The 143,118-nt window shown below is 54.2% G+C and overlaps 6 protein-coding genes across 9 annotated transcripts in view; 2 read left to right on the forward strand and 4 right to left on the reverse strand.

Moving 5' to 3' along the window:
• Positions 1–13,383: 13,383 nt before the first annotated feature.
• On the reverse strand, positions 13,384–45,180 carry LOC144949634 (cysteine-rich secretory protein LCCL domain-containing 1-like). 2 transcript variants are annotated; one of them, XM_078879613.1, is made up of 16 exons: positions 44,939–45,140; positions 43,216–43,301; positions 40,075–40,863; positions 36,749–36,867; positions 33,904–34,036; positions 31,641–31,756; positions 28,624–28,724; positions 27,562–27,765; positions 26,226–26,286; positions 26,036–26,102; positions 25,167–25,297; positions 24,521–24,564; positions 21,534–21,606; positions 20,800–20,875; positions 16,117–16,250; positions 13,384–14,687 (listed from the first exon to the last, which is right to left on the reverse strand). In XM_078879613.1, exons 3-16 carry the CDS (start codon positions 40,843–40,845, stop codon positions 14,636–14,638), a joined length of 2,082 nt encoding a protein of 693 aa, XP_078735739.1. In that variant the 5' UTR covers positions 40,846–40,863; positions 43,216–43,301; positions 44,939–45,140; the 3' UTR covers positions 13,384–14,635. The 2 variants fall into 2 exon arrangements, with proteins under 2 accessions (XP_078735739.1, XP_078735738.1); XM_078879612.1 differs by having other exon boundaries at positions 13,385–14,687; positions 43,216–43,323; positions 44,939–45,180.
• A 16,504-nt stretch (positions 45,181–61,684) lies between these two features.
• LOC144949635 (uncharacterized) lies at positions 61,685–83,151 on the reverse strand. Its single transcript, XM_078879614.1, is given in 17 exon segments — positions 61,685–63,395; positions 63,919–63,984; positions 65,850–65,994; positions 67,751–67,916; positions 68,604–68,883; positions 69,260–69,353; positions 69,527–69,630; positions 70,662–70,717; positions 71,861–71,970; positions 72,776–72,867; positions 73,335–74,880; positions 74,882–75,273; positions 76,200–76,304; positions 76,465–77,049; positions 78,138–78,189; positions 79,264–79,332; positions 83,039–83,151. Coding segments are annotated over 17 exon segments (4,068 nt in total). The 5' UTR covers positions 83,057–83,151; the 3' UTR covers positions 61,685–63,207.
• A 247-nt stretch (positions 83,152–83,398) lies between these two features.
• Positions 83,399–101,082, forward strand: LOC144949636 (uncharacterized). 2 transcript variants are annotated; one of them, XM_078879617.1, is made up of 5 exons: positions 83,399–83,846; positions 85,373–86,719; positions 86,756–86,964; positions 87,327–88,160; positions 89,272–101,082. In XM_078879617.1, the coding sequence occupies exons 2-5, from the start codon at positions 85,462–85,464 to the stop codon at positions 89,908–89,910; spliced, it is 2,940 nt and encodes a 979-aa protein (XP_078735743.1). In that variant the 5' UTR covers positions 83,399–83,846; positions 85,373–85,461; the 3' UTR covers positions 89,911–101,082. The 2 variants fall into 2 exon arrangements, with proteins under 2 accessions (XP_078735743.1, XP_078735741.1); XM_078879615.1 differs by having other exon boundaries at positions 85,373–86,964.
• A 1,519-nt stretch (positions 101,083–102,601) lies between these two features.
• On the reverse strand, positions 102,602–110,594 carry LOC144949487 (dual specificity tyrosine-phosphorylation-regulated kinase 4-like). Its single transcript, XM_078879408.1, has 5 exons — positions 110,485–110,594; positions 109,714–109,862; positions 108,661–108,797; positions 106,612–106,749; positions 102,602–104,434 (listed from the first exon to the last, which is right to left on the reverse strand). The coding sequence occupies exons 1-5, from the start codon at positions 110,585–110,587 to the stop codon at positions 104,131–104,133; spliced, it is 831 nt and encodes a 276-aa protein (XP_078735534.1). The 5' UTR covers positions 110,588–110,594; the 3' UTR covers positions 102,602–104,130.
• Positions 110,595–119,213: 8,619 nt separating this feature from the next.
• On the forward strand, positions 119,214–133,583 carry LOC144949637 (PRELI domain containing protein 3B-like). Of its 2 annotated transcripts, XM_078879619.1 has the most exons (7): positions 119,214–119,308; positions 123,372–123,540; positions 124,996–125,085; positions 127,196–127,266; positions 127,915–128,017; positions 128,166–128,258; positions 130,782–130,871. In XM_078879619.1, the coding sequence occupies exons 1-6, from the start codon at positions 119,277–119,279 to the stop codon at positions 128,217–128,219; spliced, it is 519 nt and encodes a 172-aa protein (XP_078735745.1). In that variant the 5' UTR covers positions 119,214–119,276; the 3' UTR covers positions 128,220–128,258; positions 130,782–130,871. The 2 variants fall into 2 exon arrangements, with proteins under 2 accessions (XP_078735745.1, XP_078735744.1); XM_078879618.1 differs by lacking the exon at positions 128,166–128,258 and having other exon boundaries at positions 119,215–119,308; positions 130,782–133,583.
• Positions 133,584–141,821: 8,238 nt separating this feature from the next.
• Positions 141,822–143,118, reverse strand: part of LOC144949638 (vesicle-associated membrane protein-associated protein B-like) — an 18,387-nt gene continuing 17,090 nt past the window's right edge. Inside the window, 1 exon segment of the mRNA XM_078879620.1 lies at positions 141,822–143,118. This exon segment is cut by the window's right edge and continues 1,069 nt beyond it. The gene's annotated coding sequence lies outside the window, so the exon portion shown is untranslated.

Raw genomic sequence — 143,118 nt, forward strand, 5'->3', positions numbered from 1 at the left:
TATAATATAATTTTATGTAGATATGCACATTTATTTAAACAAAAAATCTTCTGCAGTTTTTATTGAAAATGCAATATTTGATATCTCAAAAACCTGATGTGATAGACAAAAACTGATGACACATTTGGAATCAGCACCCCAAAATTACCTTACAACCTTTGGAATACCTTATGCCAGAAAAAGTGTGTTGACCAGTGTTATCGTTGCAAGGTGTTAGGTGTGCGATGTGCATATTGGGGTGGGGGGGGATTTGAGGTTGAACCCCCCCCCCGGATGAATGACGTTGCAGTGACGTGGCAGTGACGTTGCACGAGCGTGGATTACGTTGCAGTGACGATTTGGAATCAGCACCCCAAAATTACCTTACAACCGTTGGAATACCTTATACCAGAAAAAGTGTGTTGACCAGTGTAATCGACAGATACCACATTCATTTCAGCCCTCCCACGCCAAGCGGTCGCACAGTGGCCCTGGTGGTGATGATGATGATGGCGATGTGAAGGCACTAGAACACGTGGTTTTCCCCACCACGGGAAGGGAGTGAGGGGAGGTAGAGTCAAGGATGGTGCAATATGCGTGCAACAAAAAGCGAGGGACGCGAGGCTACAAACGCCGTGCAGAGTTGCGGGAAGGTTTTCGTTGTCATGCCCCTTTCAAAGAAGCCGTCGCGCTCACAGAACGCCAGAGACGCAGGTTCAGGATGAGCGGCGGGCGAACGGGAAGAGAGGCCGGGAAGCAGACGTCGCAACCGGGTACCCGATACCCTACCCGATACCCGGCTACCCGTACCCGCCCCGTTTGTGACCCTGGTGCGGCCGGGTACGGGTAGGCCGTGAGTCACTGGTGAGTCACCGTTTGTCACTCATTTCCCAACGTCTTGTCTCTTCTCACAATTCAAGTTCCTAGAATCAACCCACCCGCGCCTGCAACATGGCTTCATCCCAGAGGTCACAATCAGGTACCCGATACCCGTACCCTACCCGTACCCGGCCGGGTACGGGTACCCGTTTGCGACCCTGGTGCGGCCGGGTACGGGTAAGGAATCAAAACCCGTTTGCGACCTCTGCCGGAGGGCACTTGGGCTCAAGATGAGCAGCGGGGAGAGAGGAGGAGGAGGAAGAGAAATAGTGGCCTGGCCAAGATGTCGGGGATGATGAGATGATGATGATGGTGGTGGTGGTGTCTTTACGTGTGTTGAACTTCTTTCGCGCCGTACGTAGCCAGCCGCGCTAATCGGAGGTGCGGGGGAAGGGCAACAAACTGACACGCAGAAAAGCGGTGCTAAAGAAGTTCCATTTCAATCGGGATGATTGAAAAGTGGATAGCTCGAGTGGCTTCCGAATATCGGTAAGGAGGAGCGTTCCAGACGGCCGCAGGAGCGCATCTGAAAGCGCCGCGCTATGATGCGGCGACCGCCAAAATCCGCTGCTGAGAGGATGACGGGAGTTTGGGCGATGAAGCTTTAGGCTCCGTGACGAGATCAGCGACGTCCTCTCGTGCTTCTGTGTTTTGATTTAGTGCGCTGATCTTAAAGGTGCATTGAAAAATGTTGACACTCCGACTGATGCTCCTGCTGTTGTGGAGTGACTCATGCAGCCAGCTATGGCTGCAGAGTTTGGTAGTACGTGTTGTTTACGTCGTTTATTGTGAAAATTCGGTCACAGTTCCTATGACCACTGTTTCATTGCTTTTATGGCTTTATTTTGGTGATTTTTTAAAAGTTTTTCGGTTTGGCCATGTTTGTTTGTTGTAGTACAGAGTTAGACTGATTGCCTTAATCTAAGTTGTCTTGTGGTGGTTGTTGTTGTTGTTTGACTTGCATCCCACTGGGATTTTTGCACACAGTGTTGGTGTACGGTGCCTTTTCTGCAATATTTTGCTGTCTTTTCTTGGATTTTCTGTTTGCACATAGTCACTTTAAGATGTTTCCTTGTTCATGTTTTTTTTGTTTGTTGCGGTTGCACCCGATTCAAGAGCCGAATGGCTCACAGGGCTACACCTAATAAATTAAACTTGAAACTTAATGTGTGGCGAGCGCTTTGTGTGGCGTAATGAGTGCTGATGATGACGACGACGACGAGGCGAGGTGAGGGGAAGAGACGGGGACGAGACAAGGAGCGAGCAGGAGCGAGTCTGTTTTCAAAAGGGGCGGAGTCTGTTTTCAAAGGGGGCGGAGAGTGGAGCAAGGGAGGGAGGGGTTCAAAGTGGGCGTGGCGATGCACGCGCAAGTCACGTGGTTTACGGGAGGCCTGAGCTGATTTCGATGCAGGTGTCGAGCGGTGGTTCTTCACCTGGGGCGCACGCAGCCCCTGCGGGGTGCGAGATGTCACTTCTCGGGGGCTGCGAGACGTGGCCAGATTTTCGTTGGAAGGTAAATCGTGGAGAACACAAGTTCAGCACAGGCACGAATAAGTACAACGACTTTACTAATAGGGTTTTCCCCCCTTTTTTCTGGCAACAAAACTGACACCTTTAGCAAGGAATCATGTTTACATTAACCACAATACTTGCAGTCAAATGCAAACAAAAAACAATACTCTGATAATGTATGCATTGTCTTTGAAACTGATTGGTCCAAACCAAAGACAGCTTTCTTTAGAGCCTAGTCTCATATGGTGTTCGACCAGATGACGCCAAAAGGCGCACAGTTCAAAGACAACGCACTACCAGAGTAATGAGAGCTCGGGGTGACCAGCTACATCATGGGACCTCCTTTGCCAGTACCAAAATATACTAATAGGGTTTTTCCCCTGTTTTCTGCCAGAAAAAAGGGGAAAACCCCTATTAGTATATTTTGGTACTGGCAAAGGAGGTCCCATGATACAACGACTTTGTTTCATGAAACCCCCGATGTATTTAGTAACATAATAATTGTTTACGATTGTGAACCAAAGGGGTGCAAGTTGTAGCGGAGGTGAATATCCACTGATCCAGATTGATAAAACTACATTTATTTGGTAATAACGGTTTTTGGGTGAGATCGCGTTATTTATAAATGTGTCACAACCCTCCACCACCCGACACGGCCAATCAGCAAAAAAAGTGTCACGTTGACAATGAGAAAAATAGTTCACTACTTTAGCCCACCGGTTTGTGTTGAAGAGTGAATCCACAACATTTACAATTTTAAGAGTACGACGTTTCGCTGGTAATTACATCCAGCATCATCGGGCAATTCGTAGGCGGAAGCCTACGCGTTAAACTACATTTCTACGTACGGTGCGAAAGAAGTTCAGCATAGGTACACGGCCAGATTTTTTGTAAGAAGGTTGAAAATTCGAAAACACAAATTTGGCACGGGCACGCAAGTTACGACTTACGTTTGTTTCGTCAACCCCTCTATGCGTTTATTAACATTGTAGTTCTTTTTTTTATCATACGTGAGTTGACAAGGTTGCAGTAAAGTTGAAGAATCGCATGGTCGCGGACTGTCGAAAGATGCGTTGACGTTCGTGGACCTGTCTTGGCGCAGTTGCTGGTGAGATGAATTCACGGACCCGCTCGCTGGTGCGTGGCGGGGTGTCGTGAGAGGTGGCGGCCGCTTGGGGTGGGGGAGGCAATCGTCCAGCAGGGGATTGACCGTGGATGTTCGATAACAAATGATGATGATGATGAAACGCCGTTTTCTGAGCGCAGGTCCGAAGGCCCGAAACGCCAAATGGGGCCAGTGACAAACGGCACTGTTAACGTTGCAATAGATTCGTGAATTTGACACTTTTCTTGAATTGGAAAAAGGAAGATGGTGATGATTGGTGGAAGGGAATTCCAGAGTGGAGCAGTGAGAGGGAAGAAGCAGAGAGAGAAGTGAGGTGAGCGAGTGGGTGAGTGGACTGGTGAGTGAGTGGACTGGGTGACTGAGTGAGTGAGTGGACTGGTGAGTGAGTGGACTGGTGAGTGAGTGGACTGGGTGAGTGAGTGGGTGAGTGAGTGAGTGAGTGGGTGAGTGAGTGAGTGAGTGGACTGGTGAGTGAGTGGGTGAGTGAGTGGACTGGGTGAGTGAGTGGGTGAGTGAGTGAGTGAGTGGGTGAGTGAATGGACTGGGTGAGTGGGTGAGCGAGTGAGTGGGAAGAGTGAGTGGACTGGGTGAGTGAGTGGGTGAGTGGGTGAGTGAGTGGACTGGGTGAGTGAGTGGGTGAGTGAGTGGACTGGGTGAGTGGGTGAGTGAGTGAGTGGACTGGGTGAGTGAGTGGGTGAGTGAGTGGACTGGGTGAGTGAGTGGGTGAGTGAGTGGACTGGGTGAGTGAGTGGGTGAGTGGGTGAGTGAGTGAGTGAATGAGTGGGTGAGTGAGTGGACTGGGTGAGTGAGTGGGTGATTCGACTGGGTGAGTGAGTGGGTGAGTGAGTGGACTGGGTGAGTGAGTGGGTGAGTGAGTGGACTGGGTGAGTGAGTGGGTGAGTGAGTGGGTGAGTGAGTGAGTGAGTGGACTGGGTGAGTGAGTGGGTGAGTGAGTGGACTAAGTGACTGGCTGAGTGAGTGGACTGATGAGTTAGTGAGTGTGTTGCTCTGACATGCAGTGTAGCGGTTGGACGTTTGATGAATGAGATACACAGTCGGGGTCTGGCAGACCGATCTCTCGACAAGCGTTGTGGAATAAAACAGTGAGTTGAAGTTCACGGGAACAGCACCCGCGGTGGTAGCTATGGGCGAGTGATAAGGAGGCGAGATTCCCATGAGATTCCACACAGGTAACGTCTCGCACAGGTAACGTCTCGCACAGGTAACGTCTCGCACAGGTAACGTCTCGCACAGGTAACGTCTCGCACAGGTAACGTCTCGCACAGGTAACGTTTCGCACAGGTAACGTCTCGCACAGGTAACGTCTCGCACAGGTAACGTCTCGCACAGGTGACGTCTCGCACAGGTAACGTCTCGCACAGGTAACGTCTCACACAGGTGACGTCTCGCACAGGTAACGTCTCGCACAGGTAACGTCTCGCACAGGTGACGTCTCGCACAGGTAACGTCTCGCACAGGTAACGTCTCACACAGGTAACGTCTCACACAGGTAACGTCTCGCACAGGTAACGTCTCGCACAGGTAACGTCTCGCACAGGTAACGTCTCACACAGGTAACGTCTCGCACAGGTAACGTCTCACACAGGTAACGTCTCACACAGGTAACGTCTCGCACAGGTAACGTCTCGCACAGGTAACGTCTCGCACAGGTGACGTCTCGCACAGGTAACGTCTCGCACAGGTAACGTCTCGCACAGGTAACGTCTCGCACAGGTAACGTCTCACACAGGTAACGTCTCGCACAGGTGACGTCTCACACAGGTAACGTTTCGCACAGGTAACGTCTCGCACAGGTAACGTCTCGCACAGGTAACGTTTCGCACAGGTAACGTCTCACACAGGTAACGTCTCGCACAGGTAACGTCTCGCACAGGTAACGTCTCGCACAGGTAACGTCTCGCACAGGTAACGTCTCGCACAGGTAACGTCTCGCACAGGTAACGTCTCGCACAGGTAACGTCTCGCACACATGAGAGACTCGTACGGGTGAGAGTTCCACGCAAGGGAGAGCCCGTACAGGTGCGTGTCTTTTAGCTGCGAAGACTCCACACAGGTGAGCGTCATGCACGGCGAGTCGCACAGGTGACAAGTTCACGTAGGCGAGGCTCCAGACAGGTGAGCGTCTATACGGGTGATTGTCGACACAGGTGATTAACGCACAGATGAGCGCTTCACACAGGCGAGTCCACGCACACGCACAGCTTTGACACTTTCATCAAGACCGCGAGTAAAAATTTGCCGCAACAGGTGAGCAGAGTCCACGCACACGGGGTGAGATTGGCACACAGGTGAGAGTCCACGCACACAAGGTGAGAGATCGCACGCGCGGGTCTCCGTTCTCACCGCGCGCAGACACCGACGTCGCTGCCGCTGAGCGTTGCGCTCCTCCGTTCACCATGGCGCTCGGGTCGAGAAGACGCGGGGGGAGCGGGGAGGGGGGGGGGAGAGGGGAGGGGCTGTGTATGAATAGGGGGGAGGGGGCGTGGGGGATGCCCCCCCCTCCCCCTCCTCCCACTCGCCAGGTGAGGTCACCTGGTTTGGCAGTTGGGGCGCCGCTCGCTCGGTTGTGTTCAGACAAAAAAAAAAGAATGAACGCCAAAGGTAAAGCCACAGGAGCCCCAGGTAGCTCCTGCGGTGACTCGGGGGATGGAGCTCGAGGTGGGGCTCTGGAATCTCGCGAAGTGTTGGCGGTGCGCGTGAAAAACTTATTTTTTTTAAAAAATTCCAACGGCGTCGTTTGCATTCGAATCTGAAATATATCGCGAGCCGGTGGACAGAAAGCAAATGCAAGCGTCCACTCTCGTCTCGTCTGTGTGTGTGTGTCTGTGTGTGTGTCTGTGTGTGTATGTCTGTGTATGTCTTTGTGTGTGTCTGTGTTATGTGTCTGTGTGTGTGTGTGTTGTGTCTGTATGTGTGTTTGTGTGTGTGTATGTCTGCGTGTGTCTTTGTGTGTGTCTGTGTTATGTGTCTGTGTGTCTGTGTGTGTGTCTGTGTGTGTGTTTGTGTGTGTGTTTGTGTGTCGCCTTGCTAGGCACGCTGAGGAGAGGCTTGCGGAGCCTCAATGTGGTTTCAGAAAGGGCGGTCCTGCACGGATGCCATATTTTCTGTCCATCTGCTACAGCAGAGGTGTAGGGAATTCCAACAAGACCTACATCTCTGCTTTATTGACCTGGTCAAGGACTATGATACCATCAGTAGGCCTGGGCTCTGGGTTGTTCTTCGTGCTTTCGGAGTCCCTGACCCTCTGCTCACGATCATTAAGAACCTTCATGACGGTGAGCGGGCCCGGGTAAGACTAGGTGGCCGGGAGTCAGAGCCTTTCCCTGTACACCTTGGGGTGCGACAGGGATGTCCTCTGGCTCCCACATTATTTAACATCTATTTTGACCACGTAGTTCGTGAAGCCTTCAATAGCTGTACCGGGGGAATTTCCATTTGGTAGAGATATAATGGGAGGCTGATCGATGTCCGGGTGCGGTCAAGGGATGGCTCCCTATTGGTCAACCACGTTATGTATGCCGATGATTTGGTAATAGCTGCTCATTCAGAGGAGGAGTTGGAGACGCTGCTGCCGAGACTGGAGCGTGCCACTAAGAGGTGGGGCCTTACCATTAGCCCCACCAAAACTAATCACCTGCCTGGGTATTTTGTACCATCGAACACTCCACCCACACAACTCCCAATCGGTGATGGGGCAGTTGTGGAGAGAGTGGAGGGTTTCCCATACCTGGGCAGTGTGCATATGACCGGCTCCAGTTTAACAGCAGAGGTCTCACTCCGAATCAGTCGAGCGGCAATATCTTTTCATCGGTTGCGTAATGCTGTGTGGAAGCTACCTGGTCTGTCGCTCCGCACGAAGCTTCAGGTCTTCCTCCCTTCTATACGATCGCGGAACGTGGACCCCCCTAATGGAGCATCTTCGCCGGTTAGAAACATTTAGGCTGGCCTGCCTACGATCCATCCTGGGTTTAACCAGGCTTGATTGTGTGAGGAGCTCACAAATCCTTGAAAGATCTGGGCATAGTCCCATCGGTGAACTCCTCCGGCAGGCAAAGCTGCGTTGGCTGGGTCATGTAGCCCGCATGCCCAGCCACCGCATGCCTAAACAGCTTTTGTTCGGCCGGATCGAGGGGGCTAAACGGGCGCGGCACGGGCTAGAGAAGAGATGGAGTGATGTGGTACAGGAGGACGTGGAGCTGCGTGGACTTGCTGATGACAGGTACCAGCGGTGTCAAGATCGGCCTCTGTGGAGGAGGCTCGTGAAGGACGCTACTGGGCAGCTGGAGGCAGTCGCCCTCCAACAAACAACAACGGAGGGCGGAGGAGCGACGCTCACAACAACGAGCGATGCGCCGGGTGGCTAAAGCACAGCAAGTTGGCACAGTAGGGGGCACAGGTGGTGCATCAGCCAGTCATCTCGGTCATCTCAGTCAGTCGACCCGTGGCACCAGGGTCTGCCCCGTGACCTCCTGCCAGCGGGCGTTCGACACTTCACGTGGCCTCAAGGTGCACATGGCCTGGCACAAGCGTCGTGGTGACGTCACCGCCACTTAGTGGCGAATGGCGGTTGTTGTTGTTGTGTGTCAGGGAGCGCGCTGCGCTACGAACCCGGCGACCTGGGTTCTATTCCTGCTCAGTGACGATTTTAACCGGTCCCGGGCCTCCTCTAGGTCGACTCAGCCTCAAATGAGTACCTGGTGCGGTGTAAAAAAACATCGCCACTGGGGAGACAAAGGCGGCCGGGCGTGGTGGTGTTGGCCACCCACCCCCTCGTGTGCCGTGCCGGCCTTCATAGGTGCTCGCTAACAACACTTGCCCCAACAGTCTGTTACAGGCTACACGGGGGACCTTTGTGTGTGTGCCATTTGTGTTTTCGTGCCATTTATTGACTCTTTCATGCAGTTGTTAGTTTTGGAGGGTTTTTTCATTTGTTTGGTAGTTAATACAGTAGATACTGTAGTTGCTGTACAGTATATTCTGTAGTTGATGTACAGTATATGCTGTATTTGCTGTACAGTATATACTGTGGTTGCTATACAGTACGTAGTGTAGTTGCTGTACAGTATATACTGTAGTTGCTGTACAGTATATATGTAACCGAAAGAACCAAAGAATAAGTATATATGTGTATAGAATTTGGCTCTCATACAGTAGAGCACCTCTTAACGACCACCTCTGCTAACGACAAATCGCTTAACGACGGCCTCCATAGAGCCCAACGTGTAGAGTATAGTGTAGTGTATAGTGTAGTATATAGTGTATAGTGTAGTGTATAGTGTAGTATATAGTGTATAGTGTAGTGTATAGTGTAGTATATAGTGTAGTGTATAGTAGAGTAGTGTATAGTAGTGTAGTGTATAGTGTAGTGTATAGTAGTGTAGTGTATAGTGTATTATATAGTAGTGTCGTGTATAGTAGTGTAGTGTATAGTGGTGTAGTGTATAGTAGTGTATAGCAGTGTCGTGTATAGTAGTGTAGTGTATAGTAGTGTAGTGTATAGTAGTGTAGTGTATAGTAGTGTAGTGTATAGTAGTGTAGTGTATAGCAGTGTCGTGTATAGTAGTGTAGTATCGAGTAGTGTAGTATATAGTGTAGTGTATAGTAGTGTAGTGTATAGTGTAGTGTATAGTAGTGTAGTGTATAGTAGTGTATATTAGAGTAGTGTAGTGTAAAGTAGTGTATATTAGAGTAGTGTAGTGTAAAGTAGTGTAGTGTATAGTAGTGTAGTGTCGAGTAGTGTATAGTGTAGTGTATAGTAGTGTACAGTAGTGTAGTGTATAGTGTAGTGTGTAGTAGTGTAGTGTTTAGTAGTGTAGTCTATAGTGTAGTGTATAGCAGTGTAGTGTATAGTGTAGTGTATAGCAGTGTCCTGTATAGTAGTGTAGTGTAAAGTGTAGTGTTGTGCCTCCATAGAGCCCAATGTGTTCGCTTAGCGACCATTCTCATGTTAACAATGGGCTGTTGTAGGTACAGTAAATATTAATTAATGTATTGATTAACCATGTTTATTTTTTGGGGTATACGTTTGTAACGTTGTTAGTATCTTCAAGTATTACTATCCTATGTTAAATATTATAAAGTAAGTTTATTTTGGGTGAAAAAGGGGGGGGGGTGTACGCTTGTGATACTATCGGAACAAATTAACCCTTTAACGTGCATTTCCTCTCCTCGCTTAACGACCGATTCGCTTAACGACTAGTTGCGTGGAACCAATCGTCGTCGACAAGAGAGGGGGGGCAGGTCTTCGACTGTGTGTAATGAATGCAGAGCTTTGTTTGAATGAGATTCTTTTAAAATTCAATCGTTGTTGTTGTCGTCTGCATCCCTCTCCACTGATGTCGTTCGTCACGTCTCGCTCTCATCTTCTTCAGAAGTGACCTGCCTGTCCACGAAGTGGGCTTCATCGTCGTGCGGGAATTTCTAGAGTAGCCAAAATACTCGAAACGCGTGACCTTCATTCTAACTGTGGGGGGGTAACCCCAGAGGACCCGGAGAAAAATCCACGCATCAGGGTCGGGATCGGGATCGAACCCACAACCTCCTGTATACCAGGCGAGGTAGTTAACATCTCATAGCCACCGTGATGATGATGAGAGACACGCAAACTCCAAATATACAGCAGAAGGCGTCAGGGTAGGGATCGAACCCACAACCTCCTGTACACCAGGCGAGGTAGTTAACATCTCATAGCCACCGTGATGATGATGAGAGAGAGAGACACGCAGACTCCAAATATACAGCAGCAGACGTCAGGGTCGGGATCGAACCCACAACCTCCCGTATACCAGGCGAGGTAGTTAACATTTCATAGCTACCGTGGCAGGGGGAGGGGGTGGGGGGAAGGCCGATGGTGGGGGGGGGTCATCTGGGCACCACCTGGAGTCACGGAGGGGGGGGGGGGCAGGGCGAGCTGAATACATCCAGACCCAGATTCAATCCAGATCCCAGATTCAATCCAGATCCCAGATTCAATCCAGATCCCAGATTCAACCCAGATACCAGATTCAATCCAGATCCCAGATTCAATCCAGATCCCAGATTCAATCCAGATACCAGATTCAACCCAGATCCCAGATTCAATCCAGATCCCAGATTCAATCCAGATCCCAGATTCAATCCAGATCCCAGATTCAACCCAGATCCCAGATTCAATCCAGATCCCAGATTCAATCCAGATACCAGATTCAACCCAGATCCCAGATTCAATCCAGATCCCAGATTCAACCCAGATCCCAGATTCAATCCAGATCCCATATTCAATCCAGATACCAGATTCAACCCAGATACCAGATTCAACCCAGATCCCAGATTCAATCCAGATACCAGATTCAATCCAGATCCCAGATTCAATCAAGATCCCAGATTCAATCCAGATCCCAGATTCAATCCAGATCCCAGATTCAATCCAGATCCCAGATTCAATCCAGATCCCAGATTCAATTCAGGTCGGGACTCATGACTGTTTTTCTATTTGTCATGTTGGTGATCCAGGTCAGGCGAGCAAATGAGGCTCATCCTGGCCTCGAACACAGCAAATGCGAACACTTACAGCAGAACCCTGATTGAATACAGACCGAGCCCATGGAAATACGCGGAGGCACGAGACGTGGTCGAGAAGAAATCCGCGGAAGCGCCGACGCATTGGAGTGTGCGTGTTTAATTAAAGGCACGGCCTTGGCACGATCACACAGACACACACAAGCAGTTCAGCCCTACCCCACCCCCAATGCCCTCCCACACCGCGACTCCAACACCTAACCCCTACACCTAAACCCTACACTTAACCCCTATACCTAACCCCTACACTTAACCCCTACACCTAAAACCTACACTTAACCCCTATACCTAAACCCTACACCTAACCCCTACACTTAACCCCTACACCTAAACCCTACACTTAACCCCTACACCTAACCCCTATACCTAACTCCTACACCTAAACCCTACACCTAAACCCTACACTTAACCCCTACACCTAACCCCTACACTTAACCCCTACACCTAACCCCTACACTTAACCCCTACACCTAAACCCTACACTTAACCCCTACACCTAACCCCTATACCTAACTCCTACACCTAAACCCTACACCTAAACCCTACACTTAACACCTACACCTAACCCCTACACTTAACCCCTACACCTAACCCCTACACTTAACCCCTACACCTAACCCCTACACTTAACCCCTACACCTAACCCCTACACTTAACCCCTACACCTAACCCCTATACCTAACTCCTACACCTAAACCCTACACCTAAACCCTACACCTAAACCCTACACTTAACCCCTACACCTAACCCCTACACTTAACCCCTACACCTAACCCCTACACTTAACCCCTACACCTAACCCCTACACTTAACCCCTACACCTAAACCCTACACTTAACCCCTACACCTAACCCCTATACCTAACTCCTACACCTAAACCCTACACCTAAACCCTACACTTAACCCCTACACCTAACCCCTACACTTAACCCCTACACCTAACCCCTACACTTAACCCCTACACTTAACCCCTACACCTAACCCCTATACCTAACTCCTACACCTAAACCCTACACCTAAACCCTACACCTAAACCCTACACTTAACCCCTATACCTAAACCCTACCCGTAACCCTTACCCCTAAACCCTACACCTCACCCCTACAACTCACCCCTACACCTAAACCCTACACCTAAACCCTACACCTGACCATGAACCTTACCCTAACACTACCCCCTCTCTACCCACACCCATAAGCCTAACTTCAACCCTACTCATATTCTTACCCCTACACGAAACCCACCCCTACCCCAAGTCTCACCCCTACCCTGCACCTGCTCGCCTCACCCCTATCCCCTCACCCATAGCCTCACCTCTATCCCCTTACCCATAGCCTCACCACAACCCCCTCACCCATAGCCTCACCACAACCCCCTCACCCATAGCCTCACCCCTACCCCCTCACCCATAGCCTCACCACAACCCCCTCACCCATAGCCTCACCCCTACCCCCTCACCCATAGCCTCACCACAACCCCCTCACCCATAGCCTCACCCCTACCCCCTCACCCATAGCCTCACCACAACCCCCTCACCCATAGCCTCACCCCTACCCCCTCACCCATAGCCTCACCACAACCCCCTCACCCATAGCCTCACCCCTACCCCCTCACCCATAGCCTCACCACTACCCCCTCACCCATAGCCTCACCACTACCCCCTCACTCATAGCCTCACCCCTACCCCCTCACTCATAGCCTCACCCCTACCCCCTTACCCATAGCCTCACCACTACCCCCTTACCCATAGCCTCACCACTACCCCCTCACCCATAGCCTCACCCCTACCCTCTCACCCATAGCCTCACCACTACCCCCTTATCCATAGCCTCACCCCTACCCCCTCACCCATAGCCTCACCCTACCCCCTCACCCATAGCCTCACCACTATCCCCTCACCCATAGCCTCACCCCTACCCCCTCACCCATAGCCTCACCACTACCCCCTCACCCATAGCCTCACCCCTACCCCCTCACCCATAGCCTCACCACTATCCCCTCACCCATAGCCTCACCACTACCCCCTCACCCATAGCCTCACCCCTACCCCCTCACCCATAGCCTCACCCCTACCCCCTCACCCATAGCCTCACCCCTACCCCCTCACCCATAGCCTCACCCCTACCCCCTCACCCATAGCCTCACCCCTACCCCCTCACCCATAGCCTCACCCCTACCCCCTCACCCATAGCCTCACCACTACCCCCTCACCCATAGCCTCACCACTACCCCCTCACCCATAGCCTCACCCCTACCCCCTTACCCATAGCCTCACCTCTATCCACTTTACCCCGAGACTCACCTCAACCCCCAAATCTAGACCTTAACCCTCCCGCCCGCCCTCTGTGCCCTCGAAACCCTCACACGAGGTGCGTGTGCTGCGGTGTGAGTGCGGTGCGGTGAGTGCGGTGTCAGTGTGGTGTGAGTGTGGTGAGTGTGGTGTCAATGTGGTGAGTGTGGTGAGTGTAGTGTCAATGTGGTGAGTGTGGTGTCAATGTGGTGAGTGTGGTGAGTGTGGTGAGTGTAGTGTCAATGTGGTGAGTGTGGTGAGTGTGGTGTCAATGTGGTGAGTGTGGTGTGAGTGTGATGTCAATGTGGTGAGTGTGGTGAGTGTGGTGAGTGCGGTGTCAATGTGGTGAGTGTGGTGAGTGTGGTGTCAATGTGGTGAGTGTGGTGAGTGTGGTGTCAGTGTGGTGAGTGTGGTGTCAATGTGGTGAGTGTGGTGTGAGTGTGATGTCAATGTGGTGAGTGTGGTGAGTGTGGTGAGTGCGGTGTCAATGTGGTGAGTGTGGTGAGTGTGGTGTCAATGTGGCGAGTGTGGTGAGTGTGGTGTGAGTGTGGTGAGTGTGGTGTAAATGTGGTGAGTGTGGTGTGAGTGTGATGTCAATGTGGTGAGTGTGGTGAGTGTGGTGAGTGCGGTGTCAATGTGGTGAGTGTGGTGAGTGTGGTGTCAATGTGGTGAGTGTGGTGAGTGTGGTGTGAGTGTGGTGAGTGTGGTGTCAATGTGGTGAGTGTGGTGAGTGTGGTGAGTGTGGTGTCAATGTGGTGAGTGTGGTGTGAGTGTGATGTCAATGTGGTGAGTGTGGTGAGTGTGGTGTGGTGAGTGTGGTGTCAATGTGGTGAGTGTGGTGAGTGCGGTGTCAATGTGGTGAGTGTGGTGAGTGTGGTGAGTGTGGTGAGTGTGGTGAGTGCGGTGTCAATGTGGTGAGTGTGGTGAGTATGGTGAGTGTGGTGTCAATGTGGTGAGTGTGGTGTCAATGTGGTGAGTGTGGTGAGTGTGGTGAGTGTGGTGTCAATGTGGTGAGTGTGGTGAGTGTGGTTTCAATGCGGTGTCAATGTGGTGAGTGTGGTGTGGGAGTGTGGTGAGTGTGGTGTCAATGTGGTGAGTGTGGCGTCAGTGTGGTGTGAGTGTAGTGAGTGCGGTGTCAATGTGGTGAGTGTGGTGAGTGTGGTGAGTGTGGTGAGTGTGGTGTCGCGGACGCGTTATCCCCACGAGGCCGATCGCTGCTCGTTGCATTTCATCGTTGTACGTAGAGAGTCACAGGTCACGGGGTCACGGGGTCAGATGACGGCAAACACTCGGAACGCCTTCCCTCCCGGGGGGTTCTGCAAGCTGTGGAGAGAACGAACGGGTCAACCACAGTCAACCACACTCAACCACACTCAACCACGGTCAACCACGGTCAACCACGGTCAACCACACTCAACCACACTAAACCACGGTCAACCACGGTCAACCACACTCAACCACGGTCAACCACACACTCAACCACACTCAACCACGGTCAACCACGGTCAACCACGGTCAACCACAGTCAACCACACTCAACCACAGTCAACCACACACTCAACCAAACTCAACGACATCATCACAATCACGTGACATGGCCGAGCGGTAGTGCGTCGCCGCTTGTTGTTACACTCACACCGCACAGACCCTCCCCCCATCGCCTTAAATGTTGGGGTGAGCGCTGTTAGCGAGCACCTATTAAGGCCGACACGGCACACGAGGGGGCGGGTCGCCAGCACAACGCCCGGCCGCCTTTGTCTTCCCGCTTGCGATGTTTTACACACCGCACACCAGGTACTCATTTGAGGCCGAGTCGACCTCGGGGAGGCCCAGGACCAGTTCGGATAATCGTCGCCGGTGTTGGTGGCCGTGAGCGGGGAATCGAACTCGGGGCGCCGGGTTCGTGGCGCAGCGAAACCGTGAAGCCACCGCTCCCCTCGCATCAACGACAACAACTAAGTGGCGCTGACGTCACCACGGTGCCAGGCTAGGTGCACGTTGAGGCCACGTGAGGTGTCGAACGCCCGCTGGCAGGAGGCCACGGGACAGACCCAGCAGGTGCCATGGGTCGACTGACGGAGATGCACCACACACACGCACAGACACTCGCACGCGCGCACAGACACACACACGCACAGACACACGCAGACACACTCGCACGTACAGACACACGCACGTACAGACACGCACGCACAGACACACGCACGCACAGACACACGCACGCACGCACAGACACACGCAGACACACACACACGCACAGACACACGCACGTACAGACACGCACGCACAGACACACGCACACACGCGCGCACAGACACACACACGCACAGACACACACGCACGTACAGACACACGCACGCACGCACAGACACACGCAGACACACACGCACGTACAGACACGCACATACAGACACACACGCACGCACAGACACACGCACAGACACACGCACAGACACACACGCACACACGCAGAGACACACGCACATACACACACGCATGCAGAGCCACGCACATACACACACACACGCACAGACACGCACGCACAGACACGTATGCACAGACACACACACGCACAGACAGACACACATTCACAGACACACACACAGACACACACACAGACACACACACACGCACAGACACACACGCACACACACACGCACAGACACACACACGCACACACACACGCACAGACACACACACGCACACGCACAGACACACACACGCACAGACACACGCACGCAGGTGGCCGCACCTCTCGGAGAAGATGCCGTTCTGGAAGGAGGCGAGGTACTCGGACTTCTTGTCGACGGGCATCAGGTCCACGTAGCCGCCGCGCGCGTTCTGCACCACGCCGGCGTGCACCGCCACGCGGCACGCGCTCGACAGCTGCCCGGGGGGGATGCACGCCGACAACAATCGCCGGCTCACTCGCTTCGACATCGACGACGACGGCGGCAGTCGCCCGTTCGCCCACCAAAGCGGCGGCGGCGACGTCACGAGGGCGCTTGTGACGCAGGCCACGAGCACTTTTGGAGGCCACGCGAGAGCGTCGAAGGCTCCCCGGTAGGTCACTCCGCTCACTGCCGCCTCGCTCACGGACTCACTACCACACTCATCATCACGCTCACTACCATACTCATCGTCACACTCACTAGCATACTCATAAATCATGCTCACTAGCATACTCATCATCACACTCACTAGCATACTCATCATCACACTCACTAGCATACTCATCATCACACTACCATACTCATCGTCACACTCACTAGCATACTCACCAACACGCTGACTACCATACTCATCGTCACACTCACTAGCATACTCATCATCACACTCACTAGCATAATCATCATCACACTCACTAGCATACTCATCATCACACTCACTACCATACTCATCATCATGCTCACTAGCATACTCATCACACTCACCAGCATACTCATCATCACACTCACTAGCATACTCATCATCACACTCACTACCATACTCATCGTCACACTCACTAGCATACTCATCATCACACTCACTACCACACTCATCATCATGCTCACTAGCATACTCATCATCACACTCACTACCATACTCATCGTCACACTCACTACCACACTCATCATCACGCTCGCTAGCATACTCACCAACACGCTGACTACCATACTCATCGTCACACTCACTAGCATACTCATCATCACGCTCACTACCATACTCACCAACACGCTCACTACGATACTCATCGTCACACTCACTACCATACTCACCAACACGCTCACTACCATACTCATCATCACACTCACTACCATACTCATCATCACGCTCACTACCATACTCATCGTCACACTCACTACCATACTCACCAACACGCTCACTACCATACTCATCATCACACTCACTACCATACTCATCATCACGCTCACTACCATACTCATCATCACACTCACTACCATACTCATCATCACACTCACTACCATACTCATCATCACACTCACTAGCATACTCATCATCACGCTCACTACCATACTCATCATCACACTCACTACCATACTCATCATCACACTCACTAGCATACTCATCATCACGCTCACTACCATACTCATCATCACGCTCACTACCATACTCATCATCACACTCACTACCATACTCATCATCACACTCACTAGCATACTCATCATCACGCTCACTACCATACTCACCAGCACGCTCACTACCATACTCACCAACACGCTCACTACCATACTCATCATCACACTCACTAGCATACTCATCATCACACTCACTACCATACTCATCAACACACTCACTACCATACTCATCATCACACTCACTACCATACTCATCATCACACTCACTACCATACTCATCATCACGCTCACTACCATACTCATCATCACACTCACTACCATACTCATCATCACACTCACTACCATACTCATCATCACGCTCACTACCATACTCATCAACACACTCACTACCATACTCATCATCACACTCACTACCATACTCATCATCACACTCACTACCATACTCATCATCACACTCACTACCATACTCATCATCACACTCACTAGCATACTCATCATCACGCTCACTACCATACTCACCAGCACGCTCACTACCATACTCATCATCACACTCACTACCATACTCATCATCACACTCACTACCATACTCATCATCACACTCACTACCATACTCATCATCACACTCACTAGCATACTCATCGTCACACTCACTACCATACTCATCATCACACTCACTACCATACTCATCATCACACTCACTACCATACTCATCGTCACACTCACTACCATACTCATCGTCACACTCACTACCATACTCATCAACACACTCACTACCATACTCATCATCACACTCACTACCATACTCATCATCACACTCACTACCATACTCATCATCACGCTCACTACCATACTCACCAGCACGCTCACTACCATACTCACCAACACGCTCACTACCATACTCATCATCACACTCACTACCATACTCATCATCACACTCACTACCATACTCATCATCACACTCACTACCACACTCATCATCACACTCACTACCATACTCATCATCACACTCACTACCATACTCATCATCACACTCACTACCATACTCACCAGCACACTCACTACCATACTCATCATCACACTCACTACCACACTCATCATCACACTCACTACCATACTCATCATCACACTCACTACCACACTCATCATCACACTCACTACCATACTCATCATCACACTCACTACCATACTCATCATCACACTCACTACCATACTCATCATCACACTCACTACCATACTCATCATCACACTCACTACCATACTCATCATCACACTCACTACCACACTCATCATCACACTCACTACCATACTCATCATCACACTCACTACCATACTCATCATCACACTCACTACCATACTCACCAGCACGCTCACTACCATACTCATCAACACACTCACTACCATACTCATCATCACACTCACTACCATACTCATCATCACACTCACTACCATACTCATCATCACGCTCACTACCATACTCACCAGCACGCTCACTACCATACTCATCAACACACTCACTACCATACTCATCATCACACTCACTACCATACTCATCATCACACTCACTACCATACTCACCAACACACTCACTACCATACTCACCAACACGCTGACTACCATACTCATCATCACACTCACTACCATACTCATCATCACACTCACTACCATACTCACCAACACACTCACTACCATACTCATCGTCACACTCACTACCATACTCATCAACACACTCACTACCATACTCACCAACACGCTCACTACCATACTCATCATCACACTCACTACCATACTCATCATCACACTCACTACCATACTCACCAGCACACTCACTACCATACTCATCATCACACTCACTACCATACTCATCATCACACTCACTACCATACTCACCAGCACACTCACTACCATACTCATCATCACACTCACTACCATACTCACCAACACGCTGACTACCATACTCATCATCACACTCACTACCATACTCACCAGCACACTCACTACCATACTCATCATCACACTCACTACCATACTCATCATCACACTCACTACCATACTCATCATCACACTCACTACCATACTCATCATCACGCTCACTACCATACTCATCATCACACTCACTACCATACTCATCATCACACTCACTACCATACTCACCAGCACACTCACTACCATACTCATCATCACACTCACTACCATACTCACCAACACGCTCACTACCATACTCATCATCACACTCACTACCATACTCATCATCACACTCACTACCATACTCACCAGCACACTCACTACCATACTCATCATCACACTCACTACCATACTCATCATCACACTCACTACCATACTCATCATCACACTCACTACCATACTCATCATCACACTCACTACCATACTCATCATCACGCTCACTACCATACTCATCATCACACTCACTACCATACTCATCATCACACTCACTACCATACTCATCATCACACTCACTACCATACTCATCATCACACTCACTACCATACTCACCAACACGCTGACTACCATATGTGTAGTGTAGTAGAACGACACTACTCTACTGGCCCGATTGGGGGGCTATAGGCAGGTGTCACGGGGGTCGTGTCGGGCCGTGACACTCTGCGTGAACCCAACAGGACACGTGACCGGATAAAGGGGGGCCAGGGGTCCCAGGGGGGTCACGTGGTTGGAGGTTCGGGCCTTCCGGAAGGTTCGGGAAGGGGGGCGTGGCCTGGGGCAGAGCCGGCCACGCCGGAGTGGTTATCAGCGGTGTGTGGATGGAGAGCGGGGCCTGTTCTGCGTTGTTCTGCTGGGTCAACTCTGGGATGAAGCTCTCGGGTCTCCGCTAGTGGACCAGGCAGCGTGTTGGGCTGTCCTGGCCCAGTGATGTAGTATCCTCGTGTGTGAGTTAAGTTAGTGAAGGTGGCTATCACCTTAAGTCGTTGTGTGAAGCGTTCATTGTTGTGTTACCTAATAAATAGTGTTGCCTCCCAAGTTCCAGTGTGCGCTTGAATTTAACCCACTACAATACCAACACACTCACTATCGTACTCGCCAACACGCTCGCTATTACACTCACCGATTCAAATAAACGTCATTGGTGTTAGCAATCGAACTCGGGTTGCTGGGTTCTTAGCGCAGCACGCTAACCCCTAGGTCGACTCAGCCTCAAATGAGTACCTGGTGCGGTGTGTAGTAAACTAGACCACTGGGGAGACAAAGGCGGCCGGGCGTGGTGCTGGTGACCCACCCCCCCCATGTGGAGTGCCGGCCTTCATAGGTGCTACTCACTAACAGCACTTGCCCCAACAGCCTGGTGAGGCTATATGGGGGATCTTTGTCTTTGTGTCACTCACGTCAGAGTAGATCGTTGAGCCAATGACGCGCGCTTGATGAGGGTTGTGCTGCATGCAGTGAGCGGGGCAGTGAACCCTGGGGGGCGGGGGGTGGGGTGTGGGGGGGGGCAGACACAGGGGTGAGGTGGGGTGAGGTGGGGTGAGGTGAGGTGAGGTGGGGTGAGGGAGCAAGGACTCCATCATGCTCACTCCAAACCTCGCTACTCACCCCAAAACCCCGACGACTCCCAAATCCCCACCTGAACAACAATCACCTCAACCAAACTTACCTGGGCTCACACCCAGACCCAGTACTCACGCTCACCTGGACTCACACTCACCTCACCTGGACTCACACTCACCTGGACTCACCTCACACTCACCTCACACCTCACGCTCACCTGGACTCACACTCACCTGGACTCACTCACCTCACGCTCACCTGGACTTACACTCACCTGGACTCACCTCACACCTCACGCTCACCTGGACTCACACTCACCTCACACTCACCTGGACTCACACTCACCTGGACTCACCTCACACTCACCTCACACCTCACGCTCACCTGGACTCACACTCACCTGGACTCACTCACCTCACACTCACCTGGACTCACACTCACCTGGACTCACCTCACACTCACCTCACACCTCACGTTCACCTGGACTCACACTCACCTCACACTCACCTGGACTCACACTCACCTGGACTCACCTCACACTCACCTCACGCTCACCTGGACTCACGCTCACCTGGGGCAATGCGTCGCTGGTTTCCTGTACGGACACAGTTGGCCCACGGTGGTGACACAGTCCAGGGCCTTCACTGTGGGGGGGGGAGGGGGTGGCAGCGGGGGGGGGCAGCGGGGGGGGGGCACTCGTCTCCGTTAGGGGATGGAGGGGAGGGCGGGAGAGAGCGGCGGGCCCCCCGTTCTCACCGGCCGGTGAAGGTCGAGCGGTGAGGGTGAGCGGTGAGGGTGAGCGGTGAGGGTGAGGGGTGAGGGTGAGCGGTGAGGGCGAGCGGTGAGGGTGAGCGGTGAGGGTGAGCGGTGAGGGTGAGCGGTGAGGGTGAGCGGTGAGGGTGAGCGGTGAGGGTGAGGGGTGAGGGTGAGCGGTGAGGGTGAGCGGTGAGGGTGAGGGGTGAGGGTGAGCGGTGAGGGCGAGCGGTGAGGGTGAGCGGTGAGGGTGAGGGGTGAGGGTGAGCGGTGAGGGTGAGCGGTGAGGGTGAGCGGTGAGGGTGAGCGGTGAGGGTGAGCGGTGAGGGTGAGCGGTGAGGGTGAGGGGTGAGGGTGAGCGGTGAGGGTGAGCGGTGAGGGTGAGCGGTGAGGGTGAGGGGTGAGGGTGAGCGGTGAGGGTGAGCGGTGAGGGTGAGCGGTGAGGGTGAGCGGTGAGGGTGAGCGGTGAGGGTGAGGGGTGAGGGTGAGCGGTGAGGGTGAGCGGTGAGGGTGAGCGGTGAGGGTGAGTGGTGAGGGTGAGCGGGGCGAGATTAGCACGGGTGCTTTTGAGGGCGGCCGCCCGGATTTCCGGTAGGCTCATCAGTGGAAGAGCAAGCGGCTTGCCAAGCATCATCATCATCTTCATCATCCCTCCCTCCGCGGTAGCATCATCATCATCATCAGGCACGGGTGGTGGTGGATACAGTCGAAACTAAGCTGTTAAACTATTTATTTACTACATTTAGATTTAAAGCTTTCGTGACTGCAGGGATTCATATTCTTGGTTCTTTAGGTAAAGTCACGAGAAAATGTTCTTGCTGTGGATTTCACACCTGATGATGATTGCTTGTGTAGCAGTGGAAACGTCGTGAGAATTTTATTGTTTTATATTTTTATTATTTTATTATTTCCCTTCTACGTGACTTTACCGAAAGAACCAAGAATATTTATTTACTAGTTTAATTGCACGTCACATGACGGCCTAATAAATATTAAGTTGAATGAAAAAGACAAAAATCTAAAAATTGTATCGAATTTATTCAATCGAACATATCTCTATATATATCAAATTTGGTGTAAATTGATGATCATCTCCCAAAAGTTTTTCTTGACATGAATGTTGTTCTTACTGGATTCTGCATTAATGTGATTTATTTTACGATTTATAAACCAGAACGACAGGTCGTTGTTCACTAATTTTCGGCAAAACATTTTATCGCTTTTGCCGAAATGAATTGCACTCGGTTACAATAACTTACTGGATTCTGAATTTATGTGAACTTGAGAAAAGTTACTTTTTGTTATTGATCGGAAGGAATTTTCACTCTTAAGTGCGAGAAAAAGTCATGAAAGTGAAACTGAACTGAGTTCAAATTAAAAGCGGATTCCGCTTCTTCATTTCAATTTCTATTCGACGTCCAAAAAAATTGCTACAAATATTATCACGCACAAATTAACCGAATAGATTATATACTATTATTATTTTGTGAGGCCGCGCAAAACGAAAAGATAAAATAATAAAACGGGGGCGCACCTATCAAAAGCGGTGGTGTACATTTTTGAGGAATAAATGTATTATTTTTGTAATAACTAATAATTAATTAGTTAAAATTATCGTATGATAAACATTTCATGAAAAACTTTACATCTTTTTTCATGACAATCCACGTGGCCAGCCAGCGGCGTTACACACAGCATGCCGAGTGTCAGGCGTGACGCACCGATCACCAAATCTACGTGTAACACATTGTTCTGCGGAGGGAGCTGGTAGGAACGTTGAGTTGCTCGGTCAATGGCCAGGGTCAACGGCGGCGTGGTGTATTCCACAAATATGCCCGACTGTGAGGGTGGGCACAAGCCGGCGTGAGTAGGTTAAACGTTGAGTTTTTTAAGGGCACCACGGGGTGACCAGCCCCTCCCCACCCAGCCCCACCCCTCCCACCCCCCACCCAGCCCCTCCCCACCCTTCCCACCCAGCCCCTCCCCACCCTCCCCTCTCCACCCAGCCCCACCCCTCCCATTTTTGGATGCACGACAGACGGACAGACTAATCCCCTGTGGGCTGGTGTAACCAGGAGGTTCCTATCAGTATTATTTTAGCAGGTAAGGCCCACTGAGCTATATTGCCATTTTTCAGAAGCGACCTGGCCACAGATGATAACAGCCCAGCGAAGCGGCTCATCATCACGTGGACATGTACAGCAGCAGCCAAACACTCGAAACGCGTCATGTCAATTGTAAATGTGGAGGCAAAAAAACGAAGGACCCAGAGACAAATCCGCGCGACCACGGGGAGAGAGAGACACGCAAACTCCAAAAGTACAGCAGCAGGCGTCAGGGTCGGGATCGAACTCACGACCTCCCGCATAACAGGTGAGGTAGTTAACATCTCCTAGCCACCGTGATGATGATGAGAGAGAGAGACACGCAAACTCCAAATATACAGCAGCAGGCGTCAGGGTCGGGATCGAACCCACGACCTCCTGCATACCAGGCGAGGGAGTTAACATCTCCTAGCCACCGTGATGATGATGAGAGAGAGAGAGAGACACGCAAACTCCAAATATACAGCAGCAGGGGTCGGGATCGAATCCACGACCTCCTGTATACCAGGCGAGGTAGTTAACATCTCCTAGCCAACATGGTGCTCTGTCAGGAGTGGTCAGAGATGGTGAAGGTGGTGAGGCATGCTGAGGGTCAAGGGGTGGTGATGGGTGATGGGTGAGGGGTGGTGAACGTTTGAGGGGTGAGGGACAGCGGGTGGTGAGCGGTAGTGAGTGGTGGTGAGGAGCTGCGCTCACTCACCCGTCACGCGGAACACAGTGAAGGAGTTGGCGGGGCGGTATTTGCTGTGGAACAAACAGAGGCGCAAGTCACCCTCACCTCTACCACTCACCCCTGAGCCTCACCCCTGAGACTCACCCCTGAGACTCACTCCTGAGCCTCACCCCTGAGCCTCACCCCTGAGACTCACCCCTGAGACTCACTCCTGAGCCTCACCCCTGAGACTCACTCCTGAAGCTCACCCCTGAGCCTCACTCCTGCCACTCACTCCTGCCACTCACTCCTGAGCCTCACCCCTGCCACTCACCCCTGAGACTCACTCCTGAAGCTCACCCCTGAGCCTCACTCCTGCCACTCACTCCTGCCACTCACTCCTGCCACTCACTCCTGAGCCTCACCCCTGAGACTCACCCCTGAGATTCACCCCTGCCACTCACTCCTGCCACTCACTCCTGCCACTCACTAATGCCACTCACTCCTGCCACTCACTCCTGCCACTCACTAATGCCACTCACTCATACCACTCACTCATACCACTCACTCCTGCCACTCACGCCTGAGCCTCCTGCCACTCACGCCTGCGACGCACACCTAATACTCAACCCCGTGACTCACACTTGAGCCTCACTCCCGCCGCTCATTCCCGCAACCCAGTCGTGTGAGTCACCTGATGGAGGTGATCCCCTCGCGGGTCGACTTCACGAAGAACGGGATGCGTCCATTGCGCGTCACGTCCACCCAGCCGCCCTCGTTGTCCACAATCCCATAATGCATTGCGGCGCGGCATACGCTCGATTGCTGCGGGACCACGTGACCCAACACGCGACCGTCACGTCAGTCACGTCATCAGCATGGCACTGGTCACGAAAGTCATACGACCGCTACGCAGCATGCTGTGTTGTAGTGCACTGTACCACGTCATTGTACAATACATTGTATGATGTCGTTCTACCACATTGTAATGCACTGTACCATTTCGTTTTAAGGAGTGTGCATCGCACGGGATGGCATCTCGCGGAGCATCGGTCCACCGATAATATAATAACAACGTCATGGGACCTCCCTTGCCAGTATCAAAATATGAGAATATGTTTCACCCTTTCTGACAAAAAAACAGTTGTGTTAAGATGTTAAAACAACAAACTGAAACCTTTTGCAAGGAATCATGTCTGCATTAACCACATATACCTGTGGTGAACATACAAAAAATGCATGCTCTGGTAGTATACGATGCATTGTCTTTGAAACTGATTGGTCCACACCAGAGACAGCTTTCTTTAGAGCCTAGTCTCAAACGGTGTTAGACCAGAGGACACCAAAAGGCGACCAGCACAAAGACAATGCCACTATGTTATGGGGGCTCGTTCATAAGTGCAGATGTTCACAAGTCAGACGTTCGTATCTCAGGGACCACCTGGACATTGTACCACGTCCGTCGTACCACATTGTAACATATTGTACCACGTCATTGTACCACGTTGTACAATGCATTGTAGCGTGTGACACGTGACTTGCACGTGCCATTATGCCTCGTACCATGTCATAGTAAAGGGTGCCGATCACCTTGCCACTGCTGTAGAAACAGCCCGCAGGACACTCGTACCTGCACACAGGTGAGAGGGGGGGGGGGGGTCACGTGACACAGATGTGGGGGGGGGGGGGGGGTGACAAATGTGTGTGGGGTCACGTGACGCAGGCGAGTGGGGTGATGTGACAATGCGCTCACCTGTTGCACGGCGTGCCCTTACAGCGATCGCGTAGCTTGGTGTCGCACGTGACCTTCTGAGCTGCACGGCAAGAGGGCGACACAGGCTGATGGACATCAACATCACCACATCATCGCCACGCCATCAATACGTCCGCACCACCACCGTTCCGGCGACATCATCACCGCTACCGTCCTGTCATCGTCACCGCAACACCACCATGCCATCACCACCACCTTGGTATCATCGCCACAACATTACCACCACGACGCTATCATCAGCACCACCATCCCATCCCCACCACGACCCAACACATGGTCATGACTGCAGTTGCCCCACGGTTGTATGGTTGGTACGATGTGTGTGCGTTTGTGTGTGGGCAGTGGTCGTGTAGTGGTTAGCGCGCTGTGCTCGAACCCGGTGACCCGAGTTCGATTCGCGCTCACGGCCAACACCAGTGACGAATGTCTGAAAAGGTCACGAGCCTCCCTTACGTCAACTCAGCCTCAAATGAGTATATGAACCTTATGGCGGGACCCTCGGGGTCCCGAATAAATGGAAGTCAAAATCGTAATTAATTTATTTCTTTTTGGCGACTCCGTCCCACTGCGCACATAAACGCCGCGACCCGCCTGGCACGGATCATTCTGTTGTCGTGTCGTCCAAGCGCAGCGAGGACGAATGCGCAGAAGAAACAAAACTTTTTAACTTTGATTAGCGCATCGTGTAGAGCTCGTCGAGAGGAATTCGCCTTCAACAGACATAAAATTACGTCGCAATGCAGTTTATGCGAGAGCCGGGGGCTTATGGGACCCTGGGGTTCGGCCATAATGTTCATTATGGTGCGGTGTGTAAACATCACCACTAGGGAGACAAAGGCAGTTGGGCGTGGTGCTGGCCACCAATCCCCTCGTGCGCAGTGCCCGACCTTCACAGGTACTCGCTAACAGCACTTGCCCCAACAGTCCGTTGAGGCTACACGGGTATGGTGGGGGGGGGGGAGACATTTGTCTTTGTGTTCGGAAACGTCTGACCTGCCCCTACTGGAGACATCGCATATCTGCATTTCCCATAAATATGCTAAATTCCTCTTGATATGCAAATTATTTTGTCAAGGCGCTCTTCCCCCCTCCATCCCTGCTTAAATAGTCGCTCCAAGCCTGGGGTGTGTCATTCAGACTCTGTCTTCTCGACAGACCTGTTCTCCACCTGAGGACGGCTGCTTGCGTTGTGGCCGAAACCAAGAAGAAGCTTCACAGCTCTTCGGATTCCTCCAGCGTCAAATAAATATTCTGACGATGTGGGTGCGTGCGTGTGCGCGCGTGCCGCGGAGAGGCGAGGGAAGAGGGCGCCTACTCATTTCCTCTACGCTTATTACTTCGCGAATGTCAAATTCTCTCGCGTCCGGTGGGGCCACGGGGGGTGACGCGGTGGTCGTGGTGCGAGCGGGCCGGGTCGGCTCCACCTCGTTCGGGCCCTCCTCTTCCTCGGTCTCCTCGTCCACCTCCTCCACCTTGGTGCCCGTGTCGGGCCCGGGCAGAGGTCGCTCGCCGCTCCCTCCTGCAGAGAGAGGGGGAGGGGGACACTGGAGGACGACACTGAGGGCAGTCTCAGGGGCTATGGAGAGTGTCGGGCCTGGTGTTAGTGTGAGCGCTAGTGTTAGTGTTAGGCCTAGTGTTAGTGTCAGGGCTAGTGTTAGTGTGAGGGCTAGTGTTAGTGTCGGGCCTTGTGTTAGTGTGAGGCCTAGTGTTAGTGTGAGGCCTAGTGTTAGTGTGAAGCCTAGTGTTAGTGTCAGGCCTAGTGTTAGTGTGAGGCCTAGTGTTAGTGTGAGGCCTAGTGTTAGTGTGAGGCCTAGTGTTAGTGTCAGGCCTAGTGTTAGTGTGAGGCCTAGTGTTAGTGTGAGGCTTAGTGTTAGTGTCAGGGCTGGTGTTAGTGTGAGGCCTAGTGTTAGTGTCAGGCTTAGTGTTAGTGTCAGGGCTGGTGTTAGTGTGAGGCCTAGTGTTAGTGTCAGGCCTAGTGTTAGTGTGAGGCCTAGTGTTAGTGTCAGGCTTAGTGTTAGTGTCAGGGCTGGTGTTAGTGTGAGGCTTAGTGTTAGTGTCAGGCCTAGTGTTAGTGTGAGGCCTAGTGTTAGTGTGAGGCCTAGTGTTAGTGTGAGGCCTAGTGTTAGTGTGAGGCCTAGTGTTAGTGTGAGGCCTGGTGTTAGTGTCAGGCCCAGTATCAGGGCGATTGTTAGTGTGAGGCCTAGTGTTAGTGTGAGGCCTAGTGTTAGTGTCAGGGCTAGTGTTAGTGTCAGGGCTAGTGTTAGTGTCAGGGCCAGAGTTAGTGTCAGGCCTAGTGTTAGTGTGAGGCCCAGTATCAGGGCGATTGTTAGTGTCAGGCCCAGTGGTAGTGTCAGGGTTGGTGCTGCTACTGCCGCACCCCAGAAGCACATGTTGTCCCGGCAGCCCCCTCCGTAGCTGGGGGGGCACTCCGAGCACGGCCGCCCCACCTTGTAGGGGGCCGACCCCCACCAGTTGCCCCTGGAACACACAAAGAGTGGGGGTTGGAGGCGCCACAGTGGAGAGATGTTAACTACCTTGCCTGGTATACAGGAGGTCGTGGGTTCGATCCCGACCCTGACGCCTGCTGTATACTTGGAGTTTGTATGTCTCTCTCTCTCCCCGTGGACGCGTGGATTCTTTTTCCGGGTCTTCCAGTTATTCCTTCCACGTTAAGAAACATTCATTTACAGTATTTGGCTGCTACACATTTCCACACGATAAGCCAATAAATTGGGCTATCATTTGTGGCCAGGTCGCTTCTGAAAAAGAGCAATATAACTCAGTGGACCTTACTTGGTAAATAAGTAAAATAAGTTATAAATAAGTAAAATAAGTTATTGATAGGGCCGGATGGCTTAGAGATCAGGGATCATGTTGCTGAGATCCAGAGTTCCAATCCCTGACCAATCGGGGATCTCAATTGTAGTGAGTTGATGGTCTCAGCCTGATCACCCGTGACTTACACAGAGCCTTGCATAGAGACCCATCGACTCGCACAGCAAACCCACTGACTTACATAAAGACCCATCGACATCCGCTTACAATGGTGTCCAGGCTGAGACCATCAACTTACCGGCCTTGAGAACTCGGGTTTAACCACACGTGGCTGAACACGGCCACTGTGAACCCATACAAATGTCGTGGGTATTGTTCGCGTTACACGCGGTTACCACTACTCACCTGGTGTAGCGTCAGCCATTGGTCAACAGGGGGCAACGGCGAGTACGGCCTGTATCAAGTAACGCCGTGAGGCAAGGGAACCCAGAGGGCGGTTGGGAACCGGAGGTATACACCCCAGGCCCCCAGTGGGGGCTGGGGGATTACGCAATAGTCCAGGTCCCTCCAGAAGGTTCTAGAGAGTAGGCGTGGCCAGGGGCAGAGTGACACTGGGAGCTGTATATAAGGCGGACCCCTGAACGGGTTTGCCAATCGTCGTCAAGCTGAAGACCCGAAAAGCCAGCCTAGCAAAGGACCCTGGGAACATCCGGACCCGCCGTCCTTCTCAGGGCCGGGACTGAGAGGGCCAGTGGTCAGACCCTGGGAACCCCCAGGCCAGAGGTCCTTCTCAGGGCCGGGACTGAGTGGGCAAGTGGTCAGACCCTGGGAACCCCCGGACCAGATGTCCTTCTCAGGGCCGGGACTGAGTGGGCCAGTGGTCAGACCCTGGGAACCCCCGGACCAGACGTCCTTCTAAGGGCTGGAACTGAGAGGGCCAGTGGTCGGACCTTGGGAACCCCCGGACCAGACGTCCTTCTCAGGGCTGGAACTGAGAGGGCCAGTGGTCGGGACCTGAGGACCTTGGCTGGGTCAGGTCAGCTAGTCCTCTAGCCGGAGGGCTGATATATCGAGGAAGTGGTCCCAGTGAGTAGTACACGCTCGCCCGGAGGCTATACCTCCCCAGGGTATCGGGTGGAGGGGTCGATACCCCTTTGTGCTCGGGACCTCTTGTTATAGTTGTTACTGTTAAATAAACGTGTTGCCTCGAGAAGAAAACTCTGTCTCCATCATTACCACTGCACAAATATACAGCCACACTCGGAGCTTGAACCCAGGATCTCAGCAGTGCCGGCTCTTCCTTTTGTAAAGACAACCAACACACGTTCTTGCTTTACTAGGAGCCTTTGTTGCAGACACGAACACTATTCTTTAGGCCCGAACTTTGTCTTCTTTCTAACCGTCTCTTCCCCTTGTTCTATCCCCTTTTAAATTCCTCGAAGTCCCCTTTCTCCAAGGTTCGCTCACCCCCCCCCCCCCCCCCCCCCATTTCCCTCAGCCAATCCCCGTCCTCCTTCTCCAATGGTTGTCAACCGTCTTCCCCGTCAATGAACTCACAGGGCTTAAAACCCCAGGATATAATCGGTGCTGGCCAGTGCCGGATTATCCTAGTAGCAAAAGTAGCTACAAATGCTACAGACCCCGCGCTTTCAAGGGCCCCACGCTAAATGCTTTCAAGCTATCAATTCCGGTTCAGTGCTTCTGCACTTGCTCTATTACTATAGTACTATACCGCCTTCAACTTTTACGAACGACTGGGTGTTTAAGCTTATCGAATTGTTGTATTTTCCGGCTGTAGAGCAAATAAAAAAATCCAAATTACTATGCAAGTGTAATATAGTTGAGGACTCTTGGACGCCGGGGTTGGAGGCACACGTATTTATTCCGCGTCAGTTGGCACAATCACGGACATACAACACTGGAGGGGGTATCGGCCCCCTCACCCGGCTAGCTGGGGATATACTTGCTAGCTATGCCTAACCTACCTCCTAGTCCTCCACTAACGGGCTAGGGGAGGCTATCTGGCCCGACACTGGTAAGTCGGGCTTACGGTACCCGGAGTCCCAGACCAGCTCTGATAAGAGCACCGGCTCTGGCTCTCGGGACCACGCCGCTGGCTCGGTCCTGTTCGGCCCTGATAAGGGCAGCGATCCAGGGGAGTCCAGGGCTCTATCTGGACGATCTTCGGTCTTCACTGGTTTAGCTTTAACATTATCCCCTGAGCCCTCCGGCTCATCCCCTTTTATACCAAAACCCCCCGCTGAGGGGTGGGGCCCCGGGGGATCACAACTCCGGGTCAGCCCCCCAGCCTGCCCGGTGCGGACGTCGTTGAGAGCACCTCCCCGTGCACTCACGTAGCCACGCCCACTGTGTTTGTTTCCCGTGTGATCCCATGTATAACAGCTCCTCCGTAACACCCCTACACAAGTAAAAAATTTATGTTTCAATATGTACGTGTATTTTCTTTATTTAGGGCCCCTTTATAACATATGCTACAGGCCCCCACACTGGCTTAATCCGGCACTAGTGCTGGCTCGGTGTCTCCGACACGGCCATGGTGAACCTGCGGAGCGAGAGAGCGAGACACTGGGGGGCTCGAACCGGGACGCCTCCGCTCACTTGGGGGCGTAGTTGCAGACGAGGTAGACGGCACGGGCCCACACCTGACCCCACACGTTCATGTTGTAGCACAGGTTGATGGCGCAGCCGATCCGACTGGAGGTGGCCCACACGAGCTGTGGGGCAGGGGCAGGGATGAGGGGCAGGCATGAGAGCAAGGTCAGGGGCAGGCACGGAGGTGAGGCACGAGCAGAGTTAGAGGTTGAGTGGTGAGGGTTCGAGACAGGGACAGCGTTAAAGACAGGTGAGTGCACGAGGGGTGTGTCTCACCTGCGTGTAGTGAGTGTCACGTGGTGAGTGTCACGTGGTGAGTGCACGTGGTGAGTGTCACGTGGTGAGTGCACGTGGTGAGTGTCACGTGGTGTGTGCACGTGGTGAGTGTCACGTGGTGAGTGTCACGTGGTGAGTGTCACGTGGTGAGTGTCACGTGGTGAGTGCACGTGGTGAGTGTCACGTGGTGAGTGCACGTGGTGAGTGTCACGTGGTGTGTGCACATGGTGAGTGCACATGGTGAGTGTCACGTGGTGAGTGCACGTGATGTGTGTCTCAACTGCGTGTGGTGTGTGCACGTGGTGAGTGTCACGTGGTGAGTGTCACGTGGTCAGTGCACGTGGTGAGTGTCACGTGGTGAGTGTCACGTGGTGAGTGCACGTGGTGAGTGTCACGTGGTGTGTGCACGTGGTGAGTGCACGTGGTGAGTGTCACGTGGTGAGTGTCACGTGGTGAGTGTCACGTGGTGAGTGCACGTGGTGAGTATCACGTGGTGTGTGCACGTGGTGAGTGTCACGTGGTGAGTGCACGTGGTGAGTGTCACGTGGTGAGTGCACGTGGTGAGTGTCACGTGGTGAGTGCACGTGGTGAGTGTCACGTGGTGTGTGCACGTGGTGAGTGTCACGTGGTGAGTGCACGTGGTGAGTGTCACGTGGTGAGTGCACGTGGTGAGTGTCACGTGGTGAGTGCACGTGGTGAGTGTCACGTGGTGAGTGCACGTGGTGAGTGTCTCACCTGCGTGTAGTGAGTGTCACGTGGTGAGTGTCACGTGGTGAGTGGCTCACCTGCGTGTAGTGAGTGCACGTGGTGAGTGTCACGTGGTGAGTGTCACATGGTGAGTGCACGTGGTGAGTGTCACATGGTGTGTGCACGTGGTGAGTCTCACGTGGTGAGCGCACATGGTGAGCGCATGTGGTGAGTGTCTCACCTGCATGTAGTGAGTGTCACGTGGTGAGTGTCACGTGGTGTGTGCACGTGGTGAGTGTCACGTGGTGAGTGCACGTGGTGAGTGTCACGTGGTGTGTGCACGTGGTGAGTGTCACGTGGTGAGTGCACGTGGTGAGTGGCTCACCTGCATGTAGTGAGTGTCACGTGGTGAGTGTCACGTGGTGAGTGTACGTGGTGAGTGTCACGTGGTGTGTGCACGTGGTGAGTGTCACGTGGTGAGTGCACGTGGTGAGTGTCACGTGGTGTGTGCACGTGGTGAGTGTCACGTGGTGAGTGCACGTGGTGAGTGGCTCACCTGCATGTAGTGAGTGTCACGTGGTGAGTGTCACGTGGTGAGTGTACGTGGTGAGTGTCACGTGGTGTGTGCACGTGGTGAGTGTCACGTGGTGAGTGCACGTGGTGAGTGTCACGTGATGTGTGTCTCACCTGCGTGTAGTGAGTGCACGTGGTGAGTGCACGTGGTGAGTGTCACGTGGTGTGTGTCACGTGGTGAGTGCACATGGTGAGTGCACATGGTGAGTGTCACGTGATGAGTGCACGTGGTGAGTGTCACGTGGTGAGTGCACGTGATGTGTGTCTCACCTGCGTGTGGTGAGTGCACGTGGTGAGTGTCACGTGCTGAGTGCACGTGGTGAGTGTCACGTGGTGAGTGCACGTGATGTGTGTCTCACCTGCGTGTGGTGAGAGTCACGTGCTGAGTGCACGTGGTGAGTGTCACGTGCTGAGTGCACGTGATGTGTGTCTCACCTGCGTGTGGTGAGTGCACGTGGTGAGTGTCACGTGATGAGTGCACGTGGTGAGTGTCACGTGGTGAGTGCACGTGATGTGTGTCTCACCTGCGTGTGGTGAGTGCACGTGGTGAGAGTCACGTGCTGAGTGCACGTGGTGAGTGCACGTGGTGTGTGCACGTGGTGAGTGTCACGTGGTGAGTGCACGTGGTGAGTGTCACGTGGTGAGTGCACGTGGTGAGTGCACGTGGTGAGTGTCACGTGGTGTGTGCACGTGGTGAGTGTCACGTGGTGTGTGCACGTGGTGAGTGTCTCACCTGCGTGTAGTGGGTGCACACGGGCCCTGTGCAGCGGAAGGGGCACCAGGGATTGCACTCGTGCGGGTACGGGAAGCTGTAGTCCCGCACCTCGTCGTACCACGCCTGCACATGGAACGTGGGGGGGCGAAACCTATGGGGGGGCGAGGGGAAGAGGAGGGGTGTACGGGGGGGCAGGGGAGCACGGGGGGGGGGGGGGCAGGGTGGTTTAGCCTTGATAGGAGCCCCCTCCCACCCTTAAATTTGGCTCCAACCAGAGGTCACATTTATCGGTAAGATACCCCTCCATCACTTACCTGTCCCTCTGCATTAAGAAAACTATATAGAAAAAAATATGTTCTTTAGACCTCCCATCAGCCGCACCAGCTAAATGGAACCGGTGTTGGCCGCCGCTCCCCGAGGATCGATATCGGCAGCTGACAAAACAGGCAACGCGAGAGCGGTAGACGGGATGTCGTGTGTCTGACGTGTACGGGAACGTCTCCTCCGAGTCGCCAATCCGGACAGAGGGCAATGAAATGTCCCAGTCATGCCGGTAACTTGTTAGGAAGCCACCGGGGGGCTATGCACTTTTAAGCCATCTAGTTTGAAAATTTACTTCTTTAAAACTGCTTTTTGTCTTTAGTTTATTGTCTTCCCCCCCCCCGCCGCCCATCCCCACCGCACCTCCGATTCACCACGGTTGGCTACGTACGGTGCGAAAGAAGCTCAACGCAACGCCCAACCCTCAGGTGAAATCTCAGCCGCAATGTCCACGTGGCGCCACGAGGGAGCGGTAGAAATCGCTAACCGCGTGGGGGATGTACACACCTCAGTGCCCCCAACCCACTCACCTGCCCCAGTGCCCTCACCCCCCTCACCACCCCGCTCACCTGCCCCTGTACCCCCACCCCACTCACCACCCCCCTCACCTCAGTGCCCTCACCCCCCTCACCACCCCGCTCACCTGCCCCAGTGCCCTCACCCCCCTCACCACCCCCCTCACCTGCCCCTGTACCCTCACCCCACTCACCACCCCGCTCACCTGCCCCTGTACCCTCACCCCACTCACCACCCCACTCACCTGCCCCTGTACCCTCACCCCACTCACCACCCCCCTCACCTGCCCCTGTACCCTCACCCCACTCACCACCCCCCTCACCTGCCCCTGTACCCTCACCCCACTCACCACCCCACTCACCTGCCCCAGTGCCCTCACCCCACTCACCACCCCACTCACCTGCCCCTGTACCCTCCCCCCCCTTACCACCCCCCTCACCTGCCCCTGTACCCTCACCCCACTCACCACCCCACTCACCTGCCCCAGTGCCCTCACCCCCCTCACCACCCCACTCACCTGCCCCTGTACCCTCACCCCCCTCACCACCCCCCTCACCTGCCCCTGTACCCTCACCCCACTCACCACCCCGCTCACCTGCCCCTGTACCCTCACCCCACTCACCACCCCACTCACCTGCCCCAGTGCCCTCACCCCACTCACCACCCCACTCACCTGCCCCTGTACCCTCACCCCCCTCACCACCCCCCTCACCTGCCCCTGTACCCTCACCCCACTCACCACCCCACTCACCTGCCCCAGTGCCCTCACCCCCCTCACCACCCCCCTCACCTGCCCCTGTACCCTCACCCCACTCACCACCCCACTCACCTGCCCCAGTGCCCTCACCCCCCTCACCACCCCCCTCACCTGCCCCTGTACCCTCACCCCACTCACCACCCCCCTCACCTGCCCCTGTACCCTCACCCCCCTCACCACCCCCCTCACCTGCCCCTGTACCCTCACCCCCCTCACCACCCCACTCACCTGCCCCAGTGCCCTCACCCCCCTCACCACCCCCCTCACCTGCCCCTGTACCCTCACCCCACTCACCACCCCACTCACCTGCCCCAGTGCCCTCACCCCCCTCACCACCCCCCTCACCTGCCCCTGTACCCTCACCCCACTCACCACCCCACTCACCTGCCCCAGTGCCCTCACCCCACTCACCACCCCCCTCACCTGCCCCTGTACCCTCACCCCCCTCACCACCCCCCTCACCTGCCCCTGTACCCTCACCCCCCTCACCACCCCACTCACCTGCCCCAGTGCCCTCACCCCCCTCACCACCCCCCTCACCTGCCCCTGTACCCTCACCCCCCTCACCACCCCCCTCACCTGCCCCTGTACCCTCACCCCACTCACCACCCCGCTCACCTGCCCCTGTACCCTCACCCCACTCACCACCCCACTCACCTGCCCCTGTACCCTCACCCCCCTCACCACCCCCCTCACCTGCCCCTGTACCCTCACCCCACTCACCACCCCACTCACCTGCCCCAGTGCCCTCACCCCCCTCACCACCCCGCTCACCTGCCCCTGTACCCTCATCCCACTCACCACCCCACTCACCTGCCCCTGTACCCTCACCCCCCTCACCACCCCACTCACCTGCCCCAGTGCCCTCACCCCACTCACCACCCCGCTCACCTGCCCCTGTACCCTCACCCCCCTCACCACCCCCCTCACCTGCCCCTGTACCCCCACCCCCCTCACCACCCCGCTCACCTGCCCCTGTACCCTCACCCCCCTCACCACCCCACTCACCTGCCCCAGTGCCCTCACCCCCCTCACCACCCCCCTCACCTGCCCCTGTACCCTCACCCCACTCACCACCCCGCTCACCTGCCCCTGTACCCTCACCCCCCTCACCACCCCACTCACCTGCCCCTGTACCCTCACCCCCCTCACCTGCCCCTGTACCCTCACCCCCCTCACCACCCCACTCACCTGCCCCAGTGCCCTCACCCCCCTCACCACCCCGCTCACCTGCCCCAGTACCCCCACCCCCCTCACCACCCCGCTCACCTGCCCCAGTGCGCCCCCAGGTTCTGGCCGATGCGGCTGAGCTCCCCGGCGGGGCCGTGCTCCCACAGACACGTCTCGGCCCAGTGCTCGGCAGAGCGCTCCAGCTCCGAGTCCCACACCTACACCACACACACATCACACGTGCATCACACACACAGGCATCACATCACACACGCGTCACATCACACACACACGCGTCACATCACACACACACGTGCACCACACACACAGGCATCACACCACACACACACACACGCGTCACACGCATCACATCACACACACACATCACGTGGATCACACACACGTTACACGCATCACATCACACACACACGCGTCACATCACACACACACGCATCACATCACACACGCATCACATCACACACACAGGCATCACATCACACACACATCACACACACGCATCACATCACACACACACACGCATCACACACACGTCACACGCATCACACGCATCACATCACACACGCATCACACCACACACACATCACATCACACACGCATCACATCACACACACACGCATCACACCACACACGCGTCACATCACACACACACGCATCACATCACACACGCATCACATCACACACACATACGCATCACATCACACACACACACGCATCACATCACACACACACACGCATCACACACACGTCACACGCATCACACGCATCACATCACGCACGCATCACACCACACACACATCACATCACACACACGCGCATCACATCACACACGCATCACATCACACACACACGCATCACACGCATCGCACACACGCGCGCATCATAAACACATGCATCACATACGCACCACACACACGCCCCACACACACGCCCCACACACACGCCCCACACACACGCCCCACATACACACCACACACACCACATACATGCACCACATACACGCACCGCGCACACACCACACGCACCACGTCACGGGACAGACCCAGGTACCACAGGTCGACTGAGATGACTGGCCAATGCACCACCTGTGCTCCTTCCTGTGCCAAATTGCTGCGTTTTAGCCACCCGGCGCTCCGCTCGTTGTTGTGAGCGTTGCTCCTCCGCCCTCCGTTGTTGTTGGAGGGCGACTGCCTCCAACTGCCCAGCAGCGTCATTCACGAGCCTCCTCCACAGAGGCCGATCTTGACACCGCTAGTACCAGTCATTGGCAAGTCCACTCAGCTCCACGTCCTCCTGTACCCACATCACTCCATCTCTTATCTAGCCTGTTGAGCCCCCTCTATCCGGCCGAACAAAAGCTGTTTAGGCATGCGGTGGCTGGGCATGCGGGCTCCATGACCCAGCCAACGCAGCCTTGCATGCCGGAGGAGTTCACCGATGGGACTTTGTCCAGATCTTTCAAGGCTCTGTGAGCTCCACACACAATCCAGGCTGATTATACCCAGGAAAGATGTTACTTTAGAATGTACAACTCCTCCTCCCCCACCACCCCCAATAGCAAATATAAAGATGCCCCGTATAGCCTTAACAGAATGTTGGGGCAAGTGCTATTAGCGAGCACCTATGAAGGCCGACACGGCACACGAGGGGTTGGGTGGCCAACACCACGCCCGGCCGCCTTTATCTCCCTAGTATCGATGTTTCACCGCACCAGGTACTCATTTGAGGCTGAGTCGCCCTAGGGGAGGCCCAAGACCGTTTCAGATAATCGTCACCGGTGTTGGCCGTGAGCGGGAATCCAACCCGGGTCGCCGGGTCCGTAGCGCAGCGCGCTAACCGCTACACCACCGCTCCCCACTACGCACACCTCTACTCCACACACACCCATCAAGGAGGCCGTTGTAGGAGGGGAAAGGGGGGTGGGTCAATCAATGAAGGTCAGGTCAAGGTCAAACCTCCACCCCCCCCCCCCCCCCTCATTCTATTTTATTTGACCAGGCGATATCATCTCAAACGACAGCTCAACGAAGTGGCTCATTTATCATCGCGTGGAAATGTGTAGCATATTCTTAGGTTTTTTCGGTAAAGTCACGTAGGTAAAAAAATCTAGCTGTGACGGTTCCACCTGATGACGAAACGTCGTGATTTTTTTTTAATCCTATTATTACTTTTATTAATTTTAATTTTTTTACCTACGTGACTTTACCGAAAAAACCTAAGATTATTAATCCTTGCAGTCACGAAAGCTTCAAATCTAGAAATATATAGCAGCCAAATACAGTAACTCTAAACGCCTGTGGTGTCGATTCTAAAGGCGGAGGGGGGGCGAGAAATCGGAGGACCCGTTGAAAAATCCAGCGACCACGGTGAGAGAGAGAAACACCACAAACTCCAAATATACAGCAGCAGGCGTCAGGGTCTGGATCGAACCCACGACCTCCTGCACACCAGGCGAGGTAGTTAACATCTCACCACGGAGAGAGAGAGAGACACGCAAACTCCAAGTATACAGCAGGCGTCAGGGTCTGGATCGAACCCACGACCTCCTGCACACCAGGCGAGGTAGTTAACATCTCCTAGCCACCGCGATGATGATGAGATAGAGAGACACGCAAACTCCAAATACACAGCAGCAGGCGTCAGGGTCGGGATCAAACCCACGACCTCCTGTATACCAGGCGAGGCAGTTAACATCTCCTAGCCACCGTGATGATGAGAGAGAGAGAGACACGCAAACTCCAAATATACAGCAGCAGGCGTCAGGGTCGGGATCGAACCCACGACCTCCTGTATACCAGGCGAGGTAGTTAACATCTCCTAGCCACCGTGGTGATGATGAGAGAGAGAGACACGCAGACTCCAAATATACAGCAGCAGGCGTCAGGGTCGGGATCGAACCCACGACCTCCTGTATACCAGGCGAGGTAGTTAACATCTCCTAGCCACCGTGATGATGATGAGAGAGAGAGAGACACGCAAACTCCAAATATACAGCAGCAGGCGTCAGGGTCGGGATCGAACCCACGACCTCCTGTATACCAGGCGAGGTAGTTAACATCTCCTAGCCACCGCGATGATGATGAGAGATAGAGACACGCAAACTCCAAATCTACAGCAGGTGTCAGGGTCGGGATCGAACCCACGACCTCCTGTAGACCAGGCGAGGTAGTTAACATCTTACCACAATGAGAGAGAAACACCGCAAACTCCAAATATACAGCAGCAGTTGTCAGGGTCGGGATCGAACCCACGACCTCCTGTAGACCAGGCGAGGTAGTTAACATCTTACCACAATGAGAGAGAAACACCGCAAACTCCAAATATACAGCAGCAGGCGTCAGGGTCGGGATCGAACCCACGACCTCTTGTATACCAGGCGAGGCAGTTAACATTTGCTGGCCACTCACCAGGTACTCCATGTTCGAGGCCGATGGGGACACCTGGCCCCGGAGTTTGTTGTGGAGGTCCAGGATGACGGCCTTGTCGCTTTCTGAGATGGCTCTGCGCAGCCTCCTCGTGCTGCTGCCGCTGTAGTTGCCACTGTTGTAGTTGTTGTTGTAGTTGCCACTATTGTAGTTGTTGCTGTTGTAGTTGTTGCTGCTGTAGTTGCTGCTGCTGGAGTTGTTTCCGCTGTTGTTGCTGTTGCGCTTGCTGCTGCTGTAGTTGTTGCTGCTGCTGTAGTTGTTGCTGCTGTTGTTGCTGTTGCTGCTGCTGTTGCTGTAGTTGTTGTTGCTGCTGTAGTTGTTGCTGCTGTAGTTGTTGCTGCTGTTGTTGCTGTTGCTGCTGCTGTAATTGCTGCTACTGTAGTTGTTGCTGCTGTTGTTGTTGTTGCTGCTGCTGTAGTTGCTGCTGTTGTTGTTGTTGCTGCTGCTGTTGTTGTTACTGCTGCTGTAGTTGTTGTTGCTGCTGTTGTTGTTGTTGCTGCTGCTGTTGTTGTTGTTGCTGCTGCTACTGCTCCCCTGAGCATCCGCGCCGTGTCGGGTCATCAAGGTCTCCCACTCGGGCGAGATGGAAGCCAAGGAGGAGGAGGACAATGAGGAGGATGAGGAGGATGAGGAGGAGGCGGCGAGGGTGATGAGGGCAGCTAGGGGCAGCCAGGCCATGGTGGGGCTCACGGCGCTCGGAGCGACCCGAGGACTCAAGGAAGTCAGCGGAGACGGGTTCACGATGGAGGCCATGCGGACTGCCAGTGGTGCCTGCGCGCGTGTGTGTTGGGGGGGGTAAGATGAAGAGGAGAGGTAAGACGAGGGTGAGAAAGTAATCATTCATGATGAGTGCTGGGTGTTTTTTTTTTCCTCCATAGAGCACCCTCTATGCGGGGACTGGGAGCGGCGCACCACGTGACCGGCGTCTCATCTCGAACATTCCACATTCCGAGGGGCACCCCCAGTGGCAGCTAAACCTTCAAGCACATCGCGCTTGGGTCAGGGAGTGGGGGTAGGGGGGTTTTAGCAACGCTGGATGCAACCATTCATCCCACCCCTCCCGCCCACCTTTCCCCCCACCACTCATCCGCCTCCCTCCACCCCTCCATCCTCTCCTTTACTCTGGCGATTCTAAACTAAACAACTTTTATTTTATTTGTACCAGGTAGGGGCCCCACTGAGCTATGTAGCTCTTTTTCAGAAGCGACCTGGCGATCACAAATGGATGGCTAAACGAAGTGGGCTCATCATCATCATCGCGTGGAAAACTTCTAGCTGCCAAATACTCTCGAAACGCGTGACGTTGATTCTAAATGTAGAGAGGGAGGGGGGGGAAACGGAGAACAGGGAAAAAAGTCCACGCGACCACGGTGAGAGAGAAAGACACACAAACTCCAAACATACAACAGGGGTCTGGATCGAACCCACGGCCACCTGTACACCAGGCGAGGTAGTTCACATCTCACCACGGAGAGAGAGAGACACACAAACTCCAAATATACAACAGGGTCGGCATGGAACCCACGGCCACCTGTACACCAGGCGAGGTAGTTCACATCTCACCACGGAGAGAGAGACACACAAACTCCAAATATACAACAGGGTCGGGATGGAACCCACGGCCACCTGTACACCAGGCGAGGTAGTTCACATCTCACCACGGAGAGAGAGACACAAACTCCAAATATACAACAGGGTCGGGATGGAACCCACGACCACCTGTACACCAAGCGAGGTAGTTCACATCTCACCACGGAGAGAGAGACACACAAACTCCAAATATACAACAGGGTCGGGATGGAACCCACGACCACCTGTACACCAGGCGAGGTAGTTCACATCTCACCACAGAGAGAGACACACAAACTCCAAATATACAACAGGGTCGGGATAGAACCCACGGCCACCTGTCCACCAGGCGAGGTAGTTAACATCTCCTCGCCACGGAGAGAGAGAGACACACAAACTCCAAATATACAACAGGGTCGGGATGGAACCCACGGCCACCTGTACACCAGGCGAGGTAGTTCACATCTCACCACGGAGAGAGAGACACACAAACTCCAAATATACAACAGGGTCGGGATGGAACCCACGGCCACCTGTACACCAGGCGAGGTAGTTCACATCTCACCACGGAGAGAGACACACAAACTCCAAATATACAACAGGGTCGAGATGGAACCCACGGCCACCTGTACACCAGGCGAGGTAGTTCACATCTCACCACGGAGAGACACACACAAACTCCAAATATACAACAGGGTCGGGATAGAACCCACGGCCACCTGTCCACCAGGCGAGGTAGTTAACATCTCCTCGCCACGGAGAGAGAGACACAAACTCCAAATATACAACAGGGTCGGGATGGAACCCACGGCCACCTGTACACCAGGCGAGGTAGTTCACATCTCCTAGCCACCGTGGCGTCCCTGCGTGGCCCGATGTGACTCACCACCTGACCTTGTCTTCCATAACAGAGGTTAGATCGCAATCCATACAAAAGTGTATCTTTTATTTTTACGCTTTATCTAACCCAGAAACCCGGGTTTAACGACGCATTTAAATTCGCGTGACCTAACCGGAAACCTCTATTTACTACTTTGATGAGCCAAGAATGTCTGTGTGTCCCGCGCGTGACGTCACTCCACGTCGACCAGCCCCCCTCATTAAGTCATGAACAGGTGACGTCACTCCACATGGACCCACCCGCCCTCGTTAATAATCATGAGCAGGTGACGTCACTCCACATCGAACAGCCCCCCTCATTAATAATCATGAATAGGTGACGTCCTCCAAATGAACACCCCCCCCCCACCATGAATATTAATTAGCGGGTGACGTCACTCCACATGGGGGGGGGGGCGAGTCGCCCCCTACCCCCTCCTCAGCGTCAACTCGCAACTATCACTACAAAGGCAGAACCCTCACGTCACGTGATCTCCGTCACGCTACTGAGACATCAGAGTAAAAAGGACGTCGTGATGAACAAGGGATTATAACCTTCAAATGAAATAGCTCTGTGTCACCGCGGCCTTACAAATTGCGCACGAATTGATGCGATGAATATATCACGTCGCGGTCTGATTTCCGCTTGCAAGTTTCACATTTACTGCAACGCACCCTGGGTCCTTGGACGGGCAAGAGGCGAGTTGAAGATAGCAGTGGTCGCGAAAGCCTCCTCCTCCTCGACTGCGTCGTGCAGTCACCTACGGGGAGATGAGGGAGATTCTGGGGGAGATGAGAGAGACACGGGGAGGTGAGGGAGACACGGGGAGATGAGGGCGATTCTGGGGTAGATGAGACACGGGGAGGTGAGGGAGATTCTGGGGGAGGTGAGGGAGACACGGGGAGATGAAGGAGACACGGGGAGATGAGGGAGATTCTGGGGTAGATGAGACACGGGGAGGTGAGGGAGATTATGGGGGAGATGAGAGAGATACGGGGAGATGAGAGAGACACGGGGAGATGAGGGAGATTCTGGGGGAGATGAGAGAGACACGGGGAGGTGAGGGAGATTATTGGGGAGATGACGGAGACTGGGAGTTGAGGGAGCCACGGGGAGATTCTGGGAGATTCTGGGAGACGAGGGAGACACGGGGAGACACGGAGAGATGAAGGAGATGAGGGAGACACTGGGAGATGAAGGAGACTGGGAGTTGAGGGAGCCACGGGGGGATTCTGGGAGATGAGGGAGACACAGGGAGACACGGGGAGACAAGGGGAGATGAGGGAGACACGGGGAGATGAGGGAGACACGGGGAGATGAGGGAGACTAGGAGTTGAGGGAGACACGGGGAGATTCTGGGAGATTCTGGGAGATGAGGGAGACACGGGGAGACACGGGGAGATGAGGGAGACACGGGGGAATTCTGGGAGATGAGGGAGACACTGGGAGATGAGGGAGACACGGAGAGGTGAGGGAGACACGGGGAGATAAGGGAGACACGGGGAGATGAGGGGAGATGAAGGAGACACGGGGAGATGAGGGAGACGACGGGAGATGAGGGAGACGAGGGGAGATGAGGAGGAGATATCGGTGGAGGGAGACTGCTAGTATCCTGAACGAGGAGGGAACACCACAGGCGGGACTGCCCAATGTCAAACCTATCAGAGTGAAATGGGAGGAGATGTGGAGGGGAGATGAAGGGCCACACAGACAGACAGAGGGAGAGAGGGGGAGGGAGGGAGACTGGGCGAGGCGACCTGGGCCCTGGGGTCACGTGAGTCCCCTGGAGGACGAGGCGGGGTTCGCGCCCTCCCAGGGGTCGGAGACAGTGGGCAGCACACCCCGTGGGCCCCCAGCGCCCTGTGAGTCCCAGCATATACCCCCTGCCCTTCTCTCCCCCCCCCTGCCCTTCTCTCCCTCCTCCCCTGCCCTTCTCTCCCTCCTCCCCTGCCCTTCTCTCCCTCCTCCCCTGCCCTTCTCTCCCCCCTGCCCTTCTCTCTCCTCCCCCCTCCCCTGCCCTTCTCTCCCCCTCCCCTGCCCTCTGCTGCCCTCCCCCCTACTCTACCCTCCCCTGCCCTTCTCTCCCCCCTCCCCTCCCCTTCTCTCCCCCCTCCCCTTCTCTCTCCTCCCCCTCCCCTGCCCTTCTCTCCCCCCTCCCCTGCCCTTCTCTCCCTCCCCTTCTCTCCCCCCCCTACTCTACCTCCCCCTGCCCTCTGCTGCCCTCCCCCCCTACTCTACCCTCCCCCCTACTCTACCTCCCCCTGCCCTTCTCTCCCTCCTCCCCTGCCTTTCTCTCCCTCCTCCCCTGCCCTTAACCCCCCTTCTCCCCCCGCCTTTCAACCCCATCCTCCCCTGCCCTCCTCCCCTGCCCTCCTCCCATGCCCTGCCCCGTCGTACCGGACCGCCGGAGGCCGCGTGCAGCTCCCCGCGTGGTGCGGGCAGCGGAGTCGGAGCCGCGGGCCGGGATGGCGGGGAGGAAGGGCGTTGTGGGAGGGGGGGTGGGAGTCGCGATTCCCAGCGCCCGTGTCTCCGTCTCGTCTCTCTCTCTCTCGTGCCTCCCTCCTCCCTCCTTCGCTCTCGTCTCACGGACGAAGCCAAGAAATGCGGCTCGCTCCTACGCGCTCCCAGCTCCTCCTCCTCCTCCCGTTCTCCTCCCTCCCTCCCTCCCGTCTCCAGTTCTCTCCCCCCCCCACCACCTCATTCTCGCTCCCACCTCCCTCACTCCCCCCTCACTCCCCCTCATTCTCCCCCCCCCCTCACTCCCCCCCCCCTCACGCCCCCTCATTCTCCCCCCCCCACTCCCCCTCATTCTCCCCCCCCCCACTCCCCCTCATTCTCCCCTCTCACCCCCCCCTCACTCCCCCCTCACTCCTCCCCCCTCACCCCCCCTCCCCCCTCACTCCCCCTAATTCTCCCCCCTCACTCCCCCGCCATTATCCCCCCTCACTCCCCACCCCCTCACTCCCCCCCCTCACTCCCCCCCTCACCCCCCCCCCCTCACTCCCCCCGCACTCCCCAGTTCTCTCCCCTGCCCGCTCGCTCTCCCCCATTCTCTCTCCCGCAGCCCCCGTGGGGTTAAGAATGATGGGCGGAGCTGACTCGTTCATTCTCTCTTTTTTTTTCTTTTTACGATCAGAGGAAACAAGAAGATGATCGGTGTCGTCGGCACTTTGCTTCGTTCATCGTTTAGTTTTTTTTGTTTTTTTTTCAATGTTTTGCTTCATGTGCCCCCCCCCTGTTTAAATGAAATATTTCACAAAATATTTCACGCTCTGCTCGCCTCCTTCTTACCCCTTCCCTCTCTCTGTACCCCCTCTCTCTACCCCCTCTCTCTCTCTCTACCCCCCCCTCTCTCTGTACCCCCTCTCTCTACCCCCTCTCTCTCTCTACCCCCCCCCCCCTCTCTCTGTACCCCCTCTCTCTACCCCCTCTCTCTCTCTACCCCCCCCCCTCTCTCTACCCCCCCCCTCTCTTTCTACCCCCCCCCCTCTCTCTGTACCCCCTCTCTCTACCCCCTCTCTCTCTCTACCCTCCCCCCTCTCTCTGTACCCCCTCTCTCTACCCCCTCTCTCTCTCTACCCCCCCCCCCTCTCTCTACCCCCCCCCCTCTCTTTCTACCCCCCCCCTCTCTCTGTACCCCCTCTCTCTACCCCCTCTCTCTCTCTACCCCCCCCCCCTCTCTCTACCCCCCCCCTCTCTTTCTACCCCCCCCCCCCCCACCACCTCTCTCTACCCCCTCTCTCTCTCTACCCCCCCCCCCCTCTCTCTGTACCCCCTCTCTCTACCCCCTCTCTCTCTCTACCCCCCCCCCTCTCTCTGTACCCCCTCTCTCTACCCCCTCTCTCTCTCTACCCCCCCCCCCCTCTCTCTGTACCCCCTCTCTCTACCCCCTCTCTCTCTCTCTCTACCCCCTCTCTCCCTACTCTATGTCCATGTTCTTCCCTCCAACTCCTCATATTCCATCTCCATCTCCTCCACCTCTTCCATCTCCTCCACCATCTCCATCTCGTCCACCACCTCCTCCATCTCCTCCTCCCTGGCTCTTTCTCCTCCTGCCTTTCCTCTCCACCCCCCCCTCCCTCCCTCCTGGGGAAGTTAAAACTCCGAGAGTTTTCTGGGCAAAGGGACAAAAGGGATTTGTTTGCGCACAGCGGCAGCGCCAACCACGCACCCGCGGTGTGACCTCGAGCCGCAACCACAACCACAGCACCAACACAGACACAACACCGACAACACAGACACGGCACCGACACAGACAACCGACACAGACACCCACGCGGTGCGGACACGACCATGTAGACACGTACACGCGGCCTGAGCGACACACAAAGGCGCGCATTGTACGCGCAGAGAACTCGGACCCTCAAAGGCCCTCTTGAACGAGTTCAGGTACAGACACAGCCCAACGATTACAGACAAACGTACAAACACAGACCACAGCAACAACACAATCGCAGGCAAGCCACAAGCATAGCCACAAACACAAAGATCCCCCGTGTAGCCTTAACACACTGTTGGGGCAAGTGCTGTTAGCGAGTAGCACCTATGAAGGCCGGCATGGCACACGAGGGGGTGGGTCTCCCCAGTTGGCGAATGTTTACGCACCACACCAGGTACTGTACTCATTTGAGGCTAAGTCGGCCTAGGGGAGGCCCAGAACCGGTTCAGGAATTCGTCAATGGTGTCGGCCGCGAGCGGGTTCGCAGCGCAGTGAGTCACTAAGTGGGGGGGTGCGACGTTGCCTCGGTACTTGTGCCAGGCTAGGTGCGCTTTGAGGGCACGTGCAGTATGGGAGGCTCACCGGCTGGGTCAGGGGGCAGACCCCGGTTCTTATTTTGTAAGGCATTTGAAAGGCGACGGGCGCGTGTATTTTAAATCTGCGTGTGTGTGATGAGTTTGGTGAAGCCATCCGGGTTGCCAGACGGGGTCAGGTTTTTCCCCTCTCCAAAGGCTCGCGTGGGGCAATGATCGGTAATGATAGTGGCAGAAGGCACTTCACACTGAGACACGCGGACTCACATAGAGAATCACGGACTCACACGGAGACCCATAGACTCGCACAGAGACCCATAGACTCACATAGAGAATCACAGACTCACGTAAAATCCGACTTATCTACAGAGACCCATAGACTCACACAGAGACGTATAGACTCACACAGAGACCAATAGACTTACACATAGACACATCGCACAGAGACCCAAAGACTCGCACAGAGACCCATACACTCACACAGAGACGCATAGAATCACACAGAGACCGATAGACTCACACACAGACCCGCAGACACATCGCACCGAGACCTATAGACTCGCACAGAGACCCAAAGACTCACACAGAGACACATAGACTCACACAGAGACCCAAAGACTCACACAGAGACACATAGACTCACACAGAGACACATACACTCACACAGAGACCCATAGACTCACACACAGACCCATAGACTCACACAGAGACCCATAGACTCACACACAGACACATCGCACAGAGACTCAAAGACTCACACACAGACCCATAGACACATCGCACAGAGACCTATAGACTCACACAGAGACCCAAAGACTCACACAGAGACACATAGACTCTCCCAGAGACCCATAGACTCACACACAGACCCATAGACTCACACAGAGACCCATAGACTCACACACAGACACATCGCACAGAGACTCAAAGACTCACACACAGACCCATAGACACATCGCACAGAGACCCAAAGACTCACACAGAGACCCATAGACTCACACCGAGACCCAAAGACTCACACCGAGACCTATAGACTCACACAGAGATCTATAGACTCACACCGAGACCCAAAGACTCACACCGAGACCTATAGACTCTCACAGAGACCTATAGACTCACACAGAGACCCATAGACTCACACACAGACCCATAGACTCACACACAGACCCATACACTCACACACAGAGACCCATCGACTCACACACAGAGACCCATAGACTCACACATAGACCCATAGACTCACACACAGACACATCGCACAGAGACTCAAAGACTCACACACAGACCCATAGACACATCGCACAGAGACCCAAAGACACATCGCACCGAGACCTATAGACTCACACAGAGACCCAAAAACTCACACAGAGACCCATAGACTCACACCGAGACCCAAAGACTCACACCGAGACCTATAGACTCACACAGAGACCTATAGACTCACACCGAGACCCAAAGACTCACACCGAGACCTATAGACTCTCACAGAGACCTATAGACTCACACAGAGACCCATAGACTCACACACAGAGACCCATAGACTCACACACAGACCCATACACTCACACACAGAGACCCATCGACTCACACACAGAGACCCATAGACTCACACACAGACCCATACACTCACACACAGAGACCCATAGACTCACACACAGACCCATAGACTCACACACAGACCCATAGACTCACACACAGAGACCCATAGACTCACACACAGACCCATACACTCACACACAGAGACCCATAGACTCACACACAGACCCATAGACTCACACACACACATTACACAACACAGTAATGACGTACACTTCACCGCAGTCACAACAAAGCGTTCGGTCTCCCCAATTCCTGCTCGTGTGGGAGTGGACTGCGCCGGCCACGTGTCGCCGCAGCAGCCAGCGGCCTCGCGAGTGTTGCGAGATGGAGAGAGAATTCTAGATTTGAAGCTTTCGTGACTGCGAGGATTCATACTCTTAGGTGTTTTTTTCGGTAAAGTCACGTAGGTAAAAAAATAAATAATAAAATTTATAGAAATAATAATAGAAATAACATAATAAATCACAGTGATTTTTTAAATTAAAAAGCAGTTACTTATTATTTTATTTAACTAATTATTTATATAATTTTATTTATTTTTATTTTATAAATTAAACATCACAGTGATTTATTATTTTATTTCTATTATTTTTATTAGTTATTTTTATTTTATGAATTAAAAATCACTGTGATTTATTATTTTATTTCTATAAATATTCCTATTATTATTTATTTTTATTTCATAAATTAAAAATAACAGTGATTTATTATTTTATTTCTATTATTATTTCTATAATTTTTATTAGTTTTTTTTATTTTATAAATTAAAAATCACTGTGATTTATTATTTTATTTCTATTTTTATTTCTATTATTTTTATTATTATTTATTATTTATTTTTTTACCTACGTGACTTTACCGGAAAAAACCTACGAGTACGGAGAGAGAAGCCAGGCAGAGCGCCCTTCGTTGGATCTTCGCCAAGAGCCTTTGCCAGGATCACCGTGGGGTGATGTGCGTGTTGAATTTCTTTCGCGCCGTAAGTAGGCAAACGCGCTTATCGGAGGTGAGGTCTTGCAGAGACCCCCCCCCCCGCCCCCCCTTAGGGGCCGTCCATAAATGACGTCACGCACCTAGAGGGGGGGGGGGTCAGATTTTTGTGACGATGTGTGACGAGGGGGGGGGTGTTTGAGAAATGTGACGTCACATCCAAAATGCGCAGCTTTAAATAAATATAGTGTTGTTATAACAACAATGACAACACTAATTGCTATAACAACACTCCTACAACATCAGAGTGCAGCGCCACATTAAATACGCACTACAATGACAATAGTTTAAAGCGATTTGAAGCATATTTTATTTTCAAACATGGAAATATGTTTTTGGGGGGGTGGGGGCAGAGCTTTGTGACGTCATATTTGAGGGGGGGGGGTCTGACTTTTTGTGACGCCGTGTGACGAGGGGGGGGGCGGTCAAAAATCGTCCAAAATCGCGTGACGTCATTTATGGACGGCCCCTTACCCTTTATTCGGAGCCCTGGCCGATGTCTACAGAGCTCAGAATAGGAATCCCTCCCTGCCTTAGAACCCCAAACGGAGAGCGTCAGTGTGTGTTGTATTTATGTGAACCTCTTTCACACCGTACGCAGTCAACCGTGATAATTGGAGGTACGGGCATCATGCATCTCACCGCCGGCGACTCGATATCTTTCCCATGTGCATGGGTGGTGACCGACTACTGACTGTTTGCCCACTGTGCCAACTTGCTGCGTTTTATCCGCCCGGCAATCCGCTCATTGTTGTGAGCGTCGCTCCTCGATCATCCGCTGTTTGCTGGAGGGCAGCCGCCTCGAACTGCCCCAAAGTAGCGGCCTTCACGAGCCGGTAGCAGTCATGGGCACCGCGCACACACCACACGCACCACGTCACGGGACAGACCCAGGTACCACAGGTCGACTGAGATGACTGGCCAATGCACCACCTGTGCTCCTTCCTGTGCCAAATTGCTGCGTTTTAGTCACCCGGCGCTCCGCTCGTTGTTGTGAGCGTTGCTCCTCTGCCCTCCGTTGTTGTTGGAGGGCGACTGCCTCCAACTGCCCAGCAGCGTCATTCACGAGCCTCCTCCACAGAGGTCGATCTTGACACCGCTAGTACCAGTCATCGGCAATTCCACTCAGCTCCACATCCTCCTGTACCGCATCACTCCATCCCCTGCCGTGTCCGCTTGGTGCCCTCAATCCGGCCAAGTAGAAGCTGCTTAGGCATGCGGTGGCTGGGCATGCGGTGGGCTACATGGCACAGCCAACGCAGCCTCCTCGCCTGCCAAGAGGCGTTCACAGATGGGACCGTGTCCAGATCTTTCCAGGATCGGCGAGCTCCTCAGAATGTATTAATTCTAGATTTGAAGCTTTCGTGACTGCAAGGATTCATATTCTTAGGGTTTTTTCGGTAAAGTCACGTAGGTAAAAAAATTAAAATTAATAAAAGTGAAATTAAAATAAATAAAAAATCACGACGTTTCGGAGGCAACACAAGCTTCCGTCTTCAGGTGGAACCGTCACAGCACGATTGCTGTATCAATACAGCTATCGATACAGCTATCGTGCTGTGACGGTTCCACCTGAAGCTTGTGTGTTCCACCTGAAGACGGAAGCTTGTGTGGCCTCCGCAACGTCGTGATTTTTAATTTATTTTATATTTTACTTTTATTAATTTTAATTTTTTTACCTACGTGACTTTACCGAAAAAACCTAAGAATATCCTCCGAATGTGTTCTGTTTTCACCCAAGTCTGTGCTTAAGCGGTCCAAGAGGTGCAGCAGATGTCCATGCTTGGACCCAGCATGCGCCCAAGCCACTGTGCGCGTGTTCTGTTACAGTCTTGACAGATTTCAGACGCTGTCTTTCCGACAGACCTGTTCTTCACCTCAAGTTCATTTATTAGGTATAGCCCTGTGAGCCATTCGGCTCTTGAATCGGGTGCAACCGCAACAAACAAAAAAACAAAAACATGAACAAGAAAACATCTTAAAGTGAATATGTGACTGAATTATTTTATGTTTTATTTGTATTATTGTATTATTTCCCTTATACGTGACTTTACCGAAAGAACCAAAAAGATGAGTCTTGACAGAGCAGCGTGTCGGTGATTCCTAGCCCATGGGGGTCGCACAGATGTCCAGCAAGCCTCCTACCGTTCGCTTGTTGAGCTGATCTGACTCACGCCTTCCGACCGCTCCCAGGCAAGTGCCGGGCATCGTCAGCCACGTGGCTATGAGTCACCTCAACCACCGTTTTGTATCCCGAGGGGGGGGGGGGGTGGTGGTGGTGAGGCTCCACTTTTGAGCCAACTCGTGAGATAAGAGACTTAGAACTTTCGTGACTGCAGGAATTCATATTCTTGGTTCTTTCGGTAAAGTCACGTAGATAGAAATTAAAAAAAAATAAAAAAAATTAAGACCGCTTGTGTTGCGATCGAAACGTCGTGGGTTTTTTGCTTTTATTATTTTCTATTTATTTTAAATTTTCTTTTCTATCTACGTGACTTTACCGAAAGAACCAAGAATATGAGGTAGGTTCGTGAGAGGGGATCGGGTTCTCGCCGGACGTACCTGTTGGGTCCTCTTGGTTGCTGGGAGCAATGCGGGACCGCCACGAATCGAAACATGAACTCGATTTAAAGCTTTCGTGACTTCAGGGATTCATCTTCTTGGTTCTTTCGGTAAAGTCACATAGAATGGAAATAATAAAATAATAAAAAAAATAAAACATAATAAAATAATTCTCACGACGTTTCGGCCACAACGCAAGTAGCCGTCCTCAGGTGGAGAACAATTCTGCAAATTATTTTGTCAAGGCGCTCTTCGCCCCTCCATCCCAGCTTAAATAGTCGCCCCAAGCTTGGGGCTTGTCATTCAGACTCTGTCTCCTCGACAGACCTGTTCTTTTTTCCATTCTACGTGACTTTACCGAAAGAACCAAGAAGACGAAACATGATCCTCAAGCAGAAGCAGATCGGGCGGTGCTGGATATCGGCGGCTACGTTTGCAACAACAACAACAACGCGATTCTACGACATTGATCCTTAGCCGTGTGTATCGATCGTTCGATTTTAATGAGGGGGCTCCGTGTTGGCTTGGTGTGGGACTGTTGTTGTTGTTGCTTGGCTTGGCTTGCCCCAAGGCTTTGCATTTTAGTGCTGAAAAATGGACAGGATTTATTTTTTCAAGTAACTTTTCTTACCGTTTCTTTACTTTACACTCCTATCGGTTTTTGTTTGTTTGTTTGTATTGTTTGTTGTTGTTGTCACAAACTGACCCCCCCCCCAAAACTGGACATCTGTGAACAAGAGCTTCACAACTCATCGGATTCCTCCTGCCCTCTAAATAAATATGCCAAACCACCACCACTCCTCACCTCCTCGGCGATTCGAGCAGTGATTATTAGGTTTTTTCGGTAAAGTCACGTAGGTAAAAAATTCAAATTAATAAAAGTAAAATAAAAATCAAATAAAAATCACGACGTTTCGGAGGCAACACAAGCTTCCGTCTTCAGGTGGAACAGTCACAGCACGATAGCTGTATCACTTGATATTTTATTTTACTTTTATTAATTTAATTTTTTTACCTACGTAACTTTACCGAAAACACCTAAGAATATGAATACTTACAGTCACGAAAGCTTCAAATCTAGGATTCGAACAGTGATTATTTCCTGTCGAATGTCAGTAAACGCATGGGTAGTTGATGAAACAACGTTGTGAATTTGTGTTTTCGATTATTTACCTTCGAACAAATAAACCCGGCCATGTCTCGCTACCCCCCCTGCCCCCCATAAAGGGCATCTCGCACTCCACAGGGGGGTGGCGTGCACCCCAGGCTGAGAAGCCCTGGATTCGAGACCACGTCGTAACTACTGCACGGTTTTCCAAAACAAATCTCTCTAGTGTGCTACAAAGTGTGTGTGTGTGGGGGGGGGTGTTTTACGCGTGTGAATTACTAAATAAAAATTATTTTAAAGATTTACGCGTGGCCCTTAACGGTGGATGTCAGAATAACCCACGTGGCAATGTTTCTGCCGTTTGAGTTGGTGCGACAACGAATGGAATGTGCTCGTGTACGTTGAACTTCTTTCGCACCGTACGCAGCCAACCACGCTAATCGGAGGTGCAGTGTTGAGTCTATGGGTAGTGTTAGTCTATGGGTAGTGTTGAGTCTATGGGCAGTGTTGAGTCTATGGGCAGAGTTAAGTCTATGGGCAGTGTTAGTCTATGGGCTAGTGTTGAGTCTATGGGTAGTGTTGAGTCTATGGGTAGTGTTGAGTCTATGGGCAGTGTTAGTCTATGGGCAGTGTTGAGTCTATGGGTAGTGTTGAGTCTATGGGTAGTGTTAGTCTATGGGTAGTGTTAGTCTATGGGTAGTGTTAGTCTATGGGCAGTGTTAAGCCTATGGGCAGTGTTAGTCTATGGGTAGTGTTAGTCTATGGGTAGTGTTAGTCTATGGGCAGTGTTAGTCTATGGGCAGTGTTAGTCTATGCGCAGTGTTAGTTTATGGGTAGAATTAGTCTATGGGTAGTGTTGAGTCTATGGGCAGTGTTAGTTTATGGGTAGTGTTAGTCTATGGGTAGTGTTAGTCTATGGGCAGTGTTAGTTTATGGGTAGAATTAGTCTATGGGTAGTGTTAGTCTATGGGCAGTGTTAGTTTATGGGTAGAATTAGTCTATGGGTAGTGTTGAGTCTATGGGCAGTGTTAGTCTATGGGTAGTGTTAGTCTATGGGCAGTGTTAGTTTATGGGTAGAATTAGTCTATGGGTAGTGTTGAGTCTATGGGCAGTGTTAGTTTATGGGTAGTGTTAGTCTATGGGCAGTGTTAGTTTATGGGTAGAATTAGTCTATGGGTAGTGTTAGTCTATGGGCAGTGTTAGTCTATGGGCAGTGTTAGTTTATGGGTAGAATTAGTCTATGGGTAGTGTTAGTTTATGGGAAGTGTTAGTTTATGGGCTGTATTAGTCTATGGGCAGTGTTAGTATATTGGGCAGTGTTAGTATATGGGCAATGTTAGTCTATGGGTAGTGTTGAGTCTATGGGTAGTGTTAGTCTATGGGCAGTGTTGAGTCTATGGGTAGTGTTTAGTCTATGGGCAGTGTTAGTCTATGGGCAGTGTTTATCTATGGGTAGTGTTGAGTCTATGGGCAGTGTTAGTCTATGGGCAGTGTTAGTCTATGGGCAGTGTTAGTCTATGGGCAGTGTTTATCTATGGGTAGTGTTGAGTCTATGGGCAGTGTTGAGTCTATGGGCAGTGTTAGTCTATGGGTAGTGTTGAGTCTATGGGCAGTGTTAGTCTATGGGCAGTGTTAGTCTATGGGCAGTGTTAGTCTATGGGCAGTGTTAGTCTATGGGCAGTGTTAGTCTATGGGCAGTGTTAGTCTATGGGCAGCATGTATGTTTGTATGTTGAACTTCTTCGCTATCGGAGGTGGTAACGCAAGTCACGTGACCCTTCGGGCCCATTAGTGCGCGTTCGCTCAACGTTCACCTCTAAACTACACAACATAGTTGTTGTTGTTGTTGTTTTTACGAACATAAAATAACAATTGAATGTTCTCAGCTGTATCTTTCATTCCCTTCCATTCCTTTCGATGTCATTCCATTAGCTTAAAGTAACACTGCCGTCAAAATGTAAGATTCTGCTTACATAACAGATACCCAATAAGTTCAAACTAACCCCTTGGTATAAAAAAAAAACCACAGCAGTGTCATAAATAGACCCTCAGTTGCTTACATGGAGTGTGTACATCATAGCACATTCCCAGGCCCTCTTAATGACTTTATTTAGAAAAGCCACTTCCTGTTGTTTGATGTTAGCCTACCCCAACTACGGAATCATCTTCCACGTTGTGGTGAAAGCAGCTGACAATCGTTCACCAATCCCGCTGCGTTCCAGAGAACCATACTTTGCTCCATACTACATTAAACTATAAACATTTTTTTAAATATTTTACCAGGTAAGGCCCACTGAGCTATATGGATGGCTCTTTGTCAGACGCGATCTGGCCACAAATGATCGCTATTCTTAAATTTCGATTTAAAGCTTTCGTGACTGCAGGGATTCATCTTCTTGGTTCTTTCGATAAAGTCACGTAGAAGGGAAATAATAAAATAATAAAAATAAAACATAATAAAATACAATTCTCACGACGTTTCGGCCACAACGCAAGCAGCCGTCCTCAGGTGAAGACCAGGTCTGTCGGAAAGACTTCAGACGCTGTCTTTCCGACAGTCACCTGAGGACGGCTGCTTGCGTTGTGGCCGAAACGTCGTGAGAATTATTTTACTATGTTTTATTTTTATTATTTTGATACTTCCCTTCTACTTGACTTTACCGAAAGAACCAAGAAGATCGCTATTCTTGTCTATTTTCGATTTATGGTAGCTCAAGGAAGTGGCTTATCACGTGTAAATTCATAGCAGCCAAACACTCTAAACGCGTGATGTTGTTTTCTTAATGTGGAGGGAAAAACCGGAGGAGCCCGGAAAAAAATCCATCCGACCACGGGGAGAGACACTGCAAACTCCAAATATACAGCAGCAGGCGTCGGGATCGGGATCGAACCCACGACTTCCTGTATACCGGGCAAGGTAGTTAACATCTCCTAGCCACCGTGATGATGTAAGACACCGCAAAACTCCAAATACACAGCATGCGTCCGGCTCGGGATCATGATCGAACCCACGACCTCCTGCATACTGGGAAAGGTAGTTAACATCTCCTAGCCACCGTGATGATGAGAGAGAGAGAGAGAGACACCGCAAACTCCAAATACACAGCAGGCGTCAGGGTCGGAATCAAACCCATGACCCCCTGTATACCGGGCGAGGTAGTTAACATCTCCTAGCCACCGTGATGATGATGATGATCAGAGAAAGACACTGCAAATTCCAAATACACAGCAGCAGGCGTCAGGGTCGGGATCGAACCCACGACCCCCTGTACACCAGGCGAGGTAGTTAACATCTCACCACCGCAGCTCCCAACCCGTCTCGTCCAACAAACACTCCCCCACCTCTAACTCGCAACAGACGAAAACCGCGGCCAGACAAACACATTTCCCACGGCCCCAGTCACAGCAGCAACCAGTTGCCGATTTCATCTGGGGGGACTCCCGCAAGGGAATAACTTCAGCCACCTCCCCCCAAACCTTGACCCTGCCAGGAGGGGGATATAAAACGCCGGGGGCCTCCTGCGCACGCTCGAGATGCTGTTGTTGTTGTTGTTGGTGGTGAACTTCTTTCGCACCGTATACAGCCACCTGTGCTGCTCGTTGCTTTGTGTGTCCGCGTGTCCCTGGGGGGAGCGGTGGTGGAGCGGTGGTGGAGCGGTGGTGGAGCGGTGGGGGAGCGGTGGTGGAGCGGTGGGGGAGCGGTGGGGGAGCGGTGGGGGAGCGGTGGGGGAGCGGTGGTGGAGCGGTGGGGGAGCAGTGAGCGCACCGCGCTACGAGCCCGGCGACCCGAGTTCGCATTCCCGCTCGCGGCCACTACCGGTGACGATTATCTGAACCGGTCCTGGGCCTCCACTTAGGTCGACTCGGCCTCAAATGAGTGCCTGGTGCGGTGTGTAAAAACATCGCCGCTGGGGAGACAAAGGCGGCCGGGCGTGGTCCTGGCCACACACCCCCGTCATGTGCCCGTTCCGGCCTTTATTGACGCTCGCTAACAGCACTTGCCCCAACAGTCTGTTAAGGCTATACGGGGGATCTTTGTCTCCGATGACACTGGTCAACAAAAAAAAATTTCTGGCCTGGACTTTTGCAGCTGTTTTAGACTAATTTCAGGGTGTTGATTCCAAATCTGATCTCAGATTTGCTCTATCACATCTCATTTTTATACTATCGGCATACCCCATTTTAATTGATTTTACCCGAAATAAACTCTGTCACTTATGATTGCAAGTTGTTGCGAGTCAGTGACTGCTTTAGTGTTAAAATATGGTGCTGTATTTTTAGGATAGTGTGTGTATAATATAATTTTATGTAGATATCCACATTTATTTAAACAAAAAATCTTCTGCAGTTGTTATTGAAAATGCCATATTTGATATCTCAAAAACAACCGTTGGAATACCTTATGCCAGAAAAAGAGTGTGTTGACCAGTGTTATACGATAAACGTGGTGGTAATTTCCAGCCATTGGCACTACACCCACAGTGCTTGTGAGCTGCTGGTGAATGCGAGCTTGGCATGAGAGCCACAAGCCGACGAACGTCAGACTTTTTTCCGATCCTCCCCCACCACCACCACCACCAACGACGACAAAGATCCCCCGTGTAGCCTTCACAGACTGGTGGGGCAAGTGCTGTTAGCGAGTAGCACCTACGAAGGCCGGCATGGCGGCATACCAAGGGGGCGGGGTGACCAGCACCACGCCCGGCCGCCTTTGTCTCCCCGGTGGCGATGTTTTCACGTCGCGCCGGGTATTCATTTTGAGGCCGAGTGGACCTAGGGGGAGGCGCAGGACCGGTTGAGATCGTCGGCGTTGGTGGCCGTCAGCGGGAATGGAATCGCTCTTCGCTACCGACACCACCACCACCATCAGTGTTGTTGGCACTACAAAGCGTGGTGGAGGAGGTGGCGGTTGTTACACGATTTCATATTTAACTCGCTCTGTCTGTCTGTCTGTTGTTGTTGTCGTTGTTGTTGTCGTATCCTCAAATTCCTGTATCTAAATTTTAACCCACTTCCCAATGTGGTATCGACTGCAAGCTTGATATACTAATGTCATACTGATGACAATACTATATTCTATCATAAAAAATATTTTTTAACATTCTTTTTTACATGTTATGTTTCGGCTTGGGTTTAATTGTCTTACACGCTTTTGTTTAACTCACTCTGTTGTTGTTGTATCCTCAAATCATGTAACTCAATTTTAACCCACTTCCCAACGTGGTATCGACTGCAAACTTGGTATACTTATGTCATACCGATGATAATACCATATTCTATCATAAAACATAAAAAATTGATATTTTTAAACATAATTTTTTATATGTTATGTTTCGGCTTGGGTCGAATTGTCTACGCTCAACTGACGTTGGCTGTAATTGGCCACGGTCCCCGACGTTGTGGCAAGCTTCGGGGCCATTCCTGGAGTCGTGGAGTTCTTCCATTACGAGTACATTTCATAAAAGCGTGTTTTAATAAAAAGTTTTTTTTTATATTACTTATTTTTCCAGACACACACACACGCGTCAACAACCACCACCACCACCACCACAAGCGGCCACACACAGTTACAACCAAGCGCCACCCACCACCACAACCACCACGCCTCAACCCAACCAGTGACAACCGAGCCGCAGTCCGTCGACTGCACGGCAGCCGCGCAGACTTCAACCGCAAGTCGCTCCTTCCGTCCGCCGTGGTTGCTGTTTCGCATGCGGCGTCCTCGTAAAACCGCCCTCCACCACCACCACCACCCCACGATCAGTCCTGGCACTTGGCGTTCATGTCAGCCACGAGTAGCGGAGATGAGCCAGGGGGGAGCGGAGCCAATCGAGCACCAACCGAAGAGGCCCTCTCTCCCCGTGCACTCAACCCCCCCCCATTCCCTCTCACTGCCCACCGCTCTCTTTTTTTTACGATCAGTGGAAACAAGAAGATGCTCGGTTTATTCGGCACTTTGCTTCGTTCATTTCGTAAAAAAAGAAATTTGCATTTTTTTGCTTTATGTAAAACCCCCACCCCTCTCTGTGCTGAACACCACCAACACCACCACCACCACCACGTGACTTTTCTTTCGTGTTGTGCGCGGTGCATTTAGCGCCACAGCCCGTGGATTTACAGCGTTTGTTTCATTTGTGTTGCTGGTGACTTTGTGTGTTTCGTATCGGAATCGCCTCCAGTGCTGTTGCTGCTGGCGGCAATAAAAGTTGTTTAAAAGTCAAAGTCTCTCTCTCTCTGTGATGTTCCTCCCAGTCTTCCCCTCGTGCCTTCTTTTCCTTTGCCTTCCACGGTGTCTCTCGCTCTCTCGTCCCTCACACTCCTCCTCTGCACCCCCCCCCGCCACGTCTCTCTCTTCCCATGCCCTCTCGACTATCCCCCTTCTCATCTCCGTTCCCTCTCCATCGTGTTCTGTCCCTCATTTCCACATCCTCTCCTCCCCTCTTCTCGACCACTGCAGTCTCTGCAGCCCAGTGCCTCTCTCTCTTCGCCATGTAAAACAAGTATTTATTAAGCGCGCTGAAACAATCGTTCTCGGGGCGCTGTGCCGATGGAAGGGCGGAAAATAGTTTCGCCACCGAGCAAGGAGAGAAGCGGTGAGAAAGACGTCTGAAATTAACTAAAGAGAAAGCCAATAAAAGGATTTTACCATTTTTTCTGGCAAGAAAACTGAAGCCTTTTGACGAGGAATCACGTCTGCATTAACCACAATACATGCGGTCAAAATGCAAACAAAAAACACACCGATTATTATTACTTTGATAGTGCATTGTCGTTGAGCTGTACGCCTTTTGGCGTCCTCTGGTCTAGCACCAATTGAGACGAGGCTCAAAAGAAAGCGGTCTCTGGTGTGGACCAATCAGTTTCAAGGACAATGCACATATAACACATTCCTGCGGAGGGAGCTGGTAGGAACGTTGGGTTGCTCGGTCAATGGCCAGGGTCAAGCGCGGCGTGGTGTATTCCGCAAATATGCCCGACTGAGGGCGGGCACAAACCGGCGTGAGTAGGTTGAACGTTGAGTTTTATAAGGGCACCACGGGGTGACCAGCCCCTCCCCACCCAGCCCCTCCCCACCCTCCCCTCCTCACCCAGCCCCTCCCCACCCAGCCCATCACCACCCTCCCCACCCAGCCCCACCCCTCCCATTTTTGGATGCATGACGGACGGACACAATAATCCCCTGTGGGCTGGTGTAACCAGGATGTTCCTACCAGTATTATCAGTTGTTTTTTGTTTGCATTTTGACCACAAGCATTGTGGTTAATGCAGACACGATTCCTTGTAAAAAGGTTTCAGTTGCCAGAAAAAAGTGGAAAACCCCTATTATTATGTTTTGGTACTGGCAAAGGAGGTCCAATGAAAAGAGAGAATGCCATTTTAAACAGATAACGTTTTTAGTTGTACTCTCTCTCCTCCGCATGTGCTCTCCTTACCCATGCCAGCTCTGTTCACCCCCCCACCCCACCTCTACCCCGGTACCCAACAACGTGAGAGGCACACCTGGGGCTGGCAGATCGCTTTATTAGGCAACTCAATGGCGGAGAGAGGGGGAGGGGGGCAACGCACAAACCAGGCCAAGCCTTCAAGGTGTCATTAAAAAATAAAACCCACACCTTACAGTATTTCATTCGGTGAGCAAATCCAACAACGCAACCAAAAGAACGCGTGCCAATTATCAACACCACTCCCCGTTCCCACTCCCCCAACCTGTGACGACGCGATGGGGAGTTAGCCCCCCCCCCAGCCCCCCCACTGGCGGACCTAAAAGAAGAGACCCACGATTGTGAGATCCCAGAGGTGGCAGAGGGGGGGGGGGGAGGTTAAGCGAGGCGTGTGCACGACCCTCACTCATCAGTCTCCCGTCGTCAACTCACACTCCCGTGTGTGAGTGTGCGCGCGTGTGAGTGAGTGTGTGCGTGGGCGTGTGTGCGAGTGCGTGCGAGCGTGTGTGCGTGTGAGCGAGTGAGTGCGAGTGTGCGTGTGTGTGCACGCTAGGACGCCGCTGCGCACCGACCGCACTCAAGCGCAGCTAAAAGAAATGAACACAAACAAGCAAAACGCAATTAGGGAGAGGGGGAAGCAACAACAACAAAAACCCCCACGCAAACACACCCCCCCAGCCCCCCCCCCCACCCAACAATAAACTACGGCCGGAGCCCGTGCCACACGTGTCGCTCCGTGGTGCCACGCGCGTCGCTCCGTGCCACGCGTGTCGCTCCGTGCGTCGCTCCGTGCCACGCGTGTCGACTGTGACAGCGCCCCCCGGCTACCATTCCCAGAGGGGCAGCACCTCCCCAAGGGGGGGGGGCGTCTGTGGCTCCTCCACCCCACACGCAGCGCAGCCCCCCCCCCCCACCGGCACCCACCCCCCACGCCCCCCGCTTCTCAGACTCAATCGAGTCCGCACGGCCGACAGACGGATTCGTGCACGTCGGGAGAGAGAAGAGAGGCGAGGGGGGGGGCCCAGGTCCGTGCAGTCCCCGATGTGTGCCACCACGTGTGTGTGTGTACCACCACGTGTGTGTCTACCACCACGTGTGTGTGTGTACCACCACGTGTGTGTGTACCACCACGTGTGTGTATCACACCACGTGTGTGTGTACCACCACGTGTGTCACCCCGTCTGTGTGTGTACCATCACGTGTCTGTGTGTGTACCACCACGTGTGTGTGTACCACCACGTGTGTGTGTACCACCACGTGTGTGTACCACCCCGTGAACCACCCCGTGTGTGTACCATCCCGTGTGTGTACCATCCCGTGTGTGTACCACCCCGTGTGTGTGACCCCGTGTGCCACCCCGTCGGTATCACGTGGGCTGCGGGGGCCCCGGTGGGTCTTGTGATCTCTCTGGAGCCCCAGGTGTCCTGTGAGCTCAAGTGTCTTGTGAGCTCTTGGGGATCCCCCAGGTGACCTGTTTGCTCCATGCCCCCCCCCCTCCAGGTGTCCTGTGAGCTCAAGTGTCTCGTGAGCTCTTGGGGAGCCCCCAGGTGTCCTGTGAGCTCTTTGGTGGGTGGGGGAGGCACCAGATTGACACCTTGCCACATTCTGCCGCTGAACTCCATTGGGCGTACGAGACAAATGGACTTGAAGTCACACGATAATTATTATTTTTTTGAAAATATTCTTTTTCAAAGGTTCTTTTTCCGACGATTCAGTCGAAAGGTTTCTCGCGCGCAGGAGAGGCGGGCGAGGCGGGCGAGGCGGGCGAGGCGGGTTTGCGGTGTGCGTGCGCACGCACGAAGCTCTGGCAGCGTGGGGGAGTCCTCCTCCACCACCCCCATGTGGAACGTCGTCCGACATCCGACGATCTTCCGCGAGCCTCGACACCGGCAGCCCCGCGACCGGCACGTGGGGGGGGGGGAGCGGCGGTGGTGAGAAGTCATGTGGCTCAGAGATTTCTGTTTGACAGTGGGGAGGAAGGGCTGGAGGGGCGGGCGGCGGAGGAGTCGAGCGAGCAGACTAGCCCGCCCCTCGTCCGAGTGACGCTCGAAACTCGTGTCCCCGCGATCGTCACCACCGTCACCGTCATCGTCGTCGCGAACGTCCAGCCTCGGGTGCGGAGGCAGCTGGCGCCGGTGTGGGTGGGGTAGGATGGGGGGGGGGGCGGGTGGCAGCGGGCGCCGCTACAACCACGTCGGGGGTCGTGTCCCCCTCTCACTGCACGTCTGTGCGGCGGTAGTAGAGCAAGTAGGCGGTGCGGGGCAGCATGGGCTTGAGCACTGCGGAGAGCGCCGTGGGGCGCACGCCCTGGTCGTCGTAGTGCAGCCACAGGCCCAGGCCGGCGTGCTGCACGTCCGTAGTGTAGTGGCCGCCCGTCGCCGTGCCGCCGTGGTGACACGTCACTGCGTGGGGCGACGCGGCAACGTCAGAGCAACAAAGCGACGCGGTTAGTCACCACGCGGCGGTGCGTCAACACAACGCGGCGCGTCAACACAACAATGCGTCAACGCATCAACACGACGTGATGCATCAACACAACATGACATGTCGACAAAACACAACGAATCGACGCGTCTACACGACACTCGCAGACACCCAGACTCGCAGATACAGCCTCAGACACAGCCACACTCACAGATACACTAACAGACAACCACGCTCACAGACAACCATGATCACAGACAACAAGGCTCAGACAACCACGCTCACAGACAACCACACTCACAGATACACTAACAGACAACCACGCTCACAGACAGCCACGCTCACAGACAGCCACGCTCACAGACAACCACGCTCAGACAGCCACGCTCACAGACAACCACACTCACAGATACACTCACAGACGGCCCCGCTCACAGACAACCACGCTCACAGACAACCACGCTCATAGACAGCCAGACGAAGAGGACGGCCAACACTCACCGGCAAACAGACGGTAGCTCCTCTGGCCCTTGGAAAGCTTCACCTTGGCAATTGGGGAGAGCAGGTCTGGGAGGCACCACACAGACCCCAGCAGAGGAACAATCAGCGTGGCACACATCGACAACAACAAGAACACTTCACGTTTGTGAGGGGCATTTCGCCCGCAGATCCCAATGCACCACCGTGTACGCAAAGCCAGGAAACAAACAGAGGCTGCAGGGATAAACGGCCAGAACAAGGAGGGGCTCAATGGCCAGGTTGAAGAGGCGAGATTTCAAGACGGCACTGAAATAGCTCCAACGACTCTGATCGTCTTATTGGCAAAGCCTTCTCACCTCAGGAATTGAGCCTCGACCTGGATGCGTGCATCCGACCGGCTTTGAGTCTGGCTGCACGCATAACAACGCGTCTGTCTGCCTGGCTGAGTGAGTGTCTCTCTGCCTGGCTGAGTGAGTGTCTGCCTGGCCTGGCTGAGTGAGTGTCTGCCTGGCCTGGCTGAGTGAGTGTCTGCCTGGCTGAGTGAGTGTCTGCCTGGCTGAGTGAGTGTCTGCCTGGCTGAGTGAGTGTCTGCCTGGCTGAGTGAGTGAGTGAGTGTCTGGCTGAGTGAGTGTCTGCATGGTTGAGTGAGTGTCTGCCTGGCTGAGTGAGTGTCTGCCTGGCTGAGTGAGTGTCTGCCTGGCTGAGTGAGTGAGTGTCTGCCTGGCTGAGTGAGTGTCTGCCTGGCTGAGTGAGTGAGTGTCTGCCTGGCTGAGTGAGTGTCTCTCTGCCTGGCTGAGGGAGTGTCTGCCTGGCCTGGCTGAGTGAGTGTCTGCCTGGCTGAGTGAGTGTCTGCCTGGCTGAGTGAGTGTCTGCCTGGCTGAGTGAGTCTCTGCCTGGCTGAGTGAGTGTCTGCCTGGCTGAGTGAGTGTCTGCCTGGCTGAGTGAGTGTCTGCCTGGCTGAGTGAGTGTCTGCCTGGCTGAGCGAGTGTCTGCCTGGCTGAGTGAGTGTCTGCCTGGCTGAGTGAGTCTCTGCCTGGCTGAGTGAGTGTCTGCCTGGCTGAGTGAGTGTCTGGCTGAGCGAGTGAGTGTCTGGCTGAGTGAGTGTCTGCCTGGCTGAGTGAGTGTCTGGCTGAGTGAGTCTCTGCCTGGCTGAGTGAGTGTCTGTCTGGCTGAGCAAGTGTCTGCCTGAGTGTCTGCCTGGCTGAGTGAGTGTCTGCCTGGCTGAGTGAGTGTCTGCCTGGCTGAGTGAGTGTCTGCCTGGCTGAGAGAGTGTCTGCCTGGCTGAGCGAGTGTCTGCCTGGCTGAGCGAGTGTCTGCCTGGCTGAGTGAGTGTCTGCCTGGCTGAGTGAGTGTCTGCCTGGCTGAGAGAGTGTCTGCCTGGCTGAGAGAGTGTCTGGATGGCTGAGGGAATGTCTGCCTGGCTGAGTGAGTGTCTGCCTGGCTGAGTGAGTGTCTGCATGGCTGAGTGAGTGTCTCTCTGCCTGGCTGAGTGACTCTGCCTGGCTGAGTGAGTGTCTGCCTGGCTGAGTGAGTGTCTGCATGGCTGAGTGATTGTCTGCATGGCTGAGTGAGGGTCTGCCTGGCTGAGTGAGTGTCTGCCTGGCTGAGTGAGTGTCTGCATGGCTGAGTGAGTGTCTCTCTGCCTGGCTGAGTGACTCTGCCTGGCTGAGTGAGTGTCTGCCTGGCTGAGTGAGTGTCTGCATGGCTGAGTGATTGTCTGCATGGCTGAGTGAGGGTCTGCCTGGCTGAGTGAGTGTCTGCCTGGCTGAGTGAGTGTCTGCATGGCTGAGTGAGTGTCTCTCTGCCTGGCTGAGTGACTCTGCCTGGCTGAGTGAGTGTCTGCCTGGCTGAGTGAGTGTCTGCATGGCTGAGTGATTGTCTGCATGGCTGAGTGAGGGTCTGCCTGGCTGAGTGAGTGTCTGCATGGCTGAGTGAGGGTCTGCCTGCCTCACCCTTGCTGATCTCCAGCTCTAGGGGGTAGTCGATGGCCTTGAGCAGCTTTTGCGAGCCGCCGGTTTTGTCGTAGACAAAGCGCTTGAGATGCAGCACGAGGACCGGCGGCAGCTCCTCCAGCGTGATGCGACGACACACCTCCACCTGCTCACACGCGCACGGAGGCACAGCGCACACGCACGTGCGTGGGAAAACGCACGGCACGCAGTGGGACGGTGCATACCCATGAGCTAACGATCACCCAGCGTAGACCTTAACAGACTGTTGGGGCAAGTGCCGATAGCGAGCAGCGCCTATGAAGGTCAGCACGACGCATGAAGGGGTGGGTGACCAACACCACGCCCCGGCCGCCTTTGCCTCCCGAGTGGCGATGTTTACACACCACACCAGGTCATAAGACACGCGCACACACAGACGCGCGCGCGGAAACACACAAAATCATCATGGCGATTGTGCCAGGCTAAGTTCACTCCGGGGCCATGTGAAGGGCTTAAGGCTCTCACAGGCATGTCACGGGAGAGGCCCAGATGCTATGCAAAGACACACACACACCGATACACGCACGCACACGCACGCCGCACACACCAGTCCATCGTACGCAAGCACAGTGGCCCACAGCACAGGGCAAGCAGCACAGGTGTCCGTGGCGAGAGACAGCGCGGGCGGTGAGGGCAAGGGCAGAACGGGGGTGGGAGGGAGAAGGGAAGGGGAAGGGGGGTGATCTCCATGCCGGCGGGGTCAGGGTTTTTTTTTATAAATAACTTTTTTAAACTATTTTTTATTTTACCAGGCAAGGCTCACTGAGCTATGTATCTTTTTTTCAGAAGCGACCTGGCCACAACTGATAGCTGAACGAAGTGGCTTATCAATCACGTGGAATTGTTTAGCAGCCAAATTCTCTGGACGACTGACACTGATTCTAAATGTGGAGGGGAAAAACCGAAGGAACCCGGAGAAAAATCCACGCGACCAGGCGAGGTGGTTAACATCACGACACCCTTAACAGGGACACGAGGGGCCCCGGTTCGGCCGTGATGGGCCCTCCCCCCGCCCGCCAGAGCCACGGCCGCGGCATCGCCACACCGAGCGCGTGCGGACATCACCGCCGAGAGGGAACCTCGCCAGGGCCCCCCTCTCGCTGGGGGCCCACGCTTGGCGCGGCTGGGTTCACACGCGAGCTTCAGTAAACACGGCCGCTCAGCCACGCAGCCTCCAACGCCGCGGAACGCAAGTCAAGTGCGCTGGGCGGTGGGTGTGGGGGGGGGGAAGTGGGGTGGGTGGGGTGGTGGGTGGGGTGGGTGGGGTGGGTGGGGTGGTGGGGGGGGGAGGGGAAGCAGGGTGGGTGGGGTGGTGGGGGGCGCGCTGTCAAGATGGCACGCGGACGCCAGGGTGAACCTCCGCTCGGTGAACAGACCGCGCGCAACCGAGCAAGCGACCCGAGTTTCATTGCCCGCTCACGGCCAACACCACTGACGATTATTCTGAACCGGTCCTGGGCCTCCCCTAGGTCGACACAGCTTCAAATGAGTACCTGGTGCGGTGTGTAAACATCGCCACTGGGGAGACAAAGGCGGTCGGGGGTGGTGCTGGCAACCCACCGCCCTCGTGTGCCGTGCCGGCCTTCGTAGGTGTTACTCGCTAACAGCACTTGCCCCGACATTATATTAGGGCAAATACTCGCGACAACGGTGGCGAGTATTTGAACCGGTCCCGGGCCTCAGCTACTCAACGAGTACCTAGTGCGGCGTGCGCAAACTACAGCAGCGCTGGGAAGACAAAGGTGGCCGGGCGTGGTGTTGGCCACCGAGCCCCTCGTGCGCTCGCCGCGACAGCACTTGCCCCGACGGTGCGTCGCTGGCGATGCCATGGAGGGGAAGGGAGGGAGTTTGTCTGCGGTTACCTCCTGCCGGTTCTTGGTGGTGTACCCTTGCACGGCCTCGCGTGCCACCAAGCCCTCGAGCGCGTCGCGCAGCGTCCACACGCGCTCCGCGCTCACGTCCAGTGGCAGCGTGAAGAACGGCTGCAGCGTCGCCGACTCCTTCACTCCCGCCTGGTACACGGCCGACCTGCGCGCACGCACGCACGCAGGCACGCACACACGCACGCACACACGCACGCACGCAGGCACGCACACACGCACGCACACACGCACGCAGGCACGCACGCACGCACGCACACACACACACGCACGCACGCAGGCACGCACACACGCACGCACGCACGCACACACACACGCACGCACGCACACACACACGCAGGCACGCACACACACACACGCACGCACACACGCACGCAGGCACGCACGCACACACGCACACACACACGCACGCACACACGCACGCAGGCACGCACGCACACACGCACACACACACGCACACACACACACACACGCACGCACGCACGCAAAGACCGCCACAGTGTAGCATTTAATGGACTGTCGGGCTCGAGTGCTGTTGACGGACAACATTGCTGGTCGTTTGCGGGAATCGAACTTTGTTCGCCCGGTTCATAGAACGGTTGTGTTAACGAGTACATTACGCAGAACACACACACACACCCGCGCGCACACACACCGAGACACGCACACAAGGCACCGCGGAAAGCGGTCGTCGCGTTTACCCAGAAAACCGCCCCAACGTCACGTGACACGCACGGGCCGGCACAACGACCCAGCGCAGTCGGCCGGGGAAGAGGAGCTCGGCTGAGAGGTGGTGGTGGTGGAGGTGAGGTGGAGGGGAGGGTGAGGGACCCACCTGATGCATCCACCGAAGATGTCGGTGATGGGCGAGCGCACGAACTCGGCGGAGCGCGTGATGGCCGAGCGGTTGCGCGGCCCGACCTGCTCCCACTCCTCCTCCTCCTCCTCCTCGCCACCCTTCTCGTTGTTGGCACGCTGGCCATGACCATCGCTGTCCTCCAGCTGCAACCCTCGGCCATTACCATGGGCACCACGGGGCCCACCGGCCTCCGCATCCCCCTCGGGGCAGCCGTCAGAGCTGGCCCCATCGGAGGCCACGCCGTTTGTCGCAGCTCCTAGCAGAGGAAGGGGAAGCACCAGCGGGGGTCGGTCAAGCGCCGCACACGTCAGCTTTTCAAGAGGAGGTGGTCCCGGTGTCTGTGCGTGTACGACTCTCTGTGTACGTCAATTGTATTGAGGAACTGTGTGTTGTTGTCTAGGTGTGGTCTGGGACTGTATTTGCTGTTAATTCGCTGCCTTGCCGTTTTGATGACCGTGCGTACATGTGTTTACGTGTCCGTGTGTCCTCGTATCTGCGTGTCCTGGTATCTAGCTGTGTATTTATCCAAGTGTTAGTGCAACCCGATGTCAGTGTCCCTTTGTCCTGGTGTATCCTGGTGTCCCGAGCACATCTGAGCATCCGCGTGACCCCGGCGCGCGTCTGATGCTCACCGTCGGCGCTGTCCAGCCGGCGCAGCGACAGCATCTCGTCGTGCAGCCCGTTAATCACAAAGCCCAGAAACTCCTCCGCATCCTCCTGCCGACCCTGTGGGGGACGGGGCACAGGTCACGCGCTCATCAGCACCGGTGGCGAGCGATCGGCACCAGGCAACCGCGCGCACGCAAAACACGCGCACACACAAACGCAAGCGCCTGAACGTGCACGGCCAAAGACGTACGCGTAACGCGCGCATCACACGTCACACGCACGCGTCGCACCTTGTCGCACAAGCTGGACTTGACGATTGACAGCAGCTTGTAGATGAAGGCCGGCTCGAAGGGCGAGCCCACGCGAAGGTCTTTGCTCTTCTCCGGAGGTCCAGCTGAAGAAGGGAGGGAAGCTCAGTGTGGCGAGTCCGCAGCTACGGCTGTTAACCCTTTGCCATTCCGATGACGTACACGCACACGTACGTCATCGGAGTAAAATATTTATAAACCTTCTTGGTTCTTTCGGTAAAGTCACGTAGAATGGAAATAATAAAATAATAAAAATAAAACATAATAAAAGATGCTTAATTTTTTTTCTTTTATTATTTCCATTCTACGTGACTTTACCGAAAGAACCAAGAAGATGAATCCCTGCAGTCACGAAAGCTTAAAATCGAAATATTTAGAAACGTTCACACAACGCCGTGCGGGAGGCCGTGTGGGCGAGTTCGGCGTCAGCCATTACACAGTGCGGTCGTGTCGCCGTACTTCTCCGCGGCGATACGCCTCTCCAGGCAAAATAAGCGCCGAGCCGATCGCGCGCTCCGAGATTCAGCGGCGAGCGGCGACGCCACCCTTCGACTTAAGAGACGACTCGGCGCGGGAAAGGGGTTAAGTGTCGGCGATCTGTTCATTAACGCTTGGGTGGAGGAGGGCGTAGGATACAAAGTGGCAGTTTACGCAGGCGGCGATCCGACCCAAGAGTCAAATTAAGAAGGAAGAATCATCAGGGTCATTGTGGGGAATGAATACCCTTTAACGGGCTGCAGAGGGCACCGAAGAAGAATCGATTCTGTAAACGATCGTCAAAAACGTGATCATCGATTGACAACCCGAGTGCAACCGAGTGGGGCGTGAGCAACCGGGCACACGGCCAAGCGGCTCGACTCGACATCTGTGCAAAACAGCTTCACAGCTCGCCGGATTTGTCCGGGACAAATAAAGATTCCGATTCTGAACAAATCCCCCAACTGGCAAACTATACCCAACTGTGAAACGTAGCGCCTCCGTGCGAGCCTCGCACTCTAAGAATGGCACGAATGCCAGGCGCACGAAACTAGCAGCGCGCCGCCGCGTGTGGCGTGGCGCCACGCAGGCCGTGTCGGTGGCGCCACCCGCTGGCGATGTTCGACGCCACGCGACTCACCGGTCTTGGGTTTGGATGGCGGCAGCATCGATCCGTACTCCTTCATGAGCCGGACACTGGAAACACACGCACACACACACACGAGACGTTACATTCGCGCGCACACACACACACGCACACACGCGTGCGTGCGTGCGTGCGGGAAATTCTCATGTTCTGAAGACGCTTCAGTCTACTTCACTATCACTCCCCGCATACAAAGATCCTCCGCCGTGTAGCCTTAACAAACTGTTGGGGCAAGTGCTGTTAGCGAGCACCTATGAAGGCCGGAATGGTACACGAGGGGGTGGGTGGCCAGCACCACGCCCGACCGCCTTTGTCTCCCCAGTGGCGATGTTTACACACCGCACCAGGTACTCATTTTGAGGCTGAGTCTACCTAGGGGAGGGGCCCAGGACTGGCTCAGAATAACCGTCACTGTGGTGTTTGGCCGCGAGCGGGAATCGAACTCGGGTCGCCGGGTTCGTCGTGCAGCACGCTAACCGCTGCGCCACCGCTCCCCACACTCGCAAACGTGCATGTGCACCTGCATGTTTGTTACCCATGGTCAGATGTGGGTACGTGCCACCCCCCCCGCCATCCACCTCCCGTCACCGCAAAAACGAAGTTTCCCCACCTGTTACGAGCGAGCCTCTATGAAGGCCGGCATGACACGCTAGGGGAGTGAGTGGCCAACATTATGCCCCCGTGCTCATGTTTTTTTTCCCACAACACACCAGATACTCGTATAGCAGAGGTCGCAACCGGGTACCCGATACCCGTACCCTACCCGATACCCGGCTACCCGTACCCGGCCGGGTACGGGTACCCGTTTGCGACCCTGGTGCGGCCGGGTACGGGTACGGGTAGGCCGTGAGTCACTGGTGAGTCACCGTTTGTCACTCATTTCGGGTATGATACGGGTACGGGTAGGGAACGGCTAGCCGTACCCGTCCGGGTACGGGTACGGGTACCCATTTGCGACCCTGGTGCGGCCGGGTACGGGTAAGGAATCAAAACCCGTTTGCGACCTCTGTCGTATAGGGCCGAGTCGACCTGGGGAAGCCCCACGACCGGTTCATATTCTAGTCGCCGATGTTGGCCGTGAGCGGGAATGTCGCCGGGTTTCACCGCTCCGCTCGGTAACCTCGCCAGATCGCCTCCAACCACAACCGCCCCCCTCCCCGTCCCACGCCCCACGCTTCTCTGCGCACACTCACAACGCGTCCAGCATGGGCGTGGCGCTGGCGGGGCGCTCGCCGTCGCCATACAGGGGCAGCGCGCGCAGCAGGTGGTAGAGCGGCGCGCAAGCGACAAGCACCTGCAGGGTCTGCGCACACGGTCAAGGTCACAACCAACGACAACGAATCCCCCTCCATCCAACACACACCACCCCACACCCCCCTCCCCGAAAAGCCATAACTTAACTTGTATTTAAGGGCTGGTCTTTTGGAATTTTTCCTCACTTGATGCGGTAGATTTTAGCTGTGACGGTCCCACCTGATGACGGAGACTTGTGTTGCCTCCGAAACGTCGTGATTTATTATTTTATTTCTATTATTACTTCTATAAATTTTATTTTAATTTTTTTACCTACGTGACTTTACCGAAAAAGCCTAAGCGTATGAATCCTTGCAGTCACGCAAGCTTCAAATCTAGAACCATAACAGACTGTTGGGGCAAGTGCCGTTATAGCGAGTAGCGCTTATGAAGGCCGGCACTGTGGCACACAAGGGGGTGTGGGGTGGCCAACACTACGCCCGGCCACCTTTGTCTCCCCAGTGGTGATGTTTACACCCCACACCAGGTACTCAATTTAGGTTGAGTCGACCTAAGGGCAGGCTTATGAACGGTTCAAATAATCGTCACTTGTTGTAACCGTGAGAGGGTATCGAACTCGGGTCGCCGGGTTCGTAGCGCAGCGCGCTAACCGCTACACCACCGCTCCCTACACACTTGCGCGCACTCACACACACCTACACAGACGCAAATGTCTCCCCAGTGGCGATGTCTTCACATCGCGCCGGGTACACGGGAGGGGGGTGCCGTGCCGGCCTTCATGTGCGGCTGTCCGTATGCCTGTCTCGTCTATGTTTGTCTGCTGGTGTGGATGGGTTTGGCATTGCCAAGGATACGGAGTTGATGTAGCACCAGTTGCCCCGATTGATCAGCCCGCGTGGTTGCACGGAGACCGGCTTGTAGGACAACGGCGTCAACGACAGGAGCTCTGAACACACACGCGCACACACAAATACACAAAAACAAAGATCCCCCGTGTAGCCTTCAACAAAACTGTCGTCGAGGCTTTTTGTAATGCCTTTACTAACAGATTGTCGTGGCAAAAGTGCCGTTAGTGAGCACGTATGCAACAACGACAACTGCCATTCGCCACTATGTGGCGGTGACGTACGGCGCTTGTGCCAGGCTCTGTGCACTTTGAGGCCGCGTGAAGTGTCGAAAACTCACCGGCAGCAGGTCACGGGACAGACGCGAGTGCTATGTGCACACACAAAGATAAAGTTCCCCATATAGCCTTAACAGACTGTAGGGGCAAGTTCGGTTAGCGAGCACCTATGAAGGCCGCAACGGTACACGGAGGACCCAGAGAAAAATCCACCATGGAAGCGGTGACCTCTGGATCGCAAGGAGGTCCCCCCGCCCCACCCCACAATCTTCATCGGCAAGGAGCCTCACCGGCTATCCTGGCGGCACAGGCGTCCTCGGCCACCGACACGGGCCCAGCTTTGTGCGACGGCGCTGTCTGCGGCACGGGCGCCTCCTGCGACCCCGGGCTCCTTTCCCCCCCCGCCGCCGCCTTGTAGTCCCCGGCGGGCTGGTCGACGCGAACGGCGGCGCCGGGCCCCGGTGACGGCGCGGCTGGCTTGCTGGCACTGAAGAGGCTGGCCCAGGTCTTGACGCCGGGGAGCGCCGGCGGCTGTGGCCTGGCGTCGTGAGCCGCTGCGTCGCCTGCAGCAGTAGATTTCCCCGCGACAACAGCAGCAGCAGCAGCAGCAACGGCCGGTGCCTCTCTGCTGTCAGCACCAGCTGATGGCTCTCTCCCTGCAGCAGTAACGGCTGCTGCTGGCGCCGGTCTCCCTGCAGGAGCAGCAGGCGCTTCTCTTCCTACCGCGCTCGCTTGAGCATCTTTCGCCGGAGCAACGGCCGCTGGAGCATCCCTCCCTACGGCGGACGCCTCGGTGAGGCAGGACGAACCACCGTGAGCAAGGGTCGGCGTGTGCGGCCGTGGGTCCAGGGAGGCCGCGGCCGGCACCGACACCGCCGGCCGACCGCCTCCGCCGACGGTAGCGGCGGTGCCGCCGGCCGGCGCCGCGTTCGTGTTCGCGCCGGGCCTCGCCGGTGCCGTCTCCACGCCGTTGAGCTGCGCCGAACCTTTCCGGGCTTCGCCGCAGCGCGGGGCGTTGGGCGCCACCGCCGCCACGGGCACCACCTGCTCCTCGCGCGGCCGAGCCGGTGCCGGCGCGTTGCCGGCAGCGCCGCTCGCGCGCTGCTGCCGATCGGCGGCAGCCGGGGGCAGCGTCACGACCTCGGACAGCGCTGGCATGGCGGGGCCGAAAGAGATCGGGGCGATGGTGGCCATCGGCCTGGGGAGCTTGGCGGTGGCGTCGCCGGGCGCCGAGGACGAGCGCCGGTCTCCAACAGGTGGCGCCATCGGTGCCAACGCGGCGCCGTCCCGTAGCAGCGCCGCCCTGGGCACGGTGCGCGCGTTGGTGAACACGACGGGCGGGCTCTCGCGCTGGCGCCCGCTCACGTCCGCAAAGTTGGTGTCGCCGCCGAACTTGAAGCTGCCGCCAGTGCGGATGGCGCTGACGGGGAGCTGGTGGGCGCCTCGTGTGGCCAGCATGATCAAGCTGCTGCTGCTGCTGGTGCTGTTCCCAACCTGCTGTGGCTGCTGCTGCTGCGGCGTTGGCTGCGGCTGTTGCTTTGGCTGCGGCTGCTGCGGCTTCTGCTGCAGGCACAGCGTCGGTTGCTGCGGCTGTGCGGCAGGCGCCTGCGGCACCGGCGCCACCAGCTGCACGGCCGCCTGCGGCGCGACGGACATCACGACCGGCGGCGTGCGCTGGGGGAGCACCAGCAGGGGCACCGTCATGGGCACCGTCATGGGCACCGTCAAGGGCGCCGTCATGGGCGCCGTCGAGGGCACAACCGGCACCCCCGGCACAGCCGCCATGCCCAGCTGGTTCACCAACAGCGCCTCAACGGGCAGCCCCTGCGGGCCGTTCATCAGCATCATCATCACCACCGGCGGCGGCGGCTGGCCCTGCGGACCGCCGATGCCCGGCAATTCGGTCGGCTGAGCGGCGCTCTGCGGCGGGGCCGGCGGGGCGGACGGCACCGGCGGGAGCGCGGCGGCCGGCGGCACCACCGGCACGGGCCGCTTGCAGAGCGGCGCCGGCTGCTCGGTGGGTTCGGCGGGACGGGGCACCGGCACGGACGCCTCGGGTGGTTGTCGGCGCTGCGGCTGCAGATCCTGCGATGGGGGGAGCGGCGAGGAGGAGAGCTGGCCCTGGTGGGGGGGGGGCCGCCCCCTGCGGCGGAGGCGGGGCGAAGGGGGCGTCCGGAGAGGCCTCGTCGCCGTCGTCGGCACACGACATGCCGTTCATCGCGCCGGTGCCTGCGGGCGGAGAGCGCGCGTGAACGGAGCGCGGGCCAGAGAGCGTGCCGCTCTAGCAAGCGCAGCGGTCAGCGCCTCGCGCCATGGACCCGGCGACCCGAGTTCGATTCGCTCACGACCAACACCAGGATTATCTGAACCGGTTCTGAGCCTCCCCTAGGTCAACTTAGCCTCAAATGAGTACCCGGTGAGGTGTATAAACATCGCCACTCGGGAGACAAAGGCGGCCGGATGTGGTGCTGCCCCTAGTTACTACTATGATGAGCCAAGAATGTCTGTGTGTAACGCGCGTGACGTCACTCCACATGCCGCGCCCCCCAACAGCAGCGGTACGGGCCAGCGTGTACCAGCGTGTACCAGCGTGTACCAGCGTGTACCAGCGTGTACCAGCGTGTACCAGCGTGTACCAGAGTATACCAGCGTGTACCAGAGTGTACCAGCGTGTACCAGCGTGTACCAGAGTATACCAGCGTGTACCAGAGTATACCAGCGTGTACCAGCGTGTACCAGCGTGTACCAGAGTATACCAGCGTGTACCAGCGTGTACCAGAGTATACCAGCGTGTACCAGCGTGTACCAGCGTGTACCAGAGTATACCAGCGTGTACCAGCGTGTACCAGAGTATACCAGCGTGTACCAGCGTGTACCAGCGTGTACCAGCGTGTACCAGCGTGTACCAGCGTGTACCAGAGTATACCAGCGTGTACCAGCGTGTACCAGCGTGTACCAGAGTATACCAGCGTGTACCAGCGTGTACCAGCGTTTACCAGATAACCGTGTCATGAGCAGCGGAGTGCATCGCCGTGGTGTCCCCTTCACACCCGATCGTTGTGTGCCGCCGTGCGCGTTGCTGCGAGCGCCAACTGTGGGTACCGGCGCGTGTGGCGCCCGTGCGTGGCGTGGCGCGTGGCGCCCGTGCCCCTCACCGTCCTGGTAACCGTAGTAGCCGGGGGGCCGTTTCTTCTTGTTCCGCCGCTCCCGCGGGCCGCCCGAGCTGCGACTGGAACCATCGCCGTTCCCGTCCGCGCCGGCTGAGACCGTATGGAGAGAGAAGGGAGAGAGGTTTCATGATGCCATGACGGTCAAGTATCGGTGGTGCCTGCGCTCCTGTGCACACGAGCACGTGGGCTTGCACATACACGCGTGCTTGTGCGCGTGCGTTCACGCGTGCGTGCGCGTGCGCCGTCGCACCTTCGCCGGCGCTCATCTCGTCGCCGTTGTTGAACGCCGGCAGCGGCTGCAGCAGCACGACGGGCGCCGTGTGGGCGCTGCCAAAGAATGCGGTGGCCGTCGGCGCCAGCCCCACGGGCAGGGCGTGGACCGGCACCAGCGGCCGCGGCACCACGACCGGCGCCGCTTCCGCGCCGGCAAGGGCCGCCTGCGATGGCACGAACAGGGGCAGCCGCAGGGCGGCGGTCGGCACCGGGTGGCCAAACGTCAGCGGGGCAGCCGGGCCCATCGACGGCGCCGCCGCGTGAACGGAGCCGTTGGGCGGCGGCGGTGGCGGCGGTGCCGGGTCTCCTGTCAGAGGAGCGGCAACGGCGGCGGCCGCGGCGGCGTCGGTCCGGCAAGCGATCATCGGCGCCGGCGGGAACGGTGGCGGGGCCGGCTGGCGAGGGAAGGAGGTGGCGGGCTGGTCGAGCGGCAGGCAGAACTCGGGGGCTCGTGGGTTGAGCGTGCTGGGCCCCCCCGCCTCATCAGGAGGGGAGCCCTCGACCGAGTTGTCCCCACCGTTGCTGCTCGCGAGCCCCCTGGCCGGCTCGGAACAGTCGCCCCCTGTGAGGACAGGGCAGAAGCCAGGTTAAGGCTGTGTCACGATTCATCGTCGTGGTCGCGTGGATTTTGCTCACGACTGGACGAAGGTCTACCCCCCGGAGCCGTCGTCACCTCTCGTGGTCTCGCGATAAAATTAACAATCCACAACAACTCCTGAGAACGAGCCGATTTGATGGCTCCGTTTGTCTGTGCTGGGTATCGTCTCGCTACAGTGGGGAGATGCTAACTGCCTCGCCTGGTTTTCAGGATGTTGTGGGTTCGATCCAGACCCTGAAGCATGTATATATGGAGTTACATTATCAGAGTTATGTTTTTTTGTTTGCATTATGACTGCAGGTATTGTGGTCTATGCAAACATGACTCCTTGTAAAAAAGGTGTCAGTTTTGTTGTCAGATAAAAGGGTAAAAAAAACAATTATCATATTTTTTACTGGCAAATGAGGCTCCGATGGTGTAAATCGTTACTTTTCTTAACAGTCTGAACGCCATTCACTTGGCCTTCACCGAAAGCCACGAGTCACACTTTCCACGCCTCAACGTCACTCCAAGCGGGCGCATCTCCACGCTTCATTACGCATGTAACAATTCACCCAATTGCCAATTATCACTTGGCAGATGCGCAACTGCGAATAAAAATTCATTCTCGCCACGGACACGTTTGTTATTCACGCCATTTGTTACGGCGCAACACCATCACAAAAGGCGCTACACGTTTCACAGACGGGTATTGTCGGCAGTAGTTTTGGAAACACGTAGAACTTCCTTCGCACCGGACGTAGCCAACCGTGCTTGTCGGAGGTTGCAGCAGGGAGTGATGCTGCTTTGTATTTTGCGGATACAAGGGTGTTTCGCTGACGATGACGCTCATTGGATCACGTGTGTAAACATTACTTTGTTCAACCACTTAATCAAAAGCTAGCGCGCTCAACGAAACCCTACTAGCTGCACGACGAACTTTTGTCAGTTAAAGCTATTCCAGGGCATCCCTCAAACGTACGACTGGCACCGTCAGTCATCCGTACACCACGTCAACGGCAAAGAAAAGCCCCCAAAAATAAACCAAAGCGACACGTGCTTGTTTGTCTTACCAGTATGGCCTGTCGCATCATCATCGTCCGTGTCTTCCGAGCATGGAGGAAGCTGCCCCAAACACAAAAAAAGTTGAGAGGAAGCTGTTAAAATCGGCATTTCATTTGCAAGCGGTGTGAGAATTAAAAAAAGTCAACAATTTCTGTAGATATAGAAATAGGTTTTTACCCTTTTAACTGGCAACAAAACTGACACCTTTATACAAGGGATCATGTTTCCATTAACCACAACACTTGCAGTCAACATGCAAACAAAAAGACAACTCTGATAATGAATGCACTGTCCTTGAAATTGATTGGTCCACACCCGAGACAGCTTTTCTTAGAGCCTAGTCTCACATGGTGTTAGACCAGATGACGCCAAAGGCGCACAACTCAAAGACAACGCACCATCAGAGTATTGAGAGCTCGGGGTGAAGCATTTACATTAATTTCTGGAGATTACGAGAGAAAAAAATACCCCATCACAGCAGGGAAAACAATGTCAATAACTGAGAGAACAGCAATTCCTTTACCGTGGCCCACCATTGCTGGGAGTCCAACACTCCTTTTCATTCACACTGGCTCATCTCGTAAAATCAGTGTCACTTTGTGGTTGAAGTTAACAGTGATTGCCCTATGAATAGACTCCGCTCTGCCCAAGATTAGTGGCTTTTCCACCTGGCGCAGGAGCTGTAAACGGGGGATAAGCGCTGCTGCATTAATTCTCAATTCACTTCCACTGCCCCCGTTTGTTTGGGGTTGCCTTCCCTCGGCAATCCAGTGCTGCTGACGACGAACTATCCAATGGTCAGGGCTCAAGACCTTCCTTTTTGCCTCTGCCTACGACTGCCTCTCTCTCTCTCGCTCCCTCAACCACTGTTTAAGTACAGCATCTTGGGATGTGGTCACGTGTAGATGCTACGTAAATCCACATTGTATTGTATAGACTAGCACTCGGGTGTCACGCACGTCTTGTGTGCAAAGTGCAAACAGTGGCAGCAGCAGCAGCACTTTATCTCCAATTCTCTGTTGAAATGCCGGAGACGCATGGCTTAAACGAACGACTGTGCGTGCGTGCCATTGTGCACACACACACACACGGACTGCACTTGAGAAGGTAGTCGGGGACCTCTGGGGTACTCACCTCCACGGAAATGTGCGAGTTCTGGAAGTATTGTTGCACCTCTTCATGGCTGAACTCCCCGAAAATATACTGAGGGAGAGAAAAGACACCAATTTGCACGTGGGCTTCACAGTCACACAATAAACGGAAGTTTGCCCTTGCAAGTATTCAATTAGCAGTACATAGTAATTGGGTAGCGGTCTGGGCAAAACGCTGTGGGGTTATTTGCAAATAGCCCTCTTCACTCTGGATTGTCTCCACGTTTTGGGAGCCAGTTGTTAACAGGGCGAATGCGTAATAGCAACACAACGTTATCCTATAGTCTTCTTCACATTGGAGTTGAAGTGGGCTCCCCCCCCCTCCTCCTTTATGGATGGATTGACGGAGCTCATGCGTAAAGAGTGTTACAATTCATCACCGTCATAGAACAACAAGGCGTGGAGAGGGGGGGTTGTGGGGACCGCTGGGTCAAGGCCTCCGCGAGCCACCGTCATCTGTTATTGTTCCTTCGGAGAAACAATCCACCTGGCTCCTCCTGTGCACGTGCTCCTATGTCCACGGTGGACGTCCTCTCGAGTGCCGTGAGTCTCAACCACTGCGTCGTTTGGATAAGAGGAGGCCGGGTGAGCTGGCGTCACACGTTCAAGCATTTTTACAACTAAAAAATAACCGGCCAAAATTACTTCAACTGCGTAAATGCCACACACGGCAGCATTTCCTCTTAGTGGCAGACTCGTTTGTAAAACACGTCTTCGTTCGAGCCTTGCGCTATGAAAACGGTGTCCCACTCATGCGGGATCCGTTGTCCTTACCAACCTTCTCCACGCTGCCCTGTCATGCGCCATCTCTCATTCCGCTCCAATTTACCACGCACGGTGCAAAACACCGTGCGTGGTAAATTGTTACAATAAAATATTTTGGTTAAGCCGGTGTCTGTTTTGGTGCAAGGGCCTGGCATCTCAACAGACTCCTCTCCCCACCCACGTGAAGAGCTCTTTCCTACGGCTGGAGCAATCAACAACAATAATGAAACCGCCTGAGAAGAGAAAACGTGGCAGGCAAGATTTTGGGCAATGCCACTTCTTCATATCTGTCAACCCCTTATCGGTGCCAACCATATTACAGACCAATTCAGACCTTATTGATCACCCCGTGCCCCCTTGTAAATCTCAACGTTCATCCTACAAAGTCCCATCACAAGGGAGAAACACAAACAAAATAGACAAAAAAAAAAAGTTTTTGCCCGCATTGAAATGGCTGTACGCCGTATTGACTTGAAAACTCAATTTCCCGATACAAAAATATGGGGGTAAACCGTATGGGTTGTTGACAGCGCCGCTTCTTTCTTGCGCATGAAAAAAGGTGATAGGCCGCCACCGCTGCTGGTGACGCAACCAACACGGGGCTTCAACTCATTCAGGATGAGTCACTTCAAACCAAAAGTGCTGAGTAACTCCATGGTTACTCAGCATTTTTTGGGCTTGCAGAGAGGTTTACCGTCAAGTCACCTCAACAGGTATTATTCGGTCGCAGGCTTGGTGAAGAGAGCAGGGCTCATCAAAAACGGGAAGGGGGAGCGAATTAAGAGGGGATTGATACTAAGGGGTTAATCAGGATAGTGTGGGTGGTGCGGTGGAGTAGTGGTTCACGCACCGCACCATCAATTCGACAAAACCAAAATTCGATTCCCGGCCACGGCGAAACATCAGCGGCGGGTGGACATGAATTCCATCACAACTGTGATTGTGTAATTCGTAAGCGTCTATCCATTGCTGGGCGAAGGTCTCCCCCCATGCGGTCGCTATCCCTCGGGGTCCAGTGCTGCTGCTACCATCTCACTGCCACACGTCCTGAAATCTTTGCTCCACCGCCATGGAGGTCCATCCTCATGGGATGACCTCTCGACTTGTGGCTGCCACTCTCACTCCAAACGTCGTGATTTTTATTTTGATTTTACTTTTATTAATTTAAATTTTTTACCTACGTGACTTTACCGAAAAAAACCTAAGAATATGAATCCTTGCAGTCACGAAAGCTTCAAATCTAGAACTCTCACTCCACATCACCGGCCTCGTCCATCAGCCATCATCATCGTCCTCCTATCGAGCGGTGATTTAACCTACCCATTCATTGATTCTCTTTACATTTCTTAGAGGTGGGAAATGCCCCTCCTGGACATGTGTGAATAAAATAAGCTTCATAGCTCATCGGATTTCCTCAGGTATAAAATAAATATTCTGATTCAGCATCGGGCCAAATGTTCTCAATGGCCATACAAACTCGTTAACGCCGCAACTCTGTCGCTTACGCCCATATGTTAATCGTCGCAAGCCAAGGCGCCCACCAACCCCCTTTGCATGTACGCCCGTTCACTGCATCGTACCCCGTGTGCGAATTGGTTTGGTCTGGCATCGTTTTCACAGTCGACGCCGCCTCTCGATTCTGTATTCACTTTGCCTCTCAAACGCGTCTCGAGACAATCTCGACCATTAGCCGAGTTAGAAGGAGGGTGAGGGAAATGATAGGCCAAAGGCTCTGACGAAACCCCTTGTAAGTGATTTGGTTTAACCGGCTGTAATGTTATCCACGGCCACACCTCGCCTAATATAGTCACTTTCCCTTCCTCGCTAAATGACACGCTTGCACAGTACAACACATTTAAAGTGCAATTTCGTCGTCTTTACTTAAACCCTCATCGATTGCATCGATTGCAGATTTGTTCACGGGGGGAGTCTCGATTCGACAAATTAAAAATGCGTTTTTAAAATATTGTGGGTTTTTTTTTGTTCCGCTGAACTACGTTGGCAGTGGGTTGGGCCCACAAAGCAGCAACGTGTAGCCCCAAAAGAACGAGGCAAAACGTGTTGACCTGCGTTGCGTTATGCGTGTCCCCGATGTGGCGGCTCTTGCAGCAAATCGGAAGGCAAATGCCGCCCTCTGCATCTGCCTCAAAAGAAACGCGGTGATATTTTTTATTTTGTCCGTCTGGTGGACAACTCAAATCACCCTCGGACGCGATCGGAAATCATCGCTCCCTCTCCTTTGGGCCGCCACTCCCACCACCAGCCAGCCCCTCGTCCCATCGACCCCCCTCGTCTCTCCCCGAGCCCCCCACGAATGCGTGCCCCCCTTTACCCCATCACTTGGGGGGGCAATGCGCTCCCTCTCCTTTGGGCCGCCACTCCCACCACCAGCCAGCCCCTCGTCCCATCGACCCCCTTTCGTCCCCCCCCGCCATCTCCTCCAGCCCCCCACGAATGCGTGACCCCCTCTTTACCCCATCACTTGGGGGGGAGATGCGCTCCGTCCTTTGGGCGGCCACTCGCACCCCCGCCACCAGCCAGCCTCGTCCCATCGACCAACCTCGGTCCCCCCTCCTCCTCCATCACCACCACCACCACTTCCCCCTGGCCACGCACTCGGCCCACCGCACAAACCACCGCGCGTGGCGAGAAGTCCCCCTCGACCGTCCGGCGCATCTCACAGACGTTCCACGCAACAACCACCACCACCACCAAGCGAACACCACCCGGGGGTGGGCAGATAGAGCTTCGTCCTCGGCTTCCTCTTCCCTCGACGAGACGAGGCAACGCGCTTGCCCCGAAGCGGCCCTCCTCTATGCGCGTGGCCTACTCACGCCGAGTAACCCGACAGCAGCCGGAGCTCTCCTCTCGCTCCCTTCCCTCACCGCCTCGAGCCTCCACCGCCGTCGGGTGTGGGGGGAGTGGGTGGTCGTCAGAGACGCCGCGTTGCCGGTCCGCGTGCGTGCGTGCGTGCGTGCGGTTTTTATAGTTACCTTCGCGCCGCTCTCCATGTCGATGTCGTGCACCTCGCTTCGTGCGCCGCCCGCCTGAGCGCACCGCACGCTTACCCCGCGGTCGCCATTGTCGAGCGGAAGAGACCCCCACCCCACCAACCACCCCCCCCTCCCTCGTTTCGGGTCACGTGACGCGGAAAAGGGGCGTGGTTGGGAACGCCGAGAGCGGTGCGCACGCGCAAAAGTGTCAACATCCGGGGTTTTCGCGCCGTGTGTGCAGAGGGGAGGGGGAGGAGAGTGTGCGCGCGCATGCGTGTCAGTGTCGACATCCGGGGCTTTGTGGGGGGAAGAGAAGGGGGGTGGAGAGACGGGGGGGGGTGCGGGGGGTTCAGGGGTCATGGGACCGCCAAGGCGGAAGTGGAACCGCGCACCGGAAACGGGCAGAAGCTGCGCGTCTTTTACAACATCACCACCATCAACACCATCAACATCACCACCATCAACATCTTCACATCATCATCACCACCATCAACATCTTCACATCAACATCACCGCCACCACCATTGCTAAGGCTACATCGTCATCACATCGAAAACATTAACATTACATCCACTATCACACCTCCCCCCCCCCTCATAATTGTAATCAACTCTTCATCGGCACCATCACCCCATCATCAGCATCGCTATCCCTTCATCACCGATACCACTACATCATCATCATCATTGCATCCTCATCATCATCATCACGTTGTCTGCAACCTCGTCACGGTCCTCACGCCGCAGTCGCCTGCAACCGCGCTTCGCTGGGCCCGCGTCTTTCGCGGGAGACGGAGACGGAGCGGATGGTGAGAACAAGTCCCGTGTTCCCCTGGAACCGTGTTCCCCCCTCCCCAATGTCCCCCCTCCCTCTCTGTGTACCCCCTCCACAATGTCCCCCAACCCCCCCCCCCTCCCCAGTGCCCCCCTCCTCCAGTCTCACCCCTCTCTGTGTACCCCCTCCCCAGTGCCCCCTCCCCAGTGCCCCCTCCTCAGTCCCCCCCCCTCTATGTCCCCCCTTTCCAGTGCCCCCCTCCCCCAGTCCCCCCCCCGCTCTGTGTACCCCCTCCTCAGTCCCCCCCCCCCCTCCATGTCCCCCCTCCCCAGTGCCCCCCTCCCCAGTGCCCCCCTCCCCAAACAGACAGTCCCCCACCGGACCATCTGACTCATTAGAAGGCCAATGTAGACAAATTATTATCGAGGCTTCACTCCCCGCCCCCCCCCTCGTTTCCTATGCGTGCATTGTCAGAAGACCCCCCACATGCAAGCGAACGCATTTGGGTTAACCCCCCCCTCCATGCGTACGGACTAAATGGATGGCCCCTTACCCAGTGATCTCACTCCCCGCGATTCCCCCCTCCCTCCGTGCCCCCCCTCCCCATGCCCCCCACCGGTGTTTGCCATCCCCATGTTGTGTTTCTCCTCTTCATGTTGCCCCCTCTTCCAGTTGTCCCCTCCCTGCCCCCCCCCCCTCTGCGTGGCCCCCCCTCTGCGTGCCCCCCCCTCTCCGTGCCCCCCCCTCTCCGTGCCCCCCCCTCTCCGTGCCCCCCCCCTCTCCGTGCCCCCCCCTCTCCGTGCCCCCCCCCCCTCTCCGTGCCCCCCCCCTCTCCGTGCCCCCCCCCTCTCCGTGCCCCCCCCTCTCCGTCCCCCCCCTTTCTCCGTGCCCCCCCCCTCTCCGTGCCCCCCCCTCTCCGTGCCCCCCCCTCTCCGTGCCCCCCCTCCCTGCCCCCCCCTCCGTGCCCCCCCTCCCTGCCCCCCCCCCTCCGTGCCCCCCCTCTCCGCGTATTCCCCTTCCCCCCAGGTTCCCCGTCTTACCCCCTCTCCTTCCTCCCCCCCCGTTTCCCCCTCTACCCACGTCGTTCTTCTTCCCCCCCTCCCCCTAGTGTCCCCCGCCCCCCCCCCCGCCCGTGTTCAGTCCGTGCCATGCACTCACCATTATTATTACCACCAGCAACACACACCACCGCACACCTTCCATTCGTCACTCGTTCCTCACACTTACTCCTTCCTGCCAGTTATGACTCCATCTCATAGCCCGCCCCCCCCCCCCCCCAATAATCATACACGCCTCCACACACCTCCCAATCATCACTCACTTCTCATGCCTCCCAATCAATCAGTCGCTCCACCTCCAAACAGCTGCGAAGTCTCACATCCACTTCCTCCAGTACTGGCGCAGGAAGTTCCGAACCTTTCGCTTTGAGAGTTCGGCTATATAGGCTGGTACCGTCAGCCGTGCAGTTTGCTGTTGTGGTCGTGCCCTGTTGTCCGTTCCGCCACCCGACATTTCCAATTGTTCGGGCCGTATGCCCTTCTTTCTCCCGTACGGCGTCAGCGTCACACACGCGTACCGGCGGAGCTAGAGCAAGTGCCGCCCCTGTACCCCGGCGCCGGTCGTGCTGCTGGCGCTGAGAAGATGCCAAGATGAGGTCGTCGGGAGGAGATCGCGCCAGCGAGTCCTGCCTTCCGCCCAAGAAGCGCGAGCTGCTGCACACCGCCGACGCCCACGATGGCAGCAGCCACCACGGCTTGCCGGCGCCGCCGGCGCCACCCCGCCCGCCGACGCTCGCCTCGCCCTGCGAGCGCCCCTCGCCGGACCGCCCGTCCTCGGATCGCACCGCCGAGGGCCTCTCTTGGCTGGAGTCGCTCGCGGCGAGCCAGAGCCAGTCGGGCCGCGCCGGCTACTCTCCGCCGGTGCTTCTGGCCAACGCCGGTGACGCTTACGGCGACGCCTCCGTCGCCAAGCATCCACCGCCGGGCCTCTACAGCTGCTCCCCCTCGCCCATCGACTACTCGCCGGGGGCGGCGTCCGCCCGCACCTACGTGGCGGCGGCGGCGGCGCCGCTGGTGGCCGTCTATTCCGCTTCGCCGCTGGGACACGGCGCCGTCTCGTACTCGTCGGGGTTGCAGTACCCGCCGATACAGTACATTGGCGGCGTGCCCTATGCGACCGCCGCGTACCAGTCGCAGGCCTTCCTGCACCACCCCTCCCTCGTCACGGCCCGGCCAAGCTCGCTAGACTCGTACTCCGCCATGCTGGCCGGACTTGGTGGCTCACAGCAGCAGCTGCAACAGCTGCAGCAGCAGCAACAACAGCAACAGCAGCAGCAGCAGCATGGAGGGGGGCAGGCATATGGGAACCCCCAGGCCATGCTGTCTTTCCTGGCTTCACCCGCGGCCGCGTACGGTGTACCACGCGGAATGCCCTCGCCGGGCATGCCCCCCATGCCCATCCACCCGGCGCTGTTGTCGCCGGGGCCCGGCATGGTGGGCGTGGCGGCGCCGCCGGTGTCCGCCTCGCTGCAATACTCGGAGGCCATGTACCGCATGGGCCTCTCGTCGCACCCGTCGACGCCGGTGGCTGGCGACCGCCTGGGAATGAATGAGCGGGCGACGGGTGGCGGTGAGTGCCACGGAGGTGGCGGCGGTGAGCGGCACGGCTTTGGTGAGCGGCACGGTGTTGGTGGCGGTGAGCGGCACAGTGGTGGCGGTGAGCGGCACGGTGTTGGTGGCGGTGAGTGGCACAGCAGTGGTGGTGAGCGGCACGGTGTTGGTGGCGGTGAGCGACACGGTGGCGGTGAGCGGCACGGTGTTGGTGGTGGTGAGCGGCACAGTGGTGGTGGTGAGCGGCACGGTGTTGGTGGCGGTGAGCGACACGGTGGCGGTGAGCGGCACAGTGGTGGTGAGCGGCACAGTGGTGGTGGTGAGCGGCACGGAGGTGGTGGTGAGCGGCACAGTGGTGGCGGTGAGCGGCACAGTGGTGGCAGTCAGCGGCATGGCGGTGATGGCGGTGAGCGGCCGCCGCTCGACCGGGAGGCAGCGAATGGCGGTGCGGCGGCGTGGAGGGACGCGGCGCAGTCCGCGAGCTCGCCGGAGTTGGTCATGGACCTGGCGGCTGGGGAGCAGCGCTCTCCGCTCACCTTGCAGGTGCGTGCCAATCTTGGGCAGCCTGTGCTCGCTGCGCAGGTGCCGTGAGGACATTGTGCAAACGTAGAAGCGGTTCCAGGTTTGCATGCGGGATCACGTACCGGTTTACTCTGCGTGATAGTTTGTTGGTTGTCTTGCAACGTATTTGATGGCTTCGGAAGGTCCCGTGACGTTTCATTGCGCAACTGTTTGACTGCAGCTTGTTGAGGCCGTTTGAGCTGGTGGGCTGGAAAAGGTTGCCAGATTTTTTTTACACGCGGTGCACACCTGTCTCTCTCTCTCTGTGCATGTACGCGTGGCGTCAAAGCCATCTTGCGACTTGTCGCTGCTGACTTGCCCCGGCTCGTGTTTGCGCTTTTCAGATCCTGGGCCGCAACCCGCGCTGCTCCGTGCTGCAGGTGCTCGACACCGCCGCTCGCCGCTCCCCGACTCCGGACCCGGACGGCGCCATGAGGCCCCGCCGGCCTCCACACCCCTCCCCCGACGGCGCTGGCACCGCCGCCCCCCCCGCGGCCTCTCACGCCACGTCCTGGCGCCACGGTGACGGTGTGGGAGCGGTGCAGCGGCGCGCGACCGGAACCGGCGGCTCCCGCTACGCCACCGCCGCCGCGGCCGCCCCTCCGCCACCGCAGCAGCAGCACCACGGTGCCACTCACCTGTACGCAGCCGGCAGGGCCTCGGCGGGAAGGCCACCGTTGCACGGCGTGCCTGACCAAGCGCCGGCCGTCGCCAGGGACCTCGGGATTGGCTATCAGGACGGGCACGGCCGCGCCGGGCTGCACCGGCCGCTGCCGGCGCCGCCGCCGGCCGACGCCTCGCCGATGGTGGATTCCGTGGCCCGTGACCGCGCCGGGGCGCCGACGATGCAGAGGCCCGACTCGGCGTTCGATCGCCGGCTCGGCCCCGACCGGCACCACCACGGTCACGCGGGGGGTCAGGCGCCGCCGCCGCCCGCGACGTCGCCGTCGCCCGTGCCCACGCCGCCGCTGCCCCCGCACTTCACGCGGGGCTCGGTGATCGCGCTCGCGGGCGGGGGGCTCAAGCGCGTGGAAGAGCTGCGCACCGAGGACTTTGTGTGCAGCGCGGAGGCGAGCGGGGAGCTGCGCGTCGACTCGAGCACGCTGGCCGCCATCCAGCCCGCCGCGCAGGCCCGCTGCAACCTGCTGCACTTCTCCGTGGGGCCCCAGCGCTTGCAGGTGAGGCGCCGTCCGTTTCGTGCGCTGTCCTCGGTCCGGAGGGGCGGCAAGATTTTAACTCTCTCGGCTGTTGTGCAGGAGGTCGCGGGTTCAATCCCGACCCAACGTGCGTTCACACGATGATGATGAGCCGCTTCGTGGAGCTGTCTGTCATTTGTGGCCAGGTCGCTTCTGAAAGAGAGCTCTTCAACTCGGTGGGCCCTACCTGGTAAAATAATGGGGGTTTTTCGTGAATAGTTTAATTAATTTTGGTTGGCGAGGTGAGATCTCAAGAGGCCAGGACAGTCTCATTTGCAAGACGTGTAGCGCCTCTCTGCACGCCTTTCTGTCCTCCGTTGGTCACGCTGTGTTGCTAATCTCTAGGGTTGACGATGCTACAAGATGAAAAATAATGATTACTTAACAATTTAAAGAGTCCAAAGACTCGTCTTCACCCAGCCACCCTCATAACCCTATCGTCTGTTTTGTAAAATATTGTCAGGTTATTTTTCTCAAATACTATCATTTCAGACAACACATTTTTGAGATAACAAGTGCGGTACATTGTGACTAAATATGGATTCATGATTAAATTGGAGCTTTGTAAAAACAAGAAGTGGACCATGACACGGTATGTGTCTATGTTAAACTTATTTCGCACCGTACGTAGCCAACCGTGCTGATCGGAGGTGCGGGGGAAGGACAACAAACCAAACATAAAAAGCAGTTCTCAAGAAATGAGTTTACTGACGGACAGCCTAGTTTTCCTCAACCGACATGGCCGGATATTTAACGTCCACTGTGAATCGGGGGTCGCGTTTCGTTTCCAGCTCGCGTGCCGACGAGACGCCCGACAGCATCGCCCGTCATGTGACGCCCGTCATGTGACGCCCGTCGCGTGACGCCCGTCGCGTGACGCCCGTCGCGTGACGCCCGTCGCGTGACGCCCGTCGCGTGACGCCCGTCGCGTGACGCCCGTCGCGTGACGCCCGTCGCGTGACGCCCGTCGCGTGACGCCCGTCGCGTGACGCCCGTCGCGTGACGCCCGTCGCGTGACGCCCGTCGCGGCCTCTGCCAGCCGGGCGAAGTGGACGCCCTCCTCAAACGCCCGTTGTTTGTCCCCGTGGTGCAGGTGACGGTGCAGGTGAGCGTGGAGCACCCGTTCTTCGTGTTCGGCCGGGGCTGGGCGTCGTGCGAGCCGGAGCGCACCGAGCGTGCCGCGGGGCTGCGCTGCTCACGCTTGCGCGTCGGCGACGTGTGCGTGTCGCTGGCGCTGCGCTCCGAGCCCTCGGGCCACGGCGGCGCCGAGGAGCCGTCGGCGGCGTGGAGGACGCGCGGCGGCCCCGTCGCGCCGGACGCCGGCGGCGGCAGGAACCACCGTGGCGGCGGCGGCGGGGGCGCCGCGCCCACGCCGGCCACGGGGGGGGCGGTCTCGGCCGCCGGCGGTCGGACGTGGTGGAGGAGGGAAGGTGGCGCCTTGCCGGTCGCCGGCGTGGCGGATGACCGAGGAGGAGAAAGGGGGGTGGGGTTCACCGGGAGGGATTGCGAGTGGTGGGGCGGCGGCGGGAGCGGCGGCGGTGCGTGCGGGGGCCCGCCGGCACGGCCGTCGCGCAAGCGGCGCTGGTCGGCGCCCGACGTTCGCGAGCCGGCGCCGGCCCCATCGGACGCGGCGCCACCCTCCTCCCCTCCCTCCTCGCCGCGCCCTCCCCCCGCGTTCATCCCGCACCAGCTCAAGGTCTCCATCGAGGGCCGATCCAACACTGGCTCGTAGGCCGTACGGGCGGTGGCGGCGGTGCCGGGTGAGACGCACGATGGCGCGGCCGGCGCCCTCCCCGGCTGCTGGGGATGAACGTCGGTGAGCGTGGCCCCAGCTCGGTGCGACGTGGCATGGTTTAGGTGGCGTGTGTGGTGTGGGTGGTGTGTGCGCGTGTGCATTGGGGTTGGTGTGTGTGTGGTGCGGTGAAGAGCGTATGCTGTGGTGTGGCGTGCACTGGACCAGCATGAGCGACCTGGCCCAGCAAAAGGGTAACGGTGTTCCGTTTCAGTTGGCGATGAGCTCCGTCTCAGGTTGTGTAACCGCCGGTGATGTGAGCATCTCCTTAATACATTCTTGTAGAATTACTGATTAGCATACAGCCGCAGAGATCCTGTCATTTTGTAATGGGCAGCACACTGGACTTGCAATCCAGAGGTCGCAATGAAGCACATTTCTTATATCCCCCCCTCCCCCCCTCGTCTCTGTCCACACGGCAGTTATCGACGGGTACTGCACATATGGTCAGCAGGGCGCTCGTGATGGGGTGCGTCTGACTTGCGTGGCAGCGTAGGCCAATTATGCCACTGTGGTGAGATGTTAAATACCTCGCCTGGTATGCAGGAGGTCGTGGGTTCGAGCCCGACCCTGACGCCTCGAAATTTGGAGTTTGTGCGTTCTCCCCGTGGTCGCGTGGATTCTTCTCCGGGTCCTTGGTTTTTTTTGTCCCCTCCACATTTAGAATCAACGTTTCGCTTTCGGGAGTATTTCGACGCTATAAATTTCCATGTGATAAGTCACTTCACCCGGGCTGTCATTCGTGATGGAAAGGTCGCGTCTGAAAAAGAGCTACACAGTTCAGTGGGCCTTAACCGGTAAAGCAGAGGTCGCAACCGGGTACCCGATACCCGTACCCTACCCGATACCCGGCTACCCGTACCCGGCCAGGGGAGGGTACGAGTACCCGTTTGCGACCCTGGTGCGGCCGGGTACGGGTACGGGTAGGTCGTGAGTCACTGGTAAGTAGCCGTTTGTCACTCATTTCGGGTAGGGTACTGGTACGGGTAGGGTACGGGTACCCATTTGCGACCCTGGTGCGGCCGGGTACGGGTAAGGAATCAAAACCCGTTTGCGACCTCTGCGGTAAAGTAACAAAAACACGTAGTTATTTTTTTGTAAATAAAATACTTCCATTCCACATCCTCCGTCACATCGTACATTGCAACATCCTGACGTTCCGGATGGCATTACCAGGGGGGGGCATCGACAGGATGAGGCACACCCCGGACTCATCAGAGCTGGCGGGAGGAAGGAATAAAGTGGTGGCGGGTTTAACGACATTTATATATTTTCGCGATCTAACCCAAAGAAACCTGTATTATGAATAATAATAATAATTACACTTATTTTGCGCTTTTCATCAAGGATCGCAAAGCGCTGTGCAGAACACAGCAGCAGCAGGCACTCGGTGGGAAATAATAATTATATTATGAATGCGTTCTTAAAATCCATTTAATAAATTAACTAAAACGTTAATTGGTGGATGCGTATATAAATAAGTTTTAAGACTCATATTTTTTTTTAAATGTCCAGGGACTCGGAGATCCATCTGATATCTCGTGGAAGGGCGTTCCGTAGCCTGGAGGCTACACGGGGAAAATCTCTTGTTAACCATAGACCGAAGCCTCGACCTGCGAATGCAGAGATAAGATCTGGAAGATGCCCAGATCTTAGGAACCTTGAGGGGGGACAGATGGGTGCAGCATGTCCGTGATGTAGCCTGGGACAAGATGGTTCACTGCTTTGTTAAGTTAACAATACGATTTAAAACTGTGTTCTTTGTGAAACTGTAAGCCAGTGCAGGGAGGCAACACGGGCGTAATACGATGTGGAGGAGGCGTTCTGGTTAACACTCTAGCAGTCGCATTTCGAACATCCTGCAAATTGATCAGCCGCGTAGGAAGTAGTAATACATCCACAGTAGCCTATGCGAGATGAGATGAAGGCATGGACCAGCTTTTCTACGAACGAGGTAGAGAGAAGGGATCTGATACGGGAGATATTCCGCCGGGTGGAAAAATTAAGTCTTTGTGATCTTTTTAATATGAGCCTTGAAGGACAATGTAAGATCACAGATGACCCCGAGATATGTGACTTCTTGTGCCGGACTGATTACAATACCGTCAATTGTAATGTTGAAGGGTGCAGCTTTATGAAGTTGGTGGGGTGAGCCAATGAGCATCGCCTCCGTTTTAACACCGTTCAATTGGAGGTAAGACCCCACTGAGCGATGTAGCTCTTTTTCAGAAGCGACCTGGCCACAAATGATAGCTCAAAGAGGTGGACTGTCACCACTTGGAAATTTATAGCAGCAAAATACTCTGAACGCACGTTGATTTAAAATGTGCAGAAAAAAAAACTGGAGGACTTGGAAAAAAATCAACACGACCACGGGGAGAGAGACACACAAACTCCAAGTATACTGCAGGTGTCAGGCTCGGGATCGAACCTACGACCTCCTGTATACCGGGCGAGATAGTTAACATCTCCTAGCCACCGTAATTTGGTAACCCCCCACTCGTTCCCGATGGTTGTCGCACAACTCGCTGCCGATTGGCCACGTAAAGCGATTGGAACCGCTCGTGAAAGTTGACGACACCTTGGGCCCGCGCCGGGGTTGGATGGGTTTCGAGGCGAAGGAGGTATTGACCGATTTTTTTTTTTTTGCGAGATGAGTCACGATGCGGTGCGCACCGGGTCCCTGCCGGCCGCGGCGTTCCCCCCCTCCCCCCCCTCCCCCCTCACCGCGACGACGCGAGGCGTCGGCGCGGCGGAGCGAGCCCGGCTAGTGTTCTTCGTTCGTTCCCCGTGACATCGCCTCCGCAGGAGGGGGTGGGGGGGGGAGGTTTCCTCGCCAGCACCGATGCGATTTGCCGAGGGGTTATTTTTTTTTGGGGAGCGAATTACAGTTTTATTTTTTTAATATATATATACACACACACTCACGCGCGCGCACACGCACGCACAGAGCGTGTCCCGCGTTTTTGTCGAGACCACGACCCTTGGCGGGACAGGCTTGCGAGTAATTTAAAGCAATCGTTGACGTTTATACTGTTTCTTACGAGAGCGCGCGCACCGCTGTGTTGCCGGCACAGCGTGCGCGCGCGCAACGGCGCAAGCGGCCGTCTCGGCGTCTTGCCTTACCGCGTCTTCTCCCGTAGCGTGGCACCGGTGGTGGTGGTGGATGGCAACGTGGTGGCAACTGGCACATGGTAGCGAGTGTATGTAGGACTGGTGAATGTGGTTACGCGCTGGTGAGTCTGGCAACCGGTGAGTTGTGGCGGCGAGGGTGTGCTCTCGTGCCCGCACGTGATGTCCAGGGGCACGCTCCGGCAAGACCCTGCGGGGCCACCCGTACCACCTACCTCCCTGCATCGCACAGTGGCACCTACCTGCATAGCACAGTAGCACCTCCCCGTAGCCCACAGTGGCACCTCCCAGCAAAGCGCAGTGGCACCTGCCGCCCTGCGTCCCTCCTCAGTGTCGCCATGTATCTGATGTCCAATCGAGGCGCACGCCCACGTGACCGTTTCCTCGATCGGCTCGGCACGGGTAAGCACAGTTTCGCGACCAGCTGCGTAATTTCTCACCGAACGTTTTCCGCACAGCTGCTAGACTGGCGTTGGGCGGCACGCGACCAGTCGTGGCCACGGCCATATCGAGAGGAGGTATAGTGGACGGTGTGGGGTGCGCGCGCTGCAGCGATATTGAATGGGTCGCCGACACGGACGCACCCGCCGTGCTCTACGACCGTGTGTGTGCGCGTGCACACGTGTGCACATTCAGGTGTGTGCGCTCGCACACGCGTGCACATTCAGGTGTGTGCGCACGCGTGCACATTCAGGTGTGCGCGCGTGCGCACGTGTGCACATTCAGGTGTGTGCGCGTGCACATTCAGGTGTGTGTGTGCGCGTGCACACGTGTGCACATTCAGTTGTGCGCGCGTGAAAGTTCAATCATCCAAACCCCACACGCCCTGGATGCCCTTGACTGCTGGAGAGCACGAGCGAGCGCGTACCACGTGCGCGTACCACGAGCGAGTGTGCACCACACGCGCGCACCACGTGCGGTGGGGTGCTCACGTCCGAGTGGGTGCTTCCGTTACGTACCCCAAGGAGCGTAAAAGGGGCAGACCTAGGATTCGTGTGTGGCCGGAGGTTGGGGGGGGGTGACAGCTGCCACTGGGTCAGCACATTGAAACGGGTAGCGATGCGCGTTGCTGGGCGTTTTTGAATAACGAATCGTCGTGTTTGCATTTAACGCGCGTGCGGCCCTCTCGTTGATCCACTGCTGGATGAGAGGACTCCTAACGCCGTGCGGGTCTCCCGCGGGGGGGGGGGGTTATTTCGCCACCCCTCACCACGCCGGTTCGTGCGAGCTGGTGAAGGCGGGGAGCATGGAAGTAGGGTACACAGCGATGGATCACTGCGACACTCCCCGCACTGAATCGCGGTCTCCAATTGTCACGGTGTGAGCTAACGATGCTGCTGTTTTGTGAATTATAATTGACCTCGGGTGTGGTGGAGAGTCTGTAGGCCACGGTTTCAGCGCTCGTGTCGTCATGAAGACGACGGCGGAAGGGTGAGATGTGCGGCCGTGTGTGGGGCTCTGAACTGTTGCCCCGAGTTGTGGTGGCGGCAATCGTAGGGGGGTGTGGTGGTGGTGGTGGCAGAGGAAGTGGTTGTGTCTGATGTGGTGGTTGTGGTTGTTGCTAGAAGTGGTGGTTGTGGAGGCGGCGGTGGTGATGGCGGCAGTGGTGGTTGAGATGGTGGTGATGGTGGTGAATTGTGCTGGTGACAATGGTGGTGATGGATATAGTGGGGAGATGGCAGTGGCGATGGAGATGGTGGTGGTGATGAAGATGGTGATGGTAGGGGAGATGGTGACGGTGGTGGTGGTTGTGGTGAAGTTGGTGGTGGTTGTGGTGAAGTTGGTGGAGTTGGTGGTGGTGGCGGCGGCGGCGGCCGGTGAAGGGCGCTGTGCTCCATGCCGTCGGCTACTTGCACTTTATTGAAATATAAATAAGTAGATATTCGCGAAGGGGTGAATAAAACAAAAGAATACTTAAGCCATCGTCGAACCTTCCACGTGAGAAAGTGATGAAAATGCTGTCTCGTTCTGCACACACCCCTTTTTTGAAGAATATATTTTAAAAGAAAATGAATCGCTGGGGGGTCAGAGTGGGATTGGTTCGGGGGGGGGGGCACTTGTATTTTTCCCATTAGTTCGCCCCTTCCCCCCCCCCTCCTCCCCCCTTCCCGCTTTTACGCGTATAATGTGTATATAAGCATATATAAGAGTTTACATCGGACTTGTTTTTTACCGAGGAGAATCTGATATCGGATGCGTGGGGTCCCTCTGGGGGGGGTGGTGGTGGGGGGCCTTTGCGATGATGGACGCTTGCCCGAGCGTTCGGCGCGGAGGTGAAACCGCTTGAGCGGCGCGCGGCTTGCGAGGGTTGCCCTTTCGCGAGCGTGCCCCCCACAGTTTTGACGATGCCCGGCCAGCCTGGAAGAGTAGGCCATACGTCCCCTCTGAGCGGCGCTCCAGTTCCCCTGAAGCCTTTCCCGTTGCGATGACGTACACGCGTACTCCCGTCGGCTTTTCTTGCGGCTCCGTTTGCCGGTGACGTGCAAGTCGGCGATGTGCAAGTCGGCGACGTGAACGTCACGTGCCTCATCGGAGCCGGACCGTTTCCGAGGCTCCCACAAGGCCCCACGGGGGGGGGGGGGGGGGAGAGCGCTTGTGGCACAGTTTTGGCGCCGGCTATCGTAGAGTCGCGGCGGTCGTGTCGCTACGGTTCTCTGCGGTGAGCAACGGCGTCTTTGAAAATGGCGGCGCTGCTACTACGACGCGTCTCTAAAACAAATTGAACGCCGAGCTTCTTGCGCCTTCCCAAGATTCGCCGGTGGACGGGACACACACCCCGCGGCCTGCATCTTGCAGGACGTCTCGGAACGGCAATCGGTTAAGTGGAGGTCCTTCCACCATCACGGCTGCACGTTGACAAAGTCTCATCCGCCCCCACCACCTGCCCGTCCAAATCGTGGATGCCTGAGCCTCCCTCCCTTTATAAAGGTATACAACGTACATCACACTATACATCGCACATGGAGCGGGCACGTGTCGCCCTCCTTGTCACGCCACTGTTGGGTGAGCGCGTACTCGCCCGCGTAGTGAAGTACGGTCGAATAACCCCTCGCATATCGTGGAGCACGATACGAATACCGTATCGTGTCGTGTCGTGAGACCCGGGGAACAATGCGAAATGCATTGGTCGCCGAGTTGTGCGGACTCGTTTATGCGTGTGTGTGTGTGCGTAAAGGTGTGTGTGTGCGTAAAGGTGCGTGTGGTTCACTGTGTGTTGTGTGTCTTTTGTGTGTATGGGAGGAGCGGTGGTGTAGCAGTTAGCGCGCTGCACTACGAACCCGTCGACCCCGAGTTCGATTCCCGCTCACGGCCAACACCGGTGACGATCATCTGAACCGGCCCCAGGCCTCTTCTCCTAGGTCGAGTCTGACTCAAATGAGTACCTGGTGTGGGGTGTAAACATCGCCACTAGGGAGACAAAGGCGGCCGGGCGTGGTGTTGGCCACCCACCCACCTCGTGTGCCACAGTGCCGGCCTTCATAGGTGCTCGCTAACAGCACTTGCCCCGACAGTCTGTCGTTGTGTGTGGGAATGGGGGGTGACGCTTCTCCCGGCTTCTCATTCACAACCCCCTTTTTTCTCCCCCCACTACAAACTGAGCCACGCCGGCGCCACGCCGAGATTTTCGGCCGACTCGCAGCTCCAGAAATCTCCGTTGTTTTTTTTTTTAAACGCCCCCCCCCCCCCCCCCCCACTGCAGAACCTGAGCCACGCTGCTGCTGCCGCCGCCGCCGTCGCACAAAGCCTAACGAGTCGGAGCCACGCGGCGTTAACAACGGGAACCCGTTAACCCCAGGCTGCTGGACCCCCCCCTCCCCCCCCCGCCGCGAGCCAGATTCGTATTTTTCTCACGGTTTGGTTGCGTCCCGGCCGGCTCGCCAAAACGCGTCTTCTGTGAAGCGACTGTTGACGACGGACAACGGACGGTCTCGACCTCTCGACCTCGTCTCTCGCGGAGAGTCCCCCGTCCCCAACCGCCTCGCCTCGTCTCCTGCCAGCTGATGATCCTTCTCCCTCCCTCTCCTTCCCTCTCCTTCCCTGTCCTTCCCTCTCCTTCCCTCTCCTTCCCTGTCCTTCCCCTCCCATTTCCTTCCTCTCCCCTCTCTTTCCTTCTTCCACTTCCACACCCCCCCCCCCCGCAAGAAATCCATCTTCATTATTTATCAAGCTTAACCTCTCTCTTGGGATATGCGCTGCCCACCTTTCTTCTCATTAGACTTGTCAGTAATTCCCTCTTTCTTATCGTGCCAGTGGCAAGCCCCCGCTGCAGAGGTCGCAAACGGGTTTTGATTCCTTACCCGTACCCGTACCCGGCCGCACCAGGGTCGCAAACGGGTACCCGTACCCAGCCGGGTACGGGTAGCCGGGTATCGGGTAGGGTACGGGTATCGGGTACCCGGTTGCGACTTCTGCCCCACTGGCACACAACAACTTAAGTGTCCCAATGGGGAAAGGGGTAATTGAGGGGAGGCTGAAGAGAGCCGCCCGCTGTTGTGTGCCCCGATACCACATCGCCCTTGCCCGGGCTGAGCACGTCATGGCGCTGGGGTTGATCGAAGCTTCGGTTGCCGAGCAGCCGGTGTCCCAAAGTCGCGGTTCGGTGATTTGGGGAGCCCACCCATTGGCCGCGTGGGGCCCTTTGCATTGTACCGCACGGCTCGGCAGCGTCACCACCGTCACCACCGTCACCACCGTCACCACCGTCACCACCGTCACCACCGTCACCACCACGCGTTCTCCCCCCCCCCCCCCACCTCTCCGCGAGGGCTCGTGGACCCGGCTATCCCACTCGCCTGTGGACCAGGGGTGTCAGCAAAAAGCTCCTACGCCCCAACCAAGGCAATTGTCGGCCTTACTCACGGCTCGCCCCCTTCAGCTTGGCTCGGCGAGCCGGCACAGAGCCGCGCCTCGCTCGAGCCAGCTCCGAGCACGGGCCCAGCCATGCCCAGGATTTCCTTGCGCTGAGGTTGTGCCAAGCCGTGGCTTGGCCGTTGGTGCGTCTTCGACAGCAACTGTGGATTGGCTTCAAGCAACTCAACTGAGGCACGTTCGGGGCCGAAGCGATTCGTGCCTCTCGGCGTTTGTACGTGCGGGCCGGCTGGCCGTGGTTTCTGGTCGGTGTGGCGCGTTTACCAAACTTCACCGTAATATGTACCATGCCAACGGTGGGGAAGCGTGTTTTTTTATGAATGGGGCCTGTGGCATGCTGGGTGTGTGTGTGTACGTGTTTGTGTGTTTGTGATGCGAGGGGGAGCAGTAGCGTAGCGGTTAGCGCTACGCCGCGCTACGAACCCGACGACCCGAGTTCGATTCCCGCTCACGGCCAACGCCAGTAACAATTGTCTGTGCCGGTCGTGAGCCTCCCCTAGGTCGACTCAGCCTCAATTGAGTACCTGGTGCAATGTGTAAACATCGCCACTGGGGAGACAAAGGCGGCCGGGCGTGGTGCTGGCCACCCACCCCCTCGTGCTCCGTGCCGGCCTTCAGAGGTGCTCGCTAACAGCACTTGCCCCAACAATCTGTTAAAAGGCTACACGGGGGACCTTTGTCTTTGTTGTGGTGGTGGTGGTTGCTGGGGAGGGAACAGCAGTAAGAGGAGTTTAACGCTGGCGATGCAGCCGAGGAGGGAGGCCTGCGAAGCACACGGAGAGACAAGTTATGTATTTAGCAAATATTACATTAAGAGTGCACTATTTTGCATAACCTATTTATGTAATACATATACCACTTTGTACCCGCGTGGAGATATTTCTTAATAACACTTGTATATTTAAAATAATCGGTGGATGTTGGAACGGGCCCTTTTTTTCGGCCTCACATGACCTATACGTCACACTGAGCTATGAATGAAGAGAGACTGTGTCTCGGGGCGAGAGGTTGAATCCCCTCCCCACCGTATGAACCATTCGCTGGCTCCTATCTATAATATTGTACGCTAAGGCCGAATGGTCACGTGTGTGTGTGTGCGCGTGCGTGCGAGGAACGGTATCGTGGCGGTTAGCGCGCCGCTCAACAAACCCGACGGCCCCGAGTTCGATTCCCGCTCACGGCCAACACCAGTGACGAGTATCTGAACCGGTCCTGGGCCTCCCCTAGGTCTACTCAGCCTCAAGTGAGTACCTGGTGCGGCGTGTAAACCACATCGCTACTGGGGAGACAAAGCGGCCGAGCGTGGTGACGCCCACCCACCCCCTCGTGTGCCGTGCCGGCCTTCGTAAGTGCTCGCTAACAGCACTTGCCCCAACAGTCTGTTAAGGCTACACGGGGGATCTTTGTCTTGTGTGTTAAATAAATGACCCAAGTACTAATCCTCCTTTCTATAAATATTCAACGGACACCCCCCCCCCCCCCACCGCGTGAGACGCACAGTGAGACAGATTCGGCGGCGTGTGCCACCAGGTGCCGTGGCGGTGTGTACGGTGGGAACCGGCCGGGAAACGACCACGCTTCACAGCCGTATGGCATCAACCCGCACCGGGCACACGCCGCGTCGCCCCTGCATGATACCACCACGGCAGCGGTGGCGGCGGTGGCGGCGTGCTGGTGGAGGTGTTTCGGTTGGCCCGGCATTCCCAATGTCGGTAGCTGCTATCGACGTGCCCTGTTGCAGGTCTCGCCTGGCTGGAGTGCCGGGAGCTTTGGTACCGGCAGGGCCTTCGAATGCTTCCCCCGCCTGCCGCGTGGCTCTGCGGAGACGGTGCTGTGGGCTCGGTTCGCGTGGAGGAACGATTCCGTCTCTTGTTGTGATCTTTTTGGTGGGTGGGTGGGGTGGGGGGGGGGGGAAATTGCCGATTTCATTTTCGCCAACCGAGCGGGGACTGGGGCGAACCTTGCGATTTGCCAGCCATTAACTTTGCGACGTGAAATCCTCACCCCGTGTATCCGGCTTTTCCCAGACGCTGGGTCAACCTTGACGAGTTATTTTTCCGCGTGATTAAAATTCACGCAATTTCACATTTCGCCCGGCCCCCCCCCCACACACACATCGCTCTGCGCGACATTTTTATCGGTGGATTCAGTGCCTACGCGGACAACGGGCAGGGTTTGAATTTTTCACCGTAGTGACCCAGAGCCCGTAACGAGAGGTATACTGGATGTGGTGTGCCCAGGGGCTTAATTTAACGCAGAATATTTTCCAGGTCACTGGTAGACTGACTGCGACAGGCGGCATGTGACTACAGTGGTATGAGCAGCCGTAGCAATGGGTTCCTGGATATGCGTTTTTGTGTGTGTGTGTCATGCACAGAAATATTTTTCTCTGGGGTCTCCCAACAAGACCTGGACCCAGACCTGGCTGAAATTAATCCCTGGGAAGGAGCGTTCGGTTATCTCGTCGGTGCGAGGTGGTGGCACGCGATCCGCACAATTTGCGACTGGCGGCACGACTGACTGCCTGCGCTTGCCGCGGCTGCCGTGCCGCTGCCGTGCCGTTGACGTGCGCGTGAGTGAGCGAGCGAGCGAGGGAAAAAAACGTTTCCCGGAGAAACCCAGTTTCGTTTTTTTGTTCCGTCGCTGCCCCTTTTGTGGCACGACGCTCGGCACGACGCTCGGCACGACGCTCGGCACGACACTCGGCACGACGCAGCCCAGGACCCGACATTCGGGTCTCTCACCTTTGCCGCGACCGTTTCGGCCGGCTGGCAGACCCGACGGTCGGACGGACGGACAGACGGACGGACAGACGGACGCGCACCTGCATTGGCGCGACGCCGTATCAAAACGCCACTTTGGCGGTGGCAACGTGGTGGCACAGTGGTGGTGAATGCTTCCGGAGCCGCGCGGCGCCATTATAAATGTGCCTCCCCGTATCGTATGTGGCGTGCGCGTGTGTGTGTGCGTGCGGTGGGCTCGCAAAGAGCGGCCTACAGTCGTCAAGTAACAGCAATATCTTAATTCTTATCTCAATGGTCTATATAATAAACATTTTTGTCACATGATATTTTGTCACTTTTTTAATGTAACATTAATAAAAAAGGTGCCACGTATGACTTCAGCCTCCCGGATTGTTGTTCTTGCAGTTGTTTGGTATTTTTTCGTCGCCGCTGCTCGTACGCGGTGTCCTATGTGTTTGTGGTGAGTCCAACTGAGTTGCAGACGTTATTCTCTAGAGGCAACACATTTATTGTAACACGTATATACTAAAGGGGTAACTGCCCCTTTACCAGATACAGCCTGGGGTGGTGACCACCCAGCTAACTACACTATACGGAGGAGTTACAGCTATTAAGAGTTCGGACCATCACTCAGGTCCCGGCCACGTGTTGATGCCTCGTAGGACGTAGAGCTTCCAGCTTGTAGACGTGGAGCTTCCAGCTTGTAGAACGAAGAGACCCCGGTCCATCTCAGGGACCCACCTTATATCCCCCCGGGTCGGGGCCGGCCCCGCCCTCGGCCCCGCCCACCTTGGTGAGCGTTCCAGCTCCCTCTCGATCCCTCTCGAGAGCTCTGCCTGGACACGTGATCACCCCCTCGCCCCCCCTCCACCTGGGGCCCTCTCTGTGGACACTCCGGATCACGTGTCTACGGGGTCAACCAGAGTACCATGGCCCGGGGCAACCCTGCCCCTGGGCTGACACTCTCCCTCTAGTGGGAGCCCGCACTGCACGCTGTGTGTGGTGCCCGCGCTATCCCAGCGCTCGCCAAGCCCCGCTAGGGCTGGTACTACACCCGCCTACGGGGTGTACGCGATGACGGTGCGTCGCACGCCGCGCTGTGCAAGAGCCGGCCTCACACAGCAACACACACACGGTGCTGTCCGCGACGGAAGTATATCGCACGCCACGTCCCTCCCGGGCCGGCACCATACAGTAACATCCCCGATGTCACTACATGTTCAATAACACGTCAACAAAAAAAGAACTTTTTTTTTTCTGGCCTGGACTTTTGCATCTGTTCTAGACTAATTTCAGGGTGCCGATTCCAAATCTGATCTCAGATTTGCTCTATCACATCTTATTTTTATGCTATGGGCATACCCCATATTCATTGATTTTACCCGAAATTAACTCCGTCACTTATGATTGCAAGTTGTTGCGAGTCAGTGACTGCTTTAGTGTTAAAATATGGTGCTGTATTTTTAGGATAGTGTGTTTATAATACAATTTTATGTAGATATCACATTTATTTAATATTTTTCTTCTGCAGTTTTTATTGAAAATGCCATATTTGATATCTCAAAAACCTGACGTGATAGACAAAAACTGATGCCAGATTTGGAATCGGCACCCCAAAATTACCTTAAAACCGTTGTAATACCTTATGCCAGAAAAAGTGTGTTGACCAGTGTAATGTTTGCTGGGCACAGTCCCACAATTGCAGGTGGCCAGCAACTAACAGCATTCTTCATGTGGCAATAGATGAGAGTGCAGGCAGACCTCGCTTAGCGCGACTCCCGTGGAATGCTCCTTCGTTACAGCGCTTTTTCTTGGAGAAAATATTTACTGGGGAAAAAATGAACATCAAAGCATACACAGGATACCGCGATAAGTGGGAACAACTCTTGTAAGCTCGCACTCATTACACACTGTGCTTGCCACAAATGAACCACAATACCTCTGATCTTGTCAAGCGGCATAAACCATCATCGCGCGAACTCCCACTCATCCTCGCAGCAGTGGCGGCTTTTGGCTGGCCGTCGAACAAAAGCGGTCTGCTGCGTCGCATGCGCTTCTGTGGCCGTCTGGAACGCTCTCCCTTCCGATATTAAGAAGCCACTGGAGTTATGCACTTTTAAATCACCTAGATTGAAAACTCATTTCTTTCAAACTGTAGTTTTTGTGTTTAGCTTGTCCTTCCCCCCCCCTCCAATAAGCGTGGTGGCTATGTACGGTGCGAAAGAAGTTCAACATATGTACACACATTGCTCATACGAAATAAATAACATTGTCGGGAACGCGTCCCCATATGTACGATGGTACAATGACCCCTTTTGGCGCCTATTCGACGGGTGCATGACCTCTCCAGGAACGCATCTGGAGTGTGTCTCTTGAATTGTGCCGAGGTTCTGAGAAGGAACGGAACGTGTCCGTGCGGGTGCCCACCGGGGCGATGCAACGACGACATCGGTTTGCGTGTGGTTGGCGAAGCGAATTGCCCACGGGAGGTGGCGGCAACTTGGAGCGGCCTTCAGCAGTGGATTGGACGGTGCGCGAGGGGACGCCGAAAGTGTTGTGCCAGCTGAACGCAGTGTGGGCGAGGTGACACGGTCGGCCTGGTAGACCGAGCGCTCATCAGGGACGGAGGAATCGACGGCATTTAGAGCGCCATGGTTCGCAGCCCGGATCGGTGCACTCGGTTTGGACGTGGATCCAGGTGAGAACATCCAGCACCGTCAGAGATCAGCTCTCGCGTCAACGAGCTTCCCGATCCGGTACAGTACCAGTAAAGTCGCCGACACAATCGTGCACGGGACCCAGTTTCATAGAGTTGATTACTCGTTTATTTGTTCATTACGAAGCATATCGTACGTAACAGCAACAGATCAATTTTGAGTCCACGTAACATCCCTAACTTTTAAGAGGTGGCCTTGCGTTTGCCCAGCTCACCTCAGCTCTCGCACCCTGGGCCAGCTCCTACCCTCGCGTGTTCTGGAAACCTTGGCGAGGTCATCCTCTGGAGGACTTCCTGGAAGAAAACCACCAGGGAAGGGCTCAGGATAGGGCTGGCTCCACTCAACGACTGCGCTACCCCCGTGCGTGGTAGTGTAGCGGCTCGCGCGCTGAACTACGAACTCGGCGGACTGCCGAGTTTGATCCCCACTAGACGGCCAACGCCGGTGACGGTAATCTAAAACCGGTCCCGGGCCTCCCCCAGGGTTTGACTCGGCCTCAAAATGAGTACCCGGGTCCGATGTGTAAACATCTGCGGTGCTTGTAAGACACGGCCATCAGAGGTCGCAAACGGGTTTTGATTCCTTGCCCGTACCCGTACCCGGCCGCACCAGGGTCGCAAATGGGTACGGGTACCCGTTCCCTACCCGTACCCTACCCGAAATGAGTGACAAACGGTGACTCACCAGTGACTCACGGCCTACCCGTACCCGGCCGCACCAGGGTCGCAAACGGCTACGCGTACCCGTACCCGGCCGGGTACGGGTAGCCGGTTATCGGGTAGGGTACGGGTATCGGGTACCCGGTTGCGACCTCTGGCGGCCATCGCGAATGTTGCGTCGTTGTCGTGCGGCTCCTCTGGGGCGGGCGCCCCCCGACAGCACGGCGAGCAGCGGAGGAACGAGCGGGTCGCTCGTCCTGCTCGAGACAGTCGCGACCCCTTCTCCGTCTCCTCCAGATCCGCAGAATATTGAGAGAGCGAGGAGGGGGGCACAGCTTCCCATCTGTGGAAAGACGTGAATGAGACGATTTTGTTTTACTCCGATTGCGCATTTATTCCTCTAACGGAGATCACAGTTTTGCCGATTAACCACGTTGGGCGATGCAATAATAGTTTGGAGCATTCAATATCCGCAGCGAGGCTATCGGGAAGGAAGGCAGGCGCCATACGATTCATAGACATAGTACGGGGGCGATGTTGCTTTGTGTAATATACACTACACTAGATTTGAAGCTTTCGTGACTGCAAGCATTCATATTCTTAGGTTTTTTCGGTAAAGTCACGTAGGTAAAAAATTTAAATTAAGAAATGTTATTTTACTTTTATAAATTTACATTTTTTACCTACGTGACTTTACCGAAAAAACCTAAGAATATACACTACACTACTATACACTACACATTGGGCTCTATGGAGGGCCATCGTTAAGTGTAATAAAGGCTTTTGGGTTAGATCGCGTAAGTATAAATCTGTCGTAACCCTCCACCACCCGACACAGCACAGTAAGGTTTGTCACGTAAACAACGCGTGCCGCTTAGTTACTACTACAACCCACTGGTGTGTTGGAGAGTTCTTTTTTAAAATCTCTACGCACAGCAGCGCGCTCATCTTGAGTGACGTCGGGGGGGGGGGGATGTTCAACGTCCACTGCCGAGGAGACACATCCCCAAGGCACACAATAGTTTCACGATCCAGTAGACTCTCAATTATCCGCGTGCAGTTTATCCGATTTGCGGATTAACCGCGCACCTGAGATTTTGACATAAATTCATAACTCGTGAATTTTCCCTTCAGGCCAAATTCATCTAAAAACAGTTGAACATTATTAATCTTGGAAATGTTTATGACAAGTCACGTGCTTAAACCGAACAAATATGGTGCTCCGGTTAATCTGAAATCGCCTCTACAGTACAGGAGTTGCATATATTTACAAGAGTGGGCGGAGTTTAATTTATGTTAATTGGCGTGGCTCTGCTGTCCACTAAGTGGACAGATTCTTCCGCGCGGGAGCAGGAAAGTATTATCACTGAGCACGTGCATTGATCGGTCGATCGTTAGAATTCATTCTCAATCGAAAGAGTAACAATTGAAATGATCAGTTGCGCTTCATTTTGAGTAATTTATCGCATCATTTGTTTCGTGAGTTATAATTTATACCCACACTAGCTTTACTACCCGGCTTCGCCCGGGACTTGGACTCACGACGCCCGGCCGCCTTTGTCTCCCCAGTGGCGATGTTCACACACCACACCAGTTGCTCGTTTGAGGCTGAGTCGACCTCGGGGAGGCCCAGGACCAGTTCAAATAATCGTCACCGGTGGTGGCCGTGAGCGGGAATCGAACTCGGGTCGCCGGGTTCGTAGCGCAGCGCGCTAACCACTACACTACAAGGCGTGACGCTTCCACATGCGCGGGTCACGTGACAGATGTGACATCACAGCTCACTTGCCGTGCAAAAAATAACTGTATTATTGAGCTCCCCCCCCCCCACAAAAAAAAAACACAAAAGTGTATTATTATTATAATTTTTGAATGGTGTACAGTCTGGAAAGTACCCACATGTCAAATTTCAAGTTTGTTGCATGTCGGGAAGTACGCTAAACATTTTGAACAGACACACACAATCACAACTTTGCCTTTTATATATATGGAGATTAAGTGGTTTTTGGCATAGAGATCCACGGAAAATGGTTATATTTTTGGATTATCCGCGGCCGTCCTCCCCGTCATTAGCACAGACAATCGAGAGTCGAGTGTCTATCGAGTCTACTGTATGATAATAACCAGAGGTGGGACAAAGTCATTGTTATGCAAGTCCAAGTCGAGTCGCAAGTCATCAAATTCATGACTCGAGTCTGACTCGAGTCCAAGTCACATGACTCGAGTCCACATCTCATAGGTGGGACAAAGTCATTGTTATGCAAGTCCAAGTCGAGTCGCAAGTCATCAAATTCATGACTCGAGTCTGACTCGAGTCCAAGTCACATGACTCGAGTCCACATCTCAGAGGTGGGACAAAGTCATTGTTATGCAAGTCCAAGTCGAGTCGCAAGTCATCAAATTCATGACTCGAGTCTGACTCGAGTCCAAGTCACATGACTCGAGTCCACACCTCTGATAATAACTGATGACAACGCAGGCAAGTCAAGCGATGGCACCGAAGGGATACGCGGCGCATACCTCGGCATCTTCAGGACGATGCTGTGGTGACCCCTGAACTTGAAGCAATCCACGGCACTGACACCACTGGCGTTGCCTTTGCTGGCGTAACGAAGCATGGCGTTCAGTTCCACCCTCTGGATCGTGTCCTCCATGGGGCTGCGCACATGGGAGTCAACAATTCGATGATATCAACGACAATGTAGGCCAATTAACGCACGTTGTGGTATTTGTTGGGTCTTGGTCTCGGAGAAAGCGAGAGAGAGAAACGACCCGCAGAGGGGAGCGAGGAACCGCAGGCCGCAGAGCCACCGGGCAATTGCCGGCGTTGGCTAATCACGTGGCTGGCCGCCACCATTTTTATTATTACACGCTTTTATTGAACTCACTCCGTCTGTTGTGGTATCCTCAAAAAAGAAATCTTGTAACAAAATTTTTACCCACTTCCCAATGTGCTATCGACTGCAAACTTGCTATATCTATGTCATCCTGATGACAATACTATATTCTATCATTAAAAATCCAAAACATATGTTTTTAAACATTTTATCATTCAGACGCTGTCTTTCCGACAGACCTGTTCTTCACCTGTGGACGGCTGCTTGCGTTGTGGCCGAAACGTCGTTTTATGTTTTATTTGTATTATTTTATTATTTCCCTTCTACGTGACTTTACCGAAAGAACCAAGAAGATTTTACACGCTTTTATTGAACTCACTCCGTCTGTCGTTGTCGTCGTATCCTCAAATCTTGTAACTCAATTTTAAGCCACTTCCCAATGTGGTATCGACTGCAAACTTGGTATACTTATGTCATACTGATGACAATACTATATTCTATCATTAAAATCAAAAACATTTTAAAACATTCTTTTACACGCTTTTGATAAACTCACTCTGTTGTTGTTGTATCCTCAAATCTTGTAACTCAATTTTAAGCCACTTCCCAATGTGGTATCGACTGCAAACGTTGTATACTTATGTCATACTGATGACAATACTATATTCTGTCATAAAAAATAAAAAAAATAAAAAATGTTAAACATTATTATTACACGCTTTCTATTAACTCACTTTGTTGTTGTTGTCATATCCTCAAATCTTGTAACTCAATTTCAACCGTCTTCCCAATGTGGTATCTACTGAAAACTTGGTATACTTATGTCATGCTGATGACAATACTATATTCTATCATTAAAAATAAAAATATATGTTTTTAAACATTATTTATTTTACGTTATGTTTCGGCTTGGGTCTAATTGTCCACGCTCAACTGACGTTGGCTGTAAATCACCACGGCCCCTTACGTTATGGCAAGCTTTGCGGCCACTTCTTGGAGTCGTGGAATTCTGCCATTACGAGTACGGTACATTTCACTAAAGCGTGTTTTTAAAAAAGTATTTTTAAATATGACTTATCTCATCCGCTGTCCCTCACGCCGCTACGTCGTCGTCGCTCACCGAAGTTGAAACAAAGTATGATAATTGTTTTTTTACCCTTCTATCTGGCAACAAAACTGACACCTTTTTTTACAAGGAGTCATGTTTGCATTGACCACAATACCTGCGGTCGAAATGCAAACAAAAAACACAACTCTGATAATGTATGCACTGTCCTTGAAATTTATTGGTCCACACCCGAGACAGCTTTTCTTAGAGCCGAGTCTCACATGGTGTTGGACCAGATGACGCCAAAAGGTGTCAGTTTTGTTGCCAGATAAGAGGGTAAAAAAAACAATTATCATATTTTGCTACTAGCAAAGGAGGTTCCAATGGTGACACAAAGTATTCGTTCCATTGGAACCTCATTTGCCAGTAAAAAATATGATAATTGTTTTTTTACCCTTCTATCTGGCAACAAAACTGACAATCAACTTCAAGGACAGTGCACACATTATCAGAGTTATGTTTTTTGTTTGCATTATGACTGCAGGGTATTGTGGTCTATGCAAACATGACTCCTTGTAAAAAAGGTGTCAGTTTTGTTGCCAGATAGAAGGGTAAAAAAACCAATTATCAAAGTATTCGTTGTTATTATTTATTATGACGATACGCGCCATCGTGAAGTCTCACCTCGATGCTTTCCTCCACATTTTGATGGCCACCAGAGCGTTGGTTCTGTGGTCAAGGCAAGACAACACCCGGCAGTCTTCGCTCCTCGCAATCCTCGCGAGCACCTCGTAACGGAAGTTGATGTGCTCGTGGGTGACCTGCGCAACAATCACACGCGAGTTGAGTGCCGGCTCAACGCTCATTAAGTCACCGCTAATACTGGTAGGAACCTCCTGGTTACACCAGCCCACAGGGGATTATTGTGTCCGTCCGTCCGTCGTGCAGGGAGGGGCTGGGTGGGGCTGGGTGGGGAGGGGAGGGTGGGGCTGGGTGGGGAGGGTGGGGAGGGGCTGGGTGGGAGGTTGGAGGGGTGGGGCTGGGTGAGGAGGGGCTGGTCACCCCGTGGTACCCTTATAAAACTCAACGTTTAACCTACTCACGCCGGCTTGTGCCCGCCCTCACAGTCGGGCATATTTGCGGAATACACCACGCGGCCGTTGACCCTGGCCATTGACCGAGCAACCCAACGTTCCTACCAGCTCCCTCCGCAGGAATGTGTTTCATTTCTTTAGAACAGCTTTTTGTGTTTATTTATTTATTTGTTGTTGCCCCCCCTCCCGCGCCTCCGATTCGTGCAGTTGGCTACGTGCGGTGCGAAAGAAGTTCAATGTACATACATACAATTCGGTGCTCATTAGATACATAAATCGGAGACCTAATCCGCGCAGTGACAAGAATACCATTTAATACAGTAAATTCAGCTGTGACGGTCCCACCTGATGACGGAGACTTGTGTTGCCTCCGATACGTCGTGATTTATTATTTTATTTCTATTATTATTTCTATTATATTTTTATTTATTTTTACCTACGTGACTTTACCGAAAAAACCTCAAGAGTATGTTCCCGTTTTTCATTATTATTATTAAGGCGTTTTATTGTACCAGGCCATCCTGAGTGCGATCATCTTTGACTGCACAAGTTTAGTAAGGTGCCGGATAAGGCAATAGACTGCACGTGCGAGTGCTGGGCCCTGTCGCTACCCGCAAGGCTGCCCTTCTGTGGTGAGACTTACCGACGCGTAAAGGCGTTCGAAGTCGTCATAACCGTGGTTATGACGACCAATGGCGAGATTGTGGACCCCAAAATACCAGATGTCCCTCATTGCTGAGATTTCTCTTTTCTCACAGGGGGTCAGCTGGTTGCCATGGAGCTCAAGGATGTCTACAGACACAAAAATGGCAGAAACAATGAATGTGCTGCTGTTATATATCCAGGAAAGTCGCACCAGTCTCAAGACTTTTTTAAAGGAGATGACACGTCCATGTCAACCTGGCTGACATGACCCCCATGCAACATGGCCGACGTGACACACCCCATGCAACATGGCCGACGTGACACACCCCATGCAACATGGCCGACGTGACACACCCCATGCAACATGGCCGACGTGACACACCCCATGCAACATGGCCGACGTGACACACCCCATGCAACATGGCCGACGTGACACACCCCATGCAACATGGCCGACGTGACACACCCCATGCAACATGGCCGACGTGACACACCCCATGCAACATGGCCGACGTGACACACCCCATGCAACATGGCCGACGTGACACACCCCATGCAACATGGCCGACATGACATCCATGAAACATGGTCTCCTTGACTTCTGCCATGCAAGATACGGAGCATGATGTCCTCTGTGCAACATAGCCACCTTGACGTATCCCCATGTAACATAGCCAACAAGACTTCCCCCATGCAACATGGATGCATTAACACCACCCAGTACCCATCCCCCCATGCAACATTAACTTCCCCCATACATTTTTATTACCTCGTGGAGATTTGCTTTTGATGGCTTTTCCACGCAACGAGTGGGAAAGCGCGCTCCATGTCATGTTAGTCCTCTCCCTCTCAAACGCTCGATGACAGCACATCTAAACAAACAAAGACAAAGATCCCCCCCTCCCTCCCCCATATAGCAGTTAGCAGATTTTTTTTTTAGAATTAAGTTTCAATGAGTGCATACTCCCCACTATGTCATATGAGGATTATAGAACAAAAGCTGAATAAGTGACCAGAGATGCTATAATGGAATTAGATTGACAAGAAGAAGAACATCGTGGATGAGAAAACATACACAGGTTCTTGACCACATCCACACGATAAAAAAAAGTTAGTGGACTTTGGCAGGACACGTCACGGCTACAAGGGACAATGGTCCGATGGTCAAGACTCGTAACAAAGAGGCAGCCAAGGAATGGAACATGCACAAGAGGTCATGGACCCAAACATACAGAGCGGTTTAATCAGATTACGTGTAAAGTAGGTGCTGTGAGAATTATAGCATCACAACATCCTGAGAGGTGGCAGTGCCTTGGGAAACCTTCGACTGGCAGTGGATACACAAAAGGACGGTGGACGTTCTTGCATCGATAGACAGGTGGGTACACAGACAACATCTCAGACGCTGATACACATACAGGTAGGCAAATAGACACACACAGGTAGACAGGATGACAGGTACACGGATAGAGTGGGGAACACACGTAGGTGCATGACATGTCCACACATATCTTCTTGGTTATTTCGGTAAAGTCACGTAGAATGGAAATAATAAAATAATAAAATAAAACATTATAAAATAATTCTCACGACGTTTCGGCCACAACGCAAGCAGCCGTCCTCAGGTGAAGACCTGGTCTTCACCTGAGGACGGCTGCTTGCGTGACTTTACCGAAAGAACCAAGAATATGAATCCCTGCAGTCACGAAAGCTTTAAATGTCCACACATACTTCGCCACACGAGCAAACGAGTCCGTACCTGTCAAAGCCATCTCTTTGGCAAACCTCAGCAACTGTTTTCTCTGTGGTGGTCCCCACCTGATGAAGGACGCTTGTGTTGCGCCCGAAACGTCGTGATTTAATTTAGTTGTTTTCACTTTTTTATTTTATTTTATTATTATTTTCACCTACGTGACTTTACCGAAAGAAGGGAAGTAATAACATAATAAAAATAAAACATAATAAAATAATTCTCACGACGTTTCGGCCACAACGCAACCTGAAGACGGCTGCTTGCGTTGTGGCCGAAACGTCGTGAGAATTATTTTTATTATGTTTTATTTTTATTATTTAATTACTTTCCTTCTACGTGACATTACCGAAAGAACCAAGAAGATGAATCCCTGCAGTCACGAAAGCTTTAAATCGAACTTTACCGAAAGAACCAAAGAGTAGGAGTCCGTACCTCCATGTCGTCGACGTACGGGGCAGGATGTGCAGACCTCGGAATCAGAATCTTTATGCTGACCAGATGAATCCGATGAGTTGTGAAGCTCTTTGTTACAGATATCCAGCATGGGCGGATCAGAAGTTTGTGTCTCACACCATCTTCTCATCCCTGTGGGGGAAGTGGTAGATGAGTCTCGGGTCATACAGAGTCTAGAGCAGGGGTCGGCAACCAAAATAACAAGAAGAGCCATTTCTTTCCAATTCGGTACAAAATTCAGTATTTCAAGAGCCGCAATGGATCTATGTACATACTGTACATACGTACATATCGTCAAGAAGCAGCCCGTAAAGAGCCGCATGCGGCTCCGGAGCCGTAGGTTGCCGACCCCTGGTCTAGAATGTGCGACAAGATAATTTCTCAGGATAGAATATAATTCACGTCAGCGGTTTTGTCAGCACGAACACACATTATCATCATCATCATCACTGGCCAAAATCATCCACATGGACCCAAATCATGATCATGAACACGTATGAAGGTCAAGGTTCGGTGTATTTGGTACGGCACTTGGGTGGATTGAGTCATACCTACATTGTCCATCACAGTTCATAGAATTGGATGACGAATCGTAACCGCCTATGCCGTGTCAAGTTGGCCCTTCTTCTTTTCAACATATGTTTCTCCAATCACCAATGGCATCTGATCGCATTACATCGAGTTCCATACGCTGATGATGCACAATTGTATATCGCAGTATGTATATATGTCAAACTTCTCTCGCACCGTACGTAGCCACGAACCCACATGAACACGGACCAACTATCATGAACACAGACCAACCATCATGAACACGGACCCACAGCAACACAGACCCACAGCAACACAGACCCACATCAACACAAACCCACATCATCAATATGAGCCCACACCATCAATACGAACCCATAATATAGTTTTTTTGGGTTAGATCGTTAAAATATAAATGTGTCGTTAAACCCGCCACCACACGACACAGCCCCACTCTCCCCACCCAGCCCCTCCCCACCCAGCCCTCCCCACCCTCCCCACTCAGCCCCACCCCTCCCACCCCCCACCCAGCCCCACTCTCCCCACCCTCCCCACCCAGCCCCTCCCCACCCTCCCCTCCTCACCCAGCCGCTCCCCACCCAGCCCCACCCTCCCCACCCCACCCAGCCCCTCCCTCCCCACCCAGCCCCCTCCCTGAACCAGTGGGTTCCTACCAGTATAACTTTATTTTGTACAGGGACGGATGCAGTACTGTACCCGCCCTCTCCCCCCCCCCCTGGGGTTGGTACCAGATGGTAGAGTCCATCTCGTGCCTGCTCCAGACGTCAGGACGAGTCCATCTTGGAGTTTCACGATGGGGGGGGGGGGAAGGGGGCGTGTCCGTGTCGGCGAAAAGGTAAACAAAAACACAGGCCCCGATGGCTATTGCTGGCTTCTACGAGAATAATCTGTGGTCTACTCTCCTACACTCGCAAGACGCCTTCACAGACGGTGGGAGCCACCCACGCTTCACCACACCACAAGGCGTTATCACAGTGCACATCATGGACAACAACCAGCCGACATTAACCCTCAGCCGACGGTAACATTAGCGCTGCGAGTTTGGCGTAGGCTCGCTGGTAGGAGCAGGAGGAGATGGACAGACCCAGGCGACTGACCTGTGCCAACTCGCTGCGTTTTATCCGCCCGGCGCTCACTCCCGCCGCTCGTTGTTGTGAGCGTCGCTCCTCGGCCCTGCGTTGTTGTCAAGAGAGCGACCGCCTCCAACCGCCCAGTCGAGCCGCCCACGAACTGCAGAGACACACACCGTCAACACCGCTCCGCTGTTGGCGGTCACTTTGCATCGTCCACTCAGCTCTACTTCCTCCTGCACCACATCAATCCATCCCTTCTTCTGCTGCTGTACCACATCAGTCCATCCCTTCTTCTGCTGCTGTACCACATCAGTCCATCCCTTCTTCTGCTGCTGTACCACATCAGTCCATCCCTTCTGCTGCTGTACCACATCAGTCCATCCCTTCTGCTGCTGTACCACATCAATCCATCCCTTGTCCTCCTGTACCACATCAGTCCATCCCTTCTTCTGCTGCTGTACCACATCAGTCCATCCCTTCTGCTGTACCACATCAATCCATCCCTTGTCCTCCTGTACCACATCAGTCCATCCCTTCTTCTGCTGCTGTACCACATCAGTCCATCCCTTATGCTGTACCACATCAATCCATCCCTTGTCCTCCTGTACCACATCAGTCCATCCCTTCTTCTGCTGCTGTACCACATCAGTCCATCCTTTCTGCTGTACCACATCAATCCATCCCTTGTCCTCCTGTACCACATCAGTCCATCCCTTCTTCTGCTGCTGTACCACATCAGTCCATCCCTTCTGCTGTACCACATCAATCCATCCCTTGTCCTCCTGTACCACATCAGTCCATCCCTTCTTCTGCTGCTGTACCACATCAGTCCATCCTTTCTGCTGTACCACATCAATCCATCCCTTGTCCTCCTGTACCACATCAGTCCATCCCTTCTTCTGCTGCTGTACCACATCAGTCCATCCTTTCTGCTGTACCACATCAATCCATCCCTTGTCCTCCTGTACCACATCAGTCCATCCCTTCTTCTGCTGCTGTACCACATCAGTCCATCCCTTCTGCTGTACCACATCAATCCATCCCTTCTGCTGCTGTACCACATCAGTCCATCCCTTCTCATGCTGTACCACATCAGTCCATCCCTTATCCTCCTGTACCACATCAATCCCCATTCCATTTAGCAAGGCCGTAACCATGAAGTCAACATTGGGGGGGGGCAAATCTTCCAGGGGGTCTGGTGGTCCCCACCCCCCGAAAAAAAAATCTAAATTTGAAAACTCATTTCCTGCCTAAAATATAAAAAATTCACTAACACACAGGATGGATTTTTTTTTTACAATAATGTCTAGTAGTGTATTGTATTACATTGCTCTGTTTTTTCTGTTTTACCTTTTATTGTGTCATTGTATGTAATGGCAGAGATTAGGGATTAATAAAGTACAACCATAACCACAATCATTTCAACAGAAATATATTTTATAGCAATATATTGGGGGGGGGGACATTTTGAGCATGTTTGAATATTGGGGGGAGATGTGTGTCCCCCGATATATATTATAATTACTGCCTTGCCATTGAGCTCCCTCTATCCGACCAAACAGTAAGCTGCCTGGACATGAGATTGGATGGGCGTGCGGGCTCCATGACCCAGAACAACACAGCCTCACTCGCCGGAGACATCTCACTGACGGCACTTTGTCCAGATCTTTCAAAGGTCTGCGAGCTCCTCGCGCAAATCCAGTCTCGTTAAAACCAGGATGGATCTTAGCCAGGACCAGCATGCACATTTCAAACCGGCGCAGACGTTCCATTGCTAAGCGGCCCACGTTTCACAAGCGCAGAGAAGGGTGAGTTAGGAGCCAGAACCAGTCCACCGGACCTCCTGTATTCCACTGAGGTCCATGCGATACCGGTCCAGCTTCTGACAGGAATCGCAGACTCTCCTCCGCCGTGAGCATGCGGACATTCTACGTGGCCAGCCGCAGTGGGGTTGTATTTTTTTTTCTGTGTGAAACCCCAAGGGGGGGATTCAGTCTCCTGCCTGCAACAAAACGGGGGTTTGGCTAGAAGATTCTGGAGACGCCTGTCCCTCGGGGCCTCTAACGGAAGTTGAGTTTGATCTTCATGGTTTTTGTTTGTAATTTAGTTTGAAGGGTTACCAGCCCCAGAGCCCCTCTTGGCCAGTGTGGCAGCTGTGAACTGACGTTAGGGTAACAGCTGATGAGTATCAACATTTCCACCCAATGGCGTTGCCCACAGCACACCAGAGTGTTTACCATGTGGTAACTATTGATGTGGGGTTGTTTCGCGAGTCTCATACACAGTGCCGGATTAAGCTAGTGCGGGGCCTGTAGCATATGTTATAATGGGGCCCTAAATAAAAAAAACACATAATTATTAAAACACAAATGTTTGACTTGCACAGTAAAGTTATTGCATTTTTTCATTTCCTATATAGCCAGATAATACGACAAATCGCTAACCTTAAACATCCCGTCGTTCGTAAAAGTTGAAGGCGGTATAGTACTATAGTAATAGAGCAAGTGCAGAAACACTGAACCGGAATTGTAGCTTGAAAGCACTTAGCGCGGGGCCCTTGAAAGTGCAGGGCCCGTAGCATATGTAGCTGCTTTTGCTACTAGGATAAATCGACACTGCTCATACCCACGCATTCACTCACCCACTCACAGACTTAGACTCGCATAGAGACACGGTGGCGAGATGTATGTAGTTTGTATTTTTTCCCCGTGGTCTCGTGGATTTTTCTCCAGGTCCTCGGGTTTTTCCCTCCACATTTATAAACATACGTTTAGAGTATTTGGCTGATGCTATATATTTACACGTGGTAAGCCACTTCGTTGAGCTATCATTTGTGGCCAGGTTGCTTCTGAAATAGAGCTATATCGCTCAGTTGGCCTCACTTTAAATCGAAAAATAAAAAAAGTTTAGTGTAGTACACATCGACTCAAATAGAAACCCACAGCCCCCTACTGGCAGACTCATACTCATAGACTCTTTGTTGTACGCTATCCATTATTTAAACAGGAGATGAAACAAATCATAATTGTTTTTTTACCCTTTTATCTGGTAACAAAACTGACACCTTTTTTTACAAGGAGTCATGTTTGCATTGACCACAATACCTGCGGTCGGAATGCAAACAAAATAACACAACTCTGATAATGTATGCACTGTCCTTGAAATTGATTGGTCCACACCCGAGACAGCTTTTCTTAGAGCCTAGTCTCATATGGTGTTGGACCAGATGACGCCAAAAGGCGCACAACTCACAGACAATGCACCATCAGAGTATGAGAGCTCGGGGTAAGCATTTACACCATTGAAAAGGTGTCAGTTTTGTTGACAGATAAAAGGCTAAAAAATTAATTATCATATTTTGCTACTGGCAAAGGAGGTTCCAATGATGAAACAAATAAATCGATACACATGAAACAACTTGCTACTAGAAAGGGTGACCTGGGTTATATAGAGACACATAAACCTACGTAGACCATGACACTCACACCCACAGTTCCCTACTGGCAAACTAATGACCACTTTGCAGGCCATTTCTGTGTTCAGCTTGTGCCACGTGGGGACAGCTACCACTTGGGGGTCCCCTGGCATTATAACTATGCCCTTTGAAACTTGCTTTTTTTACTATGGGTGCAATTTACAAAGACGCACGGAGATGTTAATTACATCATATTATTCTTCATCCAGCAATGGATAAACCACGATGGTGATGACAAAAGCATGGTGCTATGTGTTAGCGGCCGATGTGAGAGCAGGAGGTGATGGGATAGAAGAGAGGGGACCGTTAGGGATTCAATAATTACCCCCTCATCCGAGGGTGAGTGAGTGGGGGTCACTTGAAAGGCAAACATCAGCCCAGGAAATTGTAAAGAGTCCCATTAAAAAATAAACTCAACACATTCGTCAATAGCACTACCTTAAAAGGAAAATTATAAAATAGGCTGTGATTTCAAAACGTAAGGACCATTGAAACATGACGGTAAACTGAAGTGGGAAAGTAACGGAAGTAACCTGGCAGAATTACTTTGGTAACGCGTCAGAGTAACGGAAGTAACGTGTCAAGCGTAACGGAAGTATCGTTCAAAATTAACCGAAGTAACATGGCAGAGTGAAGAACACCTACTTCTTGTGGAAAGGTGACTTCTATAAACAAAAGGAAGGAGCAGCAATGGGCTCTCCTTTGTCTCCTGAGATAGCGAATTTGTACATGGAAGATTTTGAAACAAAAGCAATAGCTTCAAGCACAACACTAAAACCCTCTGCTTGGTTTAGATATGTGGATGACACATTGGTGGTCTGGCCACACGGCAAAGATACACTTAACGAATTTCTAAATTATCTCAACTCGCAAAACCCATCCATCCAGTTCACCATGGAAGTGGAAGCTGACAGAACTCTACCATTTCTGGATATTCTGCTCAGATGGGGTCAAAATGGTAAAATAACACAGCGTTTACTGAAAGAAAACTCATACTGATGCCTATCTGAATGCAAAGTCACACCATCACCCGGCATAGAAATCTGCTCTTATCAAGACGCTCATTCATCGGACTAAGAAAGTGTCAGATGGTGACAGTCTGAGAAGTGAAATTAAACATGTTAAAGAAGCGCTGCAAATTAACTGCCCAAGTAATTAAAACGATAAAAAATACTGTACATTGCGGGAGTAACTGATAAACTAGGCAGATGTTGGGAAAAACAAAACATCCGAGTCAGATTTGGCACGGTACATAAAATACAGAAATTAATATCTGGTGCAAAAGATGTATTAACGAAGCTATCAACAGAAGGTGTGTACAGGATTAACTGCACTTGCAGTAAATGCTATGTTGGGCCCACAGGACGATTGATCAGCATGAGACTAAAAGAACACCAAATAAATATTAAATACTCCCAAATACAACTGTCAGCAGTCGAAGTATCGTGGTAGAGTATGGAAAGTAACGTGGTAGAGTATGGAAAGTAACGTGGTAGAGTAACGAAAGTAACGTGATAGAGTAGCGGAAATACCGTTTAAAATAATCCGAAGTAACGTGGCAGAGTATGGAAAGTAACGTGGTAGAGTAACGAAAGTAACGCGGTAGAGTAACGAAAGTAACGCGTCATAGTAGAGGAAATACCGTTTAAAATAATCCGAAGTAACGTGGTAGAGTATGGAAAGTAACGTGGTAGAGTTACGAAAGTAACGTGATAGAGTAACGAAAGTAACGCGTCAGAGTCGCGGAAATATAGTTTAAAATAATCCGAAGTAACGTGGTAGAGTATGGAAAGTAAGGTGGTAGAGTAACGAACGTAACGCGTCAGAGTAGCTGAAATATCGTTTAAAATGAACCGAAGTAACGTGACATAGTAACGAAAGTAACGTGGTAGAGTAACGAAATTAACGTGTTCGGGTCTCCCTGGTCTCCCATTGCCGCAGTGACCCCTGCCCGCCAGGGTCATTTGTGTGAGTGCGTGTTGGCGTGACGTCACTGGCGGGGGGGGGTGCATCACGAGGCACATTCCAATTGCGTGACGTCACCCCCCTTCGTTCGCCCCTCCCCCCTCATTCGCCCCCCTCCCCCACCCACTCCTGCCACCCGCTCGTCACGTGGCCACTCGTTGACTCTTCCCATTGGCGGGCCGGCTGTCTCCTTGACGCGAGGTCACGTGCCGCGGAAGCGCGCGCGGCCCCCCCCGCCCCTCCACCCCCCCCCACTCCCTCTCTACGCCGGGAGAAGAAGCCGCGACGCCATGAAGATCTGGACCTCGGAACATGTGTTCAAGTGAGTCGCGGGGGGCAAGGGTCTAATAGGGGGTCTTAAAGGGGTTCTGTAGGGGTCTTGTAGGGGGCTAACACTGAGGTGTGTGTTCAAGTGAGTTGGGAGGGGGCAGGGGTCTAATAGGGGGTCTTACAGGGGTCTCGTAGGGGGCCTTACTTGAGTCCTATAGGGGTCTGGTAGGGGCTTACTCTGGGTGTGTGTTCAAGTGAGTCGCGGGGGGCATGGGTCTCGTAGGGGGCCTTACAGGGGTTCTATTGGGGTCTCGTAGGGGGCTTACTCTGGGTGTGTGTTCAAGTGAGTCGGGGGGGGCATGGGTCTCGTAGGGGGCCTTACAGGGGTTCTATTGGGGTCTCGTAGGGGGCTTACTCTGGGTGTGTGTTCAAGTGAGTCGTGGGGGGCAAGGGTCTAATAGGGGGTCTTAAAGGGGTTCTATAGGGTTCTAGTAGGGGGCTTACTCTGAGGTGTGTGTTCAAGTGAGTCGTGGGGGGCAAGGGTCTAATAGGGGGTCTTAAAGGGGTTCTATAGGGTTCTCGTAGGGGGCTTACTCTGAGGTGTGTGTTCACGTGAGTCGTGGGGGGCATGGGTCTAATAGGGGGCTTTACAGGGGTTCTATAGGGGTCTAGTAGGGGGCTTACTCTGAGGTGTGTGTTCAAGTGAGTCGTGGGGGGCATGGGTCTAATAGGGGGCCTTACAGGGGTTCTATAGGAGTCTAGTAGGGGGCTTACTCTGAGGTGTGTGTTCAAGTGAGTCGGGGGGGGCATGGGTCTCATAGGGGGCTAACACTGCGGTTTGTGTGTTCACGTGAGTCGGGGGTCAGGGGTCTCGTAGGGGGTCTAACACTGGGGGGGTGTTCAACTAAATCGGGGGTCAGGGTCCTGTAGGGGTCTCGTAGGGGGGTGATGAGGATCCAACGCCCGCCAACTCTGTCCACAGGGAGATTCGCGTGGAATGTTCTCGCGAACGCGATGTACACGCTGCCGCCTGTAAGAGGGTGGTTGCATGGGGGGGAGGGGGTGTACGTGTTAAGTTGTTGTGGTATTGCGTTACAATTATTTTATTTACAGAAGCCTTTGTAGGACAGGGGTCAAACGGGATTCTATAACGGTCCAGGTGACGGGTTTGTAGGGGTGTATATATATAGGGGATATCAGGGCTCTATTGGGATACGCGTGCAATTGAGGGGGCTATAGGGAGGCTATTGGGGTACATAGGAGGTACAGTATATGGATGACTTCTGTACAGGGACATGACGAACTTCCCAGGTGGATATGCAAAGTGATGTGCACTGGTCTGACGTTAATAGGGGATTTGTGTGGGTGGGTCACGTCTAACGATGGTTCAAGCAGCGATATTCAAGTGAGGGGATCATAAACACCCCCTTGAGACGGGGTCCTGACTGGGGGTGTACACGTGGGGGGAAGGGACTAACTCTGTGGGGGTCTTCACGAGGATTGTAGGAAGCCCTGGATGGTTATCTTGCACGGGTCTAAGTACGTCTTAACAGGCTATGTGAGGAGCCGGCGACCAGAGTTCGATTCCCGCTCACGGCGGCCTGAACCGGTTCTGGGCCGCCCCTAGGTCGACTCGGTCTCGAATGTGCAGCTGGTGTGCAGCTGGTGTGCGGTGTGTAAACATCGCCACTGGGGAGACAAAGGCGGCCGGGGGTGGTGTTGGCCACCCACCCCCCCACCGGCCTTCATAGGCGCTACTCGCTAACAGCACTTGCCCCTACAGTCTGTGACGGGCTACACGTGGGTCTGTGTGTATGTGTCCCCACGGGGTGTGTAGGTGATCTGTGAGGTAGGGGGGGGTCTATAGGCGTCTTGTAGGGGGTCTATAGGGGTCTATAGGGGGTCTATAGGGGGTCCTGTAGGGGGTCTATAGGGTCCTGTAGGGGTCCTGTAGGGGGTCTATAGGGGTCCTGTAGGGGGTCTATATGGGGTCCTGTAGGGGGTCTATAGGGGTCCTGTAGGGGTCCAAAGTGTCTCTCCCGGGGGCTTCAAAGTCCCCACGCGCCCTGGGCCCCCCCCCCCCCGGTGTTGCGTAACGGAAAGTGACGCAATCACTCGCGCGCCATCGCCCGCCGTCGATTCCGCCTCAAACTGAATCGATTCCTCCATTACATTTTTTTAATTTTAGTTGTAGCGGCTTCTCGTGGCAACCGTTCCGTGCACTCGGCAGTAACGACAACCACAATAATAATCACGATAGCGACGAGTCTAAGGTGTTTGAACGCCGCAAGCAATGCGGCGTTGCGGCCGGATGTGACAGGAATCGTTTGCGTCGATTCACCGCTCACCCACCGTAATCGTTAAATCACCGGGACACGATGCGGTCGTTGACATCGAATCGTTCTGTGGTAATCGATCGCCGTCGATTCCTTTGAATCGTGTTACGCAAAGCTGACGCAGGGAACTGAAGGAGGGCCATTGACCGAAACGTCGCCCGTCGATTGTGTTCTTGACGAACGTCAGTTTAACACGTTAGGCCCGTCGCGAGCAATTTCCAAAATGTAGGTTTAGTTTGTTGGGTTAGATGGCGTAGAGCAAATTGTAAATGTGGATTCATTCTCCCAACACAGCGGGCCGGTGCTGTACCTTTACTCATTGGCCGTGTCGGGTGGTGGCGGGTTTAACGACACATTTATATATTTACGCGATCTAACACAAAAAAAAATCTTTAAGAAAAATCTTGAGAAATTTGTTGTGCGGGTTTTTGTTTTATTACTGGAGGCCCATTGACCGAAGCGTCGCCTATTTTTTTTTTGTCCTTTCAACAACGTTCCCACAACGTTCCCACAACGTTGTGGGAACATTGTGCGCAGGCCCTCATTTGACCTCGGCAGCATGCGCTTCGGGGTCGTTTTTGTGAAGGCATCGATCCTCGAATCGAAACGCGTTGCGTGTCAGCGAATCGAATCGGTTGCGGCTTAGAGGATTGGGTCCGGTGTCTTAAGGCGTGGAGGAGGCGGGGGGGGAGGGGTAAATGGGAGGATGGAGGGAGGGGCCGAGGGGTCAAAAGCGGACAGGGTCACCCCAAGGTCGCAACGCACCCCCCCCCCCCCACATACACCCCCCCCACTTCTCCCTTGCCCCCCCCCTCACCCTCATCGAATGTCCACCCCTTGTGCCCTCTCCCATTACGACACCACCCCCCTCACCTCCCCCCCTACTTGTCTGTCCCCCCTCCCCCTCCTCCCCCCACCATCATTGTCCCTGACCTGGCTGTGTGCGTGCACATGCGGGGCTGTGTGTGCGGCGGGTAGGGGAGCGATGGCGCAGCGGTTAGCGCTACGAACCCCGGCCGCACGGGTTCAACTCCCGCTCACGGCCGACACCGGCGGCGATTATTATCTGAACCGGTCCTGGGCCTCCCCTAGGTCGACTCAGCCTGAAATGAGTACTGTGCCTAGTGCGGCGTGTAAACATCGCCACCCCCTCGTGAGCCGTGCCGGCCTTGGTAGGTGCTCGCTAGCAGCGCTTGCCCCAACAGTCTGTTAAGGCTACACGGGGGATCTTTGTATTTGTACGCGCCTCTGTGCATGCCTGTGTGTGTACATGTGCGAGTCTGTCTCCGTGTGTGTGTGAGGACACGCGATGGTGCAGTGGTAAGCGCACTGCTGTACGAACCCGGCAACTTGAGTTCGATTCCCGCTTGCCACAATTAACAGCGGCGAACATTTTAACCAAATGAGGCCTATGAAGGCCGGCACGGCACACCAGGGGGTAGTCATTCGAGCCACCCCCTCGTGTGCCGGCCTTCATCGGTGCCGCTCGCTGCACGACGAACCCGGCGACCCCAGTTCGATTCCCGCTCACGGCCAAACACCACAGTGACGGTTATTCTGAGTCAGTCCTGGGCCTCCCCTAGGTAGACTCGGCCTCACAATGAGTACCTGGCGCGGTGTGTAAACATCGCCACTGGGGAGACAAAGGCGGTCGGGCGTGGTTCTGGCCACCCACCCTCTCGTGTGCCGTTCCGGCCTTCATCGGTGCCGCTCGCTAACAGCACTTGCCCCAACGGTCTGTCGAAGCTACACGGGTGATCTTTGTCTTTGTGTGAGCAGCCACCCGTGGGAGACGGTGACGCAGGCGGCGATGCGCAAGTACCCCAACCCGATGAACCCGAGCGTGGTGGGGGTGGACGTGGTGGGGCGGCACGTGGACGCGGCCGGGCAGCTCCACTCGCATCGCCTGCTCAGCACCGAGTGGGGCCTGCCCAGCCTCGTGAGATCCGTACGTACACGGCGCGTGAGAGATGCGTGTGTGTGCACGTCGCGTGCGTGTGTACACGTTGTGTGTGAGTCCGTGCGTACACGTCACGTGCGTGTGTACACATCACGTGAGATGCGTGTGTACACGTGGCGTGCGTGTGTACACATCGCGTGAGATGCGTGTGTACACGTCGTGTGCGTGTGTACACGTCGCGTGAGATGCGTGTGTACACGTCGTGTGCGTGTGTACACATCGCGTGAGATGCGTGTGTACACGTCGCGTGAGATGCGTGTGTACACGTCGCGTGAGATGCGTGTGTACACGTCGCGTGAGATGCGTGTGTACACGTCGTGTGCGTGTGTACACGTCGCGTGAGATGCGTGTGTACCCGTCGCGTGAGATGCGTGTGTACACGTCGCGTGAGGTGCGTGCGTACACGTCGCGTGAGGTGCGTGCGTACACGTCGCGTGAGGTGCGTGCGTACACGTTGTGTGTGAGTCCGTGCGTACACGTCACGTGCGTGTGTACACATCACGTGAGATGCGTGTGTACACGTGGCGTGCGTGTGTACACGTCACGTAAGATGCGTGTGTACACGTCGCGTGAGATGCGTGTGTACACGTCGTGTGCGTGTGTACACATCGCGTGAGATGCGTGTGTACACGTCGCGTGAGATGCGTGTGTACACGTCGCGTGAGATGCGTGTGTACACGTCGCGTGAGATGCGTGTGTACACGTCGTGTGCGTGTGTACACGTCGCGTGAGATGCGTGTGTACACGTCGCGTGAGATGCGTGTGTACACGTCGCGTGAGATGCGTGTGTACACGTCGCGTGAGGTGCGTGCGTACACGTCGCGTGAGGTGCGTGCGTACACGTCGCGTGAGGTGTGTGCGTACACGTCGCGTGAGGTGCGTGTGTACACGCCGTGTGAGATGCGTGTGTACACGTCGTGTGAGATGCGTGTGTACACGTACACGTCACGTGATATGCGTGTGTACACGTCGCGTGAGATGCGTGTGTACACGTCTCGTGCGTGTGTACACGTCACGTGAGATGCGTGCGTACACGTCGCGTGCGTGCGCGCGCGGAATCCGATCACAATCTTGTGATCGGATTCTTGTGTCAAGATTGGCCTCTGTGTAGGAGGCTCGTGAAGGACGCTGTTGGGCAGGCCGGAGGCAGTCACCCTTCAGCAATAGCGGAGGGCGGAGCAGCGACGGTCACAACAACGAGCGGAGCACTGGGCGACTAAAAACACAGCAAGTTGCACAGTAGTGGGGCACACGTGGTGCATCTGCCGGTCATCTCAGTCAGTCGACCCCACGGCACCCGCTGGGTCTGTCCCGTGACCCCCTGCCAGCAGCGAGAGGCTTCCACGCTTACATGCGACAGATTGAAAGTGCACCTAGCCTGGCGCTAGCCTTGTGGTGAATCGATTGAGCGGGAGTGTGAGCGTACGTGTTGTTGTTTTGCAGCTCTTAGGAACGGGCAGAACCAAAACCTACGTCAAGGAACATTCGATCGTGAACCCAACCCAGAGGACGATGGAGTTAAAGTCAACAAACGTGAGTTTTTCAAATCATCTCCCATCACAGCGGTGGGAACAGTGTTTATTGAAACTCGATTGTCGATTTAAAGCTTTCGTGACTGCAGAGATTCATCTTCTTGGTTCTTTCGGTAAAGTCACGTAGAAGGGAAATAAAAAAAATAATAATAAAAGTAATAAAATATTTCTCGCAACGTTTCGGCCACAACGCAAGCAGCCGTCCTCAGGTGAAGAACAGGTCTGTCGGAAAGACAGCGTCTGAATGAATTCAGTCGGAAAGACAGCATCTGAATGAATTCAGACGGAAAGACCTGTTCTTCACCTGAGGACGGCTGCTTGCGTTGTGGCCGAAACGTCGTGAGAACTATTTTATTATGTTGTATTTTTATTATTTCCCTTCTACGTGACTTTACCGAAAGAACCGAGAAGATCGATTAGTGTCGGTCGGCTAAACACTTCCGAGGGAGAAAATCACATCGGCGAAAGCAATCGATCACGTAACAAATTGAGTTTTCAATATTAAATGTTAATTATGTCACATCTAAAACGAAAATAGATTCATTCATGAAAATGTTTTCACGGTTTTACATTTATGTAAAAAAAAACAATCGCTAAACTGGTCCAGGACGTACATCCCAGAGATACAGAATTAAACCCACCGATATGCTTGTGAACACAGCAGTACCGGGGTCCGTAGTGTGTAAGCCGACGGGTTGTGGCGAGTAGTGATCTCCTTCGCCTGGTATACAAGACCGCGTGGGTTCGATCCCAACCCTGACGCCTGCTGCTGTATATTTGGAGTTTGCGTGTCTCTCTCTCATCATCATCACGGTGGCTAGGAGATGTTAACTACCTCGCCTGGTATACAAGACCGCGTGGGTTCGATCCCAACCCTGACGCCTGCTGCTGTATATTTGGAGTTTGCGTGTCTCTCTCTCATCATCATCACGGTGGCTAGGAGATGTTAACTACCTCGCCTGGTATACAAGACCGCGTGGGTTCGATCCCAACCCTGACACCTGCTGCTGTATATTTGGAGTTTGCGTGTCTCTCTCTCATCATCATCACGGTGGCTAGGAGATGTTAACTACCTCGCCTGGTATACAAGACCGCGTGGGTTCGATCCCAACCCTGACACCTGCTGCTGTATATTTGGAGTTTGCGTGTCTCTCTCTCATCATCATCACGGTGGCTAGGAGATGTTAACTACCTCGCCTGGTATACAAGACCGCGTGGGTTCGATCCCAACCCTGACGCCTGCTGCTGTATATTTGGAGTTTGCGTGTCTCTCTCTCTCTGTCGTCGCGTGGGTTTTTCTCCGGGTCCTCCGCTTTTTCCCTCCACATTTAGAATCAACGTCACGCTTTTAGGGTATTCTGCTGCTATGCATTTCCACGTGACTAGCCACTTCGTTGAGCTATCATTTGTGGCCGGGTTGCTTCTGAAAAAGAGCTGTACAGCTCGGTGGGTTTTTTTCTGCTCAAAAAAAAAATGGTTGATATTTGTTCTAGTAGTAGGTTTTTACCCTTTCAACTGGTACAAAACTGACACCTTTATACAAGGCATCATGTTTGCAATAACCGCAACACAAGCAGTGAAAATGCAAACAAAAAGAAACAACTCTGATAATGGTAATGATATGCACTGTCATTACCATTATCAGAGTTGTTTCTTTTTGTTTGCATTTTGGCTGCTTGTGTTGCAGTTATTGCAAACATGATGCCTTGTATTTTTCGATTTAAAGCTTTCGTGACTGCAGGGATTCATCGTCTTGGTTCTTTCGGTAAAGTCACGTAGAAGGAAAATAATAAAATTATAAAAATAAAACATAATAAAATAATTCTCAAGCAAGCAGCCGTCTTCAGGTGGAGAACAGGTCTGTCCACCTGAAGACGGCTGCTTGCGTTGTGGCCGAAACGTCGTGAGAATTATTTTATTATGTTTAATTTTTATTACTTTATTATTTTCCTTCTACGTGACTTTACCAAAAGAACCAAGACGATGATGCCTTGCATAAAGGTGTCAGTTTTGTACCAGTTTAAAGGGTAAAAACCTACCACTATATTTTGCCACTGGTAAAGGAGATGTCTCATAGTTGTATTTGTGTTGTCGTTGCTGCCGTTCCGCAGATCACGCTCACAAACCTCGTGTCGGTGGACGAGCGCCTCGTGTACAAGCCGCACCCTGACGATGCCGAGAAGTAAGCCCGGCCTGCGGCCTGCGCTTTCTCTATGCTACGAGCGTGCACTGCTCGTACCGTGTGCGCTGTACTGTTGTGTGTGCTGCACGTGTACTGTGCAATTGCTGTGCTGTGTGCGTACTGTGTGCGCGCTGTCTGCTTTGTTTACTGCACTGCACTGGGCTGCTTGGCTTGTATATGTGCGTTGTACACGTGTGTGCTGTACTGTCGTGTGTGCTGCATGTGTACTGTGCAATTGCTGTGCTGTACGTGTGCTGTGCGCGTACTGTGTGTGCGCTGTCTGCTTTGTTTACTGCGCTGCACTGGGCTGCTTATGCACAATGTGTGTGCTGCTTGGCTTGTATATGTGCGTTGTACACGTGTGTGCTGTACTGTCATGTGTGCTGCATGTGTACTGTGCAATTGCTGTGCGTGTGCTGTGCGCGTACTGTGTGCGCGCTGTCTGCTTTGTTTATATGTGTGCTGCTTGCTTTGTGTACTTGCTGTGTGTGCTATACCTCCTGCCAGCGGGGGCCTTCGACACTTCAGGTGGTCTCAAAAAGTCCAACTAGCTTGGCACAAGCGTCGTGGTGACGTCACCGCCACTGAGTGGCGAACGCCCGTTGTTGTCGTTATACACGCGTGCGTGTGCTCTGTGCGCGCGTGCAGGACGATGCTCGTGCAGGAAGCCATCATCTCCGTCAAGGGCGTGAGCTTAGGCAGCTACCTGGAAGGACTCATGGCCAGCACCATCTCGGCAAACGCCAAAAAGGTGAAACGCCGCGGCCGCCGCCGCCGCCGCCCATCAACACTCGTCGTGAATTTTTGCCGACCGTCTACTGCAGTGTGACGAGTGAGCGAGCGCGTCGCGACGGCGATCGTCCGATAACCGGCGCGGGGCCGCTGTCCTGTCTCCGCAGGGGTGGGACGCTATTGAGTGGACAATACACAATGCAGGCCCTGCCGTTAGTTAGCCACATCGCTATTCCCTGCGGCTGTTACTCGCTGATGGGGTAACGACTCTTGTCTCCTGTACGCACACTGGGCATCGCTTCCATCGTTCGCCATGCCACCGCCGCTGTAGTTATTGCACGCACGTGCGCGCGTGTGTGTTGTAGCGTGCGCGCGCGTGTGTTGTAGCGTGTGTGGTGTGTGCAGTGTGTGCGTGCGGGCAGAAGGTTCGGTCAGTTGCTCTGTCTGCGGTGTCGCTGCCACCCTTCCATGCTTTCTTGTGATGGTCTCGGGGCTTAGTTTGTCTCAACTGAATCGTTGCGCCAGGTCGTTGACAGACTAACTCAGGGGTCGGCAACCTACGGCTCCGGAGCCGCATGCGGCTCTTTACGGGCTGCTTCTTGACGATATGTACGTGAGTACAGTATGTACTCAGATGCATTGCGGCTCTTGAAATACTGAATTTTGTACCGAATTGGAAAGAAATGGCTCTTCTTGTTATTTTAGTTGCCGACCCCTGGGCTAACTGGACGAGTAGGCGTACTGCGGCAGGTGTGCCGGCTGCGGAACTGTTGTCCGCACAGACTTGGCGGAGATTTAGGCCGTGTCAATCGATGGGTCTCTCGACCCGAGTGTTCGGACCTCAATGTGTAAATCTGTTGGTTTCAATTTGCTCGCCGACAATTTTTTGTCGGGTCACACATAGATTACCGGTCGGTGGCGCGCTTAATTCGTAAGTGGTGGCCGCAGCCATAGTGAGAGCTTGTTCTGGATGTGGTGTGCTGGGTAAGGAAAAACTCATGCTCGCCGACCCGTGACACACCCGGCTGACGTGATTAATCCCTGGGGGATCTGTTGAATAATATCTATTAACTATTTTTTATTTTATTTTACCAGGTAAAGGCCACCACTGAGCTAAATTGCTCTTTTTCAGAAGCCACCTGGCTATCACAAATGATTGCTCAACAAAGTGGCTTGTCACGTGGAAATTTACAGCAGCCAAACACTTTAAACGTACGTTTCTAAATCTGGAGGGGAAAATGGGAGGGCCCGGAGAAAATACCATGGGGAGAACATGTAAACTCCGCGACCTCCTGCATACCAGGCGAGGTAGTTAACATCTCCTAGCCACCGTGATGATGATGAGAGAGAGAGAGAGAGACGCAAACTCAAAATATACAGTAGCAGGCGTCATCAGGGTCGGGATCAAACCCACGACCTCCTGCATACCAGGCGAGGTAGTTAACATCTCATATTCTTAGGTTTTTTCGGTGAAGTCACGTATATAAAAAAATTAAAATTAATAAAAGTTAAATAAAATAAACATCTCGCCATTGACTGCTGGAGGCGGGGCCCTGTTTCTATGGATGTGCATGAAGCTTCCTTCCGCAATGCTCCACCGTTCACCTCGTTTTTTTTCTTTCTTTCCACCGCACAACCGAACCACGCCGGTGCCATGCCGAGCCAGTGCCCGGTGTGGCTCGTTCGGCACCGGCGCCGTTTTTCCACTGCCGTAGCCGAACCGTGCCACCAGCGTCGCAGACAGCGCACACGCTGTCCGTGCCCAGCCACGAGTCTGATTTGGACTTCCCGCAAGGCCTGTTCGGCTCGGTTCGCCTCGGCAGTGGAAAAACCACCCCTTGCCGTGATGGCCCCGTGCCGGCACGGCTTGGAAGTGACGGTGGAAAGAAGAGGCGTTCCTCTCCCGCATGTGCCCAGTGAACCCTGTGCCGAGCTCTTGCCTTGTCCAGTGTCCCACCCATGTGGCCTCCTCCATCTTGTCACCGCCACCTTCGCCGATACCCAGAATTACACCTGCCCCCCAACCACCAACCACCAACCAACCCTCCCCGCCCCCACCTTTTCCCGGGAGTGATTGCTTCACCATCACCTTTAGGAAGGTGTCGCTGACGTTCCCCGACTGGTGCAGTCTGAATGTGGTCTCTCTTAACGAGCTGCCCGCGTCCACCTCAACGTTAACTCGGAATCGAATCTGGACAAATTGGCGAATCGCTGGGGTGGGAGGGAAGCAGGAGGGAGGGGGGGCGGAGGGAGGGTTTTGGGGGGTAATGTTACCCCCCCTCCCTCCCTCCCTAATGATTATCATTATGACTCAATACTCCAACAAAGTGTTAAAACGGTTAAAAGCACGGTTTGCACGTGTGCGTAACCAGGCGTCCGTGTCCGGTTCAAAGCGGTTGAAAGCGCTGGCTGCTGCGTGGCGCTGCCGGCGATTGGCGAGCGCCTAACAACAACCGCCTTGAAACGATTACGACCCCCGCGTGCGCGCGCGCGAGTTGTTAGGTGGGGGCGGAGATGGCACGCACGCACGCACGCACGCACGCACAAACTCGCACGCGCGAGACACGCACGCACGCACATACGCCTGCACGCATTCGCTGTCACTCGCGCGTACATGCAAGACAAACGCGCGCAAACACACGTGCGAAACCCACAGAGACCGCCTGTTGCTAACGCCTTGCCGTGTGGGGTGGCCGCCGCCGTGGTGATGGCGGTGTGTGTGTGCGTTCGTGTGTGCGTGCGTGCGCGTGTGTGTGTGCGTGTCGACGGCGTGCGTCTCGCAGGGCCGCGAGGCGATGGAGTGGGTCATCGGCAAGATCAACGTGGAGATCGAGGAGCTGGCGGTGACGGCGTGCGGCAGCATGCACGAGCTCAAGAGCGCCATCTCCGGGGCGGCCGCAGCCACCGGGACCTCCTTCTAGGCTCACGGCGCCGGCCACAGCGAGCCCCCACGCCCACGGCAAAGTTTTTCCCGCGAGCGCCCGGCCCGGCTCGGCGCGGCACGCGGCTTCGAGGCGGTCGCCGGCACGGTGCGTGGTGCGATTGGCGTGGCGTCAAAGCCGTAGCCGGCACGGTTGTACGCCGATGAGGCGGTGACTCGATAGGGTGGCGGCGCGCGTGTGGTGTCGGAGCCGTTCCCACCGCGAGCGCCGCACCACCAGCACTTTCACCGCGCCACGCCGCCACGTGCGTCAAAGCCAGCCGGCGCACTGTTTACCATGCCAGCCGGCGCACTGTTTACCACACTACTTGGCGCACGGCTCTTCGACACCGCCGCACGTTGCTCTCATTGCTCGGAATCCTGTTTGCCATACGACTTGGCACCGATTGCCACGCTTCAACACACACAACACACAACACGCGCCACGCGCCGTCACGTGCGCCGAGAATCCCGGCCCCACGCCAAACAACCGTGGCGAATACGGAGAGGCTGTTATGAGTAGCGATTGTGTTTGCCATCGACACAACGAAATCATTGACCGGGGCGGGGCAGCGTTTACGTTAAATGCTGCCCCCCCTTTGTGCTAAAAGCGCCCCCCCCCCCCCGCGCGCTCTGTGCGGTCTCCGGCCATGAACTTGACAACCGAATTGGAACGTCGGTGCAGGGAAACGCTGCGGAGGATTTCTCGGTCGTGCCGCGCAACTCTCCCGCGTTGTGCCGGTCTCGCCGCCACGCTGCGTGTGCACGTGCGTGTGTGCGCGTGTGTGTGTGCGTGTGTGTGCGTGCGTGTGTGCGTGTGTGTGCGTGTGTGCGTGTGTGTGCGTGTGTGCACGTGTGTGTGCGTGCGTGTGTGTGTGTGTGTGCGTGCGTGTGTGTGCGTGTGTGCGCCCGCAAAAGTCCTCGCAGAATTCTCAATGTTCTTTATTCAAAAGGGGTGGGGGGGGGTCCTGCTGAGTTTCCACACAAGGGGCCACGATGCTGATTCTGCTGCTGCTGCGTGTCATCCTAACCGAGTAGTTGGGGGTAATTTTTGTTCAGCGTTGGGATGTTTGACCCCGTCCCCACATCGTGTTACATGGTTGTGTGGGCTATTTATTTTGTGTTCGTTGGGAGATTCTAAATTAGCTCGGGGAGCCTCACGTGCTGGGCGGGAGGGGGGGAGCGTCTTCGGGGAGCACAAATTATTGAATTGACCCCCGAAGAATCTCCCCAGCGCGTGGAGCGCGACGGGGGACGTCGGAAAGACATGGCGGTGCCCCGTGGCCATACCGTCGTTTGCGTGCTGGTGGACGCGCCCCCGGATAAGATTGGAACCGCGCCGTGTTTTACAGAACCCGACATCGAGGGTGGGATCATTTTTACGCAACCGATTTTATTTGGCGTCCGACGTCCTTGCCACCAAGTGTGAGCCGAGTCGTCGTCGGCGACGACCTGCGAGGGAGTGTGAGCTCCGGTCTTTCATCCGTTGTTAAAAGAAATGAACAAAAAAAATCCACACGGGGTCATGCCCCAAGGCTTGATAGTGAACGTCCGCAGGTCGTCGTCGGCAGCGACGAGACCGCCAGCCCTAGCAAGGACTTACAATGTCGACGCCAGTGATTGTGAAGTAGCACTTGGCTGTCAAGCTCATGCGCCAAGGGTTCACGCAACCGAGCTGGGGAGGGGCGCGCGTGCCTGCGTGCACACGGCGGTGATGCAGAGAGCTTCCCGGTTCAAAGTTCAAAGTTCGGGACAGGGCAATGGTGCCGCGGCTTCGGCAGCGGTCGCCTGCAGAGCTGGGGTGAGACCCCACTCCATACACCCCCCCCCCACTCAAGGTGTAGTACTGAGTGAGAACCCCCTCGTGTAAAGAACTCCCGTGGCAGGGATTCAATTCAGCCGTGGCTGTCGAGGTCAGCGACCCGGGAAAAATATTTCAAGAAAACCGGCACAACCGCATCCAGTTTACCTTTTTTTTTTTTTCCCCACAATGGAAGCATTAGCGTGCACGTGGCAGTCGCCGCCATGCTAAGTGCACGAAGGCCATCATGAAGGTCCGATGTTTCTCAGGCGCGTAGCATCGTCTGCCAGTAGAAGGCCACGTCGCTTCGTGGTTTTATCCCAATTCGGCAATTTTTCTGACCCGAGTTTCAAATCCGTAGCACGGTGCCAGGACAAGCGTGACCTCTACACTCTTGAGAACGTCACGACCGCCGCGGGATTATTGCGGTTGATACACACGCACAGCGTTAACCAGGGCGGCCGCTGAAATCAAACGGCTTTTATGACGAAGCAATGCCTGTGGCCTCGGCTCTTCACGTTGCCAGCCAGCCCACCCACCCACTCCAGTTGGTCTAACGGCCAAAACGAAGGAAAAAAAATCATTGAGACATTAAAAGCTTTGCCCTTATAACCTCGATCTGTAACAGGGCCTCGCTCTCTGCATCACTGCGCTCGATCTAGGGAACCACTCCGTATTCTGTTTTTGTAAGTCGCGGAGTCGTAGACCCTTAATACCATTTTAAGATGCAGTATTTATTTTTTTGTATTTATGGGTCTTTCTAAACATTGTGACACTGTCGGCTTGAATACTGGACCTGATGCAAGGCTCCTGGGAGCCCTAGTTCCTTGGCTTACCAATAAATTATTACAGGCGTGCGCTCTTGCCAATGTAAGCTGTCGTTTTTCGTGTGTGCGTGCGCGCGCGCGCGTGTTGAAACTGCACGCCCGTAGTTGAGATAACAAATTTCACCCGTGGCACACCCGACGGAGAAGTGGTGGAAGAGAGAGAGAGTCGAGGTGTCAGGGATTAGAGGATGATCATGAGAGGGGAGGGAAGAGAAAAGGTGTGGAACAAGAGAGCGGGAAGGGTTGCAGTGGACGTGGACGTCCCCAAGATGGACAAATCGGCGGAAGAGCTCAAGACAGAGGTCACAAACGGGTTTTGATTCCTTACCCGTACCCGGCCGCACCAGGGTCGCAAACGGGTACCCGTACCCGTCCGTACCCGGCCGGGTAGGGTACGGGTATCGGGTACCTGATTGCGACCTCTGTGATGAAGCCATGTTGCAGGCGCGGGTGGGTTGATTCTAGGAACTTGAATTGTGAGAAGAGACAAGACGTTGGGAAATGAGTGACAAACGGTTACTCACCAGTGACTCACGGCCTACCCGTACCCGGCCGCACCAGGGTCGCAAACGGCTACCCCGTACCTGGCCGGGTATGGGTAGCCGGGTATCGGGTAGGGTACGGGTATCGGGTACCCGGTTGCGACCTCTGGCTCAAGACGATCGGCATTGGGAAAGAGCGCCGGGCAGCAGAGAAAGAATGACGGCGCCGAGATGTCGGGGATGAGTTGTGCTTGTAGTCATAGGGTTTTTACCCTTTTAACTGGCAACAAAACTGACGCCTTTATACAAGGGATCATGTTTGCATTAACCACAACACTTACGGTCAAAATGCAAACAAAAACACAACTCTGATAATGAAATTGATTGGTCCACACCCGAGACAGCTTTTCTTCGAGCCTAGTCTCACATGGTGTTGGACCAGATGACGCCAAAAGGCGCACAACTCAAAGACGACGCACCATCTCTCTGATGGTGCGTTGCCAGTTGAAAGGGTAAAAACCTATTTATATTGCTACTGGCAAAGGAGGTCTTACAATGAGTTGTGCGTGTGTTGAACTTGTGTCTTTAGCACCGTACGCGGCCAAACCGTGCTCGTCAGAGATATGGGGGGGGGGGGGAAGGATGAAAAACTGGCACACAAAAATGCGGCTCTCAAAAAATGTTGCTTTTTAGGGTTTTAGGTGAACGCTATAAATTAAAAAATTAACCCGTAAAAACAAAGTTTTTCACTAAATCCTTTATATGCGTGGCGGCTAGAGTCCTCTCGTCCTCTGGCTTGAGATGGCTGCCACCTATGGGTCAGATGATTGCCTGCCACCATTAAGCAATTGGTAATTAAATATTTAAAAAAATTTCCCTAAACAGTGTAAAATTTTGGAAAAAAATTTTCACGAAAATGAATTGTCACGCACAACGAGTCTGTGTGCAAAATGTCAGCTCGATTGGATCACGGGAAGTGGGTTATAAAACGACCGAAAGATTTGCACGGTCGTAAGCGCGCAAGCAAGCAAGCGAACTTAATATAAAGGATAAAAAAAGATTGTCCTGGGTAAGGTCCACTGAGCCACCGCAGATCTTTGTAGTAATCCCTCCCCAACCAGGGGGGGGAGGGGTGAGGTTTCTGGATAAGGCAGTGGTAGGCAAATCTGTGGTTGGTTCAGTACAGGGCCTCTGGGAAAATAGAAGGGGTAGGTGATGATGAGAGGGTAGTGAAGAACGGGAGAATGAATAAGCAAGCACCATCGCTATAAACTAAAACAATATATTTGAGCAGGTAAAGCCCACTGAGATATTTAGTAATCCCTCACTAACCGTGGGGGTGAGATCCCTGGATAAGGCCGTGGTAGCCAAAATCCGCGGTTAGTTCAGTACAGGGCCTCTGGTAAAATAGGGGGGGGGGGGTGATGAGAGGGGAGGGAAAAGAGGGAGAATGAATAAGCAAGCACCACCGCTATTAACTAAAAAAATTATATTTTACCAGGTGAGGCCAACTGAGCTATTTAGTAATACTCTTAGGTTGTTTTCGGTAAAGTCACGTAGGTAAAAAAATAAAATTAAAAATTAATAAAAGGAATAATAGAAATAAAATAATAAAAATCACGACGTTTCGGAGGCAACACAAGTCTCCGTCATCAGGTGGGACCGTCACAGCTAAAATTTACTGTATCACTAGATTTACTGTATCACTTGATACAGTAAATGTAGCTGTGGCGGTTCCACCTGATGACGGAGACTTGTGTTGCCTCCGAAACGTCGTGATTTTGATTTTATTTCTATTATTACTTTTAGTAATTTTATTTTATTTCTATTATTACTTTCATAAATTTTTAATTTTCTTTTTTACCTACTTGACTTTACCGAAAAAAACCTAAGAGTATGAATCCTTGCAGTCACGAAAGCTTCAAATCTAGAGCTATTTAGTAATCCCTCACCAACCGTGGGGAATCGGTTTTTAAATAAGGGCTTATGGGAAAATATGGGGGGGGAGGGTTCGGTGATGAGAGTGAGAATGAATGAGCAAGCAGACGTCGCACGGAGCAGTCGGTGTCTGTTACACACACACGGAGCGGTGTGGGGGGGTGGGAGGGGTAGGGGGGGTGGGGGGGATGGGAGGGGTAGGGGGGGTGGTGGGGGGGTGGTGGGGGGGTGATGGGGGGGGTCCGAGGTGCACGCGTGCCAGGAGCTCGGCGCGTTAAGACGGTGGCTTGGGACGGGCTTTCATCCAGTGGTGGATTGAAAATGGCCCGATTAAACAATTTCGATTGATCACGGGACCTCTGTTTGAGACGAGGCTCTATAAAGAAAGCTGTCTCTTCTTCTTGGTTCTTTCGGTAAAGTCATCACGTAGAAGGGAAATAATAAAATAATAACAATTAAACATAATAAAATAAGTCTCACGACGTTTCGGCCACAACGCAAGCAGCCGTCCTCAGGTGAAGACCAGGTCTGTCGGGGAGACAGCGTCTGAAAGCTGTCTCTTATGTGGACCAATCAGTTTCAAAGACAATGCACCATATACCCACCAGAGCGTGTATTTTGTTTGCATGTTCGCCACAAGCATGCAGACACGATTCCTCGCAAGAGGTTTCTGCTTTGTGTTTGAACATCGTAACACAACTTGTTTTACTGCCATAAATGGTTACACAAACCATTCTCATATTTCATTACAATCGAGTGGGCGAGGCTGCTTGTTGCTTTGGACGAAAAGACGAAAAAAATGCGACAGCGCACGACCAACGAAACTCGGCCAAAGTTCAAATAGTTGCCGTGTTTGGAATGCGGCAAACCAGTTCGGGCCTCATCCGAGACGAGCGAGCGGGGCTAGTTGATGGTCCAGAGCTTGCCGCCTCACTCTGGGCCACTCACGATCAGCCGCCTCCTTATCCCATCGTCCACTGGTACAACAACCACGGCTGTTGCTATTGCGGTCAACTTAACTCGTTCTTTAGGTTTTTTTTGTTTTCGCCCACGTTGTAGGAAACTGTTTGACCAGATTCCTCCATCTCATCCAGACTGCGTGAAACCACCGCACTTTTCAGGCCACAACACACAGGCACTCACAATCACCCACACACCCACCCACTCACCACACTGTAGGCCACAACACACAGGCACACTCACCACACTGCAAGCCACAACACACAGGCACTCACACACACCCACCCACTCACCACACTGCAGGCCATAACACACAGGCACTCACACACACCCACCCACTCACCACACTGCAGGCCATAACACAGAGGCACTCACAATCACCCACACACACACCCACCCACTCGCCACACTTCAGGCCACAACACACAGGCACTCACAACACACACAGGCACTCACAACACTCACCCACACTCCCACTCACCACACTGTAGGTCACAGCACACAATCATACACACACACACTCAAACCACACTGTACAGAGGTGGTCCGGATGTAACCCCCAAATTGACCCCTAACATTGTTTTTCCCTATTTGTATATTCATTTCTGTCTTAAATAAACCTTACTTACAAATATTCCATTTTAAATCATTACATGGGGGGGGGGGGTCACAAGACATCTGGACCACACTGCAGGCTCACACATTTGTTTTAAATCCTTTATATTAAGTTCGCTTGCTTGCTTAGGACCGTGCAAATCTTTCGGTCGTTTTTTAACCCACTTCCCGTGATCCAATCGAGCTGACATTTTGCACACAGACTCGTTGTGCGTGACAATGCATGTTCGTGAAAAAATGTTTCCAAAATTTTACACTGTTTAGGGAATTTTTTAAAAATATTTAATTACCAATTGTTTAATGCTGCCAGACAATCATCTGACCCATAGGTGGCAGCCATCTCAAGCCAGAGGACGAGAGGACTCTAGCCGCCCAGATGCCAGGCATATAAAGGATTTATAGTGAAAAACTTTGTTTTTACGGGTTAATATTTTCTCGCTGGCTTTCATCCCCTCGCACTGCTCCTCCCAGCTTGGCAATCGCATCCCCTTCGTCTCTTTCAGCTCACAAGCCCCTGCGACGTCCCCCACCCACATTCTGGGAGACGCCTTCGCTCTGACACCTCGACTGCAACAACGACCACGACGACGAACGCTGTTTGTCGCTGGCCCTCTCCGGGCGTGTCAAAGAAATCAATATATATTTCTAGATTTGAAGCTTTCGTGACTGCAAGGATTCATATTTTAAGGTTTTTTTTCCGGTAAAGTCACGTAGGTAAAAAATTAATAAAAGTAAAATAAAAAATAAAATAAAAATCACGACGTTTCGGAGGCAACACAAGCTTCCGTCTTCAAGGTGGAACTGCCACAGCACGATAGCTGTATCAATTAATTTTATTAATTTTAATTTTTTACCCACGTGACTTTACCGAAAAAAACCTAAGAATATGAATCAATATATAATTTCGCCCACAAGAAATCCGGCGGCGTTGGCGTCACTTACCCAGACTCCCCATCTCCAAACCACGTGCGGGGCGGGGGGGGCGAGAGGGCGGGGCGAGATTGGCATTTAAATGATGACGTCACGCAGCGGGCGTGTCCGAGCCACGTGGCAGGCGCTACTCCTTATATGGAGCTGGCACAGAACGTGGCGCCACGTGACCTTCATCCGTGGGCACCCCCCCCACCACCACCACCACCCCCTCCTTTTGAGCCACGGGCTAGAGAAGAGATGGAGTGATGTGGTACAGGAGGACGTGGAGCTGAGTGGACTTGCCGATGACTGGTACCAGCGGTGTCAAGATCGGCCTCAGTGGAGGAGGCTCGTGAAGGACGCTACTGGGCAGTTGGAGGCAGTCGCCCTCCAGCAACAACGGAGGGCGGAGGAGCGACGCTCACAACAACGAGCGGAGCGCCAGGTGGCTAAAGCACAGCAAGTTGGCACAGTAGGGGGCACAGGTGGTGCATCGGCCGGTCATCTCAGTCAGTCGACCCGTGGCACCTGGGTCTGCCCAGTGACCTGCCAGCGGGCGTTCAACACTTCACGTGGCCTTAAAGTGCACATAGCCTGGCACAAGCGTCGTGGTGACGTCACCGTCAATTAGTGGCGAATGGCGGTTGTTGTTGTTTGAGCCACAAGAACTGGGATCTCTGATCCCTTGTTTGTTCCAACATTAAACAACGCAAACCGCACCACTGCTCTTACATTGAAACTGAACTATAATGCATGGCCGAACCACAGCATGCTCGCCGCTGCTTGCTGCAGAGTATTGCGGGTTGAGCACAGCAACTGCCCTGGTTAATACCACGACTACTACTCCAGGTGTATTAACCACAGGTGTCAACTGTAAAATAGAATAACGCACACGCGATCTGCTTCACAACGGACGTTTAAAATCCTGGGCCATCATTTAAAACAATAAAATAGGACGCGTGTGCAGGTGGCGCGGTCTAAATTTGATTACTCGCAAATTACTTAATTGGGAAGCCACGTAGCAATATTGTGCACTGATTGTAGCACAGCAAACAAAACTATTTTTTGTTCTACCAGGGAAAGGCCCACTGAGCTACGTAGCTTTTTCAGAAGCGACCTGGCCACAAATGACAGCTCAACGAAGTGGCTCATCATCATCATCACGTGGGAATATACAGCAGCCAAATGCTCTAAACGCGCGATGTTGATTCTAAACGTGCAGCGAAACAGCGGACGACCCGGAGAGAACATGCAAATATAGTGTACAGGTGTCGGGGTCGGGATTGAACCCACGACCTCCTGTACACCAGGCGAGGTAGTTAACATCTCCTAGCCACCGTGATGATGATGAGAGAGAGACGCAAACTCCAAATATACAGCAGCAGGCGTCAGGGTCGGGATCGAACCCACGACCTCCTGTGTACCAGGCGAGGTAGTTAACATCTCCTAGCCACCGTAGCGCGCAGGCCCCCCCCCCCCCCCCGAGACCCACGTGGCACTGCCCCGTGGCCCCGGACCTTCACGAACCCCTGGGTGGCACTGCCTGAAATAATCGGACATGGTCTATCCTCTGCTGGATGAAGCACCCCCCCCCCCCGGTCTGGTCGCCATCACTGCTGCAGTCACCTTGTCCCAGAGAGAGCCGTCACTGGGGGTTCCCTACCTCGATTCCGTCTCAATGTGTTCTGCATGGAAGGCATCGTATGAATAGCAAGCGGTGGGCAAGTGGGTGGGCGAGTGGGTAAGCGGGTGGGCGAGTGGATAAGTGGGCGGGTGACTAAGTGGGTGGGCGAGTAAGTGGGTGGGCGAGTGGGTAAGTGGGTGGGCGAGTGGGTAAGTGGGTGGGCGAGTAAGTGGGTGGGTGAGTAAGTGGGTGGGCGAGTAAGTGGGCGGGCGAGTGTGTAAGTGGGTGGGCGAGTGTGGAGAAGTGGGTGGACGAGTGGGTAAGTGGGTGGGCGAGTAAGTGGGTGGACGAGTGGGTAAGTGGGTGGGCGAGTGGGTAAGTGGGTGGGCGAGTAAGTGGGTGGGCGAGTGGGTAAGTGGGTGGGCGAGTAAGTGGGTGGACGAGTGGGTGAGTGGGTGGGCGAGTGGGTGAGTGGGTGGGCGAGTGGGTGAGCGGGCGAGTGGGCAAGCGGGCGGGCGAGTGGGTAAGCGGGCGAGCGAGCGGGCAAGCGGGTGGGCGAGTGGCTAAGCGGGCGGGCGAGTGGCTAAGCGGGTGGGCGAGTGGGTAAGCGGGTGGGCGAGTGGGCAAGTGGGCGGGCAAGTGGCTAAGTGGTTGGGCGAGTGGGTAAGCGAGTGGCTGAGTGGGTGGGCGAGTGGCTAAGCGGGTGGGCGAGTGGGTGAGCGAGTGGGTAAGTGGCTGAGCGAGTCAGTTGGCGGATGGGCGAGTGTGTACAACTGCCGCTGTGCTGCTTAGGCACAGACGTCTCTCGTTGCGGGGCACCTCAAGACGCACCGCGTGGGGTGCGTGCTGACAATATCAAGTCGTGGCAGCGACGCCTTACGAGCGTCGCAAGTTGCGGTGGGACTCCCAGCTGCGTGCAGCATGGCGAGGGGGAGCCAGACCGAGAACTCACGAGGAGACCCTTCAGAGCCACATCCACCACCGGCCCTTGCGAGTCACCCCGGCTCCACGTCCTCGCTGGGTACACCCTGCGCTGCACAGGGACAGCTGCCAATGGGCGGTGGGGGCTCCCCTTGGCCAGGCCGCGGGTGAGATGTGATGCGAGGTCGTTGCGAGTTGCCGAGGAGAGACTTTAATAGGTGGTAGTGCTGGGCCTATAAATGCAAATCCTGATCTTATCAAGTGGGCCACAATCAGGGCTTGGATTTCAGCTGCGTCTCTGTGCCAATCGGCCCGACCCCGAGAACATTCCGGGAGCACATCTAGGACAAGACCTCTTGCGATACGCCTGTGGCGAGCAGTCGTCATATGCCACACGTACTCCCAGACGACCCATGGCATGGTTTAGTGAGAAATATTCCTGCGCGTGCGAAGGTTTCCGCGGTTGTGCTGTCGCGGGCTGCGTCGCCAAAAGTGTTTCGGCACGGACACCCGACGTTTCGCTCCCGGTAGGTGCTGGTGGAGCGGGGGGGGGGGGGGGGCTTCGTTCCCGGCACGTGGAGCGCAACGTATTGACATCGTGCCCAAAATAAAATACCCCAGGCGAAGGGGGGGGGGGTAACACTGAAACACGACGAGAGATACTCGGATGAGAATATTAAAACTACCCCCCGCCCTTCCAACCCGGCCCCCCCACGCTCGCTCGCCAGGCAAGCGCGGTGAGCCCCCACCAAGGGTTTGCATCACGTCTGACCTTTGGGGGGCTCCAGTTCCGAGGATCCAGTGAATCCTGAATGCGGAAACGGTCACGTTTGAGTTGTTTTTATTTGAACAGCACAATCCTACGAATTGTAAAGTGCCCATAATATACTGGTAGTCGTTAAATATCTATCGTCAATGTGAGGTCATTTCACCATCCAACCCAATTAAACACCCGAAGGGCATTCATGCACTTGCAAAAAAAAAGGGGGTGATGGGGGGCACGGTAGGGCAGTAGGGAGGGCATCTGCGTGTCAGTCTGTGTCAATCCACGAGTACCCTGGTCGATTTGCAAGCGAGGGGGCGAGACGGACAAGGAGGACAATTACGAGGACGGCGACGATGACCTGTGGCCGCGGTGGCGTGCTGTTTTGCTGCCGCGGCGGTGAAGTGCCGTTTCACCACGGTGGTGGGGCGATCGCCGTTTCACCACGGCGGAGACAATCGCCGTTTCACCACGGTGGTGGGGGCGATCGCCGTTTCACCACGGCGGAGACAATCGCCGTTTCACCACGGTGGTGGGGCGATCGCCGTTTTACCACGGTGGTGGGGCGATCGCCGTTTCGCCGCGATGGTGGGGCGTTCGCCGTTTCGCCGTGGCGAAGACAATCGCCGTTTCACCACGGTGGTGGGGCGATCGCCGTTTTGCCGCGGCGATCGGCGACGATCGGCGTTTCGCCGCCGACCCGGCGGCCCTGCCTCTCGGGGGGGACGTGGACAAACGGCGCGAGTTCGGTCTGCACGAGATCCACTGTGCGCGTGCGCGTGAACATACAGTACTGTTTATTCCTCTTGAGTCATCAAACCACAAGATGAATTAACACGTAAAGAAAACACCAACTCTTGGACAAAATATCTTGATACAAACATGCTGCACTAAAACTGAAAACGCAGTAAAAGCTCATCTTATGTTCTTAAACTGCCCTTACTAAAGTTTAGCTGTGTAAGGCTCGAACTAAAAAGCAAAACTTAAGTTTTATTTTTTCCCCATATATATAATTTAGCAAGGACCAATGTGCTCACCATGGTGAAATTTCAAGCCGTTTTTGATTACTACAAGCAAGTTACAGTCAGAGATGGGTTTTTTTTATGGGTAAGACATTCAAACTACATGACAGAAGTGTAAAATCACCACAGGAAAAAAGACTGTCAGAAGAACAGGCAAATATTGTGTGTTATTTTCCGTATCACTAATCTGCTATAACCACTAAAGCAGTGGCACAATGGAAATACAGCACTGTGGTCAGAAAAGGTCGATAGCACACCAGCACAAATTTCACTACTTTCTTTCTCTGCTTTTTTAAACATTCAAGATCCGTCCTGGAACTGGATTTATCGTCCGT

Source organism: Lampetra fluviatilis, chromosome 54 (genome assembly GCF_964198595.1).
Source record: "Lampetra fluviatilis chromosome 54, kcLamFluv1.1, whole genome shotgun sequence".
Classification (NCBI taxonomy): domain Eukaryota; kingdom Metazoa; phylum Chordata; class Hyperoartia; order Petromyzontiformes; family Petromyzontidae; genus Lampetra; species Lampetra fluviatilis.

Coding starts and splice junctions, on each gene's coding strand:
- LOC144949634 (XM_078879613.1), bottom strand. CDS start 40,845: ATGGCCTCCATCGTGAACCCGTCTCCGCTGACTTCCTTGAGTCCTCGG. Junction 26,287..27,561: donor AATAAGCGTAGAGGAAATGA/GTAGGCGCCCTC, acceptor CTTGCCGTGCAG/CTCAGAAGGTCACGTGCGAC. Junction 20,876..21,533: donor CCAGCGACGCATTGCCCCAG/GTGAGCGTGAGT, acceptor CCCGCCCCCCAG/GGTTCACTGCCCCGCTCACT.
- LOC144949487 (XM_078879408.1), bottom strand. CDS start 110,587: ATGTGCTGTCATCGAGCGTTTGAGAGGGAGAGGACTAACATGACATGG. Junction 106,750..108,660: donor ATGTGGAGGAAAGCATCGAG/GTGAGACTTCAC, acceptor CCATGTGCGCAG/CCCCATGGAGGACACGATCC. Junction 104,435..106,611: donor ATCGTCCTGAAGATGCCGAG/GTATGCGCCGCG, acceptor GTCTTTCCACAG/ATGGGAAGCTGTGCCCCCCT.
- LOC144949637 (XM_078879618.1), top strand. CDS start 119,277: ATGAAGATCTGGACCTCGGAACATGTGTTCAA. Junction 127,267..127,914: donor CACCCTGACGATGCCGAGAA/GTAAGCCCGGCC, acceptor GCGCGCGTGCAG/GACGATGCTCGTGCAGGAAG. Junction 128,018..130,781: donor TCTCGGCAAACGCCAAAAAG/GTGAAACGCCGC, acceptor TGCGTCTCGCAG/GGCCGCGAGGCGATGGAGTG.
- LOC144949636 (XM_078879615.1), top strand. CDS start 85,462: ATGAGGTCGTCGGGAGGAGATCGCGCCAGCGAGTCCTGCCTTCCGCCC. Junction 86,965..87,326: donor GCTCTCCGCTCACCTTGCAG/GTGCGTGCCAAT, acceptor TGCGCTTTTCAG/ATCCTGGGCCGCAACCCGCG. Junction 88,161..89,271: donor TGGGGCCCCAGCGCTTGCAG/GTGAGGCGCCGT, acceptor CCCGTGGTGCAG/GTGACGGTGCAGGTGAGCGT.